Genomic DNA, 119,766 nt, shown 5'->3' with positions numbered 1-119,766 from the left:
AACATGTTTTATTTTGAAGTATTGAGTATTTACACGTGTTCATAAATATTTTCCTCTCTTAACTTCTTCTGTATGAACTTTGTTAACTGTTGAATGGATAAAGCAAATGTGGTATGCACCTACAATGGAATATGATTCGACATGAAAAAAGAAAAGAAATTCTGTCACATCCTACAATATGAATGAGGACTGAGGACATTACGCTAAATCCAATGATCAAAAAACTAAAGGACAAATAAGGTATGACAACACTCCTGTGAGGTACCTAGAGTAGTCTAACTCATAGATACAGAATGTAGAATGGTAATTGCTAGGGGCTGAGAGTAGAGGAAAAACAGATGTTCAACACTACAGTGTTTCTGATTTGCAAGATGAAAAAGTTTTCATACTTAACATTACTGAACTGTACACTTAAAATGGTAAAGATGGTAATTTTTATGCTATGTGTGCTTTATCACAATTTAATAAGTGGGCAAGGGCATGCAAATGATTTTTTTAAAAACATATGAAACCAAAAAAAAAAAATCTGCACAAATTAAACAAGAATGGTCTAGTACTAAATATCAGTTTAACTATCTTATAGTAAAAAGTAGTTATAGAAATATTGTTAAAAATCACTCAGAAAGACATAATACAAATGGATTTTTTCACTCAGAAAGACATAAATACAAATGGATTTTTTTAAAAAATGAGAGAGTCATAAAAAGGGCTAAGAAAAGTGACTACATTGTATATTGTTGAATATATTAATTACCCTGATTTGAGCATCACATATTGTATTGATATTCAACTCTGTACCCTACAGATATGTACAACAATCTACTATGTTACAATAAAAAAATGAATTTAAAAGACCTAGATAGATGGAGAAATTTTGATATGCATGCATCTAAAAGGATTTTCAAAATATAAAGCACAAAAATGATATTTGAAAATCTAAACAGAGAAAAATTGAAGAAAGAGCAAACACTATAGACTGAAAAATTCTAATGGGTGATAGGCAGCATGGGAAAAAAGTCCCTAAGGAGACCTTATAATTACCATGTCTGTTCATTAACACAGGTGGTCAGGTGTCTACAGGTCCAGGCATTCTAACTGATAAAGATAACATCCCTGGAGAAATTAGAGAAAAATAATCCTTGCCCACATAGAGCGTAGAGTCCATATGGGAAGACAGACTATGAACAAATAAATATGTAAATCAAACATCACGTCAGATGGTAATGAATGTAAGGGAAAGAAAAATAAAGCATAAAAGGGGAATTTGGCATGTAGGAGGACATAATGCAATTTTGAATAGGTCTTATTTAGAAGGGGAATTCTGAGCAAAAATGGTGAGGTATAGGAAGGGATCCATACAGGTGTCTGGTATGGGAGAATTTCAGGCAGAAAGAAGAAGGGCAAAGGCCCTGAGGTGAAAGCATATCTGGCGGGCTCAGTAATCATAAAGGCATCCAACATGGTTAAAACAGAATGAGAAATGGGAGAATAGCAAATCTGAAAACAAAAAGCTAGTGTAATGTGGGGCAGATTATACAAGTAGCCCCCTGATTGCAAGGGCAAAAGCAGGTGCTATGGTCTGAAGCTTTGTCCCCTCCAAAGCTCATGTGGAAGCTTGATCCTCAATGTGGCAGTGCTGAGAGGTGGGACCTTAGAGAGGTGATTGGATTGTGGGATCTATATCCTCATAAATGTATTAATCCATTCATGTATCATTGGATTAATGAATGAATGGGTTGTCGTGGGGGGGGGCACTGGTGGCTTTATAAAGAGAGCGAGTGAGCACACTAACTTCTCTTGCTCAGCTCTCATCATGTGATACCCTGCGTCACCACAGGACCCTGTAGAGAGTCCCCACCAAGAAAAAAGTCCTTGCCAGATGTGCCCCCTTGACCTTGGACTTGCAGCTTCCAGCACTATAAAAAATAAATTTCATTTTCTGTATAAAATAGGTATACCCAGTTTTAGGTATTCTGTTATCAGCAATAGAAAACTGACTCATACAAGAGGGTAGTCCCGGTTTAGGGTTGTTGTAATCACCTACCCTGATATAATGATGACTTGCTTGAACCATGGTGGTAATAGTGAAATTAGTGAGATTTGACTAGAAACTGGACATATTTTGATGTTCCAGACAACATGGTTTTCTGAAAAATTGAGCACAGCGTGTAGGAGAAAGAAATTAACAATGATGCTAAAATTTTTTGCCTGGACCCCTGAAAGAATTAAATAGCCATTAACTGTGACAGAAAAAAAGTATGAATGAAGCATATTTGGATGTTTACAAGTATATTGGCAGTGTAATTTTTGATAAGTTGAGCTTGAGTTGCCTATTAGGCATGTACATGGAGAGGTTAAGTGGGAGGTTAGATTTGTAAATCTGGAATGCAGGGGAGAACTATTCTTCAAAGATATAAAACTGGCAATGATTGTGTATAGGTGACTTATTTTAAAAATTTTTGTAGGGAACTGGCTTGTTAGCTCAGCTGGTTAGAGTGCAACATTCTAGCACCAAGGTCAAAGGTTTGGATGCCCATACCAGCCAGCTGCACAAAAAATAAAAATTAAAAATTATGGTAAAATGTACATAACCTAAATTTTACCATTATAACCACTTTTGAGTGTACAATTCAGTACTGTTAAGTACATTTGCATTGTTATGCAGCCAATCTCCAGAACTCTTTCCATTTTGGAAAAATAAAACGCTATACCCTATAAAGAACAAGTTCCCATTTCCATCCCTGTCCCCAGACTCTGGTAACCATAATTTTACTCTATGAATTTGTCTACTCTACATACCTCCAATAAATGACATCATTAGGCATTTGTCTTTTTGTGACTGGCTTGCTTCACTTAGCATAATGCACTCGTTTCATCCATGTTACAGCACGTGTCAGTATTTCCTTCTTTTTTTTTTTTTTTTTTTTTTTTGTGACCGGTAAGGGGATCGTAACCCTTGGCTTGGTGTCGTCCACACCACGCTCAGCCAGTGAGCGCACTGGCCATCCCTATATAGGATCCGAACCCGCGGCCTCCGCACTCCCAGCGCCGCACTCTCCCGAGTGAGCCACGGGTTCGGCCCCCATGTATTTCCTTCTTTTTTAAAGCTGAATAATATTCCTTGTATGTGTATACCACATTTTGTTTATCCGTTTATCATGTTGACTAGTAGAAGCTCAGTGTGTGGAGATAGTTTTTCCTGCATTTGTGATATTATGACCCCGATATTAGGCACACACAGAGCGTAGTTGAATTTTGTTTATAGCAACCTTATGGCCTTTTTTTATTTGCTAATGCTTTAAGAAGGCATTTGGTGTTCAGAAGGGAGCTATCATAAATGTCCAAACAGAGAGAAAGTTCATCCGTGTATTGGATTCAAGTGGACTTTTCTGGAATTTTAAGACCATCAGCTTTGGATTGAGGGTGCAGAAGAAGTAGACAGGAGCTTCAGTAAATCCATGGGACGTAACTGTCCAGGTACATTGTTGATTTTCCAGGGGTGAAGGCAAACCAGTACCAGAAATCATTATAAAGGGAAATACTAAATGAAGCTAAACGTAAATTTATGACCGTGAAATACTGAGTGTTAGGAAACTATCACATACAGAGTAGTGCTAGGATGGGTTAAAAACATGGGGAAATCTGTGTTTGAATATTGTACATGTCATTTTACAATGCTTTTTCTTTTTTTTTTTTTTTCCATTTTTTTGTATGAAATGTTTTATTTAATTATTTTTTATTTGTTAAGAATATTCATGAGATACAAACCTAATTCTCACCCCTCGGGCCCATGCTGTGAGGGCAAGATTCATACTGGGGGCATATCCATTACTAGAAATTACTTTTGTACCCCATGTCCCCAACCAATTATCCCCAAACTTCCCTCCTGTACCCTCTCTTCCCCCCACTCCACTTTGTAGTCCTAGGAATGTTCCCTCCCTCTGTAAGACCACCACAATACTGTGTTCTTTCTTTCCTTAGAAAATATAAGGCTACTTCAAAAAGTTTGTGGAAAAATAGAATTGAAAAATAATATGAATCTTTCCAGAAACTTTCTAAAGTACGCCGTATTTGATGACTTAGCAGTCTTGTTACATTTCATTCTGTTTGACTAACTTTAACTCCTTTACTGTATTCTGCTGTCTTAAAAATCATAATTTATTTTCATCTTCTTGAACTGATGGGCATTTGCATTGCCACATAAAAAATCATACACACACACACACACACACACACTCACATACACACACACAAACATTTACATGTATAAACAGTTCAAATCTATACCTAGGGTCAAATTCAAGACTGGGGTTGTCTATGGGAATGGAAGGAGAAAATTGGAGGAAAATAAAAATGGAATATCATGTCCAACAATACTTCATTTCTTTACGAAGAAAACTATGAGGGGTCTTTAAAATGTTCTTGGAAATATTTTATTATCTTTTAATTCTATTTTGCTGTGAACTTTTTGAAGTACCTTAGTATTACAGAAAATGTCAAAATTTATTAATTCGGGACTCAAATGCACAAGCACCTGCATTGTTGTTCCCCACTAGGCTGCCTTTAAAAGCACTTCAAAAGTTACTAAAGAGACATTGGTAGACTAGAGATGTAGTCTGTGAGGTCTGCATAAATGCAAAACCACAAAGTACAAGCAGTATAAACTCAAAGACACTCACAACAATATATTATCATCAAACTGCCAAAGATAAAGACAAAGGGAGAATCTTGAAAGCAGTAAGAGGGAAGAGACTTATCACCTACAAAGGATACTCAGTAAGACTAACATTCCCTTTCTCTTCAGAATTATGAAGAAAGGAAACTAGTGTAATGACAAATTTAGACTGCTGAAACAAAAAAATTCTCAGCCAGGAATTTTAGATCTTCCAAAGTTGTTTTCCAAGAAACAGAGATAAGTAGGATTTTCTAAGATAAACAAAAGCTGAGGGGAGTTCATTATCACTAGGTCTGCTGTACAAAAAATGGTAAAGGGAGTCCTTCATGTTGCAATGAAAGAACATGAGATAGTAACTCAAATCTGTATGAAAAAATAAATATTTCCAGTAAGGTAAATAATTAAGAAATAAAAAAGCCACTGTTTTTGTATTTTTAATTTGTAACTAACTCCACTTTTAATGTTCTATAGGGTTTAAAAGACAAATGGATACAAATTTATAAAACTATCTTATTGAGGAGCAATACCTAAAGATCTATATTCAGTTAGCAACAACATATAGAGAGAACATAAATTCTGTATTAGAGCAAAGTTTTTGCATGCAATTGAAGTTAAAGTGGTGCTGATTTGACCTATATTATTATAAATTGAGAATGATCAATGTAATGCCCATGGTAAGCACAAAGAAAATTTATAATATATACAGAAAAGGAAAGAAGAAAAAATCAAAAAGGTTTACTACAAAAAATCAGTTAGACACAAAATAAATCAGTAATGGAGGAAACAAGGGAGGAAATAGTAAAACATACAGAAAAAATAGAAAAATAGTGTAAATAAGTCTCTTCTTATCAGCAATTTCTTTAAAAGTAAATGGACTAAACTTTACAATCAAAAAGCAGAATTTGGCCATATAAATTTAAAAAACATAATCCTAGTATATTTTATCTATGAGAGACTCACATTATGTCCATGCAAAAAACTACAAAGGACATCAAAAAAAAAAAAAAAATGACATACCACAAAAGACATTTGCAATGCATATGTCTGTAATGGAGACCAATATCCTTATTATATAGAGAATGCATATGAATTAATAAGAAAAAGATAAACAGTTCAGCATAAGTACTAAAAACAGATATTTAATCAAAGGGAAAAAAATTGGCCTCAAATTATGTGAAAAGACCCTCAACTATATAATCATAAGGGATATGCAAGTAAATGAAACAATTTTCAACCTACTAGATTTTCAATATAAACAAAACTGGTGGGCCATGATATGGATCACCAAGCACATTTAATGTCTATGTAAATTGGTTCAAATGCTTAGAAAAACTGTCTGAAAATACTGAAAGGAAAATAGGCACAACCTTATCTGAAAAAATTTTCTGCTAACTATAAACCTCTCTCTCATTTCAACCAGGAGACAAGCATAAAACATTCAAACATATTTATATATAATAACAGAAAAATATATGCAAACAAAATTTGCATAATATCAGAAAAGATCACAATGTTGAAAAGTCACCATATATAATGTAGAAATACAGGATATTGGAAATAAATTAATTATGGCTCCACCCAACAACATGACTGAATACTAAAACTGCAATACTGAGAAAATAATAAGGACAGAAAAATTATGCATTAAGATTACACTTTGCACAAATTTGAGAAGAAAATATTTGAAATTGGACAGGAACACATACAAGCATGATTTGACGACATTTAATCCTATTGCCAGTTTCACATGACAATTTTATAGAATTCAACCTAAAAGAACATCATAGAAAACGATAAATACAGATTTCAGGACAGAGTTTGCTGCTGAGAGAGGACAGGGTGATGGGCGTGGCTGACCTTTGGGTGGATCCTGTGATGGTGGCATTGCTTTACTTTTAACCCCTGAATATGTTCATCTGTTTTTATTATGTTACTTTTATTTCAGAACTACAGATAGGTCTCATGCACCACTTAGCACATGCTATTTTCCAAGTAAAATTGAGGAAATGCCTTCCAGTATTACTAATTCTAAATACATTCTCCCATGATGTTCTAATATGAAAGTCGTGTATGTCAGACTTCAGAGGTCATCAGAATCTCACAAAATACAAATAATGCTCATCACTCACATATCTCTCCAGAGATTCAAACTCATTATTTCTTGGGTGAGGATATGGGTAAAGGTCTCAGGTGATTTATCTCTGCAGGGGTTCCATAGACATCAATGCAAGAAGCTCTGCTCTAGAAGACACCTTGCATGCCAGGCAGGGAGCTGTTCTCTAGATCTGGTGCTGAAAATAATACTACACTCTCGACCTGCAATGACAGCCAAAATGGAAGGTTTTCCAACCAATGCTTTCATTTTCCTGTGAGACCTCTGCTGTTTTAATCCCTCATCCACAGAGATAATTCTCTGATGGCCCACTTTATTAAGCTTCTGTTAAATGTGGAATCTTTAATCTTGCCGACCTCCCTTTTCACCTGTCTTGTGTTAGACTCAACATCTCTTTCTCAAAGTAAAGTAATTTTCCACAGAATAACCTTCTCATAATGATACATTAAGAATTTCTGTCTTGGAGTCCTAGAATGTAATCAATCCTATAAGACATCAATGACACAATTAATTTTATCCACATTTGATTCTCTATATGAACTGCATTAGAGATGACTAAAAACACAACAGGATGAAATAATGAAAAAAGCGAAACCTCAGACACATTCTTACAAATAAATCAATGAGAAAATTTCAAAGTAAATGAGACTCCAGCAGAAAATTATCTTTGTCCTACCCAACTAATAATTATTCTTTTTAACATTAATCAGACTGGAAAGGACAGCTGATAAGTATAACAATAAAAGGAAACAAATCTAATTGCTGAAGTAAGTAAAAAAGATACCAAAGACCATAGATTTTCAAGATTATAAATATAGGCAAGATATGAAATCTAGTGATAATAGTTAAATTGTATTGAGTAATTATTAGGTACCAGGAATTGTACTGGGAGTAAACTTCCCAACAGGAATTATACTGCATGTGGTCACTCTAAGGCTCATGCAGTGATAATTTCCCCTACACCAGGAATTAGACTAATAAAAGGGCATATAACCCAGTTCTCAGTAATGATATTGGAGGGGCAATCTTCTGGATGACTTTCTACAATATTAATTACCAATAGACCTAGGGAAGGAGGGCCAGGTTTCTACCTCTGTACCTCATGTGTGGATTCCGTGCTTATATCCATGCAGCAGTACGGATCCATGAGAGCAATCACACTAGGATAAAGCCTCCACAGGGAGGAGGAAATAAGTTTTCCTCTACATTTCCTATCTCTGAAGTCCTTGTATAAAAGATAATTATTTTTATTGTTTGTGCACAGTTACATACAGATTCTTTCCCTTGTCAGAAACAAAACCTCAATCACTGATCAAGATAAAATGCTTCACAACAATCTCAAACCCACTGAGATGACCTAATTACAGAAATATTTTAGGTGGCAAAACTGAGTGTTATGGATACTGAGATTGCCCTGGACAGACACAGTTTACAAATGACCCGTCTTGAGAACTGCTGAATTGTATTAAAGACCATCTTTCATGTCTCATGATAGCTTAACTATGGAGTGAAATTCACATGGTCATAACCATGGAATGAGCCAGAATTTACTCTTTGCTGTGACCACAGCCTTGTTGGGATCCTTTCCTTGGCCTATCCAACTTTTTGAATTATTCTTCTGAGAACGTTCCATCAAAATCACTACAATCCTTGCCTCAGGTTCAGACTCCATGGACTCCAACCAGAGAAACTGAGCTTAGAGAAAGGACTCATTTTTGTAAAATCCCAGAGCTATACAATGAGTGAGAGAAGATCAACAGCCAAGCTAAAATGAACTCACCAGTTAAGCTATCTAGTCACTCTCGAAGAACTTGGGACTGTAGAGTTGGGCATTGTGGCTAACCCAGCAAATTTGTCACTTTGACTCATTCTAAGACCCCAGTCCAAAATAGATGACACAATTAGAGAAGAGAAGGTGTCCTGCCAGTGAGCTTTCTCAGGGCATCTTTCATGTCCCTGTTCCTCAGACTGTAGATGAAGGGGTTCATTATGGGAGTGACCACAGTGTAAATTGTCGAAGCCACTGCAGTCTTTCTTGAAGAGTCAGAACGTGCAGAACTAATGCACACCCCCAAACCTGTCCCGTAGAACAAGGAAACAACTGAGAGGTGAGACCCACAGGTGGAAAAAGCTTTGTACTTTCTGCCTGATGACGGCATTTTCAAAACTGAGGATACTATCTGAGCATAAGAAAAAATGACTCCAGACAGTGGAATACCACCAAATATGCTCATTGCAGAATATATCAGGATATTATTAATGAGGGTATCAGAACAGGCGAGCTTGATGACCTGAACAACTTCGCAGAAGAAGAGGGGGATTTCAACATCTGTGCAGAAAGACAGCTGCAGCAGCATCAGACTGTGGAGCAGGGAATCCACTATGCAAATGAACAGGGAGACTAGAATCAGCAGACCACAGAGGCGGGGGTTCATGATGACTGTATACCTCAGAGGGTGACAAATGGCCACATAGCGGTCATAAGCCATGGCTGCAAGAAGAAAACTTTCCAAGCTAGCAAAAGCCAGGACAAAGCAGGTCTGGGTGAGGCAGCCTATGTAAGTGATGCTCTGACTTTGTGCCTGGATATTTAGCAATATCTTTGGGATTGTAGTTGTGCTTAAACAGATATCAGTGAAGGACAGATGGGACAGGAAGAAGTACATGGGTGTGTGCAGCTGAGAGTTACAGAGGACAGCCAGGATGATGAGCAAGTTTCCCAGGACAGTGACCAGGTACATGGACAGGAACAGGCTGAAGAGGAGGGGCTGCAGTTCTGGATCCTCTGTCACCTCCATGAGAAGGAATTCTGAAACAGCTGTTTGGTTTCTGGTTTCCATGTCGTTGATGAACCTGATGGAAGAGCTGGGGTGACAAGACAATCAAATATGTATTTTCTAGATCAGCAGGAGGAGCATCACCACAGGCAAACACCATCTTGGGAAAGAAAAGAGACTATTATAGAGGAATACAAAAGGAACTCTTGCATTTTATATTGTTACTGTAATAAAGGCACAAAGCTACTGTACCAGAGCATCAACAATTGTTAGTTCTAGAAATAGTTAAGGAGTGGTCAGTTTCTGAAAATTATACTTTCTATGTTATTCTAATCATATAAAATATTTTGTAATTTTAAAGAAAACCAGACTAGGAGGCATCTTGAAGTTTACATCTGGTATCCTAGAGACATCAGAGCCAGGAAACAGAGATAATTCAAATGTATGCTACAATCAGGAATGGGAGGATAAGGTGAAATTTACCAAACATTATGCTCCCCACCTACCAGCATAGGATTGCTAGTAAATCTTAGAGAATTTATGAACAGTCATCCTGTTTTAGAAAGTGCAGATTTCTGCTCAGTAGGAAAATGCTCCTGGCCATAGTAGAGACCGACTACCACATTGGTAGACAAGAGGTGCTTGAGTATTGGTGCAAAGGTACAAGGAAACATGTAAAGAGGACAGACAGCTGTGCAGGAGACCCACAGGTGACTTGTCTAATCTTCTGATGTACTCGTTCTACAGCTTCCTCTGGGTGAACCTGTTGTAAAACACCTGCCCTCTATTCCAAACATTAACTAAGGGATTATTGGTTACCTGGTTGGCATCACAGTGGTACGATGCTTGACATCTCTGTGTGCACCACTCAGAAGATCTGTCCTTCCGAAGGGCAGAGGGACTGAGTGAGGCACCAGGCTCCTGGACAGGTGGGATCATCTGTGGGAGGAGGCTCAGGTGGGGCTACTGCTTTGCTGAGGAATGACTGTTGAATGAGGTGGTCACAGGCACATTGCAGTCTCTGTACCTCCAGAGGCTCAATATCCAAAGCTCCTCATTAGCCAAGGAATTTTATTGTTGCTGTGATCCCAGGACACTGCAAATCCTTAAAGACCAAGACTCTAGAAGGGAGGGATTCAGGATGGCTGCTTGCCTGACCCTATAAGACCAGGTGTGCACTACCTACTTTTCTCCACCTGTGCCTGCTCATCCCCATGTCGCATACCTTGCACACATGAACACACAGCATTCTATAACTAGATATCAGTATTTTCTTAGGAATGAATGAAGGCAACACTAATTAATGATATCAAGAAGTCTGATACCGATTTAAAGTGTGAAAATACAGCTGATATATGGGGATAAGTGATATATTATAAAATATAGGTAAATGACTGTAAAAAATGCAAACAGATGTTTTTCTAAGTCATTGAATGTTTTCTGATCCTTAATGTACACAGTGCAAATTTTATAGAGCAGATTTCAGCCTATTCTCTGTGAAAAGCCTTTCTCTGATCAATACAGAAAGATCCATTACTACTTTTTAAGGCTTTTACAGCCATCTTTGCTAATTTTATTATTATAATTTCAATTTATATTTTTTCTTCACATTAGGAAACTGTGGGTTGAATTTATGATACTTTATCTGTAAAAATAGTGGGAAATTACAATGCCATGGAAAAGCATGAGTGTGCAAGCAAAATCTCAGTACATTTAGTTATATCTCATTCATTATTTAATAGGTGGGGATACAACATTATGTTAATATTAAATTGGATAATATTAGCATTTTAATGTTAAAATTAAAAATTTTTTCATTTGTAATGTATTCAATATTTTTATGTGCTTATCAAATTATTTTCTGGTTCTGTATGAACTTTATTGATCCACAATTTTCTTAGTGTATTGAAGCCCACTTCAGACCAGGATGGTGTCCCCATATCATCCTTCACTATCTTAATCCCATTCACATCAAACTCATTAAATAATAGACAAAATGCGAAAGGACCTAAAAGTATAAAATATAAGAAGTACATGAAATGTAAACTATTTTAAAATACTAAAAAGGGCTTAAGTGATGCTTTGTTATTGAGAAACGTGAGTGGATACAAAGTTGTGAACACAGCCTGGACCCATGACAATGGACTTAGATCAGCTGAGAGTTTCAGAAAGAATCCAAGGAATAACTGAACCTAACTTCTGGCCAACTTGATGACTGGATTTTTTATATTCTCAATACTGTTAGGAATCAGTCATTAGATGGAATTCAAGGCATGAGGTTGGACGATTGGGCAGGGCAACTGTGAACCTGCTAGAGGTGAAAGAGTGAGCACATGGATAGAACAAAAGATAAAAACTTTACTTTTAAAATGTATTCATTTATTTTTTTTAGCTCCCAATTATGAGTGAGTACATGTGGTATTTTTCTTTCTGTGCTAGGCTTACTTTTCTTAACACAATTTTTCTTAAGTTCATCCATGTTGTTGCAAGTGGCAGAATTTCATTCTTTTTTATGGCAGAGTAGTATTCTATTGTGTAGATATGCCACATTTTCCTTATTCATCCAGTCATCTATTGATGGACATTTAGGTTGCTTCCAACTCTTGGCTATTGTACATACAACTTCAGTAAACGTGGGAGTGTGAGTATCCCGTCAACATGATGATACGACAATCATAATAATTTTCAAAAGGAGAGAACAGAACTGAGTCCACCAGAAGTGGGAAAAGGTGAGGAGGGAGAGGATTAGTGAGAAATTAACAAAGGGCCACAAAAAATGATTACATTGTGTAATGTTGAAAAAAAATTTATAACCGAAACAACTACTGAACAATATGACAATGAGGATTAAGGTAATATAAAATTTCTCAGGGCCGGCCCCGTGGCTCACTCGGGAGAGTGCGACGCTTGTAGCGCCGAGGCTGCGGGTTCGGATCCCATATAGGGATGGCCAGTGCGCTCACTGGCTGAGCGTGGTGCAGACCACACTGTGCCAAGGGTTGCGATCCCCTTACCAGTCCAAAAAAAAAAAAAAATCTCATTTAAAAAAAGAAAAGAGAAAAACTTAGCAATTTAAATAGAATCTGAAAATCAGAATTTAAATACCCAGAAAGAAAATGATTTTGAAAAGCTAAATCTGCAACACCAATAATACAACATAAATTCCTTCTAGATGAAATCACTCTTGTACAATTTCATGTTAACGCTCTTATCACAAAGACAAGTGTCAGCATTGGCATGGAGAAAGGGGAACGGTAGTCCACTGGTGGCGGGAACGTGTATCAGTGTAGCCACTGTGGAGAGCAGTGTGGAGGTTCCCGAAGAAGTTAAAAATACAACCACCACAGGACCCAGCAGTCCCTCTGCATATACACCCAGAGGAGATGAAACCACCACTCAGAGAAATACCTACACTCTCTTTTTCAGTGCAGCATTATTCACAACAGCCAAATGTGGACACAGCCTAATGTGTCTGTTGACAGAGAAATGGTAAAGAAAATGTGGGAGCTATGTGAGTATATATGAGGGGTCTTCAACAAGTTCATGGAAAGATTCATGTTCACTTTTAACTCCGTTTTCCAAGAACTTTCCAAAGTACCCTGGCACATATAGTGGAATATTATTCAGCCTTGAAAAAGAAGGATATTCTGCCATTTGCAACAATGTGTAGACCTAGAAGACATTACATTAAGTGAAATAAGCCAGACACAGAAAAATACTACATGATCTCGCTTACACGTGAAATCTTAAAAAAAAAATCAAATACAGAGAAACAGAGAGGACAATGGTGGTCAGCAGGGGTAGGGTGGCCTGGGAAATGGGGAGATGTAGGTACAAGGGTACAGGTTTGCATTTATGGAGGATGAGCTATTCCAGAGACATAATGTACACCATGATGACTACTGTTAGTAACACCGTACGCCAGAAATTCACTATGAGGGTAGAGTTTAGGTGCTTTGACCATCAAAAAAAAAAAAAGAAAAAGAAAAAAAAGAAAAGGATAAAAAGAAAGGTAACTATGTGAGGTAATGGATATAATAATTTGCTTGACTATAGTAATCACTTCACTATGTAGTGTTGTACACCTTAAATTTAGACAATAAAAAATAAAATATGTTGCCAAACATACATTAGGCACTCTACAAAAATAAAATAAAACAAGCCTATTGGAACACCGCCCCCCTCAATTTTTTCACACTCTTCATCTCTTTCCTGTCCCCAATGGGACCGTTACTCTAACCTTGGTATTATCCCCTGGCACTTTCAATATATTCTTTGTGATTCTATCAATAAACAATGCTATCACTTTGCATCTGAAAATTTTATATATTGTGTGTGTCATTTTGTAATTGTTTTTTTAAGATAATACACCTAGTGACTTCTAAGTCTTAGTACATTTCATTCTGCTTCCTTATCTTTCACTCCTTCACTGTATTCCACTGTCTTACGACCTCACAATTTATTTATAGCTTCTCAGACTTATGGGCATTTGCATCGTGTGTGCGTGCACACACACAAACGCACACACACACATGCACACGCACACATGCACACACACGCACACACACACATGCACACACACACACGCACACATGCACACACACGCAAACGCACACACGCACGCACACGCACGCACACACACACACGCACTCACACACGTGTGCGCACATGCACACACACACATGCACACACGCACAGTTTAAAACAATGCCTGGAGACCCAACAAATTTAAGACTGAGGTTGCCTTTGGAATTGGAAGAAGAGGGATGTAGAATAAAAATAGAATGTCTTTGCTATGCATACTATGTTTTTACTTTGAGAAGAGAACCATTATGGCAACTGTCAAAATTTACTCTTTACTAATTCTGGAAATAGATAGATGGGCACCTCTCTTGCTATTCTGTACCTTTTAAATATTTCACAGGTAACAAAAGAGACACTGCTGGACTGGAGATGTAGTCTGTGGGGTCTCCACCTCCCCTGCAAGAGTCTCATAGCCAGGCACCAGGGTCAAGTACAAAGATTACCCTTACAATAGGACATCAAGAACAAGATATGGAACTTTTAACATGCTATAAATTGGTTTAACCACTAAGGATAACATGTGGAACTACCCAAAGGAACATAAGTTCTCCGGTATACCTGTAATCCCATCTCAACTGCAAAACTCTATCTCTTTACCACCAGAACACACAAACAAGAATATTCAACAGATTTACTCAGAATATCAAAAAATAATTACAAGCAAATAAGATTTCCATCAATATCAGAAAGTATTTCAGTTTGACAAGATACCATGCATTATTTTAAAAGAGATTATTTTAAATAAATCAGTACTGTACACACAATGACATAGTAGAATATCTAAAGTGCAATACAGAGAAAACAGTCAGGAAATAAAATTCACACATTAAGATTAAACTTTTAACAGGTTTGAAAAAAGGCAAATTTTAAACTGGACAAAAACCTATACAGGGGAGATAACATGATGAGTTTTAACCCTATTGCTAGTTTCCTTGAGCAAATAAGTTCACATACTGATAATTTTGCAGGAGTCAGCCTAATAGAAAAACTTTGAATAAAATAATAAATACAATTTCAGCTGTTGTGAGTGGAACATGCTTTAGGTAGATTCTATGGGGATGCCGCTGCTACACTTTTTACCTCTGGGAAGTGATATGCAATTTTAGTATGTTATTATCCTTTGAGAACTACAGACATGATTCATGCACTCTTTGTGTATGTTATTTTCACAAATAAATTTGAGAAAGGCCTTACACATTCCTAATTCTAAGTACTTTCTCACGTGATCTTCTACTATGAGTCATGCATGTCAGACAACAGAGATTATCAGATACTCACATAGTGCCTGTTAAAAATGCCCATCCCTTCCATATCTTCCCAGAGATTCAAAATCAGCACCATGTTCTAACTAAGGTAACTGACCAGCCCGAGAGATTCCAAGTCAGTATTTCTTGGGTGACATTAGGGAACTGGCCCTTTGAGCAAAGAGTACAGGTGATTTATCTCTGCATGTGTTCCATAAACATCAAAAGGAAAAGTCAGGGCTAGAACCCATCTCAGAGGCCAGGTAGGGAGCTGTTTCTTAGATGCGGTGCTGAAAACAACACCACTTTCTCAACGTCCGATGACAACAAGAACAGAAGGCTGTCCAGACAATCTTCTGATTTTCCTTTAAAACTCCACTGTGTATAACCCCACACTGAAAGAGATAAGTCTGACTGATGGATCCTTTTTCTGGGTGTGCCTATATGGAAAGTGAAGGTGTGATTCTTACCAACATTCCCCTTTTCCTCTTTTTACATTCAACAGCTGCTCAAAGTAAAGTGATTCTCACTAGAGTAGCTTTCCTCATAAATATGCATTTAAACGTTTTGCAAGAAAGCCCTAAAACTGCACCCAATCCTCTAAGACATTAATGATGCCATAAACTTTATTCAGTTACATTTCTCTGTGTGGACTCCACCAGGGATGAGTAAAGAACACTGAATGACAAGACGAATGAGAAAAGCAAAACCTAGATATATTCTTATAAATAAATCCATAAGAAGTTTTCAAAGAAAATAAGAAGATGACTCCAGACAAAGAAACTGAGCTTAGAAAACAGAACTAATTTTTGAAACACCCCCAGAGCTGTACAATGAGCAAGTCAGCTTTCAACCCAAAGTTAAAATGAACTAACCCATTATGTTCTCTAGTCACTATAGAACAACTTGGTAAAGTAAGAGTCAGGAACCACAGCTCACCCAGTATTTCTGTCTCTTTGACTCATTCTAGAAGCCTCAGTCCAAAGCAGATGACACAGTCACACAACGGAAGGTGTCCTACCAATGAGCTTCCTCAAAGCTCCCTTCATGTCCCTGTTCCTCAGGCTGTAGATAAAGGGGTTCATCATTTGAGGGACCACAGTGTACATCAGTGAAGCCACTGCAGTGATTCTGGATGAGTCAGTAACTGCAGAACTAATGTACACCCCAAAACTTGTCCCATAGAACAAGGACACAACTGAGAGGTGAGACCCACAGGTGGAAAAAGCTTTATGCTTTCTTCCTGCTGCTGGCATTCTCAAAACAGAGGAGACAATTTGAGCGTAAGAGAAAATTATTCCAAACAAGGGAATAGCACCAAGTATACCACTTGCAAAATATGTCAGAATGGTATTAATGAGGGCATCAGAACAGGCAAGCTTGATGACCTGGACAACTTCACAGAAGAAGAGGGGGATTTCAACATCTGTGCAAAAAGACAGCTGCAGCACCATCAGGCTCTGAACCAGGGCATCCACAATGCTTATGAACAGGGAGAGTAGAGTCAGCAGGCCACACAGACGGATGCTTATGATGACTGTGTACCTCAGTGGGTGACAGATGGCCACATAACGGTCATAAGCCATTACTGCAAGAAGGCAACTTTCCTCACCAGCAAAAACCAGGACCAGGCAGACCTGGGTGAGGCAACCTTTATAAGTGATGCTCTGATTCTGTGTTTGTATGTTGAGCAGCATTTTGGGGATGGTAGTTGTGCTTAAACAGATATCAGTAAAGGACAGATTGGAGAGAAGGAAGTACATGGGGGTGTGGAGGTGGGAGTCAGTGATGACAACCAGGATGATGAGCAGGTTTCCCAGGATGGTGACCAGGTACATGGACAGGAACAGGCTGAAGAGGAGGGGCTGCAGTTCTGGATCCTCTGTCACCTCCATGAGAAGGAATTTTGAAACACCTGTTTGGTTTCTGGTTTCCATGTTGTTGGTGAATCTGATGGAAGAGATGGGGTGACAGGACAATCCAATATGTGTTTTCCAGGCCAGCAAGAGCAATAACATCAGAGAGGCAAACACCATGGTAGGAAGGGTTGGCTTCTAATGGAGGAAAATTAAAGAAACGTTGTCTTCTGTTTGCATATTGTTTTGTTACTTATTTAAAATCCTGGAATTTGTATAGTAGGCCATCAATCATTGTTAGTTCTGGAAATGGTTAAGGGGTCATCACTAAAAATAATAGTCTATCTGTACTATTCTGATTGCTTAAAATATTTCATAATTTTTAAGCAAACACACTAGGGAGGCAGCTTAAAGATTCTGTCTGGCTCCCCAGAGACATCAGACCCAGGACATAGAGATGATACAAATGTGTGTCAAGAGCCAGGATTGGGAAGATAAGGTGAAGTTAACAAACTTTCTGCCCCCACAACCACTGGGTTGCTGGTAAATGTCAGAGAATTTTATAACAGTCCTTCTGTTTTAGAAGAGGCAGATTTCTATTAAAGAGTACAATGGTCCTGGCCATTGTAGAGACTGAGCATGAGATTAGTAGATGAGAGGTGCTTCAGAATTGGTGCAAAGGTACAAAGGACAGATAGTTAGACAAGAGACCCATGGGGACTTGATTCTAATGACCTCATATACATCCTCACTGTCACCTTCCCCCAGATGAAATTGCAGTAAAACACCTGTCTTAATTTGCAAACATGAATTAAGGGACTTTAGATTACCTGGGTGGAGTCACAATGGAGTAATGCTTGACATCTTTGGGTGTATCATATGAAAGATCTGTCATCAGAGAAGAGGGATTGAATGAGTCACTGAACTCCTGTCCATTAGGGGCCGTCTATGGGAGGAGCCTCAGTCATGCTATTTATTTTCTAGAGAACTGATGAATGAGGTAGTCAGAGGCACACTGTTATCTCTGTATCCCTAGGGGCTCAATTTCCAAAGTTCCTCATTAGCCAAGCAATTTTATTGTCACCGTGATCCCAGGGCACTGCAAATCCTTAAAGACCAAGAGTCTAGAATGAAGAAAATCAGGGTGGCTGATTATGAGGCCACCTATGAGGCCAGGTGTACACTGTCTACTTTTCCCCATCTGTGCCCACTTATCCTCATTTCACACACCTTGCACAGATGCACACACATCTTCTCTAATTGTGTTTCAGTCTTCTTAGGGGTGATCAATGATGTCATTATCTAATGAATTATACTTATTTTAGGTGTGAAAATATAGCTTATATATGTAGATATAAATATGTTTTTAAAGTACAGCTATTTTAAAACTTATTATTATTGTTATGTTTATTGGACCTATTAGGGGGGTATAGTGTTTTATAATCAATATTTTAATTGACATGTATTGATTGTACCTATTTATGGGGTACAGAGTTATATTTCAGTACATGTACACAATGTGTGAAGATCTAATCAAGGTTGTTAGATTATAATTACAGCTAGACAGAGTGATATATTATTTTATTTTATTTTTTGCTAAGAATTGGACTCATTTTTATTTCTATTATTTATTTATTAAGAATATTCATGACATACTAAGCTAAGTGTCTCCCCTCCTGCCCATGATGTGTGGGTCAGATCCATACTGGGGGCATACCCATTACCAGAAATTACTTTCATACCTTTGTCCCCTCCCAATTTTCCCCCAACTTCCCTACCTCTCCCCCTGTCCCCTCCACTCCAATTTGTAGCCCTAGGAATGTTCCCTCCCTCTGTTGGACCATGGCATTACTGTGGTTTCTTTCCTTCCTTCCTTTCTGTCTTAGCTCCCACATATGAGTGAGCACATGTGGTGTTTATCCCTCTGTCCTTTGCTTGTTTCACTCAACATAAGTTTCCCCAGGTTCATCCGTGTCATTGCAAATGGGAGAATTTCATTCTTTTTTATGGCAGAGTAGTATTCCATAGTGTATACATACCACAGTTTCCTTATCCAATCATCTATTGATGGACATTGAAGTTGGTTCCATATCTTGGCTGTTGTAAACAGAGCTGTGATAAACATGGGAGTGCAGGTATCTCTTTGACATGATGATTTCCATTCCTCTGGGTATATACCCAGAAGAAGGATTGCTGGATCATATGGAAGATCTATCTGTAGTTGTTTGAGAAACCTCCAAATTGTTTTCCAAAGTGCTTGTACTAATTTACAGTCCCACCAACAGTGCAGTAGTGTTCTCTTCTCTCCACACCCTCGCCAACATTTGTTATTCACCGTCTTTTTGATTATAGACAGTCTAACTGAAGTGAGGAGGTATCTCAATGTGGTTTTAATTTGCATTTCCCTGATGACTAGTGATGGTGAGCATTTTTTCATATATCTGTTGCACATTTGTATGTCTTCCTTTGAAAAATGTCTATTCAGCTCCTTTGCCCATTTTTTAATTGGGGCATTTATTTTTTACTGTAGAATTGCTTGAGTTCTATGTATATTCTGGATATTAGTCCCTTGTTGGAAGCATACTTAGCAAAAATTTTCTCCCACTCTGTAGGTTGTCTTTTCACTCTGTTGATTCTTTTGCTGTGCAGAAAATTTTTAGTTTGATATTGTTCCATTCATTTATTTTTTTCTTTTGCTGCTTGTGCTTTGGGGCTCATGTTCATAAAGGCTGTGCCCTGACCTAACTTCTGAACTGCTTCACCTAGATTTTCCCTTAGTAATTTTAAAGTTTTGGGCCTTATATCTAGGTCTTCAATCCATTTTGAGTTGATTTTAGTGCATGGTGAGAGATGCATATCTAGTTTCATTCTTCTGCATATGGATATCCAGTTTTCCCAGCACCACTTGTTGAAGAGGCAATCTTTTCCCCAATATAGATTTTTGCTGCCTTTGTCTAATATCCGATGGCTATAAGCCTGAGGAGTGATTTCCGGGCTCTCTACTCTATTCCACTCATCTAATGTCTATTTTTGTACCAGTACCATGCCGTTTTGGTTACAAAAGCTTTGTTGTATAATTTGAAGTTGGGCAGAGTTAATGCCTCTGGCTTTGTTTTTTTTGTTTTTTTTGTTTTTTTGTTTTTTTGCTCAGGATTGCTTTGGATATCCAGGGTCTTTTGTTTTTCCATATGAAAGGTAAGATTGTTTTTTCCATTTCTGTGAAGAATGTCATTGGTATTTTGATGGGGATTGAACTGAATCTATAGATCACTTTGGGTAGTATAGACATTTTCACAATGTTAATTCTTCCAATCCAAGAGCATGGAATATCTTTCCATCTTTTTGTGTCTTCTTTAACTTCTTTCAGAAGCCATTTGTAATTCTCATTGTAGAGGTCTTATCACCTCCTTGGTTAACTTGATCCCTAGGTATCGTATTTTTTTGGTGACAATTGTAAATGGCCTTACTTTCTCCATTTCTCTCTCTGTTAATTCAATATTTGAGTGTATAAATACTACTGATTTGCGGCCATTTATTTTCTGTCCTGCAACATCACTGAAGTTGTTAACCAGCTCTAGGAGTAAAGAGGAGTTAATACTAATTCTCCTTAAACTATTCCAAACAATTAAAACAGATGCTACTCCCCCAAACTCATTCAATGAGGCCAACATAACTCTGATACCAAAACCAGATAAAGACACAACAAAAGAAAAGAAAATTATACACCAATATCCTTGATGAACCTAGATACTAAAATCCTCAACAAAATATTAGCAATCAGAATACAGCAACATATTTAAAAAAAATTACACACTATGATCAATTGGGATTCATCCCAGGGATGCAAGGATGGTTCAACATACAAAAGTCAATAAATGTGATACATCACATCAACAAGCTCAAGGACAAAAGGTCATATGATTATCCCAATAGCTGATGAAAAAGCATTTGACAAAATTCAACATTCCTTCATGATAAAGACTGTCAACAAATTAGGTATAGAAGGAAAATATCTTAACACAATAAAAGTCATTTATGACAAGCCCACCACCAGTATTATTCTGAATGGGGAAAAACTGAAGGCCTTTCCCTTAAGGACAGGAACAAGACAAGGATGTCCAGTCTCACCACTTCTATCCAACATAGTACTGGAAGTACTAGCAAGAGTAATCAAGCAAGAGAAAGAAATAAAGGGAATCCAGATTGGAAAAGATGAAGTTGAACTTTCCCTATTTACAGATGACATGATACTATATATAGAAAAACCTAAAGACTCTATCAAAAATCTCGTAGAATTGGTTAATAACTTCAGAGAGATATTTTAATGTACAAGGCATGATGTTAAAATTGGTGTAGTTTGCATATCCATTATCACGAACATCTATAATTTCTTTGTGTTGAGAGCATTTGAACTCTCTTCTAACCATTATAATTTATACAATGAATGATTGTTATTTATAGATACCTAGCAGTACTATGGAACACTAGAACTTATTCTTCCTACCTAGTTGTAAGTTGGCATCCGTTTGCCAGCTTTCCCCTTTCCTCCCGTTCCTCTACCCTTTCCAGCCTCTAGTAATCACAACTGTGTTCTCTACTTCTATGAGATCAACCTAATCAGCTTCCACTTATGAGTAAGAGCGTGCTAAGTTATAAAATGTTCGCATAGTTTGTAAAAATGGAAACAGTTGAAGGTTTTGCTCTCTGAGTCCCTGAACATTTCCTGAACCTTAATCTTTATTATGTATATTTTATATAACAGATTTTCATTTATTCTCTGTGACAATTCTGTCTCTGATTAATACAGACTGATGATCTGTCACTCTGTTTTCAGGCTTTCATAACCACCTATTAAAATTTTTTGCAGTTTCTTAAAATATGCGTTTTTCTTCAACTCAGGGGACAGTGAGTTCAAACAATAGCTGCTTCTCTGACCCTGTGAGGCCAGGTGTGCACCACATACTTTCCTCCACCTGTGCCTGCTCCTCCCCATGTCACATACCTTGTCTGGTGGACACACAGCCTTCTCTAATTGAAATCCAGTCTTCTTTAGGTAGGGATGAACTAAGGCATTGTTATCCAGAAAATGATATCAGGAAATTTAACACCAATCTAAGTATAAAATATGATGGTCTTCAAAAATTTCATGTGAAGATCCATATTATGCTTTTATTTCATTTTTCTGCAAACTTTTTGAAGTACCCACATATAATTTATAAATATGGAAATAAATAATAAATTTTAAATATACATAAACAAATGTAAACATGCAAAACCTCAAGGGTTTTTTTTTTTTGGTCTATAAGCCATTTAATATTTCCTGAACCTTAATTTTTCACTATGTATATCTTAGATAGCTGATCTGATTTATTCTCTGTGATAATTGTATCTCTGTAATACAGACTGATGTCTTAGTCTTTTTTTAGGCTTCATAATCACCTTTTTAATTTTATCAGCATAGTTTCAATGTACATTTTTTTTCACTTTTAGGTGCTGTGGCTTGAGATTATGGCTCTTGATCTTCGATAGAGTTGTAAGAAATCACAGTGTATGACCAAGTACTAATGCGTAAGTATAATCTCAGCACATTTAGACTTTACCCAGTATTTAGTAGGTGGAGATGGTACTCCATGTTAATATTAAGTCAAAATGTTTTACTTTGCAGTATTGAGTATTTTCATGTGTTTATAAATTATTTTCTTCTCTCCGTTTCTTTTGTATGAACTTTGTTAACTGTTGAATGGATAAACCAACTGTGGTATGCACCTACAATGGAATATTATTCGACATGAAAAAGGAAAAGAAATTCTGTCACATGCTACAATATGAATGAGCCTTGAGGACATTATGCTAAGTCCAATTAGCCAGAAACAAAAGGACTAATACGGTATGACAACACTCCTATGAGGTACCTAGAGTAGTCAAATTCATAGATGCAGAAAGTAGAATGGTACTGACTGAGGGCTGAGAGTAGAGGAAAAAGAGATGTTCAAAACTACAGTGTTTCAGATTTGCAAGAAGAAAAAGTTTCTATACTTAGCATTACTGAACTGTACACTTAAAAATGGTGAAGATGGTAATTTTTATGTTATGTTAATTTTTAAAGAGGGGAAAGGCATGCAAAATATTTTTTTTAATCAAAAAAAATCTGCACAAATTAAACAAGAATGGTTTAGTATTAAATATCAGGTTAAATATCTTATAGTAAAAAGTAGTTATAGAAATATTATTAAAAATCAGTAGAAAAAAAAAACTCTAGACTTTACACAGTTACAGACAGAAGAATGGCTTAGAAGATAGAGTTAATTTTTTCACTCAGAAAGACAAATACAAACTGATTTTTTTTTTTAATGAGAGAGCTGATGAAGGGCCATGAAAAATGACTGCATTATATATCATTGAATGTACTAATTACCCTGATTTGAGCATCATATATTGTATTGATATTCAACTCTGTGCCCCACAGATATGTACAATTTCCTAGGTTACCATAAAAAAAATTTTTAAATACCTAAATAGATGAAGAAATTTTGATATGTGTTCATCTAAAAGGATCTACAAAATATATAGCACAAAATGATATTTGAAAATGTAAACTGAAAAATTGAAGACAGACCAAACTCTATAGACTGAAAAATTCTAATGGGTGGTAAGCAGCATGGGGAAGGAGTCCCTAAGGAGACCTTATAGCTACCACGTCTGTCTGTGAATGCAGGGGGTCAGGTGTCTACAGGTCTGGTCAATCTAAATGATAAAGATACAGCCCTGAAGAAAATAGAAAAAAAATCCTTGCCCACATAGAATGTAGAGTCCATATAGGAAGACAGACTATGAACAAATAAATATGTAAAACATACATCATGTCAGATGGTAATTAATGTACGGGAGAGAAAAATAAAGCATAAAAGAAATTTGGCACATGGGAGGACATAATACAATTTTGAATAGATCTTATTTCTTTTAATTTTTATAAGTAATTTTATTTATAATAGTAATTTGTGCACTGAAAATAAGTGTAAGTAAAAAATGTCCGTGTTCTAAATAGGAAAGAGGAAAGAAAAAACAAGCCGCAACTGAAAGATCCATATCTTTCTCTCCTGAGCAGTCAAAATTATTAATGCAGATCTGTAGACAAAGGAGACAACAAAATTTCTCAAAGGAAGATATACGAATGGCCAACAGACATATGAAAAAATGCTCAACATCACTCAGCATCCGGGAAATGCAAATCAAAACTACACTGAGATACCATCTAACCCCATTTAGGATGGCTAATATCCAAAAGACACTGAATGATAAATGCTGGCGAGGTTGCGGAGAAAAAGGAACTCTCATACACTGTTGGTGGGACTGCAAAATGGTGCAGCCTCTATGGAAAATGGTATGGAGGTTCCTCAAACAATTGCTGATAGATCTGCCATATGACCCAGCTATCCCACTGCTGGGAATATACCCAGAGGAACGGAAATCATCAAGTCGAAGGTATACCTGTTCTCCAACGTTCATTGCAGCACTATTTACAATAGCCAAGAGTTGGAACCAGCCCAAATGTCCATCATCAGATGAGTGGATACGGAAAATGTGGTACATCTACACAATGGAATACTACTCAGCTATAAAAAAGAATGAAATACTGCCATTTGCAATGACATGGATGGACCTAGAGATAATTACATTAAGTGAAACAAGTCAGGCACAGAAAGATAAATACCACATGTTCTCACTTATTTGTGGGAGCTAAAAATAAATAAATAAATACACAAAAAGCGGGGTTGGGGGGAGGGCAGAAGACATAAAAATTACAATTCCTTGAAGTTGATACGACAAATGAACAGAAAGGACATTGTTGGGAGGGAGGGGGGAGAAGGAGGTGGGAGGGAGGTCTCGGTAATGGGCCACAATAATCAACCACATTGTATATTGGCAAAATAAAATAAAATTTGGAAGAATAAAAAAATGTAATCCTGGTTTCTAATGTAAAATACTGTTCAAAAGAGAATATAAAAATAGAATATAGAGAAAAAGTATGATAATGGTATTAGAATAGGTCTTATTTCTAAGAGGAATTCTTTGGAGCAAAGAAAGGTGAGGTATAGGAAGGGATCCATACAGGTATCTGGTAGGGGGGAATTTCAGGCAGAAAGAAGAAGGGCAAAGGCCCTGAGGTGAAAGCATACCTGGCGGGCTCAGTAATCGTAAAGGCATCCAATATGGCTAAAACAGCATGAGTAATAGGAGAATAGCAAAGACGAAAACAAAAAGGTAGTGTAACGTGGGCAGATTACACAATTAGCTCCCTGATTGCAAGGGCAAAAGCAAGTGCTATGGTCTGAAGCTCACGTGGAAGCTTGATCCTCAATGTGGCAGTGCTGAGAGGTGAGACCTGAGAGAGGTGACTTGATTGTGGGAGCTGTACCCTCACAAATGTAATAATCATTCATGTATCAGTGGGTTAATGCATGAATGTGTTGTCATGGGGGGGGCACTGGTGGCTTTATAAGGACAGCAAGTGAGCACAGTAACTTCTCTTGCTCAGCCCTCATCATGTGATATCCTGCATCACCACAGGACCCTGCAGAGAATCACCACCAAGAAAAAAGTCCTCGCCAGACGCAGCCCTTTGGCCTTGGATTTCCATCCCCCAAAAGTGTGAAAAATAAATTTCATTTCTGTATAAGTTAGGTACACCCAGTTTTTGGTATTCTGTTAGCAGCAGCAGAAAAGTGACCCATACAACAGGGTAGCCCGGGTTTAGGGTTGTAATCATCTACCCTAATATAATGGTGACTTGCTTGAGCCACGGCAGTAATAGTGAAATTAGTGAGATTTGAGTACAGACTGGATATATTTTGATATTCTAGACAACAGGTATCTGAAAAATTGAGCACAGGGTGTACGAGAAAGGAATTAATGATAAAGTTAGAATGTTTTGCCTGGACACCTGAAAAAATTAAATAGCCATCAATTCTGATAGAAAAAAAACTATGGATGAAGCTTATTTGCGTGTTTTCAAGTTTATTAGGATTGTAGTTTTAGATACGTTGAGCTTGAGTTGCCTATTAGGCATATACATGAAGAATTTAAGTGGGAGGTTAAATATCCAACTCTGGAATTCAGGGGAGAAGTATTCTATAAAGACATAAAATTGGGAATGATTATATGTAGGTGACTCCATTTAAATATTATGGTGGACAGCTGGCTTGTTAGCTCAGTTGGTTAGTGCACAGCATTGTAGCACCAAGGTCAAAGGTTTGGATCCCCGTACCTGCCAGCTGCCACAAATTATGGTAAAATGTACATAACCTAAAATTTATCATTATAACCACTTTCGAGTGTACAATTCAGTAGTGTTAAGTACATTTGCATTGTTATGCAGCCAATCTCCAGAACTCTTTCCATTTTGGAAAAATAAAACTCTATACCCTATAAAGAACACGTTCCCATTTCCATCCCTGTCCCCAGACTCTGGTAACCATAATTTTACTCTATGAATTTGTCTACTCTACATACCTCCAATAAATGACATCATTAGGTATTTGTCTTTCTGTGACTGGCTTGCTTCACTTAGCATAATGCACTCAAGTTTCATGCTTGTTACAGCACGTGTCAAATTTCCTTCTTTTTAAAGCTGAATAATATTCCTTGTATGTGTATACCACATTTTGTTTACCCATTTATCATGTTGACTAGTAGAAGCTCAGTGTGTGGAGATATTTTTGCCTGCATTTGGGATATTACGACTCATATATTAGACACACACACAGCATAACTGAATTTTGTTTCTAGCAAACTTATGGCCTTTTTTATTTGCTAAATAGATGATTGGATAAGGAAACTGTGGTAGGTATACACTATGGAATACTACTCTGCCATAAAAAAAGAATGACATACTCCCATTTGCAACAATGTGGATAAACCTGGAGAAACTTATGTTGAGTGAAACAAGCAAAGCACATAGGGATAAATACCGCATGTGCTCACTCATATGTGGGAGCTAAGAGAGAAAGGAAGGCAGGCCCACAGTAGTGCCGTGATCCAACGGAGGGAGGGAACATTCCTAGGGCTACACATTGAAGTTGAGGGGAGAGGGGGAGGAGGAAGGAGGTTGGGGTCAAAGGGTACATCAGTAATTTCTGGTGACAGGTATGCCCCCAGTATGAATCTGTCCCTCACATTGTGGGTAGGAGGGGGAACAATCAGCTTCGTATCTCATGAATATTCATAATAAATAAATAATTTAAAAAATAAATTTAAAAAGGTGTTTAGTGTCCAGAAGGGAGCTGTCATAATTGTCAGAACATAAAGAACACATATTGGATGTTAAGACCACCATCTTTGCATTTAAGGTGCACAAGTAGATAAGGGCCTCAATAAATCCTTGGGACATAAGTGTCCTGTTACATTGTCGATTTTCCAAGGAGAAGGCAAACAAGCACCAGAAATCATAATGAAGGGAAACACTAAAAAGGCTGAATGTAAATTGATGACCATGAAATACTGAGTGCTAGAAGGGATCACAGACAGAACAGTGCTAGGGTGGGGTAAGACTTTCTAAGATAAACAAAAGCTGAGGGCAGTTCATTATCACTAGGTCTACTCTACAACACATGGTAAAAGGAGTCCTTCAGTTTGCAGTGAAAAAACATTAGACAGTAAGTGAAATCTTTATGAAAAAATAAATATTTCTGATGAGATAAATAATTAAAAAATAAAAAAGCCACTGCTGTATTTTAATTTGTAACTCTACTTTTTATGTTCTATAGGATTTAAAAGACAAATGCATAAAACTTTATAAAACTATCTTATTGAGGAGCAAAACCTAAAGATTCATATTGAGTTAATAACAGCATATAGAAGGAGGACATAAATTCTGTATTAGAGCAAAGTTTTTGCATGCAATTGAATTTAAAGTGGTGTCAATTTCATCTATGTTATTATAAATTAAGAATGTTCAATGTAATGCCCACGGTAACCACAAAGAAATTTTCTAATATATACAAAAAAGGAAAGAAGAAAAAATCAAAAGGGTTTACTTCAAAAAATCAGTTAGACACAAAATAAAGTAGAAATAGAGGTAATAAGGGGGGAAATAGTAAAACATACAGAAAAAAAGAAAAACGGCATAAATAAGTCTCTTCTTATTAGTAATTTCTTTAAAAGTAAATGGACTAAGTTTTACGATCAAAAAGCAGAAGTTAGCAGTATAAATTTAAAAAACATAATCCAAGTATATTTTATCTATGAGAGACTCATTTTAGGTTCAAAAAAAATTAAAAGTGAGAGAACAGAATGAGATGTTTCATCTAAACAGTAACAAAAGACAGGTGGGGTGGCCATACTGATGTAACAAAGTAGACTTTAGGTCACCACAATTAAAATAGACAAAGACATGTATATTGATAAAAGTGTCAACTCACAGAGATAATATGACAATTAGAAACATATATGCACCAAGCAACAGGACCTTAAAATACATTAACACTGACAAATTAAACTATGTAAAAACTAAGCACGTGTTTGTGCAAAAAAACTATAAAGGATATAAAAAAATCACATACTAAAAAAGACATTTGCAATGCATATGTCTGGAATGGAGACTAATATTCTGATTATATAAAGAATGCACATGAATTAATAAGAAAAAGATAAACCGTTCAGTATAAATACTACAAACAGATATTTAATACAAGGGAAAATAAAGGGCCTCAAAATACATGAAAAGACCTTCAAGCATACAATAATAACAGATATGCAAGTAAATGAAATAATTTAAAAACCACTAGATTTTCAGTGTAATCAAAACTGGTGGGCCATGATATGGATCACCAAGAACATTTAATGTATATGTAAATTGGTTCAACCGCTTAGAAAAACTGAAAATACCGAAAGGAGAATAGTTACAACCTTATGTGCAAAAATTTTCTGCTAACTATAAACCTCTCTCTCATTTCCACCAGGAGACAAACATAAAACATTCAAACATATTTATTTATAACAGAAAAATATATACAAACAAAATTTGCATCAATATCAGAAAAGATCACAATGTTGAAAAGTCACCACACATAATGTAAAAATACATAACATTGGAAATTAATTATGGCCACACCCAACAACGTGACTGAATGTTAAAAGTGCAATACTGAGAAAATAATAAGTGCAGAAAATTCATGTGTTAAGATTACACTTTGCACAAATTTGAGAAGAAAAAATTTGAAATTGGACAGGAACATATACAAACGTGATTTGACGACATTTAACCCTATTGCCAGTTTCACATGACAATTTTATAGAATTCAACCTAAAAGAACATCATAGAAAATGGTAAATACAGATTTCAGAACAGTGTTTGCTGCTGAGAGAGTACAGGGTGATGTGCGTGGCTGACCTTTGGGTGGATCCTGTGATGACGGTGTTGCTTTACATTTAACCCCTGAATTAGTTTATCTGTTATTATGTTACTTTTATTTCAGAACTACAGATAGGTCTTAAGCACCACTTAGCACATGTTATTTTCCATGTAAAATTGAGGAAATTTCTGCCATTATTACAAATTCTGAATACATTCTCCCATGATGTTCTAATATGAAAGTCGTGTATAGACTTCGGAGGTCATCAGAATCTCACAAAATACTTACAAATAATGCTCATCACTCACATATCTCTCCAGAGATTCAAAGTCGTTATTTCTTGGGTGAGGATATGGGCAAAAGTCTCAGGTGAAACTCACACAGGATTTTGAACTCTAATGAAGAAAAAGATAGAACACATCTTATCATTGCGATGTAGGTTATATTTGTAATGATTTTAATTGGATTTTGGCTTAAATAAAAATGTTTTAAAAATAAGTTTCATCTTTTCATCTACTTTTATTTACTTCCCCTAATGAGTTTGCTCAAAAATATACTTATTTTTCTGTTTTGGTGGCTGGCTGGCACAGGTTTCTAACCCTGGACCTTGGTGTTATCAGCACCACGTTCTAATCAGTTCAGCTAACTGGCCAGCCCCACCAAATGTGCATCTTTATGGCACAGACTCTATTCCTATTGGGCATGGCTGGAAAAAGCCACGTATGGCACAGCCCACAGTGAGTGGTCAGGGGTGGACGTCCCCAAGGCAATGGAGGATTCTCCATGTCACAGGGGGAAATAGTCCACCCTTCCCGGTAGCACAGAGACAAACACACACACACAAACACACACGCACACACACACAATCACAGAGGCCTATTCAGAAATTTAATTATGACTTCACTCAGATCGTTCTCCAATTTTCCCCACTATTTTTCAAATGTCACAAGAAGGTACTTCTAAAGAGTCTTTCCTGGTTGCTCTCAGGGTAGGAAGCCAGAGCTGACCTGTTTGAACAATTAGAAAGAAATCAAAAACAGTAAACGTGTCAGGATGTGCTATAGTTTGAACGTGATTTCCACTTAAAAGCTCGTGGCAATTAGATTCACAGTTGGGCAGTGTTGTGAGGTGGGGTCGAGTGGGAAGGTTTTGAGTCACGGGCCGAATCCCTCATGCACGTTAGTGTCCTCCCTCGGGGATGAGTGAGCTCTGCCTCTATCAGTTCTCTGGAGAGCTGAGTGTTAAAAACAGCCTGGCACCTCCCTCGCTCCTCTTCTCTGTGGCCGTGTCATCTCTCACACCTGCCAGCTGGTCTTCCGCTTCCCTCCCTGAGTGGAAGCAGCTTGAGGCCCTCGTCAGATGTCAGAGGAAGTTGCATCTGACTTTCCAGTATACAGAATTCTGAGCCAAGTAAACCTCTTTCCTTTATAAATTATCCAGTCTTGGGGATTATGTTATAGCAACGTGAAAACAAACTAATATGGATGTCTTGTGCATTTCCCTGTTTGTCTTCACCCAGGAGTTCATTATTGATGTGTAACATAACCCCCAAAATTCATTTTAGCAATCAATTTTTATCCTATGTGACCATACTCAAAACCTATGGAGAAAATAACCTTCATAGAATGAATGAACTGGGTGTCACAAAGTGAATGTCACTACTATGCAATCCCTACAGGATGGAAGGTGACTCAGGAAACGGGTCAGGTTGGATGGATTTTGATGGGATTGGGCTGGTACTGATTGCATTATCCCCTGTTGATTAAGCAATAGTCCACCCTCCAGTTTTTCAAGTCCCTCCTGTTTTCAATGCCAAGAACAACCAATCACATCAGTTCTCTCCCATAAATCCTCTGGCTCCAGCCCTTCTGATGACCCCGAAGGACTCCCCTGGGAGCTCACTGTCAGAGCATGTTCCACCCGCCTCAGCCACAGGAATCTCTCTCCAAAGCTCAGGCTCTCTGCGAGACCAGCCTTAGGGCCAAGGCTGGTCTTCACCTCTCCCTCAAGAGAAGTGAAGAATCAGGGGCCCCAAGGTCGATATTCATATGAAACAGATAGAGAAATGCTTTTGCTAACAGAGAAAAGCCAGTCCTTTACCACGAAGACTTACTGACGTCCAAAAAGCCCCAGTGCAGTGGAAGGGGTAGACGTGCATCCAGCTCTAATAGGTCCCATCAAACAGTTTTCCAAAGGGGTTGTACCCACTCAAACTCACGCTGATTCCTCCATAGACTTGGAAGCACTTGGTATTAATGTCTTTTCCATTTTATCTAAACTGATCTGCCTTTAGCAGTATCTTGTGATTTTTATTAGCAATATCCTGAAGCGGTTAAATATTTGATCACAATTTTGTTGACCATTTGTTTCTCCTCTTCTCAGTAGTGCTGACTTCAGTTTTTTACCCATTTTTTAAAGTGGGTTTTCAGTATTTTTTTTATTTGACAGAATTCGTTATGTATTCTAGCTTCATTTACTCCACCAGATGGATGTAATGCAAATCTCTTCTCCCACTCTGGTTTTTTCAACTCCTCTCTTTCATTAATAAATTTGGATGAATAGCGGCTCTTATACCTTAAGATGATCCAAGTTATAATTTTCTCTTTTCTATTTTGAGTTTTATTTTATCAAGACAAAAAACGGTTTCCTCATTCATTGTTAAGCTGCTCTTCTACCATTTTTTAATTAAAGCTATTTTTGTGTTTTATGTTTAGAACTGCAAATAGGAACATAAGGAGTTAAGAAGAGATTGAACACAGCAAAAGCCTAGATTACTAAACTGAAACACAGTTTTTGAGTTAATATCCCTGCGAACTCACTGCATGAACGACATCTGATAATTTAGGAAAGAGTTAAAGCAAATGGGGTGTGATTAAAAAGAGAGTAGAGAAACTAGAGGAAGAATGAATATTTAGAATAAAAATACAAACACACATTCCAAAATGAAGACATCAACCCACAGATTCACTTAACTCCACATCCTGCAAACATAGTAAACACACAGGAAGCAATAATTAGCTACACAGTGGTCCAGAAACCAAAGATAATGAGAAAGATTTTAAAGAATGCAGAGGCCAAAGAAGCAAGAAAAAGACCAACAGATGAGGTCTCCAAATAAATAAAATGACATAGACATCAGTGAAGGACTATTCTTAAAGTGCTCAAAGACACATGCCAAACCAGAATTAAATACCCAGCCCCAGAGTTGCCCCAAAATATAAATGCCTTCAGAAAGACTGAAATGTAAACATTTTGTTGTTAGCAGCCTTGAATTAGAAAAAAGTACTCACATGAGCTCTGAAACACAAACAAATGTAGTGCTCGACCGAGAACTAAAAATGCAGGAAAGAATAAAAAGCAACGAAAAGATTGGTATATGGATGAATATTGCCTTATGAGGCAGTACTAGAAATGTCTCATGGACAGTAAATATACGTACAATTAAAAGGCACAAGGGCAGGCCCGTGGCTCACTGGGAGAGCGTGGTGCCGACAACACCAAGTCAAGGGTTAAGATCCCCTTACTGGTCATCTTTAAAAAAAAAAAAAAGGCACAACACCGGTAATACAAAAGTTAGGAAGGGTAAAAATAGAATTAAAACTGTTCTAAGGCATCACTATTTGGGGGAGGGGGTAAAAGCAGTTATCTGTATCAGAGCATACAAAGGATTCATGATTCCATTATTACTGCGATTACTCAGATTTGTATATCATCATATCTAACAAGTTTATTGAGAGAACAATGGAAAATAAAATATTTAATTCAAAGTCAGTCAAATAAAGGACAAAAGGAATATTAATCAGTTAAGTCAAAGCCTAGGGAAAAGGTAAGATGGTTGAAATAATCTCAAATTTACTGGTAATTACATGAAACACAAGTGCACAAAACAGTAATTTCTTTTCAATAACTTTATGATATATTGTATAGGATTGTGAATAAATATTTTGGGTATTCTTCACTTGATCAACTATTAAATGGTCTTTGCTTTTTTTCCAATTAAAACAAATGTTGGATGAAAACTTATGTGCATAGAACCTTCCATTCCTATTCCTATAGAATGTGTTCAAAGACATCGAAATAGCAGGAGAAAAAGGAAACAATTAATGGTGATTTTAACTGCAAATATGACCCCTCACACATGTGTATGAAAGTTTTTCATCTGCTAAGACTATCTGACAGTGTAAACAAATTTCCATTTTTGGTTTCTATATAAAGATTTAGAAATCTCTCAAATCCCAAGGATAGGAGACAGGATGTCTCCTGGGAATTACCCACTGATTGGGTTATCCACTCGTTTCCTCTATAAAATGGAGTGAGATGGGAAGTTGCTGCATTTTCCAGCAAGCCACAGGCTGTCCACATCTCTGGAGTGGGGGCAGCAGGACAAACTCTACAACCATGGACAAACCTGCCTCGACCTCTTTTTCAAGCCAGCCTGTTCTGGTGAGTACGATGTCCACAGTGACAGCAAGACTGTACGTTTGTGTCTTTTTCTTTCTGTAAAACCTGTTGAAGTTAGAATACAGCTGTTCTTAAAACAAGCTTATATCTTGTGGAAATCCTTATTTCCTAGGTGTTAGCATTTGTTGAGTAATATTCAAGGTATTCTCATTTTTTGCATATGAAGCTATCTTGGGATAATAGGCAAGATTTTTTTAAAAAACCAACAACATCCCGAGGAAGGGGAGGTGGTATTATTTGGCCCTGTGCTGTTGAAATCGTCCTCCTCTCTGAACAATTCTTTAACCAGAACTTTTCCCCCCTTTTTTTCTTTAATTTTATTTCTTGTGTTAAACATCATGTAGTCAGTCCTTTCCTAATCTCGCCATCACATTTAATTGTAGCTAATTTTTTTCTCTTCTTTTTCTCTTTCTCCCCTCTCTCCTTCCTCCTTTCCCCCTTCTCCGACCCAGTTTCAGTCTCTCTTTCTCTCTGCCTGATTGTTCATCCCAGCACTTGATCATCTCTGACATTATACTAGAAATTCATGACTCTGTTTACGTCTTCTTTCCAACCAAGATTAAAATAAACAGGGGCAGGGCCGGCCCGTGGCTCCCTCGGGAGAGCGTGATGCTGACAACACCAAGCCAAGGGTTAAGGTCCCCTTACTGGTCATCTTTTTAAAGAAAAAAATAATAATAATAACAAATAAATAAATAAAAAACAGCGGCAGTGACTTTATTCAGTTAACTTCTGATCCCAGGTTTTAGTGCGAGCTTAACACACAAGTGCCCTATAGTCAAAAGAAACAAATACTTTTTCCTTCAAACTGAGACCTCTTGAGTATCGCAAGTGGTAGTTTTAATAATTACGCCAGGAAGAGAGAAAGGAAATGAGAAGTATATTCTTCGTTTCTATAAAAATTTGCTGAAGATAGATAGGAAGTTTTTAGAATGAGGAGACCACTGGTTAGGTTTGCATTTTAAACAGATTAATGTGACTAGAGTCTTATAATTGGATTAGAGAGAAAAGGACTGCAAATCAAGATGGTAGTTAATCATTTACTGCATTTATTTACATGAAAAGATTGTATCATTACAGAATTTCAGTTAAGGGAGTTTATTCAATATAGAAACTGGGCTCTAGGAGTCTGAATAATTGATGCTTTTCATGAGTATATTGAGCTCTTTCTAAGCACAAATCAATGTGTGAATACAGCTGTAGTAACCACAGTGAGCTTCTCTTCATAGAGCATCCAGTTTAGAGATAAAATATAATAGAAATAGAAAATACTATACATATAAGTACATTTTAAAAAGTACCAAGAGAGAAAAACACAGTGTCTTAATTTCGATTGCTGGATCTGCAAAGGCCACTCTTGGATGATATTTTGCGTGACACCTGAAAGGCGATCAGGAATTATTCGCAGTTGAGAATGTTTAGGTGAATTCAAGGGATCAATGGTTGATTGATAAGAGCATGAGGTGGCAGGTGTCCAGAATGACTCTCAAGTTTAGGCTGTATATCAACACCAACAATTAAGTTTGAAAATCTGAGGAAAAAGTGAGTTCTTTGAGGAAGTAGTTAGATCACCTGGAGGCCTTGTCACTGTGAGATGAGTCACCAATATCATCAATGAAGTGGTGAGTGGGCAGGTGGATATTTGGGCCTTGGGGTTTCAGTCAGATCTGAGCTGCTGCTATGGGCATTTCCAGCTCATTAACAGTATCAGAAGACAGGGAAATGGGTGAGGTTTCCAGGCAGGAATGTGTGGTTGGAGAACAGATGAGAGATCGGGACTGACTTCTGAGAAGCCTCCATTGTTGTGTTAAGGCAGAAAGAGGAGCCGAGGTTAACAGAAGCAGGAGAGTAGGAGGGTCAGGGGAGTAAAAATTCTGGCTGGAGTAAAATGTTTCCTTGAAGAATGATCATTTATAGTGCAGGTCTTTGTGTAAAAGACTAAAGAAGAAAACATGGTGCTTCTGAGGTTATTTCTGACCAGGAGAATTTTAGGTGAAGATGGGATCTGGGTGTAGAAGTGACTATTAAGGGTTGAGTCATGCATGATTTTTTGGGACACTAGGAACTAAAGGAGCTGTGACAACTAGAAAGTGATTGTGTGTCCTAAAGCACAGGAAGAAGAGATACAGAGAAATCTGAGGTCCTGGGATACAACCAACCCCTATTTTGTTTAAATTTTCTACTTTATCTTCCTTCTAAAGGGAAAGCTCAAAAGAAATATGATGACCCCGGCTTTACAGAGGAAACGACAACTAGTCCTGGTAACCAAGGCCAAGCGGAGCTCTGGTGTTAGTTGTGCACTCCGTATAGAACTACGCAGCTGCTTCTTTCAGAGGCCGGTGACTAGAATAACTCCCCATCTTGGCAATGAGGTTACACGTCATCAATGGCAGCAGAAGGTGGAGAAGCCCCAGCAACTCTGTGCCTACAGAAGGTTGCAGGGACTCCAGCCCCGCAGCAGCGAAGGAGACCTTTTAAGTCCTTTGAATTTTGCAAATGCCTTACGAGTCACTGCACCAAGAATTCCAGGGGAATCCCTGGGCCAAGCTGGTGCTGGGGGTCTGCAATCTCGCCCCTGGTCTACCCTTGCCCAGTCTTCAGATTGGGTAGAGAGGATCCCAGGAGCGGGTCTTCACCTCTCACCGTCCTTCTACAGCCAAGAGATAACTTATGCAGACATCCGGAGGCAGATGCGGAAAGTAAAGACAGCAAGGGAAAGACTGGCCAAGGCCTTGAGAGCAGACAGGCTGGCCAGGGAGGCAGAGAGAATGAGGAGCCAGGAAAGGAGTCCTGAAAGGCAGATGAAAAACAGGAAAATGCATCCTGAAGAAGCTGAGTGGTGGGGCCCTTGGGAAGTGACTCACCATGTACCATCCTGACTTTGACGTGACTGTCATCTAACATCAATCCTCTGAACTGTGATCCTTTGTTATACCCAAATTTTTCTTGATTAAATGCTTTTGAAGGACAAAAAGTGTAAAGAATTGATTGTTTTTGGTGAGAAACTGGGTTCCATGAGCAGGGCTGGGGCTGCCCACAGCTCGGCACAGGTCACAGCCCCACTATGTCCCCTCGCCCCATATCCCCGAGTCCCCCCAGCCCACATCCCAAATTTGTACTCACTGAGCAACTGGAACACCTCAGATTGAAGCTAGTGGCTGGAGGTGGTGAATTTGGCTCAGCAGGAGAGGCGGGATTAGGTGAGTGGAGGGCACGGGCTTGGGTCTGAATCCAGGGAGAGACGTGGGATGTGGACACGCCAGCCAAGGGCCTGGCATCACTTCTGGAGCCCCGTTTCTCCCCAGAGGCCTCAGCTGTTGGCTCAGGTCAGCCTGAAACTGCTGCTTCCTCACTGGTCAGGACCCAGTTTTGCTGTTACCTCCTCAGAGGGGCCACTCATCACCCTCACCTTGGTGATTCTGCACTCTGGGGAGCTTTGGCCATGTCTGGAGACATTTCGGGTTGTCACAAGTTGGGGGAGGGCAGGAAGTGCTACTGTCATATGGAGGGCGGAGGTCAGGGACGCTGCTCCACATCCTACAGTACACGGGGCAACCCCACCTCAAAGAATCATCAGGCCCCAAATATCAGTGGTGCCAGGCTGGGAAACCCTGCTGGAGAGCATTTAAACCCTGAAGTCCCGAATCATCTATGGAAACTGTTTATAATTCAGCTAAGTCACCTATTGGGCACCTAAATGACAAGATGAGTTTAGAGCATCTGGAGTGACCGTAGAATCTCTTTCCAGCCAAATGAGCAAGTCAAAGGCACACAGCTTTAAGCTGCTTTCTCCCATGTTAGGAAGCGAGTGGCTGGGTAGGAATCATGTAAATCCAGTCCCGGCCAACGGACTGGCTCTCACTACACTTTAAATCAGTAAATATTTTTTGCAAAGTGAATGGGGTGGTCTTCCTATCTAGCAACTGTGTTACTCCCTCTAAAAAGCCTTGAAAGTGATCTTTGTGCCTTTTTTGTTCAGACAAGGAAAGCAACATCCAAGCTCAGATTTGTGTGGAAACCAGCCTCAAGGTCCACCTGTCCTCACCGATCCATGGGTTTCTGTGTGACCAAGTGAGTATGGGCTGGCACTTGGGACAAGGGGGTGCCAGCAGACTCCACTGTGTAAGGAAACTGCCAAAGGGCTTTTTCCGTGTCCAGGTTGTAACCACAGAAGCCACAGAAATGGAGGTATCTTAAAAATGGTTTATGTTCAATGGTTTATGTTCAGGGAAAGAGATTAAGGTGTGTATGATTATGTAAATAAGTCAGTAAATAGATACATGCAATTACACACAAAATAAACACATAAACTCTATGTGTGACTGTAGGGAAATAATACAGATTTTCTTGCATGTCCTAACACTGAAAGTTTCAAGATTTTATATATACGTACCAATATATACACTTTTCACATTTTTTTTATTTGGAGGGTTGGCTGTTATTCTGTTGACCCGGGGGATCCAGGAGTCAGAGACAGCTGGCAACTGTGCTGATCGGAGGGTGCAGGTTGAGAGTCTGGTGGGAGCGGAGGCAGAGCTGGAGATCCCTGCTTAGCTCCAAGTGATAGTGAACGGCTGGCCTGTTGGGAATGGCTGAAGAGATAATTCTGCATAAAATGAAAATATTCTCATGGAGGGGTAAGTTCCAGGTTAGGGGACGATGTGGCATCCTTGGATGGAGTTGAAGGCAGACACCTCCTCCATACTGTGTATTGACTCCTCTCCGAAATCCCTCCTTCCCTGGAAGTTGGGGACGTCGAGGTCATTGAACGTAAATTCCCTGGGCAAGAGATCTGGGAGGAGGCCGGGGCCTGTTACATGTCAGGACAAAGAGCTGGTCTGAGAGGCTCCTCTTTCCAAGGGCAGCACCACCACCTACCCCCTGCAACTCTTATTTTTTTCCGTCTGGCCCAAACTCACTCTTAGTGTCCCTGACTCTCCACCACCACCACCCCCGCATACCCTTGACTGCTTTTATCTTTGGGGTACATGGAAGACACAAATAGAGACCTCAGGAAGCTAGTCCCAGTGGGATGGTGAGTACAGCATGGGAGCCCATCTCCACCAGAGGCTGCAGAGAGGGGGAAGCTGCATTCAAGCAGTCACATGTCTGTGTGAAGTCTGTCTGTCACCACCGGGAAGGAAGTAGAAAAAGAGGGTAAACAATGAAGGTTTGAGGTTCATCTTCAGCCCTGGCCTAGAAAGAAGGACCCTTCTCCCACAGGATAATGACCTCAAGTCATTGTCCTTGGGGAAACAGGAAGTCCCCTTAGGTGTGCTGTTGTCATTATGGTCATCTTATGGCTGTTGCTAGCTGGGTCTGGCTTTCTGGTTTGGGATTCATAGTATATGTTGATCCAGAGTGTGTGTGCTTTGTGGGAACTGAGAAAATCAGGGTGCAGCCAGACTTAGAGGAAGGGTTTTGTCCTTCTGGACCACATTTGATTAAATTGCAGCAGTAACTTGATTCCAGGTGAGAGATGTCTTTTTTGTGAACACTGAAACCCAGCCAGAGAGCATTCATCCAAACTGCAAATGGGAAGGTGAGGGTGTGTAGGACTGAAGGTCTGTCCCTGGGAACCTCCCAGCAGGTCAACAGAATGTGTTTGACCTGTTGCGTCTGCATTACTCTCAACTCCAGGGAAAGCAGGCAGCCTCTGCCTGTTCTTCTGAGCTGTTTAAATGGATCAATTTCTTCCTTTCCTTTTCCTATAAAAAAAAGGGAGATTGCCTTATCATTTCCAGTTGTTTTAAGCACGATTTTTCTTTATTCTTTGGGAAAGTTGAACTACAATATGAGATCGAGAGTGGAGAATCCAAGAGGACCTTGGAACCCCACGTCGGTATTCCAGCTAGTTCACCACACAAGCATTGTGGCTGCATATTTCTCAGAGAATGAGATGTGTACACGGAAGCTGACCAGGTGTTTAGTTTGTTACACCAAAAATAAACCCCACAATCATTAATTGGTTAATCCCTCTTTTCCTCTCCCTCCAGCCACTGGCAACCAGTAATCTACTTTCTATCCCTGGATTCGCCTACACTGGACAGTGCATACAAAGGGAATCGTACAACATATGACTTTTTGTGTCAAGCTTCTTTTGCTTAACATAATGTCTTCACAGTTCAGCCACATTGTAACATGTTCCAGAACTTCATTCCTTTATGTGGACAGATATTATTTCATTGTGTGTATATACCACTTTTTGTGTACCCATTCATCAGCTGATGGACATGTGGATTGTTTCCACCTTTTGGCTATTGTGAATAATGCTGCTATGAACATTCGTGAACAAATTTTTGCTGGAAAACCTGTTTTTAATTCTCATGGGTTGATATCTAAGATTAAATTTTCTGGGTCAAATAGTAACTGCATGTTTAACTTTTTGAGCAACCTTTAACCTTTTTCCACAGCAGCTATTTTGTTTTACATTCCCCCCAGCAATGTATGAGTGTTCCAATTTCTCCACATCCACAACAGCATTTGTTTCTTTTCTTTTTTAAAAAAATATTATAGCCATGCTTGTGGGTGTGAAGTGGTTTCTATCTCATTGTGGTTTTATTCATGGTTTCCTTCAGCTTTTTGAACATAATATTTGATTTGAAGTTTTCATCTACTAAGTACACTGTCTGGATTTCCTTAGGGACAGTTTCTATTAATATTTTTTTCTTGTAATGGAATTTCTTTTTTATTTCTTTGCATGCCTTGTAGTTTTGTTTGTTTGTTGTTGTTGTTGTTGTTATTTGAAAAGTGTGCTTTCAGAGTATTTTCATGAAGTTCTGTAAATCCAGTTTTCCCCCATCTCAGGGTTTCTCATTGCTGGTTGTAGCTGGTGTTGTTTCTTAGTTTAATGATGTTTCTTTCCTTCTTTCTTTTTTTAAAAGATGACTGGTAAAGGGATCTTAACCCTTGATTTGGTGGTGTCAGCACCACGCTCTCCCAAGTGAGTGAACTGGCCATCCCTATATAGGGATACGAACCCTTGGGCTTGGTGTTATCAGCACCACACTCTCCCAAGTGAGCCATGGGCCGGCCCTAGTTTAGTGATGTTTCTGAACAAATTTTGTAATGTCTGTATGATGTTTCTGAACAAATTTTGTAATGTCTGTATTTGTCGTGTGTGTGTGTGTGTGTGTGTGTGTGTGTGAGAGAGAGAGAGAGAGAGAGAGAGAGAGAGAGAGAGAGAGAGACCTTCCAAGGATATGCGGTAGCTTTAAAAATCCCTATTCCCTAAAGCATCTTATTCCCCACTGCTGCTTCTAGGTCTTTTGGTTCATCTTTTGTTTTCTTCATGGTTTTCCCTTGTGCACTCAGCAATATTTAATGCATTTGCACTTACATATGTTTAGACACATTCCCCACCCCCAGTTAGCCTCCTCAACTCAGGGAGAGTTTAGACTTAGACAAGTAAAGGCAGACCCTTTGAACCAATTATTCAAGGAGCCACTGGATGGATTAAAACAAGTGACCACAGTTTTTTGAGAATAAATTCTGTTCTGTTCCCTCCAGTACTGGGAACTCAGGCTGTTGTCTTCAAGGCATAAAATCTAACCTTACTCATCACAAGGGAATTCATACTGCAGAAGAACCCTATGACTGTAACCAATGTGGAAAATCCTCCGGCAGTAGTCCTTACTAATAGATCTGCAACATAACCAGTGCCATTTTAGACAAGCCCAAGTACAAAACGGCACCGTCCACCTCCTCCCCTCCCCTCCCCCATTCTCTCTTACAAGAAGCCTCATGGTTTTGGAGAAAATGAAACTTTTGACATTTCTGCATGCGCAGAACTCTCCATTCCCATCACCTAACTCAAACCCCACCCCCGGAATTACATCAGCCAGCTCTTGGTGCCAACATACCAACATAAGTTCTACCACCCCCATACCTGGTGCTGTCCCCATTTTCAGAGCAGCCCCGGGCTGTCCTCCATTTTGAGTACAGCCCAGCAGATTTCTTTCTTTAATAAAGCTTGAACAGTACCCGGCATCTCAGTTCACTTTCTTTCACTTATCTTACAGTTCATAAGAGAAATACACAATGAAGATAAATCCTGTGAATGCAATGAACATTGAAAAACCTTCAATAATCCCTCATCCCTTAGATGAATGTGAGAATTCACACTGGAGGAAAACCCCACGAATGTAACAAGTGTTTTCATGTCTTCTGCACTCAGTGTATCCTCAAAAGGCCCAATTGAGCCCATACTGGGAAGAATCACTATGAGTGTAGTCAGTGTGGGAGGCCTTCAGCATGACCTCTTCCCTTACTGAGCACAATAGAATTAATACAGGAGAGACCTTGAGTGTGATGATTACGGGAAATCCTTTGGGAAGTGCTTCCATCTAACAGCATGTGAAAATTCATACTGGAGGAAAACCCTATGAATGTAATTATCATGGAAAATTCTTCAGCAGTAGCTTTTCTCTAAATGTGCACAAGAGAATAAGTAATGTGGAGAAACCTTATGAAAGTAGTTACGGTGGTAAAGCCCTTACAATCTCTCATCTGAGATGAGAACTCACATGAGAGCACATGAGCACTCACACTGGAGAATAAAATATGTAAGAGTAATTATTGTGGAAAATCTTTGAGTAATAATTCTTACATTTTTGTGCATAAGAGAATGCATAATAGGTACATATGAATGCAACAACTGTGGGAAAGACATTCCTTGATCTCTCATCCCCCAGACAACATGAGAAAACTCATACTGGATTTATGAGTTATCTGATGTCGCATAACAAATTAACTCTAAAAACTTTGGTGGTTTCAATAGCAAACATTTGTTATCTCACAATTTCTGTAGATCAGGAATTTGGGAATGGCTTAACTCTGTAGTTCTGTCTCAAGATTTCTCATGAAGTTGCAGTCAAGATGTAGCCAGAGCTGCAGTCATCTGAAGTCTTTCCTGATGGAGGGTCCATTCCCATAATGGCTCACTCACATGCCTGGCAAGTTAGTGCTGGTTACTGACAAGGGAGCTTCAGTTCCTCACCATGTCGCCCTCTCCACAGGGCTGAGTGTCTTTATGATATGGCAGTAGGTTCCTTCCAAATCAAGTGATGCAAAAGAGACAAAGCAAAAGCCACAATGTCTTTTATGATCTAGCCTCCGAAGGACATATTTTTTACTTCTTACATATTGTCACACAAGCCAATCCTGACACAAGAGATGAATATCAGGAGACAGATCACTGGGAACCGGCTGAGAACTGTGCCATGAAATAAGTATAGAAAAACCTTTAGTTGACACTCACCCTTTTTTTTTTTTTTTTTTTTTTTTGTCTTTTTCGTGACCGACACTCAGCCAGTGAGTGCACCAGCCATTCCTATAAAGGATCCGAACCAGCGGGGGGAGTGTCGCTGCGCTCCCAGTGCCGCACTCTCCCGAGTGCGCCACGGGCTCGGCCCAGACCCTCACCCTTTTAATCTAATCATATGGAGTAGTTCAATAACTCACAGTTAACTCTGGAGAGAAACCTCATTAGTGCAGTCTGTATGGTAAAGCCTATAGAAAAGTCTTCAATGATAGTTCAGAGTCATGTGACAATTCACAGTGAGGGAAAACCCTATGAATCTCATCAAAATGAAAAACCCTTCAAGGGACACTCATCCTGTAAGACATACGGGAGAAATTACACCACAGAGGAACATTTTGTATATAAGGAATGTTGAAAAGTTTATAACACAAGCATTCACATTCCTGACCACAAGACAAAACAGTTTGGTGAGATATTCTGAATGCAATGATTGTAGAAAACCCTTGAATGTTCTCTGAATTTTTAAGATGTAAGAATTTATACCAAAGAGAAATGCCTATTGAATATCATCAGTATTGGAAAGCTTTCCACTTTTCCATATTTCTTTGGAACTTAGGAACTCATACTGCAAAGGGACTTAGGAATATAAAGGATGAGGGAAAGTCTTCAACAATGCATCTTGCATTAGGAAAAAAATGAAAATTCCCCCTGGATGCAATACCCATGGGTATATTAATTTTGGAAATCTTTCAATGATTCCTTTCTTCATTATATATCTGAGAACTCATACTGGAGGAAAACCTAGGAATGTAATCACTATGTGGATGGCCCAGCCTCAAATCTTCACTGAGAGGCCACAAAATACCTTATATGGGAACAAAAAGTATAAATGTTATTAGTGTGAGGTTAACTTTCTCAGTGTCTAATCCTTAAATTGGGCCACGAGCTCATTAATATTCAGTTTTTTTGTTTTAGCATGAACATTTATGATATAACTAAGCTAAAAATAAACCTTAAACTACATGACACAGTATGCAATATATTATAATTAATGCTTTTAAAATATCAATACATGGCACATTCAAAAAGATGTTTCCAAATGTCTCCTGAGTGATCTAGTTTGACCTAATGGAAATTGGACAGTATTTAAAGTTGATGAAGTCCATGGACTTCGTGATATTGATTCTGTTTTCTCTTTCTATCTGGTTAGCATTGTCCCCAATGTCTATTCTCCCCTTACTTATTTACTTAAAGAAGAAAAAACAATTTAATTCAAGTTGTCAGTGAGAAGTATTGAGAACACTTCATGAACCAGGCTTTCCTGAAGCCCAGACAGGCTTTGTCCCACTCTGCTGCCGTGAGAAGTAGGTAGAAGTCACCTGGATTGTCCGCCTCACCTACGTTCTTTTCATTCTTTTTTTTGGAAAGTGGACACAGGGTGTAGATTTCAAATAGCCTTTTTATTTTTTTACTATAATAACAAAAAATCACAGAGCAGAAAATATCCACAACAATTCGGGTTCTCCCAAAGCCTGACTGGCTGCATTAGCTCTGCACTAGTCTTCTATGTGGTTAAAAGTAACCCCTAACTGGTTAAAGCCAAAGTATGTGTTTGTTTGTTTGTTTTTGAGGGGGTGTTCTGTTATCCGCCAGTAAATGCAATATCTAACTGATAAACCTACTTACTGATCCATTTTTATAAATGTTCCATGTTTCTTTGAAAACAATATGTTATCTAATTCTTGGATGAAGGGTATATGTTCATTTACTCAAGCTAACTAATTGTTTTACTATAGTATGTACTTTCAGATTTTTCTCTCTCAACCTGATTTAGTGATAAAAGTGCATTAAAGACTTCCACTAGAATTTGGATTAACAAATCCTTTTTGTAACTGTCATTTTTGCTTTATATTTTTATATAACTAAATACATATAGTTTAGGTATTTTCTTGTGAATTGTTCCTTTTCAGTAGGAATCATTTTTTTATGGTAAAGAATTGTAATACATTAGCAATAAAAGATCAGGGGTGGCCAGATGGCTCAATTGGTTAGAACATGGCATGTAACACCAAGGTCGGTGGTTTGGATCCCTGTACTGGCCATCCACCAAATAAACAAATACATAAGTAATAAAAAGAAGGCTATTAAAAAAACAAAATAAAATGTTTAGCTAGCTCTTCCCATAGACCAAGTCCTCTTATAAGTGTCTTATGAATTTTATCTAATTGAGTACTTACTCATTATGAGCTTATAAGTAGTATTATTATTTCCATTTGAGATGAGAAAACTGTTGTGGAATGTTTAAGTTGTTTGCTCAGTTGACCAGCTCATAAGTGATGGAGTCCAGATTTGAACCCAGACAGTCCATGCTCAGAGCCTATTTACTGAATACATTCGACATGGCCAAGTGCTGTTTGAGAATCTACGTCTACAGCAATGGGTGAAACTCCAGTTTTTCCACTGAGGCATTTACATCCTAATGGGGAATAAAATATTATAGAAAAATCTACAAGAAAATATTATACGTATAATGCAGAAAAATAAAATATTGTAAGAGAGTCAAGGAGAACGGGAACTTGCTATTTCAAATAGAATAGGAATGGAAAGCCGCCCAGTTAAGAATCATTTGAGGAGAGACTTTAATGAGTAGGCAAGTGAGTCATATGAGTTTGTGTGGCAAGAGCAGTCTCGGCATGCAAAAACTCACAGCACGGGGGCCAGTATGACTGGAGCGGAACAAAAGGGCTGCTGAGTGAGTGGTAGAAGATATGATCTGATATGTGGTGGATTCTGATCTTGTGCAATATTTTAGGTCATTGGTAGGACTTTTTCTTATATATTCAGCAAGTTGGAACACCAGGATCTCAGCAGCGAACAGTGGACACAGTTCAACTAGGACAACTCAAGTATAGTTTTGATCAAGGACGGCTCACAGAGTTGTGGACAGGGTGTAGGGAAATAACAAAAGATAGTTGAGATGTGACATCCACCTTCTGCCTTCAGACTTCAGTATCCTGGTTCTCCAGCCATCAGACTCCGAGTGTAACTTACACCATCTGCCCTCATGGCTCTCAGGTCTTTGGGCTTGGACTGGAACTATACCACCGGCTTTCTTCATTCTCCAGCTGGCAAAGGGCAGATCTCGCAACTAGCCACCCTCCGCACTCACATGAGCCAATCATACATACATACATATATGTATATGTATATATATATATAATATCCCCCCTCTGGAAAACTCTCACCCAGCACTGTGGTACCCAGTAGCTGGCAAGGACAGGGGTCTATCAACACCCCTAAGACTGAAGAGGAATGAGGTGGGAACAGTGACTGAAATCTGGACACAAAAGAGGAGAAGGCTGCATCTAAAAGCTGAAGAAGTCAGGAGCAGCATCCAGCCCTGGGTTTCTCTTTCGGGAAGTATACAGGATGAGACCTCACTTGGCTTTAACCTTACAACATCATGCCTGAGCTCCCCACTGGCCAAAACCAGCCAGAAGCCATAAGGCAAGGAAGCCTATTGATGTCATTAATATTGACTAACCCTCCTGGGTGCAGCAGGGCACAGAAGATGGATTCATTTGGGCAGATGGAAACATTCAGTACTTGTGACCCCTTTTGGTTCTTGGAATCTACTCCTGTTCACCACCTGGATGGAAAGATCATATTCCTGTCCAGGAATCCCATCAGCTGCTGTACTGTTCTGGGGTGCTGTCAAAGCATTGATTCTCCCACGTGAATAATTGCCATCACCAGTGTTGTTCATACAGGATGGGGGATGGGCTGTTGGGGGAAACGTACAATAAATAATTAACCTAGAGGGTGAATGCTTTCAACAGAAGACAAAGTAAGAGTTTCACTGGACTTTAAGCTACCACTGCTGCTTCCCACTTCTTGCTTCCCAACATGCAAGAAAAGAAGTCGCCATCCTATCTGGAAGGCATGGGGCTGCTATTATACATTGAGGACGGGGAGGAAAACATTTTGGTACTCAGGTAATCCGCTGGGATGTCTCTGGATATTATTTCCCCAATCTCTATGATCACTAAACAAGCACAGCAGCTGTGTCCTGAGAAGGGCATGGTGACCAGTCATCCAGACACCTTAGGTGAGGATCTGGATCAGCCCTCCAGGTGAGCTGCCTAGATTAGCAGAGGTGGCAGTCAAGGGTGAAGGGAATCTAAAATGGGGCAGTAGAGGAAGTGTGGTAATAAGGATCAGTTGCAGCACTGGGATAAGCAGCTCAGGGTAGAAGGGCATGTCTATGATTTGTCTCTCTGACCTTACTCTTATAAGATTCTCCAGGCAACAGGACCAACCCAAAACCTGCATGCACTTACTTTAGAAGCAAGTACAGCTCAGTGGCATAACAGTGGACCATAGTGAATACAGTGGTGTGTTTCCAGATCCCTCCTTCAGGACTGAGGCACTCATCCCGCTACTGGATTGGTTGGCTGCTAATGGCTCGTGCTGGAAATTCTCTTCTATTGGCCAAAAGAAAGTGCCAAACCTAAGATTATGGCCTTTCCCCAGGGGCCACCCATTTCCAATGCCTGGTTGATGGGGGGGTTACAAAGACCTGTCCCTTTGCCTCAGTGTAGGACACGCCTGAAGGGCAACACCAGCTCAAGAGCTCCCTAGGGGATCGACCTCAGTTACGAGAAATCATACATCATCCTCTCCCACCCACTCGGCTTCTCTCCATCCTTTAAAGGTGGTGTTTCTGAGACTTCTCCCAAATACACAAAAATCTCCATTGCAGAATGTTTCCAAAACACCTGACCTGACATAAGATCATTCAATCAGGTAAAGAACCCCATTTACATAGGGGCTGGAACAGTGGAAAGGGAATGTGGATTGGGGTGAGGAAGAATTCAATTCAGGATTCAAGATCAGGTGCAAGTCAGGAATAGAAGACAGCTACACTTTTGATTTAGTGGAAATTGTTAACTTTTCCCACTTCCTCCTTGGTTGACCCCACCACCACCATGACCATCTCAGATGAAGAACACTGGTTATGGTAAAAGATTTCCATTGCTGGTGGGAGCAGGACCAAACTGACATTACCCCAGCACAATACAGTAGCCTCTTTGTATCTTGCATGAGGACATTAACTTATCATTAGATGAAGGACAGAAGCTGATGTCAAGAAGCTAAAGAGGAGTGGACAGTGTTGAATACCTTCACCCTGCTCTGTGCCTAAGGAGGTGAACTCATATGGGCTCTATCAGCAGGCTGATTTGCCTTAGAGCTTCCACTTGGGTTGGTCAGTGGGAGGGATCCAGGCAGGAGATCAGAAGATGGAGAAGGTCCCTCTGCTGTGGCTATAATCCTGCAGGAAAAAGGGGGGCTGACGCCACCCGTTACCTCCTCTCTGCCCCTGCAGTGCAACCCTTTCCTCTCCGCCCACTACATCCTCAGATTTCAATGACCGCCTCCCCCCTCAGCTCTTCTAACTGCCCTTCCTACCATCCTTTCTTGTTTTCCCCACACCCTACCTGTAATTCTGTGTCGCTTTAACATGGATTTTTCTGATCTAATGATACGCCAGTGCACTGAGAGTATTACAAAAAGTCCTGACCATTTCCTACAAGGCCCCAATCAGTCAGGATCCCCTACATCACTGACTTCACTTTTGACCACTTTCCTCTTTCCTTGCTCCTCTGTAGTCATTCTGGTCTCTTTGCTATTGCACAGCTCTGCAGCAGGGTCTCTGTATAGTTTAGACTGGTATTTCCCCACCCGGCCGCATGGCTCATTCTGCCCATTTACTTAGGTCTCTGTTCAAATCCGCTTAGGCCTCCAGTGCCCACATTTCTTATCACCTTTATCGGGAGTTATTTTTCTCCATAGTACTTATCCCCATTTGACCAACTCAATACAGCTGTCCCTCAGTATCCATGAAGGAATGGTTACAGGACCCCCATGGATACCCAGTTCCACAGATGATCAAGTCCTTTACATAAAATTGTAGAGGGTTAGAAAGCTTGATTCCTATTTGGTTATTAGATAGGGTATTTAGGTAATGCACGCAATGGGACAAAAGTCCTCAGACAGGAGGCAAGAGCCTACAGCTAGGGGGCAAGAGCCTACATTCAATCAATTCTGATCACTGTTTAGGTAAGGGATTGTATACACTGATTGTTAATATAATGGGTTCATTGGAAGATTTTGTGAGAAGGAAACTCACACAGGTCTAAAGCCTTTAATGTGAACAAGAGAACTGAAGCAAAACAGGGATTGTTCTGAGGGCAATAACCCTCAATACAACAAACCTTAAATGACGGGAAAATCTGTGAGTTAAGATTTCCAAGGACGTGCTGCTAGATTAGTTAGTACACGGGGGTTGTTCCATGCTTTGCTTTACGCTGTTTCTTTGGGTTTCTCAAGAAGACAGGCACTTTGATGATTATCTTATGGTTTCTTCTGCATGTCACATAGCTTAGATTTATGACTCTTTTGGTGGTATATTGTAACCATCTGTTCTTTTCCTGTAATTTCCTTGTCTTTACAATAGAAACTGAAGCAAAAACCAACTCAGGGCTGTACGCAGCTTCTCCTTCTAACAGAGGAGTTGTTGAGCTGCAGGCCCTTCGGGCTTCTCATCACATTCATGTTGCTTTGAGTGATCTTTTTTGCATCTCTGTTACACAGCAAAATATGTAACATAAAATGACGTAGTATCTGCATATAACCTACCCACTTCTGCATAATTTAAATGATCTCTAGCATACTTTTAATACCTAATACAAGGTATATGCTATGTAAATAGTTGTTATGCCGTATTTATATCTGCACTACTTTTATTGTGGTATTTATTTTATTTTTTGAATAGTTTTGATCTGCAGTTGGTCGAATCTGCAGATTGGAACGTGTGGATACAGAGGGCTGACTGTACAGACAGGCTTATCTGACTAACGTTTATTCCCCATCCCAAACCTCACAGGGCTGTAACCACCACGATGGCCAGAACCATGTTCTCTTCATCACTGTGGCTCCCGTACTGCAAACCGTGCCTGGTACAGTGGCGGTTCTCTATAGCATAGGGGCTAAAAGTGTGGGCTCTGATAGAGACTATCTGGGTTCAAGTTAGACCCTAAGACTTAGTATCCTGGTTACTTCAGACAAGTAGCAGACCTTTCGTGTCCAAGCTTTTCCTCTGTACAGTGGGAACAGTGAGCGTACCTACCTCATGGACTTGTACCATCTTGTATTTATATGTTGATAGGGGTCTCGGTTACACAGGTGTGCTCATTTGTCAAAGTCAATTAAACTGTACACTTACGATGGGTACATGACCCTGCAGTAAATTATACCTCAGTTGATTCGAACTCATTTTCTAAGTGAAAGAAGATAGAGACAAAAAGCCATAGGTTGTGTGATTCTATTGTGTGACACTCTAGAAAAAGCAAAACTGTAGGGAATAACAACAAATCAATGGTTGCCAAGGCTAAGGGGTAGGAGAGGGAGAAGAGTACGAAGGACTAGAACAAGAAAATTTGGGAGTAATGGAACTTTTCTATATCATGACTGTTGGTGGATACCCACCTCTGTGCATTTGTCAAAACCAATAGAACTATACACCACAAAGAGGAAATATTATGGTATTTTTTTCTTTAATTTACCAAGTGGTGGAGGGAATGCAAAATACAATACAATCTATAACAAATGAACCTAACTGAATTACAAATGAGGGGAGTGGGGAAAAACCTAAATTACTCAGGAAAACTATTTGGATCAGATACTGTAAGGCTGAAAAACAAAAAGAACTGTACATAGATCCTGTACTCTAGGCCATACATTTGTTTCTCTCAAGGGTGTACGTTAGAAATTCTGACACTACTTTATAGATAAACGAGGGTTGAACAACTAAGTAAACAGATTATAGATAATAAGAGCCAGTTTCCCACTGTCAAAAAAAGATGCTACAAACAAGCAAAGAGAGAAGGCTAGAACGAACCCTGTGGTGTTAGATTGGAATTGGAGGTATCAGTATGAATTCACTGGGATTTTTATAGATAGAAACAGAACACACACGTGTGCATATGTATAGAATAGTACACATCCATATATTTCTAACCTCTGTCAGTTGAGAAGGCCTAGAAGCCATGACATCCCAGTAGCAATGAGAATACCTACCATCCAGATCTTGGCTTCTAAATAGCGTTCTCTGATGAAGACACTAGGGTTCCTCGATGAAGTGGCCGAGTCTAGAGCTGGAGCAGGAAAAATACAAAAGATGATTATGGAAAAATCTTATGGTACCAAAAGTTAAGGAAATGCTCAAAAACATGTTGGGAGCTTATTGAAATGACACAGTAAACAACCTGAAGGATTTTCTACTAGAGACTACAGAGTCACAGAAAAGAAGCCCTAAAAACGTGCCTTAAAATTCCCCTCCAGTCCTTGGATAACACATAAGTTGTACATGTGCAGGGAAAGACTCTCGGAGGCTTAGCTATATAGATACTGAAAGCTGAAGAGTTGTGCAGAAATTTCAGAGGTCACACATATTGGAGAAATGGAGATTCATGTTTGGACTCATCTGGAGTGGAATGACCTTTGTAAAAACCTCTGTTTCAACTAAGACCATAGAAATGCCACAACCTCAGAGTACCATGCACTAAAAGATACAGGTATAAGTGCAAACTGGAAATAAATCTGTCCTTATAAAATCTAAAGCATGTTTTGATAGACTCAAGGTGTCCCATCAGTATTATAACTGCCTGCCATGACAAAACTTATCTTTAGAGAAGGACAGCATAGTCAGAAACCTCTAAAAAAGTACCATCACAATACAAGCCCACAACAAAAAAATTACTAGACATGCAAAGAAGAAGAGAAAGGTCCAAATTGTGAATATAGAAATCAACAGAAGCAGACCCCAAAACAATCCAGGTATTGGAGTTAACAGACAAGGACTTCAAAATAACTACAAATAAAATGTTTTTTAAAAATGGAGAGGAAAGGACAAATTGTGGAAAATAAAATACGAACTGCAAATCTTGAAAGAAATCAGAGAAAAAGGATACATCTCTTTCAAAACAGCAAGAATAAGACTAATGATGACTTTTCAAAAAAAAACTATAGAAGCGAGAAGACAACGAATGAATAATTGAATTTGAATTTTAAAAAACTGCCAATCTAAAATTCTATAACTTCACAAAATGTTCATCACAAATGCAGATGAAATAAAGATGTTTTCCAAAGGGATTTTTTTAAGAGCTGAAAGAATTACTCACCAGAACAACCACACTTCAAGAAACAGTAAAGAGAGTTATTTGGGCTCAAGGAAAATGATTCTATGTGGAAACAACTTCAGCACTGAATGAAGATCCTCATATAACATAAAATGCGACTAAATACAAATGAATGTTGACTGTATAAAATAACCCTGTACAGTTTTACAACTCTTCTGCAAGTCTAAAAGTTCTCAGAATGAAAGGTCACTTCCAACACTATAAATGACAGCAGCCCAGAAGTAACCCCATCAAATTCTCCTCAACAGTGGAGAAGGGGGAGCCAAGTGGCCCACTCAGTCTATACTGACAATACCTCAAGGGGAGATGCAGAACGTGACTCTCCCCAAAGAGAGACAAGTGGAACTCCATCCCGTGACCCTCCATCTCTCCCCACACTGAGACAGTGGGGCCTCCATCCACTAATTCTTCCCAGGTCCCCAACACTAGAAAAGATGGGAGCTCCAGGAATGGATCCTTCATGCCCTCAGCAACAGAGACAACAGGAGCCCCAGCCTCTGACCCCAGACAATGGAAGCTTCACCAAGTCATCCCCCATATCCTTTCAACATACTTATGATAGAAACTCTAGAATGCAACCCTCTATCGCCTGCACACTCAAGAAGAAAGGAGCCTCTGCAAATGCCCCCCCGTGGATCAGATGAAGAGACCGAGGGCCAGGGAGGGGCACTGACAGGTCTCCAGTTGCCCAGCAGCTGGGGCCAGGAGGGGGTGCAGAGGGTGCTGGTCTCCCCTCCGTGAGTGACCACCTCTATGTAGGGCCGGATCATGTGCAGTCTGATGCGATGCTCCTGTTTCCCAATGATCATTGTCTGCCACCGGTGCCCACTGGTGGCACTGCCATCCTCCACCGCACCATCCCCAAACAGATCTGTGCTGTCCCCAGGCATGTTCTTGATGGAGGCTGCAGGGGTGTCATCTGGAAGCAGCCAGGGGTGGGGGGAAAGAGAGGGACACCCGAGGGCGGACATCTCCCAACCTCCTGCTCAGACTCCCTCCTGCGGCTCCCTTTGCTGGTGGCGGCTGTGCATCCTTCACTCCTCCCCATCTGGCTGCTCTGCTCACCCACTTTCCTCTCCCTTCTACTCGCCCTCCAAGGTCCGGCTCAAACGCCACCTCCTCCAGGAAGCCTTCCCAGAAACCTCTTTCACTGGTCTCCCAGATGCTCTGTTGGTTTTGGAGCCCTGTCCTGGGGTAAAAAGGATTCTAAGAGAACACTCTGACCAAATGCACCCCAACAAATCGGGCAACCAGATGAAATGGACAGATTCCTAGAAACACACAAACTACGAAAAGTGACTGAAGAGGAAGCAGAAAATCTGAGTAGACCTACACCACGTAAGGAGATTGAATCACTCATCAAAAACCTCCCAAGAAAAGCCTAGGACCAGAGGGCTTCACTGGTGAATTCTACCAAACATTTAAAGAATTAATACCAGGTTTTCTCAAATGCTTCCAAAATACTAAAGAGGAGGGAACACTTCTAAACGTACTCAATGAGGTCAGCATTACCCTGAGACTGAAGCCAAAGACATCAAAAGGAAGAAAACCACAGACGAATATTCCTTATGAGTATAGATGTGAAGTCCAGCCCACTACTCATGGGGTAAAGTCTGAATCCCGTCCTGATCTGGAAGGCCTGACCCTTGCACTCTGGCTCCTGATTTCAGCTTCAGTCTCTCTTCAAATGCTCCCCTCCCCATGCCAATGCAACCATCTCTCCCTGAAGACACCGAGCCTTCTGGATTCTGTGCCTCTGCATGTGACCAGCACTCTTCCTGGAGTGCCTCCTTCTCAAAAACATGAATGACCTTATGTACTTTGTGGTTAGATAACACTTGTACACAGTACAAAATTCAGAACCTATATAGATAGTTACAAGGCCGATGGTGGATGTGCTGGCGGCGATTGGGAAAAAGGGCCGGGCTGAGTATCGTCACAGGTGCAGGCTTGGGGCCATCGGTGGAAAGACACATGGGGTCCCACTGGTAGGGGGGAAGCCCAATCCGAGTCACGGCACCAATGAAAGGGATGGCCCGGAGTCGCAAAGAATTACACCGAGAGACAGACACCCAGCCAGAATGTATATTGGAGGGCTTCAGGGGCAAGCGGGTGGGCTGCCCTCTCAAAGCAGGAGCAGCTGCATGCAGAACTAGGGAGTGCCTTATATATCCTAATAGGTGGAGCTGTCTCATTGTCATTGGATGAGAGGACCAAGCGAGAGTTTAAGCTGAGCTGGGACTTTCCTATAGGTGGGGAAAATCGTGTGCGCGGGAAGGTGATGTGGTGGTGGAGAGGGGGGTGTCTTTTGTGGTTCTTGGAAAATGTGCTATTCTAGGGACCTGAAACTTTCCACAGCCATTTTGGGTGTTCTTCCTGTCCACCTGCTGCCATCTTAGACTGACATCGGTCATAACATAATTGGCTAACAAGCAGGACAACAGAAAACCCCGTTGGCTTTTTCTTTTTTCTCCTCCCTAATTCCTGACCCAGAGGAAGAGTCTTAGAGCACGGGGCTGGGGAGGGGAGGCTACACTCCATCTCATAGTGATCCCATCGTGTGGGGTGATGACGACTCAAAGAACATCCACTCAAGTCAGCAGTAAACATTATAACAGCCCTCCTGTGGGGAGGCGCATGCTTGGATGTTGAGTAGACCAGGGTTCAAAGCCTGACTTTGCCACTTACTAATGAAACAGAGTAAGGCTAGGCCTGTGAACTAAACTGACTCCATCTTCCCTGCAGAGGACACTTTATTACTTTTCTACTCCTCAGTCATGAGACACCCTGCACATGATTACCCATGGCCTGTCCTGATAAAACAAACAGAGATAAGAGGGAAACAGATATTCACTGAGTTGCAAAACCCCTCCCCAAGGCTTGTTTACTGTAACTGTAAACAATAAGTTACAGATTAAGCTTAACACCCCTTTAGGAATTCCCGCACGGGCACAAAACTTCAAGGCGACTGCTACAGTGAGCCTCCTGGGGTGACAGTGATGAACACCACCACCATCTCGGACCTACTGAGCAGGCACAAGGACCAAAGACCTAACTGAGCATGTGCCCGTGATGCCACCAGGAAGAACAGAATGGACCACCTGCAGTGGAGCTGGCCTGCACCCCCTAACTCCTGTTGCAAGTTAACATGACTGACTCCATCTTTGTCCCAGTTATAAAAACAGCTAAATGCATTTCTACACTCTATAGCTCTGTGGTCACAAGCCTGTTCCTGTGTTAACAAGAAAACTGCAGACTGCCAGATCGTTCCTGTGCAAATGAGAAACAGAGTTGCTCTCTAAAGCAGACCCCTCCTCAAGTAACCACACTTCCTGCCTTTGCACCCAGGTGTGATAGACCCTTACCCAAAAAGCCTTTTTACCTAGTTTTAACTCACAACCACAGTAGCCTAGTTAACCATCTATTAGAAGACCCCCAATTTAGGAAACTCTGCCCGGAGACCAGTGGAGGAGCCAATAAAAATGGCTTAACCTGCTTATTCTGGCTTCTGTAAACCAGCTTGCTGAACATCTCTTGCAGAACATCCTGTATGCCAAACAGGATGCGGTTTATGCCTATAAAAACTTTTCCCTAATGAGGCTGGGGGCTGCACTCTACCCAGACTGCCTGAGGAGACAGCCGCTGGCCGGCAGGAGAAATAAACCTTCCACAACCCCCAAGTATTTTTGTGTGGTGTCCGTCTCATTGGGAACTGCGCCTCACGACAGTCCTTTCCCTATAAAAGACCCTGAACAGCTCCCCTCCGGAGGTCTAGCTTTCCTGTAGCTACGCCCCTTATGCGTAAGTCCATCTCCTCTCTTTATAAAGCACTGCTTCCTTTACTGCTGGGTGTGTTATTCATTTCTATGATCCAAGAGCCTACTTCGGTACAAGTCAGGAGGTAAGGGGACTCTGGGTGACAAGGATGGCCCTGGGGTTTTCCCGATGCGGCACACGTGCTGCTCTAATAACTGCACCAGAGAAGACCCCAACTGCAAGAGACAAGTGGCCACCGAGACTGTTTTGCTCCTGTGTCTCTCTGCTGCTGGGAAGTCTCTCTGGGAGCCCACGGCCTAAATTCTGATAAGATGATGCTTTATTCTTTTACTTTCCCTTGAGAAGGTTCCCCTGATGGGGGATTCATGAGAGTGGTGGGATTCATTCCCACACTGCACAGTGACTGCAAGTCCGGAAGCCACTAAAATCTCCTTACCTTTCTCTGACCTTCTGAGCCCTCTCCTGCTGTTTGGTCAGATTGCATCAGCTTCTGTATAGATGCACACTGGGGGCTCCCGGCTGTGCTTTGTTTCTCTGACTTATAAAGTGGACCCCACTGTTTCTCTGTTTGCTTGGTTAGACATTTAGTTGAGTACCAGTTATCTGGATAAACCTTTCAATCCTTGCACCAACTTTTGGGCTTTCGAGGTGTTTGTTTAGTTCGAGAGGGCGAGCCGAGCCTGGTCTGTCAGTAACACTAGCTTTGTAACCTCAGAGAGCCACCTCGTCTCTCTGAGCTTGTCTTAGTTTTACCATCTGCAAAATGGAACTTGCAGGAGGGGAGTTGTTCAGGGTCTTGTGGATGACCCGGGGACTAGACCCCAGGGAGCCTGCTCGGCCACAGACAGTGTAATCTTGACGGCCATGATATTGATACAGGATGTTTTCAGTTTCCCCAGGATCATGTTTCAGGACATGCCTCTGGGTTTCCAGCCACTCACTCCCTGAGGTCTCAGGCCCCTTCTTCTGAGATCTCCCCTGGAGAAAAGTTACTATTGCCAGTTAGACCTATTTTCAGCACTAACAAAGTGAAAATGAAACCACAAGGGGCTGCCTTTTGCAAATCTGGTGGCTGGTCATGCTCAAAAGCAAGCACAGAATATTCTTGAATATACCTTGTGCATATAACTGGGAACCGCCTCCTTAACTGAATATTCATTAGATAGAAAAACTATAAAAGTTGAATCCCAGGCGGAGGCGGGCTTGTTGCTCACTTTCCTGGAGGCAGCCTGCACTTTGCTGGCTGAAGTGTGTATACTTTGTATCCAACTTGCTTTCAGCAGTAGCTGCTCACTCTCTTGAGCCAGTGTGCACTTTGTACTGAACTTTAACTATGTTTTCTTGCTTTTGTGTTAGGCTTGATGCCTGTACTGAGCTTACTTTTATGTTAAACTTGGTGCGGCCCGGCTCAGTCTCTGGAGCTAGGCCGCCCTCGCTCTGTGGAACCCATATTTCTTCTCTGTTTCATTAGACTTGTTCTCACTTTCTACTGTGACTCTGCCCTTGAATTATTTCCTGTGGTGGAGTCATGAATCTGGTAAGGGGACAGGGTGGGTCAAGGCCGACGATCAGGCCCCAGGCCCCTACATCCAACATCCATACATGAGCCTCCTAAGCAACCGATCTGCAAATACGATTATTGTTAGTCTTGCCGGGGTTACCTCTGGATACGGCTGGCAGACAAAGGCCTGTTCTCACTTTTTTTTTTTTTTTTTTTTTTTGTCTTTTTGTGACCGGCCGCACCGCGCTCAGCCAGTGAGCGCACCAGCCATCCTTATATAGGATCCGAACCCGCTATGGGAGCACGAGTGCGCCACGGGGTCGGCCCTTGTTTTTTGTTTTTTGGGTTTTTTTTTTTTTTTTTGTCACTTTTTAATAACATTTTTTGATTAGGTTTTTTGAGGCAGGTTCTCCTTTAACGGATGAACAAATGGAGGCACAGAGAGACAAGGTCCTTCCAGATAGATCACTCTGGTGCCAGTCAAGTGAATAGTCTCCATAATCTAAACACTTTCCCCTAAAGTCTCTCAGCCTGGACTCTGGTCTCCCTTTAAGGTGGTTTCTCCTCCTCGGCCACTCCCAAGGGGTTAAAGTCAATCTGAGAACAAGCTGATCCCTTGGGGCTAATCTTCTAGAGACCAGGGGAACTCACCTCCAGTTTCATAATCAGCCAATGAAGACAGAATAATAAACACATACTCCCTCACTGGATGACAATGGTCATTTATCCATGATTAAATGGACCGGCTCCTCTATTTTTTTTATTTTCTTTTGAATTTCTCAGTCTGTAGATAGGTGGTCAGAGGTAACAGCTTCAGGAGATGGATATGAACATGTACTTTGGCAGAAAATGATAAAAACAGAATGGTCACATTTATCAGTTGTCTGCTAGGTGCTTGGCACTGATGTAACTTCTAGATCTCACCATGACTTTGTGTGGCAGGAAACGTTACCCATTTTACAGATGGAAACAGTGAGGTAGTGACTGGCCTAAGGCAACCTTGCTGGTGAGGACTGCAGGTCTCTCGGCTCATCCTGCCTCTCATGGGGAGTGGGTTAGGGGGTGGTCACTTGGATGCATTTGATAAAAACACTGCTGTCTCTTCCTGATAGTGTATAGTTGAAGATCACAGCCTGGTGAGAGTAACATGGAAGGTATTGACGTGACACTTGTCACTAGCTGGGAGGTACTAACATCACCACATGGGCCCAGAGAACAGAGCTTTGAGCCAAAGGAGATTATTCTCAGCCTTAAAATTGAATGGAATTTGCCCTAAAAAAAAAAAAAAAAAGAAAAACATCTAATGGAATTTTCCCTGCCAGATTTCAGACCTGCTTGGGGCCCGTGATCCGCTTCTTCAATTTCTCCCTTTTAAAATGAGAACGTCCATCCTGTGGCTGCCCCGCCACGGTATGGTGGGGTAATTTGTCTGGTTTCACAGGTTCACAGCTGGAGGGAAATTTCGCCCCAGGATGGATCATACTTGAATCTTGCCCATACCTGATTCAAATGATACTCTATGGAGATGAGATTATGGACTTAAAGTTGATGCGAGAATGAGCTGAAACTTTTGGGGATGTTGGACGGTGGGAATGTGAACGTATTTTGCTGGCAAAAGGACATGCAGTTTGGAGAGACTGGAGGGAGGAGTGTCGTGGGTCAAATAGTGTCCCCTAAAAACTCACATGTTGCAGCCTGGACCCTCAGGACCTCAGAAGGTACCCTTATTTGGAAATGGAGTCATGGCAGATGTCACAAGTTAAGACGAGGTTATTCTGGAGTAGGCTGGGTCCTGATCCAGTATGACTAGTGTATGTGTAAAAAGAGGAAATCTGGACACAGACACGACACAGGGAGAATGTCATGTGAAGACAGAGGCACACACTGGGGCGATGCTTCTACAAGCCAAAGAACACCAGAAGTTGGGAAGAGGCCTGAAATATTCTTCCCCACAGCCCTCCGAAAGAGCCAGCCCTGCCCACACCTTGAACTTGACTTCTAGCCTCTAAAACTGAGAGCAAATACATTTCTGTTGCCTAAGCCACCCAGTCTGTGGGAGCCACAGACTTTGGTGCATACGGGGACACTTAGTACTGGGAGGCCAGAGTGGTGGCTGTTGGAGCTCCTGGCCTTGGGCTGGACACATCTGGGGAACCTTGTAAGTGTTCCTTCTCCCCGGCTGGCTTTGCCCACATCAGGCCTGGCTCCTCCTCCCTTCATGGCCTGTCCTAGGATTGGGGTTCCGGGGTGACCAAGGATGACTTGGTCCCTATCCCAGGACTCCTGGGCTGACAAAGCAGACACTTTCTTTTGGCTGCTGGAGGCTGAGACACCAGAGACAGCAGGACAGGGAGCTGGTAACCTGGTAAATGCTGCTTTGTTATAGGGCTGGGGAAGGCAGGTTCCCACCTCAGGGTCTAGTAGGGAGAAGAATGAAGCATCACTCTCAGGCAGCTCCAAAGACTGAGTGGAGCCTGGTTATGGCTGATCTTCCCAGGATTTCCTGAGAGGAGGAAGGAAGGCTCGTGGCTCCTTCCTCCATCTGCAAAGCCAGCAGCGCAGCCTCTTCCAGCCTCTCTCTGCCTCTGACACTCCTGCCTCCCTTTTATGAGGAACCCGTGAGGACAGTGGGCCCCCGGGCAATCTCGGATCCAGGATAATCTCCTGGTTTTTAGTTAGAGAAACAGAATCAATGCGGGGTGGGGTGCGGTGGCATGTGTGTGTGCGTGCGTGCGCGTGCGTGTGTATACACAAGGGGTCTTCAAAAAGTTCGTGGAATTCATATTATCTTTTAATTCTATTTTCCCACGAACTACTCAGAGAGACTGATTGTAAGGAATTAGCTCACGGGCCCGTGGAACGGGTGATTCTGAAGTCTGCAGGGCAGGCTGGCAGGCGGGACACCCAGGGCAGGGCTGATGCCACGGCTTCAGTCCAAAGGCACCGCTGGCAGAACTCCCTCTGACTTTGGGACCTCTGTTTTTCTTCTCTTAGGCCTTCAACTGCTTGCATGAGGCCCACCCACACTATGGAGGATCATCTGCTTTACTAAGTCCAGTAATTTAAATCTCAATCTCATCAAAAACATGCCCACACAGCAACATCTGGAGTGGTGTTTGACCAAATATCTGGGCACCATGGCCTGGCCACGTAGACTCATAAAATTAACCAGTGCATCTTCCCATCTCAAGGTCCTTCACTGAATCTCATTTGCAAAGTCCCTTTTGCCATGTCAGGGACCATTGTCGGGTTCAGGGATTAGGATCTGATATGTCTGGGGCCATTATTCAGCCAGCCACGCTTAGGAAGTGGGACCTCGTTAAAAACACTCCCTCCCTCCATTGGAAGCAGGGCCCAGAGGGGTGACGGGTCTGCCTGAGGCCACCCTGTCGGGATTGACAGCACAGGTTAGAGCTCACAGACGAAGACCCCATAGCAGGCTTGCCCTTCTCTGTGGCCTTGCTCTGCGGTGAACAATTATCCTGAGTGTGAGACAGGCTGGTCCCCTTACCTGGCTCTTGAGCACAGTGTGGTGAAGGGGTAGGGTAGTGAAGAGTTGGGCAGACCCAGCTCTCACTGCTGTGTGACCTCAGGGATGTGGCGATCCCTCTCTGGCTGGACTCTCCCCTGTAGCGTGGGTGGCCTGATGGGCTACACAGGGCAGAAACAGGCAGAGCGGGGGTTCAACTAGGACTCAGTGAGGAGATGCTGATGAGGAGAACACAGGGTTTAAGGCAGCTCCTCTGGCTGCCCAGGATCCTCTGTCCCTGGTGTCTGGGGCCTTACATCCTCAGAGCCCGAGAGCCCTCAAAGAGCACCCTCAGCTGTGCTGACATCCTGCCTCGGTACTTTGCATGTATCACCTTGTTTAGTCCTTACATGCCCCCTCTGCAAGAAGCTCACTATCTGCATTTAGTAGAAGAGACATTGGAGGCACAGAGAGGACAAGCAACTAGCTCAAGGACACACAGCAACACAGCTTGCTGTCTCTATGCAGCCGCTTCTCTCGCAGGCCCCCCTCCCTGACATTCTGCCCAGGGTGTGTGGCCTCTGACATGGCTACACTTACAGTCCTGGGGAGAGCTGAACCCTGAAAAGTGTGCCTGTTTCTGCAAGCGTGGAAACTTACAGGATGTATCTTCCACTGGGCTGCCCAATCATTCCATCCCTGTCTCTTCCAAGAGCAGCCTGCGGACCTAGCCGGGAGCAGGCAGTGGCCACCAGGCACCGCACATCCAGCCAGAGGACTGAGGAGTGACCCTGATAGGTCTGGCCAAGTGAGTTCCAATAAAAGCAACAAAACACATTTAGTTCTGGAGAATCATGGGGCCTGAATACATTTCTTTCTTGGTGCAGAAAAATCACAGAGCACCAGCATAGGGGACTTTCAGATCATCAAATTAATATTAAGCCTTTCCGGAACTTTTGGATGGGGAAAGCTGAGGCCCAGATGTTGCTTTGCCTCCCACGGATTTGTCACCCCTTTTCCCCTGGGTGATGGCGTCACCAAAGATTACTCAAAGCCCATCTCTTCTGAGCAGTGAGAAGCCCTGAAAAGGGGTTAATCTCCCAGAACCCTCAAGATAGAGGCATTCCTTCCATTTGGGAAATTAACCACGAATTGGGGTTCTCTTCCTGCATTTATTCTCCAGACCAGGAAGAGAACATAGGTGAGGTTTTTGCTAAGTATAGTTTAACAATAGAAGCTGGTAACATTCAGTAAGACAGGCAAGGTGAACTTCAACAATGCAATTTGCAACAAAAGCTTGATTTTAGCAAACATTCTCTTCTTACAGCAATTTCCCAGTATCTTTACATATCAATCAGTAACCTGATCTGTCTTTGTGCCAGCAACCTTGCTGTGTTACAATTCTTTAAATTTCTGGTCCTTTGCAAGTCAATATTTGAAACTGCAAGGCTTTGGAAAACCAGGCCCTGTGAAGTACATTTGCTTTATGCATACTCCACACCCAGAGAGAATGAAGGTTTTGTCCAGCGTCACACAGCTTCCCATATTTTGGAACATAAGTGGAATCCTCTACAGCGTGACCCTGCGGGGTTTGGTCTCTGATGAGTTGTTGACTATTGAAAGCAGCAAACAGAATGTCTAAAGTACACAAGAAGGACTGGCCAGTGAGCTCAGTGGTTAGAGTGCAGTGTTATAACACCAAGGTCAAGGGTTCAGATCCTCATACCAGCCAAGCCACCCTCAAAACCCCCCCAAAAACCACAAAGTACACAAAAGTCAACTGTTAGAGCCTCCATGACCAATCCTGGAATGGTTTGGGCAACCCAATAAATAATAGAATATTGGATTATACCCAAAGGTTAAAACAAATGTCCATGAGCCCATACCGATAGAAACAATGATTGAATAAGTCAATAAGCAGGGGAGGAGACACAAACCTCCTGTGCAGAAGCATTGTAAATATTTTACAGAATTACCCGCCCTCAAGGAGGCAGAGAGTAATTCCCCACTGTCCATATACAAAGTGACTTCCTTCCAAAGGGTACAATATGGGAAGGGGTAGAGAAAGAGGAATATTACAGCAGACAGATCAGACAAGCACACTTCAGCCAGGTGATCAAGGATCAGCAGTGAAAAGTCATCTTGATGGTGGGGACACTTGAACCTTGATAAGAAGACACTTCACCTCCATGGTCTTCCTCCCCAAAGCCTGTCACTCCTGCCTAACCGTGAGACCACCACCAGGCAAATCCAATGGATGGATATTCTACAAAATACCCAATCAGCCCTCCTCAAACCTGTCAAAAGCATCAAAAATAGGAAAGTCTGAGAAACTGTGACAGCCCAGAGGGGCCTAAGGAGACATGACAACCAAACGTTGCATGGGATCCTAGGGCAGGAAAAAAGGACACTAGGGAAAAAGGACTAAGACAATCTGAATAAAGCATGGACTTGGGTTACTAGTAATGTATCTGTAGTGGTTCACTAACTGTAACAAGGTCACGCTACTCATGTAAGTTGCTGATAATGGGAGAGATGGGTTCTGAGTCTCCAGAAGCTCTCTGTACCACCTTCCCAACTTTTCTGTAAATCTAAAACTGTTCTAAATAATAAACTATATTTTAAGAAATGCAGCCAACTACGCATCTATGTCCCTTTACTGCCACCCTGGATTCCCATGTGCAAACTGCATGGCTGAGCACGGATTTCCTGCTGCTGCAAAATCCTCTAGAACCATAACTTAGACTATGTACAGGGTGTTCACCATGGAGCAGGCACCAAACTGGGAGGCTCACAGTATGATCTTGTTTATTTCTCATAGCAATCCCATGAGGCAGGTGGAAGCCCATTTCACAGAGCAGTAAAATGTCAATATCATGGGTACCTACTTTTCATTCCTTTAACAAATACATGTTCGTTGTCTGGGCTGCCCAGCCCCCACGCAACAGCACCCACAGGCCACACCACATCCAACTGCCCCCAACAGCCCAGCCCCCTTCAACTGCTCCCACGGGCCCAAGCACCACTAACTGCACCCATGGGACAAGCCCCCACCAAGTGTACCCACGGGCACAGCACCCTCAGACCCAGTCCCCCCATGACAGCACCATCAGACCTAGCCACTGCCAAAGAAACCCTATGGGCCCAGACCCTCCCGAAGTACCAGCACTGACACAGCATTCCCCAAAGTAAACCCATGGACCCAGCCCCCACCTAACTGTGCCCAAGGGGCCAGTCCCCTGCAACTGCACCCATGGGCCCGGCCCCCACTAAAGTGCACCCACACCTTTGTTCTGTTATTTTTATTTTTCTAACACATTGTCTTTCATCACTTACTGATGAACTTCTACCCAATCTTTAAGATCCAACTCAGATGTCACCCCACTGGAGGCATCCCTACTCACCTTCTTTCACCTGACTTCAGTCCCGGGACTGCTCTTTTACGTCCACAGTCTCCATTCCACGATGTTGACACAGGAGGTGTTCAGCTTCCCTGGGTTTCGGTTTCAGGACATGCCTCTGGCTTTCCAGCCACTCCCTGAGGTCTCAGGCCCCCTCCTCTGGGTTCTTCCCTGGAAGAAAGTTACTGCTGCCAGTTAGACTTATTTTTAGCACCAACATGGGGAAAATGAGTCCACAAGGTTCTGGCTTATGCAAATCCAGTGGCTGGGCTTGCTCAGCAGAGAGCACAGAACATTCTTTAATGTGCCTGGGGGACGCGATAGGGTCTGACCAATGAACATGCTCCACAGAGAGATGGACTGAGCATGTGCAAGACTGATGGTCCATAACTGGGAGCCACCCCCTTAACTGAATATTTGTTAGGTAAAGAAACTATAAAAGCAGAATCCGGGCTAAGGGAGGGGCTGTAACTTACTCTTCTGGAGGCAGCCTGCACTTCCCTGGCTGAGGGGTGTCTGCTTTACTTTGCACGTGAGTTACTTTCAGCAGGTGGCTGCTCGCTCCCTTGAGCCAGCCCGTGCTCTGTACTGAACTTACGTATTTCTTGCTTTTGTGTTAGACTTGATGTCTGTACTGAACTTACTTTTGCATTAGACTTGGTGTGGGCCCTGCTCAGTCTCTGCAGCTAGGCCGCACTCTCTCTATGGAACCTGTATTTCTTCTCTGTTCTATTAAACTAGTTCTCACTTCCTACCATGACTCTGCCCTTGAATTCTTTTCTGGGGTGGAGTCAAGAACTTGATAAGAGGACTGGGCGGGTTGTGGACGACCGTTGCCAGAAAAGTATCCCCACGGGACCAGCCCCCCAACCAACTGCACCCAAGGGTCCAGCACCCACAAAAGTGCACCCACTTGGGCTGACCCCATGGCTCACTCAGGAGAGTGCGGCGCTGGGAGTGCAGCAGTGCTGGGAGCACCGAGGCCGCGGGTTCGGATCCTATATAGGGATGGTCGGTGAGCTCACTGGCTGAGCGCGGTGAGGGCGACACCAAGCCAAGGGTTGCGATCCCCTTACCGGTCACAAAAAAATACAAAAAAAAAAAAAGTGCACCCACTTGCCAGTTCCCGACAGAAGTGCACCCAGGGTCCCAGGCCCTCCCCCAAGTAACCAACAGGCAGAGCCTCCAGCCAAGTACACCCACAGGCCCAGCCCTACTGAACTACACCCATGGGCCCAGCCCCCACCCAACTGCGCCCAAGGTCTCCATCCCCACCAAATGCACACACGGGCCCAATCCCCCTCAATTGCAACCCTGGGCTCAGCCCCCTCGGGCCCAGCCCTTCCTCAACTGTACCCATAGACCCAGCTGCCACCAAAGTGCATCCACAGGCCCAGCCCACACCAACTACACCCACAGCCCGACCCCCACCAACTACACCCACAGCCCAACCCCCACCAACTGCACCCACAGGCACAGAACCCTCTGGCCCAGCCCTCCCCCAAATGCAACCATGGGCCCAGGGCCCAGTACCCGCCAAAGTCCCCCACCAGCCCAGCCCCCACCAAAGAACCCCTATAGGCCTAGCCTCCCTCAAAGTACCCCCAAGGACAACCTCCCCCCTAAAGTACACCCAACGGCCCAGCCCCTACACAACTGCACCCACGGATCCATACCTCTGAAAGTGCAACCCTTGGTCCAGGCCCCTGAAAGCACACCTATAAGCCCAGCCCCAACCCCACTGCACCCACAAGCCCAGCCCCCACCCAACTGCACCCATGGGCTCAGGCCTAACAACTGCACCCAAGTGTACAGCAACACCCAACAGCACCCCCAAGCACAGCCACCTAGGGCCCAGCCCTTCAACTGCACCCTTGGACCCAGCCCCCACCAAAGTGTACGCATAGGCCCAGACCCCACCCAACTGCACCCACGAGCCTGGGCCCTCCCAGCTGCACCCACTGGCCCAGCCCCCTCATCAACTGCACCCACGGGCACAGCGCCTCGGTCCTAGTCCCCTCCAACTGCACCAACGAGCCTAGCACCTGCCAAAGTAACCCCATAAGCCTAGCCCACCCCAAAGTACACGCACGGGCCCAGCTGCCACCCAACTGTGCCCTCGGTCCCAGCCCTGACCCAACTGCACCCACGGGCCCAGCCCTCCACCAAAATACCCCCACAGGCCCAGGCTCCCTCAAAGTATCCCCAAGGACAAACCTCCCTAAAGTACACTCAACAGCCCAGCCCCTACAAAACCCACAGGTCCAGCCCTCCCCAAAGTACCCCCATGGACCCAGCACCCACCTAACTGCGCCCATGGGGCCAGTCCGCAGCAACCGCACCCATGGGCCCAGCCCCGACCCAACTGTGCCCATGGGCCAGACCCCCCCCCCCAACTGTCTCCACGGGTCTGGCCCCCTCCAACTGTGCCCACAGGCCAGCCTCAACAAAGTACACCCACTGGCCTAGTCACTCCCCAATTGCACACACAGGCCTGGCACCCCCAAACTGCACCCATGGGCAAGCCCCCAGCTGCACGCATGGGTCCAGGACCCCCGAAAGTGCACCCACGAGCTCAGCCCCCCACCAGCTGCACCCCTGAGCCCAGCCCCCGCAACTGCAACCATGGGCCCAGCCCCAACAAAAGTACACCCACGAGAACAGCCACTCCCGATGCACCCTCTGGCCTAGCCCCACCTAACTGCACCCACACCTTTGTTCTGTTATTTTTATTTTTCTAACACGTCGTCTTTCATCACTTACTGATGAAATCCTACCCAATCTTTATGATCCAACTCAGATGTCACCCCACTGGAGGCATCCCTACTCACCTTCTCTCACCTGCCTTCTGTCCTGGGACTTCTCTTTTACATCCACAGTCTCCATTCCACGATGTCAATGACACAGAAGGTGTTCAGCTTCCCTGGGTTTGGGTTTCAGGACAGGCCTCTGGCTTTCCAGCCACTCCCTGAGGTCTCAGGCCCCCTCCTCTGGGTTTTTCCCTGGAAGAAAGTTACTGTTGCCACTTAGACTTATTTAGCATCACCATGTGTTAGACTTGCTGTGGGCCCTGCTCAGTCTCTGGAGCTAGGCCGCCCTCTCTCTATGGAACCTGTATATTCTCTGTTCTATTAAACTAGTTCTCACTTTCTACTGTGACTCTACCCGTGAATTCTTTCCTGTGGTGGAGTCAAGAACCTGACAAGAGGACTGGGTGGGTTGAGGATGACTATTGGGCCCTCCCTGTTCAGACCCTACCTCTGACTTCAGTGTCATTTAGTCTCATAGCTTTAAAAACCTCCTATGTGTCAAAGACCCCCAAATTTATATCTCTAATCTTAACCCAGCCCCCCACCAAAGTGCACCCACAGGCCCAGCCCCCACCCAACTGCACCCACGGGCCCAGCCCCCAACAAACTGTACCCACTGGCCCAGGCCCACCAACTGCACCCAAGTGTCCAGCACCACCCAACTGCACCCACAGGCCCAGCCCCCACCAACTATAGCCACGGGTCCAGCCTCCACCAAAGTCTACGCATAGGCACAGCCCCACCCTGACTGCACCCCCGGGCCGCACACCCCCCATTGCACCCACGGGCCCCACCTCTCACCAACTGTACTCACGGGCCAAGCCCCCACTGAACTGCAACCACGGGGCCAGTCCCCACCAAAGTATCCCCATGGGCCCAGGCCCCCCTGAAGTACCCTCATGGGACCAGTCCCCCCCCAAAGTACACCCATAGGAGCAGCCCCTACCCAACTGCACCTTCGGGTCCAGCCCACCTCCAACTGCACCCATGGGCCCAGTCCCCACAGGCCCTCAGGACCTCAGCTAGCAAACCTGGTGGGGACTTGCCCCCAGCAGACATCCCCACATCACATTTCTCAAGAGCTAGCCTGGCCAGGAGGGGGAAACATGGTCACTAGTCCCCTCAGAGAAACAAGAGTGTCCACCCATACAGAACAAACACGTGTGACCCAGCCGTTCAGATCTCTGCAAGAGTCCTTTGAAAAGTGGAGCTGTTAAGGGCAAAAAAGGAAAACAAAACTCAAACATACACCCAGACAGACTCAGAAACCCCCACCACACGCACACCTTGCTGCACGGAGGGACGAGTGCACGGACGGCCCCTGACGCATGGCACAGACCCCAGTGGCTTCCTGGGCTGGAGCTCTGGTGGTCAAACCCAGGGAAGATCCAAAGGTCATTTACCTGAGTGCTCAGCTTTGTGCTCAGCAGAAGCCCTTCTCCATCCCTGGTGCAAATGGAACAGAACCGCCAACTGTGTGTGACAACTGGCAGGGGAAGACCAACATCCTTTACCCATTTGTCCATCCAAACAAACTCAGTGTGGGAAGCCTGTGCTAAGCCTGAAACCCAGACGAGCCCAGCTCTTCCTGCAGTGGCTTACGTGTCCTGCACTCACTTCGCTGGGGCTCTGTCTTCCAGAGCACTGCCTTGCTGCTGGGTTAATGCCCTGGCCAGGAGGCATTTGATACAGGGCCATTCTGATTACGAGGAAGAAGAGTTGTACCTGGTGAGGCCCCTACAAGGGGCAGACCCTCCCCGGCCCTGTGGTTCCCAGCTCACGACAGCTGATTCGGCTCAGGCCACTCCTACCTCTCCAAGAGCCCCCGGACCTGTGGTTCTACACTTGGCTCTGGACATGTCTATCCCTATGAATCTTTAACCCAGAACCAAACTGGGGTCTCAAAAAAAGAAAAACATTTCTATCAAGCAGAAGAGAGGCTGTCTTGCTTTTCTCCTGGAAAAATATACCCCAATCCATTTTCCCATGAGTGGTCTCTACACAACATGTGCCCTCCCTCAAAACATGGTCCAGTCCTGTGCACACCACTGAGACCCAGAGGCCATGGGAGTCTGCTAAAAACAGCTCTCGACATTCCCTGCTCTAAACTGGGTGGCCAAGGCGACCTCACTGTGACCTTGGAACAACTCAACTCCCCTCCTGGGCCTCAGTTTCCCCACTTGGAAAAGGGTGAGGGTGGACTACATGCCATCTGATTCTGTGCCCCCAAATGAGACAAAACCAGAGAGAGCAACATGCATCAAACTCTGGGATCTCCTGCCTGCCTGGGCAGGCAGGGCCCTTCACTGGAGCCTAACACGGGCTTCGCGTTGTGGAGGGAACACAGGGGGCAGGTGCACACTGGTGCAAGACGCTAGAGCTAAATCCTGCAAAGAATGATAATCCGGTCCAAGCCCCAGCCAGGCCTGACCCTTTCGGGGGCTGGTTACACACACTTGGTCCCAGTGCCCAGTGGAGGACAACGGCCCAGTCTTCAGGCAGGACCAACCGTGCAGGGCCCCAGGGAGTCCTGGGGTTGGGGGAGAGTCTCTTCTCCTGACACCCCCCAGGCAGGTCGTGCCACCCCTCGTGGTCCTTCCCTCGGGTCACCTCCCCAGGCCCTGCGGGACCCAGTCCACGGAGGATGGGTTGAGCAGGCACTAGACAGGCCTCTGTCCAAAAGGAGAATCCAAGGACCCAGGCATGGGGCCTCCCTCCCGCTGGCCGCGAACACGGGCAGGTGGGCCGCCTCCATACGCCCTCACCCAGGGGTTAGGTTAGTTCCTCGATCCTCCACCTCAGCCAGGGACCCCCACCCCACCAGCAAACCCAGGGCTTCACACTTACAGACACCAGGACAGAAGCACCTCAGGGACACCTGGGGGACAGCTCTGCTTGAGAACCCACTGAGCCCTCCGACACCTCGGGGACTTCACTCCCAAGCACTGCCGCCAACCCCAGGAACGCCAGGCTTTCCTCTCACCTCCAGCTCCGTCCCTGCCCAGAAGGCCCCCCCGGGTCAGGGGCTGCTCACCCCCAGGACCCTCCAGGTCGAGACCCTACGAACTGTAGGCTTCACCCCGCTCGTCCCCCGACCCCGGCTCCCCGGTCCGCGGTCCCCCCGTCCCCTCCTCACCAGCCGCAGAGTCTCCGCACACGCCGGGCAGCGCAAGAGCCAGCAGCAGGAGAAGCGCAGCCGCCAAGCCGCCGTCCGAGCGCCGCCTCCGCCGACCGCCGCCTCCGCTGCCGCCGCGGATATAAGAACCGGCGGGGGCGCGGGCGGGAACGCGCACGCAGGGCGGCGGCCACGGCGGCCACGGCGGTACCTGACCCCGGCGTGCGCGCTCCCAGCCTGGAGAGGCGTGTCCAGGCGTTGCTAGGATACGGGGGCGGGGCCTGCCAGGATGGGCAGGATTTCTAACCCGGTTGTTTCAAAAAGTTACAAAGAAAGAAGGAGCTGTACCCTGAAGAGTGGTTACAGTGTTGTCGTTTGTGTGAAAGTGAGAAAGAAAAATAAAAAATTATTTTAAAAAGTGGTTACGTAAATTTGATCACAATTAAGAGAAAAAAATTATTAAGTCAGGGGAGAGGGAACTAAAAAACTATGAAAGTACCTGGACGGCAGTTAAAATCGAATCTCAGAGAACGAGTAAGTTTCATAGGATAAACATCCTGTGCAATATTTACATAGTTATACAAAAAAGTTAACACCGAGGTCACACCTGCGCTCCCGTGTTTATCGCAGCTCTGTTTACAGTAGCCAAGAGTTGGAACCAACCTAAATGTCCATCAACAAACAGATGGCTGGATAAGGAAACTGTGGTATATATACCAATGGAATACTACTCTGCCGTAAAAAGGAATGAAATTCTGACATTTGCAGCAACATGGATAGACTTGGAGAAAATTAAGTGAAATAAGCCAAATACAGAAAGAGAAATACTGCATGTCCTCACTCATAAGTAGGAGCTGAAAAAATTAAAAATAAACAGAGAAACAAAAAAAGAAAAATACAACAATAACAACAATTCGTTGAACCTTCAAAAGGAGAGAATAGAACTGAGGCCACCAGAAGTGGTAAAGGGGGAGGCAGAAGGTGGATTAACAAGAAATTGGTAAATGGCCACAAAAAAATGATTATATTGGATAATGATAAATATAGGAATAAAAATAATAAATAAACATTAGGGTTGAACTTGTCCAAGTGTGCTACCACACAGCCCATATTTCTCTTTTTCATGTATAGGATTTTACGTCAAATACCTTATGAAAAAAATTTTAAATGCTCCCTTTGGGGTTTTTCTGAGGATTCACTGAATATCTCTATCTAAACAAGGAATGGGTGAGTTTGCAATGGGGCTGCTCTCTCTGACCTAGCACAGGTGCCCGGTGATCTCTCTCTGACCTAGTGCAGATGCCCGGCAATCTCTCTACCCTCTTCCTAATTGGTCACAAATCGTAAATTCAACCATCTGTCCCAGGACCTTTCAGGAAGCAATGTCAAGCAGACCGACAGTTTTTCACGACCTACTATATTTCCCTTTTCCCGATTCCATTCCTTTTGGTACTTATACTATTCTCCATGATGCCTTGAAAATCACCAGAAAAGGGTCCCACGTTATATGCAGGAGCAGCAGCACCTTCAGAAGGCCCAGCAGTGGTCACCTGGTCCTGGAGTCTGCAACGCAGGTGAAACTCCCCACGCTGCCCGGCAGCGTGCTGCTCCCTAGAAGGACAATGAGGCCATGGCATCCGATTTCCACTGCAGCACACACAATCGTGCATGGGGCAGACGCTGACAAAGAGAACCAGTGCCAGTGCCTTCCTCTCCAGGCCCTGTGCAGGCTGCAGGCCCAGATGTTTCCAGACCGGCCAGCTGGGGTCCTTAGGGACAGCACTTTCCCTTGGGCTCCTGCAGGGCGCAGAGGGCAGTCCCCAGCAGTGGCCAGGGCAGATGGGAAGGTAATGAGATCATGGCCATCTTCTCTTGCCAGGCCATGCCCAGGGCTCATGAGTCACAGCTCCATGCACATCGGAGCTGCTCCGGTGGCCTCTGCTCACAAAGGCACAGCCGAGATGGGAAAGGAGAGCTCTTAACTTCTTTCTCAGCAGTTGATCTGCATGAAATGAAAGTACCAGACCAAGCTCATTACCGAATCAGGATTTTCAGGTTACTTTCCTTCGGGATTTGGATTTGGGGTTTTATGAAATAGCAGTTCAGTCAGCATGTGACCAGAAAATTTCCTAGAGGTGGGGAACTAAGTCTGGGGGAGGTGTAAAGAATTGAAATGCTGAAAAGAATTTAAGACTTAGTTCCTAAAGAGGCCGAAGGCCCAGCTTATTTGGGAGCTGGGAAGCCCTTCTTGGCTTCTGAGCTGACATTGCAATTGGCCTGATCCTCCCCAGAAGTCCTTAGCTGAGAGGTCGGGAACCCCTTCTCACAACAAGTGACAGGTCTAGAGCCAGCTCCTCCTGAGAAACAGAAGTGGAACCTGCTTGGAGAGTGGACATCGGCCCTTACCTGGTGGAGTTCTACCTAAGCCCAGCCGAGGACTTCCACGCACAGCTAGTGAAGCCCTGAGGATTGAGGTGCTTACTGGATAGTGGGGTCCCACCCCTTGGAGAGCACAAAACCCGTCAAGACCAGGAAACTTTATTACCTGCAAGTAAGGAGAACACTGCGGATCGCTCCCAAAGCAGTGTCTCCCCGAACAAGGGAAAGGCGTCGTCTTATACAGCCAAAGTTCCTGCCCAACTTCCCATCCAGGTCCTCGCTGAGGTTCTCTTGTAAGTGAAGGGTACCAGCTGGTTCAGCTTGGAGAGCTCAATTATGGGACATAGTCACTGGTCAGTCCCGAAGCCAAAGTTGCATTTGGGCCTGGGAACGAATGTGGGCTTTGGGCAAGAGCGGGACCTCAGGAGGTTGTCACACAGGCTAAACCTTGAGCCCTTGGCTAGTACAGTACAGGTTCCAGTCTAAAGATGACAAATTGAGATTTCTTGCCATGGATGACCCATGACATAAAGCAGGGGCGGGTGGGTGTGGAGATCCCAGCTCCTCTTTGGGTGGAGATTCACCAAAGTTCATGTCTGGGGCCCGTATTTCAGTTTCAGCCTTTATATTTTCAGGGCTGTCTGGCATTTCCTGGTTTACAACTTCCTGCCGCCTCCTGCAAGAACAGAAACTCAGAGCAAAGGGTTATGACCGACTCTCCTCCTGTTTCACACCTTTGAGCAGCATGAGTGCCTGGACGCTGGGTTACAAGGTTGTCACATAAACATGTCACCATGTGGGAGACTAAGGCATCCAGGATGCCATCTACATCACTCCCAGCCAGGCGTGTGAGCTGTGTGGATACTGCTCTCAGTGTTGGTTTCAACGCACAGAACTCATAACACCGGGTCCTTAACAGAATTATAACTTACTGCGCCCCAGAGGCATGGTGTTCCTGGGCACTGAGCAGGCTTCCCTGACCAGCAGTCATGTGGCTTGAGCACAGGGGAGACCAAGGCCCAGCAGCAACCAGGCGGCACAGCCAAGTCCCAGATGGCACAGCTCGCTCGCAGCTCCACGAGAAGCTCGTACAGCCAGGCCGGAGCAATGTGTGCAGGTGGCAGATGCAGTCCAGGCTCTGCAGCCCACCAGGATCCCTGGGGAAGACAAGGCCTCTCTCTGCAGAGCCGTGATGTGGGGTGGACTGGGGGAGAACAGGCCGGGGTCGGGGGCGGGGTGGGCACACCAATGCAGTCTGGGCTCCAGGCCCCCAGAGAATAGACCAAAACCAAAGAAAACATCCAGGGCCACCTCTCTCCTGGGAGGAAGCATGTTGATTTCTAAAGAAGTGCCTGACATTGCCCACCTCCCGGCTTGCAGGTCAGACCACTGGACGACACAGGCAGAGCCTCCTGCTGGAGGGGAAGCCTGCTGCATGGACCGGTGGCTCCACTCTCTCAGGCTCACCCAACCCATCCACTCCCTCTTCTCCCCCCAGCTGCATGTTAAATCATGATTCCACCTGCACAAGGACTTTGGCCCCCACACCCACCCCAGGAGTCCATGAAAAACCTTCCCTGTCCCACAGGGCTCTGGTTTCCAATCAGAGCTCAGGAACCTGGGCCTCCAGATTCCACCAAGTCTCTGAACAGACCTGCCCCACCCTCTTTGATAACCTCCACACTGCTCCGGAAAGGAGGGACGGGGTCCTGCTCCCAGCTGGAAGCCTTTGGGCCCAGGCACCTGAGTGTGAAGACGTGTCCCAGGCAGGTCAGCTCCAGGGTCCCCGCTGCTCAGGCAACCATCAGGTGGACTCAGGAATCCAGGTTGGACAAAATGCCCGGGGTCCTCAGGTTGGGTCTCTGCCCTTTGACGTGAGCTCTTCAAGGGCTGGGCCCATGTCTTTTACTCAGTTCAACAAATACTTACAACAAATACTTACCAGTGTGGCTCGACAGTAAGCTAAGGAAGCTAAAGTTTCTGGGACCCTGGCTTCCACAGGTCCCATCAAGACTCTGGGAGGAGCCTATTGATGCTCACGGTCATAGGTTTTGGTAAAGTTTGCAAACATGAGAAATCCTGACCACACTTACCTCCAGAACACTTCCTTCATGTGGGATGGGGTCACTGCAGGTGCCTTGGGATGTGGCTAGCAGGATGTTGAGGTGGGGACACTTGGGTTTGGCTTTGGCAGGCTGTATTTATGTGGTCACAGTCCCTTCCACACAGAGACACCTTGGGATGGTTCCAGGGCCCCTGTTGGCCACCATGCTCCTCACTGGGCACCCCGAGGCTGCAATGCTCACTGGATTGTGCCATGGACTAATGGTCCCCGCTGAGCCCAGCGCTGGAAGTACCTGAGTAAAGGTGGCAACAGAGGCGGAAGAGGAGGGACCAGAAGCCATCTGTGTAAAAGCACCACAGAGACCTCAGTCCACTAAGTGATAAGGACTGCACCGTCTTCCTATACCCTATGATGTTACGACCTGCAAAGCTTTTATTTTTTATTTATTCATTTATTTTCCAGCAAAGTCTCTTTTATTTATTTAGCTAGAAATCACTGTTTATTGATTAAGTCACCAGGAATTTTCAGCACAAGATTTAACATCTCAATGACCACCAGGACCTGGCCTCTGGGGCTTGCTCTGCCTCTTGCAGAACTTGATGGGGTTTAGAGGGAGAGACATTGTGAGCAGAGATCACGTCAGACCATGGCAGGTGTTCTTTTCCCAGTCGTTGGACAAACTGCTCAATTCTTGTCCATAGCAGGAAAGAGCCAGTACTTCAGAAAAACCTAATAAAGAATTTGACATTGCAACTTAAGATCTCTATTAACAATTTAGATTTATCAACGGTATTGGTCCAAACTCATTTGCTTCTGATCTAAGTTGTTTTCATTTTGCCATTTTCTGCGTGTGTGTAATTTTAACGAATAATCTCATTCCCTGTGCAGAAAGGAATCACCCAGTGCAAAGAAAAACCCCTCATACTGGAAGAGCCTCATCTTGCTTTGCATGGAGGAAACAGGTTTTTCCACTCCTGCCCAAGAGACTAGCAAACACCCCCCAATGTCCGGATGTTACTTCTGGCCTTGGAATGTGCAGAGGCAGCATTTGATAGGCTGATTCAATCCACCTAAAAAGGGCAGCTGGAACCACCATGCATGCAGCCTTCTCTGGAAATTTCTTGAAGTCAGCTCTTGAGAATCGTTCATGGTTGCGTGCAAAAGCTCTCAGGTCCAAACAACTTTGGCTATTCCATCTCACGAGCTAGGCTGAGAGGAGGTGCTGGATTGTCAGAAGCAAGAGCCATAGCGGTGGCCCCAGTGGTAGGACCTGGGTGACTCGAGGATCGTCAGCGATCTGGGCTGTCCGGCTTCCTTTCCACAATGCCCACAACCCATGCTTGGTGACCCTCTCCATACTTGGAAGATTCAATTTCAGAGCGAACATGAGTCACCTGTTCTCTTGGCAGATGAATCAGTAATCCCCAGAGGTTTCGGCTGAGGTTCCTTCAAGAAGTCCAAACCACCCTGGCCTTGCCGATGGCAGCCATCCTGGCAAGGATCGGCAGGTCATGAATGACAGGGAATACCTCATTTCTTTGTTGTTTCTCCAGGTTCTGAGAGTGTCCTAGAATGCCAAAGCCTGTGACATCTGTGGCCATGTTGGCATTAAACGTGGGCATTCATCCAGCAGCAGCTCAGCTTAGGGGCCTCCCTGAGAGGCCAGCTCCACCTCTTCCCTGGAGACCACCGTCTTCACCTTATGTCATTTCATCCAGGACCATCCACCATTGGTGGATGCTGACCACAACCTGGGTTCCTAAGGGCTTGGTTAACACAAGCATGTCCCCAGCAACAGCACCGTCAGGCCTTATGAATTCACGTGGCTAAAGCACCATGTGGCAGCTCCGCTGATGATGGCCCAGGGGTTGACCACCTTGTCCACTGGTCACTGTAGTCCCTCCTTCCTTGGCAGCATCTCAAAAGCCCTTGACCATGAGTGTGTTACCTCCTCTCGCTCCTCATCACTCAGACCCTGGCTCATGCTGAGCACCGTCAGCACGTGTCACATCAGTAATGCCCATGGCGAGAGGCTGCTCAGCACGCTGGCACAGCTCTGCTCCGCATCATGTCAGGATCTTCTACCAGGGGGCCAAAGAAGTCTGTGGACTGCACCAGGATGGCCCCCCTGCCTCAGGGGTGATGCACGAGTCCATCCCAGTGCTCGGGGCTGGGAAGGCCGGGCTGGCAGGTCGGCTTCCTGGGCAACCTCTTCCTGGCCTTGACCAGGACCTGGCCCGTGGGGTCGCACGTCTGGCTGCATCAATCTGGCCAGGAGTTCAAGCAGCATCTGCTGGGGACCCTGCAGCCTCAGCCCTTCATGCACGAGAAGCCTCGGCTGCCACCTCGGGCTGAGGCCCAGAGGCAGGGGCTCGAAGGACGGTAGCTCAAGAAGCCCCAGCTCCGAGACCAGCCCAGCAGCTGAGGAACCTGCTGCCACCATCGCCACCATCACCATGGCCATCACGCCCACCCAGCAGATAGGGAGGAGAGGGCCTTTAACTTTCTATTTAGTTAACGTGAATTAAGTCACATGCACCCACCGGTTCTCCCAGCATGACTCCAGCCCCACAATGCCCTCCTAGCCTCCCTTGCAATGTGTGATGATTTCTCACTCTTATAATTTATTTTGAACCTAGTTTAAAAAGAAAACATTTTGCATTCTTTTACTTAAAGAGGTCCTCCAAAATCGTCTCAATGTCAAGCCTGTGGCCCTGGCTGTGTGCTCACACTGTGTGGACATCTGTCCAGGCACTGGGGACAGCATTGTTAGCCCAACAGACACGCCCTTGCCCCTGGGTATGGCCAGCACCTGGGACAGAGCTGACACTGGCAAGCACCCAGTGAATGTTGACCTAAACCCAGTTGCACCCTAGAAGAGTTGGCTTCTCAGGCGGACTCAGGGCTGACCCCAGCAGCACCCAGGTCACGGGGTCAGGCTTTCAGAACCTCCCGGACCCCTTCAGACAGGCAAGGAGTCCACTCTGGCACCAGCCACCCCTGCAGCATGGAATAATATGGAAGCCCCTCTCTCCAGGCCTCAGGAGGAGGATGGGCCAGCATCCCACAGCTCGGCCCCCAAACAGCTCCCACTGGCCCGTACCCTGTCCTGGAACACTTCCATAGGGACAACTGCTACCATCTGAATGTTTGTGTCCCCAAAACTTCATATGTTGAAACCTAATCCCCCAGGCGATAGTCTTAGGAGGTGGGACCTTTGGGAGGTGAGCAGGTCATGAGGGTGGGGCCCTCATCATGGGATTAGTGCCCATATAAAGGATGCTGAGGGAGCTTGTTTTCCAGTTGGCCGTGTGAGGACGCAGCAGGAAGGCACTGCCTACGAAGCAGAGAGTGAGTCTTTGCCGGACACCAAATCTGCCATGCCTCGATCTTGGACTTCCAGCCTCTAGAACTGTGAGCAATGAATTTCTGTTGTTTATGAGCAACCCAGGTTATGGCCAGTTACACAAACATATTCACTTTTATAAAAATTAAGGAAGTCACCTATTGGAAATTAAAAGAGCTTCAGGACTGATGTCTGATTAAACAAAAAAGCAAAGCACGTATCGTTGTGTAAACCAGAGGGCATAATAGACTTGTGGAAACAATAATTACATGAATTGGAATTTCAGAGAGGGAGATTTCTAGGGCAGGGTGTTTGCTAATTCTCAGCGGGGACTGATGATCAAGGATACACCTGTGTGGCGAGACACCCATGGCATGAATTTTCCTGCAAACCCTACTCGCCCTCAGACCAGTGACTCAGACTGTCACGATTGCAGTCTCGGATGTTCTGACTCCCCTCTCTCGATCTTAACACATTTGTATAAGGTCTAATTTTTATGGTGGGCCTCTTGTTCTCTTAGTACTTCCTTCTAGTGGCTCTGTGACTCTGATTCCACCAAGAGAAAGCTACAATGATCACACTTGGGCCACGTGGGGGACAGAGATGATCGCACTTGGCCCATGTGGGGGACAGAGATGATCACACTTGGCCCATGTTGGGGACAGAGAAACCGGGGAAGTATTGGTTGGTCCCTCAGGACTGGTGCTGGGGTGAGAAATCACACAAATCAATAAGCACTGACACGGTCGGTGTTTTCCACAGGACATCGTCTGTGTTCTGGGGATGAACATGGAGGACTGAGGAGCCGGGCAAAGTGTGCCTAAAACTCAAAGTAAAATCTGCCTGAGTCTCAAAGCGCCTGGGAGATAATGTTTCCCCAGAGGGACAGGCCTGCTGATTGGTCCCTCAAGATTTTTTGCCACATTTGAAAGCTGAAGCCTCCAAAGGTCACGAGTGGATTTGCCAGTCTTTCATGCTTGACCAGCGATCCCCGCCCCAGAGACACATCACAGCGGGGGCTACTGGGCTTGTGCCACCACTGGGTTTCAAGAAAACTTCAATTTCCAAGGTCATTAGGGCGGTGTCAGCGAGAACAGGTCCAAGGGGGCTCCATTGTGATGTGGCTGCTTAGTGCAGGGATTTTAACCTGGGGTCCAGAAGCAGGCTTCAGGCTGAGAACACTCTAGAACAAGGGTCACAGAGTAAGTGCAGCTTGGGGGCAAGTCCAGCACTCTCCTGTCTTTATAAATCAGGTGCTGCTGGCACACGGCCACACCTGTCAGTTGACCTGCTGTCTGTGGCTGCTGGTGTCCTGCAAAGCTGGAGATATTTGCTCTCTGACCCTTCGCAGAGAAAGTTTGCAGCCCTGGTATAGGATTACAGGCAAACTTTTGCATGGGTCTATGACTCCTCAGGATTAAAGTGTCATTAGACCCATGGGCAGTGGGGTGTGTGGGCTGTAACAGGATGTGAAGGTGACAGGCTGGGATCACCTGGGAGGTTCCCAAGTTGGTGGTCCCCCAGGTGAGGGCCCCGTGTCCAGGGAAGGCCCATGTCTCGATCCGGGGCTGGGGCCGGATCTGGATGGATGCCCGGTCCCGGATCTGCCCCTCCCTGCCTGGCCTGCCCATCTGCCCAGGGTGACTCTGCCCTTCCACACAGGCACTTGGAACACGGTGCTCAACACGGAGGCGCGCACCATAGATGCGGGCGTGCTGAGCTGGCGCCGTGTCCTCATGCGGCTGGTGGACTTCTATGAGCAGTACCGGAAGGCCCTGTGGCAGTCGGCAGGTCCCCTCGTCATCATCGTGCCACAGGCCATGGCCTCCGTGCCCCAGGATGTTATCCAGGTGAGCCCCTGCCCCTTCCCCACACAGGCTGGGGACCCCCTGGCACAGGTCCAGAAGCTCCTGTTGGATTTGATGTCAGCTGTGTGACCTTGGGCAGGTCGCTTGACCTCTCTGAGCCCTTCAGAAAGTGGGATGGTTGTTCCCTATCATCACTGGTCCTCTTCAGGAGGAAATTTTGTCCCCAGAGAGGTATTTGGGGAGGGAGTGTGTAGTGGATTATGTCCTCCCAAAACTCCCTGAAGCTTGAATTGTGTCCCCCATGTTTTATGTATTAGAAACTTAGCCCCCACTGTGACTGTTAGGAGGGTGGGAAATCCTAGTAGGGTAATTGAAAGGTGGAGGCTTGAAGATGGGATTGGGTTGCAGGACCATGCAGTAGTGAACAGATTAAGAATGGTGGTCACGGGCGTGGTTCTGAGGGCTTTAAAAGAAGAGGAGAGTCTGTCTTTTGCTCTCTCTGCTTCCACCATCTTGCAACATGAGACCCCTGGGTTGCTGTCACCATCACCAGATGGACTTTGGACTTCCAAGCCTCAGAAACTGCAAGCAATAAATTTCATTTTTCTTTATAAATCACCCAGTTCTGTGTATTCTGTTATAAGCAACACAAACAGACTAATACAGGGTGCTCTGGCATAGAGTGGGTAAAGGCCAGGGATGCTGCTCAGCACCTGCAGTACCCAGGACACCCACCACATAGAAGGAGCTGGCCCAAATGTCAATGGTGCCAGGCGGGAGAGAGGCTGCTCTGAATGAACAGGCTGACAGGATCGGACAGGAGACCCCGGGTGGGGATGTTCTTGCAGATGACGGGCTTGGGGTGGGGGAAGCTCACACTCTCCTGAGGCTGACTTAGTGCTGGGTGGTTCACTGGGGCCTGCCTGCCCTCCAAGGACAGCTGGGGGGCGCCCTGCCCTCCTGTGCCCTGTCCTAAATGAGTGTCTTGTCCGCAGCAATTCACGGAGATGGAGCCTGAGAAGCTGGTCATGGAGACCACTGTGCCCGTGTACTTTGCCGTGGAAGATGAGGCCCTGCTGTCCATCTATGAGCAGACCCAGGCTGCTTCTGCCTCCCAGGGCTCTGCCTCAGCCACGGAAGGTGGGCTGCAGGGACAGGGTGACGGGTGTCAGGGAGATTTCCTGTGCCAAGAACCATAGTCACCCAGTGTCCCAAAAGCCATGTCTCACTGTGTCACTCAGAGTGTGTGGCATCCCATCACCTGTGTTTCGTGGTGGAGATCTCTGGGCCCTGCCTCGGACCTGCTGTGTCATCATGTCAGGCTGGGGGCTGGGACCTGGAACTCTGCATTTTTACAGCCCTTGCTCCTCCACCCTGCCACTGATTCCTGTAGGCACAAAAGTTCAGAACCGGTAATTTAGAGGAGACATTTCCCAGATTCTCATGTGGTTTACGAAAAACAAAGACATCTATCCATTTTTCTCTCTTGTCCATTCCACCTGCCAAGTAAATTCTGTGTCCCCAGCTTGCTTGAGCCCTCAGGGAGGATCAGCGACATTCTGAGAGAAAAGGACCAAGCATTTCCTCCCCCAGTGGATGCAGCGGTGGGCTTGCAGTGTGAACCCGGAGCAGGAGCCCAGCGCCTCCAGTTTGTTGAGGGGAAAAGTGGTAAATGGGCCGCTGTGGAGAGTGAGGCAGCAAAAGTAATCAGAGACATGCAGCAGAAGGGACCTGCCAAAGGCCACTATCACTTATGGAAATAGCAGGTCCAAACAAGGAAGTCAGTGCTCAGTGCCCTGAAGAACAGGACGTGGCCAGTGGGTTTGTTGGCGTATATAGACCCAGCCCAGCTCCTGGGGGAAGCAGTTTGGCAGTATGTGTTAGAGCTATAAAAAAAATGTTCTTTTCTTATGGCCAAAGCATTGGGACTCTAGATAGGAATTTGGCAAACTCCCATGTTATGGGGGCGTCGATTTTTGTGAATAAAGTTTGATTGGCACAGCCACGCCCGGTCCTTTCTGCTGTGCCAGTGTCGGCTTTCCTGCCACAGCCCTAGAGTGGAGTAGTCATGGTAGAGACTGTCTGGCCCACAGCGCCAAAGTATTAACTGTCTGGCCGGCTACAGAAAAAGTGTTCAACCCCCGGGTATAGATTGAAGTATTGACAATGGCCATTTTCATTGTGGCAATAGAAGAGTGAGTTTTTGGAAAGACCTAAATACCCACTCGAACAGGGAAGGGGAAATATTGTATCTGGTGGAATATTGTATCTGGCCATTAAAAATTATATCAGGGTAGCATTTATCAAGGCATGGGGAAGTATTGACTTCACCTTGGTTAGTGGAGAAATGAGATGTAAACTCATACATATTGATTATGACTGTCTTTTAAAAAATAGCCCTTTTTTTTAGAGATATATGAAGGTCACAAGAAGTTGCAGATATATTACAGGAGTTCCTGGGGGTGCCCTACCCTGAGTTTCCCCAGTGATTAATATCTTACTTACCTAACCAAGGCGATTGATTGTGGTGTTAAAAATGCATAAAGAGGGCCAGCCCCTTGGCTCACTCGGTAGAGTGCGGTGCTGATAGTGCCGAGGCTGCGGGTTCGGATCCTACATAGGGATGGCCGGTGCGCTCACTGGCTGAGCGTGGTGCAGACGACACCCTGCCGAGGGCTGCGATCCCCTTACCGGTCAAAAAAAAAAATGCATAAAGAACAGATGTGCAGATTCAAACTGGGGTGAACTCTGGCGTTTTGGGGGCGTCCCTGGCCCAAATGAAAAGCGCAGGGCTGTTGTTTAGTGCCCAAGAGCAGAGGATCACGGTGACACCGAAGAAGGATTTCAAGCAGAAACTCGGCTGCACGTTGTATACGAGTCCATGTGGTCAGATCTGAGCACTGCCCAATTGGTTTTCTGTGATTGAATCCCCAGAGTCTGGGGTGTTGGGGTGTGAGGGATGCTCTGGTCTGGGAACACCCTGGTGGCTGGAGCGCAGCCCCTAGGGCTTGGGCTCACCTGTTCCTCTCCCGTCCTTAATGCTGCTCCACAAGGCCACTGCCAATGGCTTCCAGATGGTCACCAGTGGAGTCCAGAGCAAGGCCGTGAGCGACTGGCTCATCACCAGCGTGGAGGTGAGTGTCCGCCCCGCTGACTGCTTTGGACCCGCTTCTGTCCCCTGACCTGCCCAGTCCCCGCAGCTCAGCCCCACGCCCCGCCAGGCCGCCTGCGCCTCCCCGACAGCAGGCCGGCTGCCTCACCACCGGTGCCCACTAGAGGGAGCTCCTGGCAGGGAGATGGGATGGAACCATCCGCCTGCTTTGCAAAACGCTCAGTGCGCCCAGGCCGGGAAGCCACTGCAGGGTGGTTGGGCCCCTGCCGGCTGCCCTGGCCGCCTCCTGCCTCCTGTCGCTGGCCAGGCCACACACCTTGCTGCCAGCTCATCCCACCCCAGGGCCTTTGCACGGCCGTCCCCTCCTCACGGGAAGTTCTCCCTCCAGGCCCTGGAGGGGCTGCCCCTTCTTGTCACGTAATGCTTAGAGGCCTTGTCCCCACAGACCTTTCCATGGCCACCCCATCTCCCCGTTGTCGGGAGCTCAGCCAAGCTGGGAGAGAGCACTGAGCTGCCAGGTGTCAAAGTGGCTGATCGAAGCTACAGGGTGGGAGTGAAAGGGTTAAGCCAAATCCCTTACTCCCATGGTGTGAGCACCTTAAAGACAGAGAAGGTGGCTCAGGTGCCTCAGGGTCTCCCCGCTGGGGACAGCACACGAGCAAAAAGCACCTGCAGTTTTACGGACCTGGGGTGGCGGAGGGCTCAGGGCAGGAACATCCTGGGTACTGAGTCAGGGTGGGGACAGCGTGCTATGGTCCCGTCCTCCCCAGCCCCACAAGGAGGCCTTGGCCCCAGGCCCCAGATAGAGAGACTGAGGATTCAAATATGCCAGTGCATCCAGTCAGGACTAAGCTCTCTACCGCAGCCCACTTCAGAGGCCACGGCGCATGTCACTGGACACCAGGTGTGGCCTGCGGGGGCAGCTTCCGCCAAGTGCCAGCCAGGCAGAGCCTTGGTAGTTGCCCCTGGTCAGGCCTGAAGAACCACACACGGGTTTTAACCAGGAGGTGAACCCCCCACGGCACGCTGAATCTGTCACCTGCTCGAGATTCTCCACTGTTGTTGTCACCATGTACAATGGTCAGAACTCCTGACCTGCAACCATGTTCACCCTGGCCTCTTCCGTGTCCTCAGATCCCCAACCAGTGCCTGGCACACAGTGGCCCTCAGCACTTGTAGCTGACCACGGTGCCCCCCACCCACCCTGTGCTGGAGCAGGTGTCACCGTCAGTGTTCATCAGGCTTCTGGGGCCACATCCTCGAGGGCTCACGGCACAGGGAACACTGCCGCCCCCTGGCGTCAGCACACAGGCTCGTTCCCAGCCGCCTTCCCCTCCAGGGCTGAGTGCCTCTGGGCTGGAGCGCTGTTTGGAGCAGGTCAGAATCCTGTGGTTTGTGCTCTTGAAGCCCCTGCTGTGCAGGAGGCCGTGGGGAGCTAGACGCCACCCCTCCCTTGCAGAGCTCACTTCCAGCTGGGGGAGGTCGGAGGATGAGGTGTGACACGGGAGGAGGACTTGCTGGGGAGGTCCCTGCCTGGTGGGATGTCCCTGCCAAGAGGCCTGAGACCTGGCAAGGGGGCAGCAAGGAGGGGCCGCCATGCAGAGACCGGGTGGACGAGGCAGGGCATGTGGTCGGCAGAGCGGACGGGCCCGACTGAAGAGGAGGGAAGCCGGCCGCAGTGTTAGAAAATAAGTTAAATCAGGTGAATGAGCTTAGGGTAAAGGACCGTCACTTAAAGCCGCATGAGGGATCACAGAGTTTGGGCATAGGAGCCGCACTGGATGGAGTCCTTCTCTGTCCCGCTCCCGCAGACCAGGGTGAACCACTGGTCGTCCAGTTTGCTGTGGTTGAGAGCAGGTGCGGTCCATGAGGGCCTGTTAGCCCCCTCTCGCCATTTAAGGGTCTGTTGTGACCTGCCAGCCCTGCCTTTGGTTTTAGAAGTTTCTGCGTTACAGAGTGCCCTCTGCCATCCCTGTCACTCATAGGGCTGGGGGGCTGGGCAGGGCAAGGAGGATGCAGAAGCCACTGGGGTGGGCCTGCTTCTCCTGGGAGGAGGCCAGGGCCACGGGGTCAGGGGTTAGGCAGCTCATGCATGGTCACGTGCCAGGATCCGCACCCACGTCCGACTCCCTAGGCTTTGCCCCTCTTGCAGGCAGCTTGCTGTGGGTGGCAGCCAGGGAGTGCAGGTCCCCAGCAGCCTCCACCAGCAGGACAGGGCCTTGGGTGTAGGCAAGGGAGCCCCAGGAGTCCGATGAGGGGTGTGGCCCCCGCTCCTGCCGAGCTTGCGGCCTGTGGCCGTGTGCTGCAGGGACCAGCTCTGCAAATGGCCTCAGGCAGGGCGTGTCTGGTGTCTCTGCACCCAGGCACCCAAGGGCAGTGCTCCAGACAGGAGAAGCGGAGGCCATGGAGTGTTGAAGGAGCGTCTGTCCCATCAGTTATCCCATTTGACTGTGGTGTGGGCCCGTGCAGCAGGTCCTGTTGACAGTGGCAGTTTATACATGATGAGACCCAGGGCCTGGCCTCCGTCACCCCAGAATGGCATGGGTGTGTGCCCTGGAACCCATGGGGCTCTTCAACTCCTGTCCTTGTGACTGTGCCATTTCTCCCCATGACCAGTCTCCTGGCTTCTGGACTTTGAGCTCAGCCTTCAAAGTATGGGTTTGATTTCCAAGTGGAAAAGCAAATTGGCTAGGCCAGGAGTCAGCCAAATGTGGCCCTCCACCTGCTTCTGTAAATAAAGTTTCATTGCACATGGCTTCACATGTACATGCACCTCTTGCGCGTGGCAGCTGTGCTGAGTAGTCGCGACAGACGGTCTGGTTCCCACACTGAAAATACTCCCTCTCTGGCCCTTTATGGGAAGTTTATTGACCCCCCAGCTAGAGCAGAATAGGGTGGGCACAGATCTCGGAGAGCCCAAGTGCTGGGGTGAGGGGCCTGATCTCTTTCCTACAGGAAAGTTGTTTTCATCACATCTCCCCCCGCTTTTGTTAACACTTTGTGAGTAGAACAGGGGGCCTGGGTGGGTTCCTCCCTGGCATCCACCTCTTCCCTGGGGGAGTTCCCTGGGGCTCCCAGGGTCTGCGGCAAGAGCTTCACGTGGGGATCTGGTGCCCCAGAAGGTGTCAGAACAAGGGCAGTCCTGGCTCCATGTGGCCGCTGCAGGACGGGTCTTCCAGACCCACACTCGGGTCACTCCCTGCTCTGTCTTCCCACCGAGTGGGAACCAGGAGTGGCAAGGCCTGGGGGCAGCCCGGGCAGCCTCAGGCCCTGCTGGCCGTTCACAGGCTGTGTCTCCACAGGGGCGGTTGACGGGGCTGGGTGGAGAGGACCTTCCCACCATCATCATCGTGGCCCACTACGACGCGTTCAGAGTGGCCCCGGTATGTCTGTGTGTCCCCCACGGGGCCGGACCCCATCTCGGTTCAGTCTGCAGATGCACCCACAGTGAGGGCCCTTGACCCGCCTTCTCAGGTCCCATGAGGACCCTCTGGGTGGGTGTCATCGTGTCACTGACATGGAGGGTTTCCAAAATGGGTACAATACGTCAATCCACAGATTGAAGAACCAAACCCCAACTGGGAATAAAAAAGAAAAGAAAAAATCATACTAACGTCCATCGTAGTTAAATTGCTGAAACGAAGGAGATAAAGTCAAATTTCTTTTCTAAAGCAAATTCCCACCCGTATATGTCATGATTACATAATAAATATCAAAATATTCTAGAACTACTTATTCATCATAAGAAAATAACGACAAACCTAAGATTCACAGGAGAATGGATATGCTGAACACACACAGAAAAATGAAATCAAATGATCCAGAGAGGGGAAATGACAGAATTGACAGACTAATAAATCTGAAAGCTGTTTATCTGAAAAATAAAAATCAAACCAAAACCATGTATTCACTTTCAGTCTTTATTTTAATTAAATAAATATGACTCAAATAAAAATACACAAATGTGGGAGTGGAGAAAAACGTAAAGTAGATTCTGAAGAAAGTACAAAAATAAGGATAATTATTAAAATAGATATTTTATGAATAAGTTTGATACTTTAATGAAAAAGAAAATTTTCTGGCCAAGTATAAATGATAAAATATTGCTAAGTGCCTCCCCCCCCACCCCCAGCCAACTCTCTGGACTGCCTTTCCACTAAGGACTCCCCTCGAATGGCCTACCTCAGGGCCCCCTTGGCTTGATTGGTGCTAACGGCCCCCTTCTGCTAAGAGCCTGCCAGGCCTGCCCCAAGTGCTTCCTTGGCCTGCCCCAGCATTAAGGGGCCCCCTGACTGGCCTGCCCAAGGGACCAATTCTACTGGTCTTCCCCTATGGGTCCCTGAGGCTGGACTACTGGTGAGGGCACCCTGCTGCTTTCTTTCTTTCTTTCTTTTTTCTTCCTGTTTTCTTACATATTTATTTTTGGCTCTTCTTTTATGTTTATTTTTTTTCTTTTTCTCGCTTTTAGTATTTTTCCTGTTTTTTTTTTGTTGTTGTTTGTTTTGCATTTTTTGATTTTTGTATATTTCTGTACATTTTTGTACATTTTTTAGGGGGTTTCTTCTTTTGGATTTTTATTTATTTATTTATTTATTTATTGTTAGGGTTTTCTTCTGTGTGGATTTTTTTTGCTGGGTTTTCTTTTTGTGGGAGTTTACTTCTTGGGGAGTTTTTGGTTTTCTTCTTTTGGGGTGTTTTCTTTTTGGGGGTTCTCTTTTGGAGTTTTCCTTTTGTTGGGGCTTTCCTCTTTGGGGGTTTCTTCTTTTGGGGCGTTTTGGGGGGTTTTCTTGTTTTCCTGGGGGGTTTTCTTCTTTCTATTGGAGTTTTTTCTATTTGGGTGTTTTTTTCTTTTATGGGGTTTTTCTTTTTGCTAGGGTTTCCTTCTTTGGGGGTTCTCTTTTTGGGGTGCATGGTTTCTTCTTTTTGTTGAGGTTTTCTTCTTTTCTGGAAGTTTTTCTTCTTTTCAGAGGTTTTTCTTCTTTGTAGAGACTTTTCTTTTTTGTGGGGGGTGTTTCTTCTTTCTGTTATGGTTTTGTTCTTTTCATTGGGATTTTCTTCTTTGGGGGCTTCCTATTGCTGGCACTTTCTTCTTTTTACTGGGGTTTTTCTTCTTGTGGGATTCTTCTTTTATTGTGGGTTTTTTTCGCTTTGTTGCTGTTTTCTTCTTTTGGGGGTGTTTCTACTTTTCCAGTTTTCTTTTGGACGGTTTCTTTTCTGAGAGGTTATCTTCTTATCAGTGGGGTTTTATTTTTGTTGGGGTTTCCTTCATGTGGGGTGGTTTCTGCTTTTTGTTGGGGTTTTCTTACTTTGGGGGCATTTTTCTTCCTTCCGTTGGGGTTCTCTTCTTTTTGTTGCGGTTGTCTTCTTCGGGTTTTGTTTTTTTCTTCTTTTGGGCAGTTTTTCTTTATGTTTGGGTTTTATTCTTTTTGTAAAGGTTTTCTTCCTTTTTGGGGGGTGTTTTCTTCCGTGTGTTTTTTTTCTGGGTTGTGTGTTTTCTTCTTTTTGGTGTTTTCTGGTTGTCTTCTTTCGAGTACTTTCTGCATGTCATCTTCTTTTGGGTGTTCTCTTCTTTTCGGTGTTTTCTCGGTGTTTTCTTCTTTTGGGGGTTTTCTGGGTGCTATCATCTTTAGGATGTTCTCCGGGTGTTGTCTTTTTTTGGGTGTTCTCTGGATGTTGTCTTCTTTTGAGTATTTTCAGGGTGTTGTCTTCTTCTTTTCGGTGTTTTCTGGGTGCTGTCTTCTTTTTTTGTTTTTTTCCTTTTCTTTTTTAAGTTTTTTTTCCTTTTTTCCTTTTTTTTTTTTTTTTTTTGATTTTTTTTTTTTTTTTAAAGAACAGGGGTCTTAACATGATAAAAGGGTGACTGGGAAGGAGTGGCAGGGACAGGGTGGCAGAGACAGGGTGGCAGGGAAAGGGTGGAAGGAAGAGGGTGGCAGAGACATGGTGGCAAGGACAGGGTAGCAGGAACTGGGAGGGGGCAGAGCCCTGGGCCCCACATCTCAGATGTCCATGATGTTACTGTCACAATACTTTTCTGCTCGATAAAACAATGGAAAGCAGAGATTGTTGCTGAAGCCTTGGTTCTCGTGGCATTTCTGTATGTTCTGCGGCAGCTGTGTGGTCAGAAGGAAGAGAGCAACGAATAGTCACAGGACTGCAGTGCATGACTGGGGTCACCTGTCCCCCAGGCTGGAGCTGCCTCTGTGCTGGCTCTGGAACCCCCCCCTCAGAGGCTGGTGCCTGTCTCCTAGCCCTTCCTGAATGGGGCAGGGATTCCCATGTCCTTTAGGTCTCCCAGCTTCTCACGAAGCTGGCCCAACTTCTCAGCCAGCTCCATCTTCACGTGCTGCCCTGAATGCAGTGCACTGGGGACCTCCATGTTCTAATTGGTCTGGATGGAGAGAAGCAGTCGGTGGCCACCTGATGCAGCCGGAGACCCACGGCACAGGGAAGGGGCACGGCACAGGCACACAGCGGGCCCTCCCTGTACCATTTCGTGTGAGGTATCCAGCACCCCATTTTAGAGGTGGGGGAACAAAGGCCCAGGGGGTGAGTGCGGAGGACACGCAGGCAGAATGGGTGACATGCCAGCCCAATGACGCGAGCCTGCAGCTCAGCTTGAAGTGTGCACCTGCCCAGAGCACAGGGGCATAAGCCGTGTAAGGAGTGGCTGCAGGAGGGACAGGCTGCCACCCTCCTCTCTACCCCACAACCATAAAACCAACCCCCTGGGCTGCAGCCACTCACTTGGTTTGGCAGGAGCTTGGACGTTTCAACCGTTTTCACCTGGACCTGTAAGGCCGCCTTCTCCATTTCAAGGACGCGAATCTTGCCCTTCAGCTGGTCCTGCTGGTACTTGAGGACTTCATAGTTGTTCCTGTGGCCAGAGGTGGTGGAGAATGTAAAGGACGAGGAAAAGAAAGGACGACTTTTGTCATCAATGCACTGACTTTGCCACAAAACCAGAGGACTATGGCATGGGAAGGGGACACCTGGACTCTCAAGTGCCTGTCCACAGAGAGGACATGAATTGCCTGAGGCCACACACGAGTCACTGGCACAGCTGGGGCCCCAGCTTGGCTCTGCACGTGTCCAAACCTGTGCGTCCCCCTCATCGTGCTCACCTCTACCCTCCCACCTCCCACCACAACACCCATGCTGAGGCCCCCCCAGACCTGCCACCCACCGTCCCCCTCCTACTTGTTGTCCTCCAGCTGAAGGAAGAGGGCATCTCGCTCGCTCTTGAGGTTGCGGTAGGACTGCAAATACAGAAAGGCAAAGTCAGGATTCGGCAGGGAGAAGATGGAGTCGGGGCACACGAACACTGACACCTACAGCAACCGTTCAGCGGTGACCTTTCCTCCCCCTGAATCACACTTGACACCTTTTTCAAGGCATTTCCAAGCCCATGTTCTCAGTTGCTTTTCCTAAGACCTCAGTAAGGGTGGAAGAGGCAGGGAAAGAGATCTGATTGACAGCTGGCCGACGGAGGCCCAGGGATAGCCTGTCACGTTGCCATTGTTAGGACTGTCATCACCATGGTCTGACTCTGTATTGCGTGCGGCACCAGGCACCGTGCTAACAATCCATCGAATCCTCACAACCACCACAGGAGGGAGTTACTATCGTTAGCTCCATTTTGTAGATGAAATGCAAGGTATTAGAGGTTAAGTGCTAAGATCACGTACAGCTGGGATGTGAACATCCAGGTCCATCTAATTCTCTAAGCCCATTTTTCCCCCTGGGGGTGGAGGGGCAAGCGTGAGGGCAGGTGGCGGGACTCACCCTCTCGGCGTCCCCCTGCCGTGTGGAGAAGGCGGTCAGACTCCCCTGCAGCTGTTGGATCTCATTTTCCCGGGAGTCCAGGCAGGTCCGCAGATGTTGACATTCTCCTGGAATGACAGAGGTCAAGATGGAACCCAAAGGACTCCCCTGAAGGCCTGTCAAGGCACCAGGTTGAGGGAGGAAGGCTGCCCAGATCCACACCTGCTTTCTGCCGGGCTTCCTGACGAGCATCGGCCAGGGCTCTCTCCATCTCTTCCTTTTCGGACTTTAAGATGGCATTGGTCCGAATCTGAGCCTTTGGGAGAAAAGCCAAACAGGTGGTGAGAGAGGGACAGGAAGGTTCTCTAGGGCACATGAGGGATGCCATAGAGTCCACTCACCTGCAGTTGTTCCCGCAGGGAGTCCAGCTGCTGACACGGACTCTCCTTCTGTAGGAAGAGGAAAGAAACATCTCTTACCAGGGAGGCAGAGATGGAACAGCAAGGGACGAGCCCCAGGAATGCCACGAATGGCCCAGGACAGGCCCACCAGGGAGACCAGATCCTCGGGGACCCCGTGGTGCTGAGGGTGGGGTGCAGGGGGGAGCCTTCTCCAGGTTAGGAGTGGGCAGGACGAGCCTGTGGCCTCTCCATCTCAGTCTGTCCCCAAACCCATCAGACATGGAAGGAGCGAACAAAGAAACCATGTCCCTCTTTCCACTTCATCCAGTTTCCTGGTGCCAGATTTTCCATGTGGAGAGTCACGGGAAGGTGACTGAGGTTGTCCCCTCAGGTTCATTCCCCAGACTGGGAAGTGGTGGGGCCAGGAATGGATTTTCAAGGGAAAGCTCTCAGACCCTAAGGGGACGCAAATGGACAAACTGTCCTTGAACTCCCAAGGAAAGAGAATTGGGGTCTTTGTTGGATTCAGAGCTGAACATCTGAATCCTGATTCTCTTTCCATGACAACCACAGAAACCTCTAGAAATGGAGGCTGAGAAAGGAAAGACTACCCTTCTCCCAGCTTGTGATTCACAAGGGTGTATGGATTCACCACGAACCACACACTAAGGACAGGGACTGATCTTAATAGCAGGGATCCAGGAATGAAAAGGACAGGCAAGATCCCTGTCTCCCTGATGTCTCGTGTGTGCCTAGAAATCTTTCATTCTTAGAGCTGCAAGGGACCTTTGACACCCTCTAATTCTATCTCAGGACACTCAAGCCCAGGCAGGAGAGGTGGCTTGTCCAAAACCAAAGACCAAGCAAAGCAGGAACTAAGTTAGGGTGGGAACACAGGGCTCCTGACAACTGTCAGCCTAGTGTTTCCAACAAGGCAACAGCCCAGAGCCCATGCGGCAAGGACTCAAGCAGGGGAGTCTGGAGAAAAGAGAGTGGGCAGGCAGGTCAGCAACAGAAAGAGCCATGCTGCATGGTCTGGGGTCCCTCCTGCTGAGAACTAGGCCACCGAGCACCCCATTCTCCCTTGGCACAGGAACCCCCAGCCCCTTTTCTTCAAAGCCCCAAGGGGAAATTGGAGCCCAGGATTGGCAGCGTGGAAACAGGGGATGCCACTGGAGTCTTACCAGTTCCTGCACCACACACTCTATATAGTTCTTTACTGCATAGGTGGAGTCCAGGACTGCCTGCAGAACTAGGCACCGGCTCTGTGGCACATGAAGAGAGGAGGAGTTGGAGGAGGGTTGGGAGAGAGGTAGAGAGAGCGATCATTAGGGGTGGGGGTGTTGGCTGTTTCAGCTGGCAGCGTGGCCCCCAGCCCCCAGCATGGGAGGTGGTAGGGGCTGGCCTGGAGGGCACTTACCTCCAGCTCCTTAATGTATGTTGAAGTCCTCAAGGCCTCCCCAGTGATGGATGATGGGGGCTGGAAGAGATGAGAGCACACATGGAGATGCTCTGCCCCTCAACGGCTAAGCCCTCTGCTGTCCTTTCTTCCTAACCTGGACCAGGCCCTCCTCCTGTAGCCCCTCTGTGCCCACTTCTCAAGGTCTCACTTCCCCATCGTCCCTCCGCTCCCGAGCACCTCTCATTCTGCACTTTTTTTTTTTTGGTGGTGGAGAGTAGAGGGATTGAGCCCTGGGCCTTGGTGTTGTCAACATTGGGTTGTGGCTGTCTGAGTTGGCAGGGGGGACCCCAGCCCCCAGCATGGGAGGTGGTTGGGGGCTGGCCTGGAGGGCACTTACCTCCAGCTCCTTAATGAAAGTTGAAGTCTTCAAGGCCTCCCCAGTGATGGATGATGGGGGCTGAAAAAGATGAGAGCACACATGGAGGTGCTCTGCCCCTCAATGGCTAAGCCCTCTGCTGTCCTTTCTTCCTAACCTGGACCAAGCCCTCCTCCTGTAGCCCCTCTGTGCCCACTTCTCAAGGTCTCACTTCCCCATTGTCCCTCGGCTCCCGAGCAGCTCTTATCCTGCACTTTTTCTTTTTTTGGTGGTGGCCAGTACAGGGATTGAGCCCTGGGCCTTGGTGTTGTCAACATCATCCTGTGCTTCCTGCAACAGGATCCAATGAGACAGCTAAGCTCGTGGTCCATCTGTGTGCACAGCTTCAAGGGAGAAGCTCAGAGAAGAGTCCTATGTCATATCCCGAGCAGAGGGAGATGTAGGATTCCAATCCAGACTTCTTACCCAGTCCCTGACACTTCTTCCATGGTCGTTACCATTACCCCCTACTGCTCCTTGAGGCCCCTGTTCCCAGGAGCCTGACCAGCCAACACTCACCTCCTGAGGTGACTGGCACCTCTCACAAATGCTGGGCTGGGGCCTACTGCCGGTTTTGGTGTTTTTTCCCTCAGCAGTCCTAGCTAGGCCCTTTTTCCGTTGGAACTCTCTCAGCTGTGAAAAGGAAAAGCAGGAGATGTGGAAGCCCCTATGTTTGTCACCTACTTTACAGTTTTTACAAAGTATTCTTACTTGTACCATCTGATTTAATGCCACCAGCAACCCTATAAGGTGTTGTCATGATCACCAAATGGCTGAAGAAATGGACCGATAGCATGATTAGAAAAAGGCAATAATGGAATTGAACTTCAGTCTTCTGGGGCTTTGTCATGAATCAGCAGCTGCTGGCGGGCCAAATACAAATCAGACATCGGGGGCCTCCCTCACAGAGCTTTGAGAGCTGCACCCCAGTACTTCTCAAACGTTTATGTCAATGTACCCTAATGGCAGAAGTCATGAGGGAACACCCCTAGGGATCTGGGGACCTCACAAAAAGAGGAAAACCCAAGCATCATTTCAGAGAAGTCCATTATGATCTTACAAATCCAGGTGAATGTCACCCCTAAGTACATTAAGAGGTTTTTTCTCTTTCAAAAGAATCAAGCAAATCTGATGCTTCAGAAAGAGGCCCCCTGAGTCCTTTGGCACCCCAGATCGACAGGATCTTGGCAAGATTCAAGCTGTGAAGTTCAGTTGCCCAGGATTTATCCCACAGAAGATAAGCACATCTCCCTCCAGAGAGTAGTGACTGAAAGGCGCTCTGGTCACAGAATCCTAGGCAATTCTAAGGTGAGATCCAGACTCAGAAATAAATTGTTAAGTGTCTCTAGAGAGTAGAAACCCAGGAGAAAACCAAACCGAACCCGTTCCCCCAACGGTCACCCAGAGATACTGTCCACATTTCTAGCTCACTGGTGAAGTGCAGGCTTTTTAGGTAGGCAATGTCTAAGTAAAGGGGAGAAGGGGAACCAGAAACCTCCCAGGCAGTAATGACAGTTCCTGAGGGATTGTGACACTTCCCAGGGGGATTGGGTCAGTTTGGAATGGGATTGTGAGGTGACAACATTCCACTCCTTCCTACCAATGTCAGAGTCACTGCAACACTGTGGGGAAGTGGAGCACAGAGCCAGGACCGAGGTCCTTGGAGACGGGAACCCAGGGGAGCCAGGGAGCCCAGGAAGGTCTGGTTTGGGGTAGCAGGAGGCCAGGGCTGAGTCCAGGTGGGGAGCCCTGGAAGTAACCTTACTGGCCAAAGTCACCCGGGGACAGCCGGCAAGGGTAGGATCTGGGCAGCTGAGGGGGCAGGGATGGCTGAGAAGACTTTGGTGGGGGGAGTCAAGAGGCACAGAGGGGCAATCCCTGTGTGCCTCAGAAGTGACACCGAGTCCTGCCCCTGTCCCACCATAGGAGGGGCCTCGGGCTGGCTCCGGGGCTGCGACCCAGCACGTTATACCTTCTTCTTGGCCCTCGCCAATTTCTCCTGTCGGATTTCCTCCGACATTTCGGGGCAGGGAAAAGGAAAGGGGTACTTCCGCCTTATCATGTCTAAGCACTGGACAGTCACTCCCTCCAGCTAAGGCACGGACCAGCGACTGAGCCAGAGCAGCTGGGAGCAGCCGGTGCTAGGCAACAGGTAGGTGGGCATGGCCTCAATGCTCACAGCCCATTGGTGGATGAGAAAGATGGACGGAATGGGGGCGTGGCCAGAACCCAGGGAAGGGTGGAGTCACAATGAAAGCCGGCCCCGCCCACCCCAGGGAGGGGCCCCTGGGGGAAAGGGGCGGGGCTGTCACTTGGGGCCCATGCAGCTTCTGTGTGACCCTTCACGGTGGCCGTATCAGAATCTGAGGCACCTGGCAGAGCAGAGAGGCCGTTCTCCAGCCCCCGCCCTGGACCCTCCTGTGCCCATTCACCCCTGACCTGGGGCCTCAGGCCCCAGGGCTCAGGAGGTGGGTGAGGAATGGACAGCAGGCAAGTGTGTCACTTTACAGTCCCTTTCCAGACTCCTCACAGCTCTGCCCCAGACTTTCTCATCCCAGAAACCGCCTCCAAAGACCCCCGTCCAGTCCTCCAGATGCTTCTCCACTCGCCCCCTTCCTCAAGGGTGTCTTCACTGATCCCGGGAGCTGAAAATAGGTGTAGCTGGCAGCGGTAGCTTTCCTGTCGGGGAGGGCCTTGAGGAGGGGCCTGAGGCTTTGGGGAGTGGTTGGAAACCCAGAGGCACATCTGGAAACCCGGACCCAGGGAAACTGAGCACCTCCTGTCTCCCGGTGTGGCTGGCGTTTTCCACAAGACATTCTGTGTGTTGTGGAGAAGAACATGGAGCATGAGGAGACGCGCCAAGGGTTCCTACAAGTCAGCGTAAAATCTGCCTGAGTCTCAAAGTGCCTGGGACAGAATGTCTCCCCAGAGGGACAGGGCTGCTGATTGGTCCCTGATGGAGTTTGGATGTGTCGTCCCCTCCAAAACGCATGTGGAAATCTCATCTCCAATGTGGCAGTGTGGAAACTGATTGAGTCATGGGGGCGGATCCCTCATGAATGGATTCATGCTCTCCCTGGGGGAGGGGGATTAATGAGTGAGCTCTCGCTCTATTAGTTCTCACGAGAGCTGATTGTTTAAAGGACCCTGGCACCTCCCCTCTCTCTCTTGCTTCCTCTCGCCATGTGATCTGCTTGTGCTCGTCAGCTGCTGCCACTTTCCGCCATGAGTAGAAGCAGCCTGAGGCCCATGCCAGATGCAGCTGTCCCAGAATCGTAAGCCAAATAAACCTCTGTTCTTTATAAATTACCCAGTCTCGGGTATCATTTGAAAGCTGCAGGGCATGGGGGCTAAAGCAGCAAGCTGAAACCTCCAAAGGTCACGAGTGGATTTGCCACAGTCTTTCATGCTTGACTAGAGCTACCCACTAGACTTTCCATCCGAGTCTCTGATGGGAACTTCCCTGAGGAAGACAGAAGAAGCAGAGCTGGACGAGCCTCATTACAACTGCGTGTGTGTAGAGAGAGCGGAGAGAGAAGGGGGCAGAAGCCATCCCTGAAGGTGTAATGCCTGAGGATTTTCCGAAATGGGTACAATACATCAATCCACAGACTCAAGAAACTCCAAGTAGATTGGCAAACCCCAACTAGGATTAAAAAAGAAAGGAGGAGAAAATCATACTAAAGTCCATTATAGTTAAATTGCTAAAAGGAATTAGATAAAGTCAAATTTCTTCTCTAAAGCAAATTCATTCCCTTATATGTCATTACTAAACAAAAAAAATTAAGATGTTCTAAAACTATTTATTCATCATAAGAAATTAAGAAAATAATAAGAAACCAAAGATTCACAGGAGAATGGATATACTAAACATAAAAAAAAAATCAGATTATCAGGAGAAAATGGTAGAATTGACAGATCAATAAATCCGAAAGCTTGTTATTTGAATCATAAAGATCCATCAAAAAACATGCCCTCACTGTCAGTGTTTATTTTTATTAAATAAATTTGATTCAAATAAAAATACACAAATGTGGGAGTGAAAAAAAATGATGTGCCTACAGATCCCAAGGAAACTATGAAAATAAGGATACCTAAGAAATAAACATTTCATAAATAAATTTGATATTTTAAAGTAAAAGTTAACTTCCTGACCAAGTATAAATTATAAAACTTGACAAAGGGACCCTTATTTGGCCTGCCCCTATTGCTGCCTGGGTTGGCCTGGCCTGGCACTAAGGGAACCGATGGCCTCACCTGCAGCTAAGGGTCCCCCTGAGCAGGCTTGCCATAACCGGACTTGTAATGTAAGTGTCCAGTTGTAATGTAACTGGACTTGACTTTTGGCACCTAATCTGTCACCTCAGTGGCTGTACAGAGACCGCTTCCCACTGAAGAAAAATATCTGGTGTCTTCCAAGGTCACAGGTGACAAATGTGACCCATGGCAGTCTTACAAGTTAAAATGTCTGGCTGGGCCAAGAAGCCCCCAGCCTCCGTAACTCCTATGTAACTCTCAGCTTAAACACCTTCCATGATACCGCTGATCTGGTTTGGGGCCTGGTGGGTTTATACTCTCTTGGCACTCTATAGGTTCCCAACTTCCAAAAACATATCATATGCGTGTCAGTTGATGAATGAATAAATAAAATATGGTGCATCGACACACTGGAATATGACTCGCCCATGAAAAGGATCAAGGCTCTGACACACGCGACCACGTGGGCAAACCTTGAACACATCACGCTCAGTGAAAGACGCCAGACACAAAAGGCCACACAGTGTAGGATTCCATTTATATGAACGCGCCAGTCCACGAGACCGAAAGTGGGTTCGTGGTTGCCAGGGGCTGGGGGAGGGGATGGGAGAGGGACTTTTAATGGATGTGGGATTTCTTTGTAGGGTGATGAAGATGTTCTGGAATCTGATAGTGGTGATGGGTATACAACCCTGTGTATATAAAACCACTAAAACCCACTGAATTTCATGCTTTCAGTGAGTGAATTGTATGGTATATGAACTATCGCTCCATGAAGCTGTTATTAATTTGAAAAGCACCATAATTGCAATGAAAAGTTTGGTTAGGATCTGTCTGTCTGATTCTAAGTTCCTGGAGGTCTGGTATAATGTGAGTTTTACTCAGTACCGCATCCTCCAAAGGCCGAGCCCATAGTAGGTGGCTCCTTAAATCTCTCAAAACGAGCTACGTTTACACCAGGGTCTCTCCCCCTTGGCACTGCGGACCTTGTGGCTGGATCACGCTCTGTGGTTTGGCTGTCCTGCACGTGCTGAGCAGCGTCCCTGGCCTCCACCTACTCCATGCCAGGAGCACCCTCCTCGTCAGTCCTGACAACTACAGATGTCGCCAGACATTGCCTAGTGTCCTCTGGGGGCAAATTGCCCATGGCTGTGAAACATCCATTTAGAGGTACCAAGGTTTTGAATTTGGGGTGCTGCGTGGGACTTTAGAAGTCCCCACGTAAAGGCTGGCCCCCAGGGGGACGCCGCAGGGACATGCAGGCCTTGGCTGTGTCAGCAAAACCTCACCCAGCCAGGAGGTGGTGAGCAGGGCTCCCAAACCCACCCAACCGGGGCAAAAAGTAAAGCCACCCTCTACCAAGAGGGGCCGCAGGCAGAAGGGGACCGGCAGGTGAGCCCACAGGACCGAAGGACCAGCCCCCGAGAGGGGAGCCTCAAAGACCGCCTTCACGGCTGGCCAGCGGTGCAGCGACCCCACATCCGAGAGGTCAACGGGAAGACGGGCTGAGGAAGGGGCGGGGCCACGACGCAGGGCGCGGCGAGAGGCAGAGACGCCGGATGCACAGTCATTGAAAGAAAGGTCCCGTCTCCGAGTCGGGGCGGAGCTTGTGGCGTGGGCGGGGCTTGAAGAGAGAGCGGGCGTCTGACTGGGGAAGGAGGAGCGACTCCGGGTAAGGGGCGGGGCCTGAGGCTCCGGGGCGGGGCATCTCACGGGCCGGCGGCATTCGGGGGACTCGCGAAGGTGGCGGCGGGCGGTTACTATGGCTTCGCGCGCAGGGCGCCAGCTCTTACCTCATATCACGGCCCCGCAGCGCCGCCCGCGCCCGGCCCGGCCCTCCTTCCGCCCCGAGCCGCGCCGCGAGGAGCCGGCGGGGCGGCGTCTTGTGCGAACCGGCTCCGATGGCCGCAGAGCGCACTCGTGTCTGTCACGGGGGGCAAGAAGGGGCTCCTGACGTGGGAGCGGGCGCCGGGCCTGTGGGGGGAATGGAGCCCGAACCGTGCGGGTGGAAGTCAGTCCCTGAGGGGACTGCCCCGAGGAGGCTCCGGCGCCAGCTGAAGCAGGGACAGGAGACAGACGGGAGGGCGCCCGGCCGGGCGGGGGAGGGGCGGGAGCTGACCCCTGATGCTGGGGGGAGGGGCGGGAGCTGACCCCTGGTGATGAGGGGCCCTTTATGGGAAGTTTATTGGCCCCCCAGCTAGAGCAGAATAGGGTGGGCACAGATCTCGGAGAGCCCAAGTGCTGGGGTGAGGGGCCTGATCTCTTTCCTACAGGAAAGTTGTTTTCATCACATCTCCCCCCCGCTTTTGTTAACACTTTGTGAGTAGAACAGGGGGCCTGGGTGGGTTCCTCCCTGGCATCCACCTCTTCCCTGGGGGAGTTCCCTGGGGCTCCCAGAGTCTGCGGCAAGAGCTTCACGTGGGGATCTGGTGCCCCAGAAGGTGTCAGAACAAGGGCAGTCCTGGCTCCATGTGGCCGCTGCAGGAGGGGTCTTCCAGACCCACACTCGGGTCACTCCCTGCTCTGTCTTCCCACCGAGTGGGAACCAGGAGTGGCAAGGCCTGGGGGCAGCCCGGGCAGCCTCAGGCCCTGCTGGCCGTTCACAGGCTGTGTCTCCACAGGGGCGGCTGACGGGGCTGGGTGGAGAGGACCTTCCCACCATCATCATCGTGGCCCACTACGACGCGTTCAGAGTGGCCCCGGTATGTCTGTGTGTCCCCCACGGGGCCGGACCCCATCTCGGTTCAGTCTGCAGATGCACCCACAGTGAGGGCCCTTGACCCGCCTTCTCAGGTCCCATGAGGACCCTCTGGGTGGGTGTCATCGTGTCACTGACATGGAGGGTTTCCAAAATGGGTATAATACGTCAATCCACAGATTGAAGAACCAAACCCCAACTGGGAATAAAAAAGAAAAGAGAAAATCATACTAAAGTCCATCGTAGTTAAATTGCTGAAACGAAGGAGATAAAGTCAAATTTCTTTTCTAAAGCAAATTCCCACCCGTATATGTCATAATTACATAATAAATATCAAAATATTCTAGAACTACTTATTCATCATAGGAAAATAACGACAAACCTAAGATTCACAGGAGAATGGATATGCTGAACACACACAGAAAAATGAAATCAAATGATCCAGAGAGGGGAAATGACAGAATCGACAGACTAATAAATCCGAAAGCTGTTTATCTGAAAAATAAAAATCAAACAAAAACCATGTATTCACTTTCAGTCTTTATTTTAATTAAATAACTATGACTCAAATAAAAATACACAAATGTGGGAGTGGAGAAAAACGTAAAGTAGATTTTGAAGAAAGTACAAAAATAAGGATAATTATTAAAATAGATATTTTATGAATAAGTTTGATACTTTAATGAAAAAGAAAATTTTCTGGCCAAGTATAAATGATAAAATATTGCTAAGTGCCTCCCCCGCCACCCCCAGCCAACTCTCTGGACTGCCTTTCCACTAAGGACTCCCCTCGAATGGCCTACCTCAGGGCCCCCTTGGCTTGATTGGTGCTAATGGCCCCCTTCTGCTAAGAGCCTGCCAGGCCTGCCCCAAGTGCTTCCTTGGCCTGCCCCAGCATTAAGGGGCCCCCTGACTGGCCTGCCCAAGGGACCAATTCTACTGGTCTTCCCCTATGGGTCCCTGAGGCTGGACTACTGGTGAGGGCACCCTGCTGCTTTCTTTCTTTCTTTCTTTTTTCTTCCTGTTTTCTTACATATTTATTTTTGGCTCTTCTTTTATGTTTATTTTTTTTCTTTTTCTCTCTTTTAGTATTTTTCCTGTTTTTTTTTTTTTTTGTTGTTGTTTGTTTGTTTTGAATTTTTTGATTTTTGTATATTTCTGTACATTTTTGTACATTTTTTAGGGGGTTTCTTCTTTTGGATTTTTATTTATTTATTTATTTATTTATTGTTAGGGTTTTCTTCTGTGTGGATTTTTTTTGCTGGGTTTTCTTTTTGTGGGAGTTTACTTCTTGGGGAGTTTTTGGTTTTCTTCTTTTGGGGTGTTTTCTTTTTGGGGGTTCTCTTTTGGAGTTTTCCTTTTGTTGGGGCTTTCCTCTTTGGGGGTTTCTTCTTTTGGGGCGTTTTGGGGGGTTTTCTTGTTTTCCTGGGGGGTTTTCTTCTTTCTATTGGAGTTTTTTCTATTTGGGTGTTTTTTTCTTTTATGGGGTTTTTCTTTTTGCTAGGGTTTCCTTCTTTGGGGGTTCTCTTTTTGGGGTGCATGGTTTCTTCTTTTTGTTGAGGTTTTCTTCTTTTCTGGAAGTTTTTCTTCTTTTCAGAGGTTTTTCTTCTTTGTAGAGACTTTTCTTTTTTGTGGGGGGTGTTTCTTCTTTCTGTTATGGTTTTGTTCTTTTCATTGGGATTTTCTTCTTTGGGGGCTTCCTATTGCTGGCACTTTCTTCTTTTTACTGGGGTTTTTCTTCTTGTGGGATTCTTCTTTTATTGTGGGTTTTTTTCGCTTTGTTGCTGTTTTCTTCTTTTGGGGGTGTTTCTACTTTTCCAGTTTTCTTTTGGACGGTTTCTTTTCTGAGAGGTTATCTTCTTATCAGTGGGGTTTTATTTTTGTTGGGGTTTCCTTCATGTGGGGTGGTTTCTGCTTTTTGTTGGGGTTTTCTTACTTTGGGGGCATTTTTCTTCCTTCCGTTGGGGTTCTCTTCTTTTTGTTGCGGTTGTCTTCTTCGGGTTTTGTTTTTTTCTTCTTTTGGGCAGTTTTTCTTTATGTTTGGGTTTTATTCTTTTTGTAAAGGTTTTCTTCCTTTTTGGGGGGTGTTTTCTTCCGTGTGTTTTTTTTCTGGGTTGTGTGTTTTCTTCTTTTTGGTGTTTTCTGGTTGTCTTCTTTCGAGTACTTTCTGCATGTCATCTTCTTTTGGGTGTTCTCTTCTTTTCGGTGTTTTCTCGGTGTTTTCTTCTTTTGGGGGTTTTCTGGGTGCTATCATCTTTAGGATGTTCTCCGGGTGTTGTCTTTTTTTGGGTGTTCTCTGGATGTTGTCTTCTTTTGAGTATTTTCAGGGTGTTGTCTTCTTCTTTTCGGTGTTTTCTGGGTGCTGTCTTCTTTTTTTGTTTTTTTCCTTTTCTTTTTTAAGTTTTTTTTCCTTTTTTCCTTTTTTTTTTTTTTTTTTTGATTTTTTTTTTTTTTTTAAAGAACAGGGGTCTTAACATGATAAAAGGGTGACTGGGAAGGAGTGGCAGGGACAGGGTGGCAGAGACAGGGTGGCAGGGAAAGGGTGGAAGGAAGAGGGTGGCAGAGACATGGTGGCAAGGACAGGGTAGCAGGAACTGGGAGGGGGCAGAGCCCTGGGCCCCACATCTCAGATGTCCATGATGTTACTGTCACAATACTTTTCTGCTCGATAAAACAATGGAAAGCAGAGATTGTTGCTGAAGCCTTGGTTCTCGTGGCATTTCTGTATGTTCTGCGGCAGCTGTGTGGTCAGAAGGAAGAGAGCAACGAATAGTCACAGGACTGCAGTGCATGACTGGGGTCACCTGTCCCCCAGGCTGGAGCTGCCTCTGTGCTGGCTCTGGAACCCCCCCCTCAGAGGCTGGTGCCTGTCTCCTAGCCCTTCCTGAATGGGGCAGGGATTCCCATGTCCTTTAGGTCTCCCAGCTTCTCACGAAGCTGGCCCAACTTCTCAGCCAGCTCCATCTTCACGTGCTGCCCTGAATGCAGTGCACTGGGGACCTCCATGTTCTAATTGGTCTGGATGGAGAGAAGCAGTCGGTGGCCACCTGATGCAGCCGGAGACCCACGGCACAGGGAAGGGGCACGGCACAGGCACACAGCGGGCCCTCCCTGTACCATTTCGTGTGAGGTATCCAGCACCCCATTTTAGAGGTGGGGGAACAAAGGCCCAGGGGGTGAGTGCGGAGGACACGCAGGCAGAATGGGTGACATGCCAGCCCAATGACGCGAGCCTGCAGCTCAGCTTGAAGTGTGCACCTGCCCAGAGCACAGGGGCATAAGCCGTGTAAGGAGTGGCTGCAGGAGGGACAGGCTGCCACCCTCCTCTCTACCCCACAACCATAAAACCAACCCCCTGGGCTGCAGCCACTCACTTGGTTTGGCAGGAGCTTGGACGTTTCAACCGTTTTCACCTGGACCTGTAAGGCCGCCTTCTCCATTTCAAGGACGCGAATCTTGCCCTTCAGCTGGTCCTGCTGGTACTTGAGGACTTCATAGTTGTTCCTGTGGCCAGAGGTGGTGGAGAATGTAAAGGACGAGGAAAAGAAAGGACGACTTTTGTCATCAATGCACTGACTTTGCCACAAAACCAGAGGACTATGGCATGGGAAGGGGACACCTGGACTCTCAAGTGCCTGTCCACAGAGAGGACATGAATTGCCTGAGGCCACACACGAGTCACTGGCACAGCTGGGGCCCCAGCTTGGCTCTGCACGTGTCCAAACCTGTGCGTCCCCCTCATCGTGCTCACCTCTACCCTCCCACCTCCCACCACAACACCCATGCTGAGGCCCCCCCAGACCTGCCACCCACCGTCCCCCTCCTACTTGTTGTCCTCCAGCTGAAGGAAGAGGGCATCTCGCTCGCTCTTGAGGTTGCGGTAGGACTGCAAATACAGAAAGGCAAAGTCAGGATTCGGCAGGGAGAAGATGGAGTCGGGGCACACGAACACTGACACCTACAGCAACCGTTCAGCGGTGACCTTTCCTCCCCCTGAATCACACTTGACACCTTTTTCAAGGCATTTCCAAGCCCATGTTCTCAGTTGCTTTTCCTAAGACCTCAGTAAGGGTGGAAGAGGCAGGGAAAGAGATCTGATTGACAGCTGGCCGACGGAGGCCCAGGGATAGCCTGTCACGTTGCCATTGTTAGGACTGTCATCACCATGGTCTGACTCTGTATTGCGTGCGGCACCAGGCACCGTGCTAACAATCCATCGAATCCTCACAACCACCACAGGAGGGAGTTACTATCGTTAGCTCCATTTTGTAGATGAAATGCAAGGTATTAGAGGTTAAGTGCTAAGATCACGTACAGCTGGGATGTGAACATCCAGGTCCATCTAATTCTCTAAGCCCATTTTTCCCCCTGGGGGTGGAGGGGCAAGCGTGAGGGCAGGTGGCGGGACTCACCCTCTCGGCGTCCCCCTGCCGTGTGGAGAAGGCGGTCAGACTCCCCTGCAGCTGTTGGATCTCATTTTCCCGGGAGTCCAGGCAGGTCCGCAGATGTTGACATTCTCCTGGAATGACAGAGGTCAAGATGGAACCCAAAGGACTCCCCTGAAGGCCTGTCAAGGCACCAGGTTGAGGGAGGAAGGCTGCCCAGATCCACACCTGCTTTCTGCCGGGCTTCCTGACGAGCATCGGCCAGGGCTCTCTCCATCTCTTCCTTTTCGGACTTTAAGATGGCATTGGTCCGAATCTGAGCCTTTGGGAGAAAAGCCAAACAGGTGGTGAGAGAGGGACAGGAAGGTTCTCTAGGGCACATGAGGGATGCCATAGAGTCCACTCACCTGCAGTTGTTCCCGCAGGGAGTCCAGCTGCTGACACGGACTCTCCTTCTGTAGGAAGAGGAAAGAAACATCTCTTACCAGGGAGGCAGAGATGGAACAGCAAGGGACGAGCCCCAGGAATGCCACGAATGGCCCAGGACAGGCCCACCAGGGAGACCAGATCCTCGGGGACCCCGTGGTGCTGAGGGTGGGGTGCAGGGGGGAGCCTTCTCCAGGTTAGGAGTGGGCAGGACGAGCCTGTGGCCTCTCCATCTCAGTCTGTCCCCAAACCCATCAGACATGGAAGGAGCGAACAAAGAAACCATGTCCCTCTTTCCACTTCATCCAGTTTCCTGGTGCCAGATTTTCCATGTGGAGAGTCACGGGAAGGTGACTGAGGTTGTCCCCTCAGGTTCATTCCCCAGACTGGGAAGTGGTGGGGCCAGGAATGGATTTTCAAGGGAAAGCTCTCAGACCCTAAGGGGACGCAAATGGACAAACTGTCCTTGAACTCCCAAGGAAAGAGAATTGGGGTCTTTGTTGGATTCAGAGCTGAACATCTGAATCCTGATTCTCTTTCCATGACAACCACAGAAACCTCTAGAAATGGAGGCTGAGAAAGGAAAGACTACCCTTCTCCCAGCTTGTGATTCACAAGGGTGTATGGATTCACCACGAACCACACACTAAGGACAGGGACTGATCTTAATAGCAGGGATCCAGGAATGAAAAGGACAGGCAAGATCCCTGTCTCCCTGATGTCTCGTGTGTGCCTAGAAATCTTTCATTCTTAGAGCTGCAAGGGACCTTTGACACCCTCTAATTCTATCTCAGGACACTCAAGCCCAGGCAGGAGAGGTGGCTTGTCCAAAACCAAAGACCAAGCAAAGCAGGAACTAAGTTAGGGTGGGAACACAGGGCTCCTGACAACTGTCAGCCTAGTGTTTCCAACAAGGCAACAGCCCAGAGCCCATGCGGCAAGGACTCAAGCAGGGGAGTCTGGAGAAAAGAGAGTGGGCAGGCAGGTCAGCAACAGAAAGAGCCATGCTGCATGGTCTGGGGTCCCTCCTGCTGAGAACTAGGCCACCGAGCACCCCATTCTCCCTTGGCACAGGAACCCCCAGCCCCTTTTCTTCAAAGCCCCAAGGGGAAATTGGAGCCCAGGATTGGCAGCGTGGAAACAGGGGATGCCACTGGAGTCTTACCAGTTCCTGCACCACACACTCTATATAGTTCTTTACTGCATAGGTGGAGTCCAGGACTGCCTGCAGAACTAGGCACCGGCTCTGTGGCACATGAAGAGAGGAGGAGTTGGAGGAGGGTTGGGAGAGAGGTAGAGAGAGCGATCATTAGGGGTGGGGGTGTTGGCTGTTTCAGCTGGCAGCGTGGCCCCCAGCCCCCAGCATGGGAGGTGGTAGGGGCTGGCCTGGAGGGCACTTACCTCCAGCTCCTTAATGTATGTTGAAGTCCTCAAGGCCTCCCCAGTGATGGATGATGGGGGCTGGAAGAGATGAGAGCACACATGGAGATGCTCTGCCCCTCAACGGCTAAGCCCTCTGCTGTCCTTTCTTCCTAACCTGGACCAGGCCCTCCTCCTGTAGCCCCTCTGTGCCCACTTCTCAAGGTCTCACTTCCCCATCGTCCCTCCGCTCCCGAGCACCTCTCATTCTGCACTTTTTTTTTTTTGGTGGTGGAGAGTAGAGGGATTGAGCCCTGGGCCTTGGTGTTGTCAACATTGGGTTGTGGCTGTCTGAGTTGGCAGGGGGGACCCCAGCCCCCAGCATGGGAGGTGGTTGGGGGCTGGCCTGGAGGGCACTTACCTCCAGCTCCTTAATGAAAGTTGAAGTCTTCAAGGCCTCCCCAGTGATGGATGATGGGGGCTGAAAAAGATGAGAGCACACATGGAGGTGCTCTGCCCCTCAATGGCTAAGCCCTCTGCTGTCCTTTCTTCCTAACCTGGACCAAGCCCTCCTCCTGTAGCCCCTCTGTGCCCACTTCTCAAGGTCTCACTTCCCCATTGTCCCTCGGCTCCCGAGCAGCTCTTATCCTGCACTTTTTCTTTTTTTGGTGGTGGCCAGTACAGGGATTGAGCCCTGGGCCTTGGTGTTGTCAACATCATCCTGTGCTTCCTGCAACAGGATCCAATGAGACAGCTAAGCTCGTGGTCCATCTGTGTGCACAGCTTCAAGGGAGAAGCTCAGAGAAGAGTCCTATGTCATATCCCGAGCAGAGGGAGATGTAGGATTCCAATCCAGACTTCTTACCCAGTCCCTGACACTTCTTCCATGGTCGTTACCATTACCCCCTACTGCTCCTTGAGGCCCCTGTTCCCAGGAGCCTGACCAGCCAACACTCACCTCCTGAGGTGACTGGCACCTCTCACAAATGCTGGGCTGGGGCCTACTGCCGGTTTTGGTGTTTTTTCCCTCAGCAGTCCTAGCTAGGCCCTTTTTCCGTTGGAACTCTCTCAGCTGTGAAAAGGAAAAGCAGGAGATGTGGAAGCCCCTATGTTTGTCACCTACTTTACAGTTTTTACAAAGTATTCTTACTTGTACCATCTGATTTAATGCCACCAGCAACCCTATAAGGTGTTGTCATGATCACCAAATGGCTGAAGAAATGGACCGATAGCATGATTAGAAAAAGGCAATAATGGAATTGAACTTCAGTCTTCTGGGGCTTTGTCATGAATCAGCAGCTGCTGGCGGGCCAAATACAAATCAGACATCGGGGGCCTCCCTCACAGAGCTTTGAGAGCTGCACCCCAGTACTTCTCAAACGTTTATGTCAATGTACCCTAATGGCAGAAGTCATGAGGGAACACCCCTAGGGATCTGGGGACCTCACAAAAAGAGGAAAACCCAAGCATCATTTCAGAGAAGTCCATTATGATCTTACAAATCCAGGTGAATGTCACCCCTAAGTACATTAAGAGGTTTTTTCTCTTTCAAAAGAATCAAGCAAATCTGATGCTTCAGAAAGAGGCCCCCTGAGTCCTTTGGCACCCCAGATCGACAGGATCTTGGCAAGATTCAAGCTGTGAAGTTCAGTTGCCCAGGATTTATCCCACAGAAGATAAGCACATCTCCCTCCAGAGAGTAGTGACTGAAAGGCGCTCTGGTCACAGAATCCTAGGCAATTCTAAGGTGAGATCCAGACTCAGAAATAAATTGTTAAGTGTCTCTAGAGAGTAGAAACCCAGGAGAAAACCAAACCGAACCCGTTCCCCCAACGGTCACCCAGAGATACTGTCCACATTTCTAGCTCACTGGTGAAGTGCAGGCTTTTTAGGTAGGCAATGTCTAAGTAAAGGGGAGAAGGGGAACCAGAAACCTCCCAGGCAGTAATGACAGTTCCTGAGGGATTGTGACACTTCCCAGGGGGATTGGGTCAGTTTGGAATGGGATTGTGAGGTGACAACATTCCACTCCTTCCTACCAATGTCAGAGTCACTGCAACACTGTGGGGAAGTGGAGCACAGAGCCAGGACCGAGGTCCTTGGAGATGGGAACCCAGGGGAGCCAGGGAGCCCAGGAAGGTCTGGTTTGGGGTAGCAGGAGGCCAGGGCTGAGTCCAGGTGGGGAGCCCTGGAAGTAACCTTACTGGCCAAAGTCACCCGGGGACAGCCGGCAAGGGTAGGATCTGGGCAGCTGAGGGGGCAGGGATGGCTGAGAAGACTTTGGTGGGGGGAGTCAAGAGGCACAGAGGGGCAATCCCTGTGTGCCTCAGAAGTGACACCGAGTCCTGCCCCTGTCCCACCATAGGAGGGGCCTCGGGCTGGCTCCGGGGCTGCGACCCAGCACGTTATACCTTCTTCTTGGCCCTCGCCAATTTCTCCTGTCGGATTTCCTCCGACATTTCGGGGCAGGGAAAAGGAAAGGGGTACTTCCGCCTTATCATGTCTAAGCACTGGACAGTCACTCCCTCCAGCTAAGGCACGGACCAGCGACTGAGCCAGAGCAGCTGGGAGCAGCCGGTGCTAGGCAACAGGTAGGTGGGCATGGCCTCAATGCTCACAGCCCATTGGTGGATGAGAAAGATGGACGGAATGGGGGCGTGGCCAGAACCCAGGGAAGGGTGGAGTCACAATGAAAGCCGGCCCCGCCCACCCCAGGGAGGGGCCCCTGGGGGAAAGGGGCGGGGCTGTCACTTGGGGCCCATGCAGCTTCTGTGTGACCCTTCACGGTGGCCGTATCAGAATCTGAGGCACCTGGCAGAGCAGAGAGGCCGTTCTCCAGCCCCCGCCCTGGACCCTCCTGTGCCCATTCACCCCTGACCTGGGGCCTCAGGCCCCAGGGCTCAGGAGGTGGGTGAGGAATGGACAGCAGGCAAGTGTGTCACTTTACAGTCCCTTTCCAGACTCCTCACAGCTCTGCCCCAGACTTTCTCATCCCAGAAACCGCCTCCAAAGACCCCCGTCCAGTCCTCCAGATGCTTCTCCACTCGCCCCCTTCCTCAAGGGTGTCTTCACTGATCCCGGGAGCTGAAAATAGGTGTAGCTGGCAGCGGTAGCTTTCCTGTCGGGGAGGGCCTTGAGGAGGGGCCTGAGGCTTTGGGGAGTGGTTGGAAACCCAGAGGCACATCTGGAAACCCGGACCCAGGGAAACTGAGCACCTCCTGTCTCCCGGTGTGGCTGGCGTTTTCCACAAGACATTCTGTGTGTTGTGGAGAAGAACATGGAGCATGAGGAGACGCGCCAAGGGTTCCTACAAGTCAGCGTAAAATCTGCCTGAGTCTCAAAGTGCCTGGGACAGAATGTCTCCCCAGAGGGACAGGGCTGCTGATTGGTCCCTGATGGAGTTTGGATGTGTCGTCCCCTCCAAAACGCATGTGGAAATCTCATCTCCAATGTGGCAGTGTGGAAACTGATTGAGTCATGGGGGCGGATCCCTCATGAATGGATTCATGCTCTCCCTGGGGGAGGGGGATTAATGAGTGAGCTCTCGCTCTATTAGTTCTCACGAGAGCTGATTGTTTAAAGGACCCTGGCACCTCCCCTCTCTCTCTTGCTTCCTCTCGCCATGTGATCTGCTTGTGCTCGTCAGCTGCTGCCACTTTCCGCCATGAGTAGAAGCAGCCTGAGGCCCATGCCAGATGCAGCTGTCCCAGAATCGTAAGCCAAATAAACCTCTGTTCTTTATAAATTACCCAGTCTCGGGTATCATTTGAAAGCTGCAGGGCATGGGGGCTAAAGCAGCAAGCTGAAACCTCCAAAGGTCACGAGTGGATTTGCCACAGTCTTTCATGCTTGACTAGAGCTACCCACTAGACTTTCCATCCGAGTCTCTGATGGGAACTTCCCTGAGGAAGACAGAAGAAGCAGAGCTGGACGAGCCTCATTACAACTGCGTGTGTGTAGAGAGAGCGGAGAGAGAAGGGGGCAGAAGCCATCCCTGAAGGTGTAATGCCTGAGGATTTTCCGAAATGGGTACAATACATCAATCCACAGACTCAAGAAACTCCAAGTAGATTGGCAAACCCCAACTAGGATTAAAAAAGAAAGGAGGAGAAAATCATACTAAAGTCCATTATAGTTAAATTGCTAAAAGGAATTAGATAAAGTCAAATTTCTTCTCTAAAGCAAATTCATTCCCTTATATGTCATTACTAAACAAAAAAAATTAAGATGTTCTAAAACTATTTATTCATCATAAGAAATTAAGAAAATAATAAGAAACCAAAGATTCACAGGAGAATGGATATACTAAACATAAAAAAAAAATCAGATTATCAGGAGAAAATGGTAGAATTGACAGATCAATAAATCCGAAAGCTTGTTATTTGAATCATAAAGATCCATCAAAAAACATGCCCTCACTGTCAGTGTTTATTTTTATTAAATAAATTTGATTCAAATAAAAATACACAAATGTGGGAGTGAAAAAAAATGATGTGCCTACAGATCCCAAGGAAACTATGAAAATAAGGATACCTAAGAAATAAACATTTCATAAATAAATTTGATATTTTAAAGTAAAAGTTAACTTCCTGACCAAGTATAAATTATAAAACTTGACAAAGGGACCCTTATTTGGCCTGCCCCTATTGCTGCCTGGGTTGGCCTGGCCTGGCACTAAGGGAACCGATGGCCTCACCTGCAGCTAAGGGTCCCCCTGAGCAGGCTTGCCATAACCGGACTTGTAATGTAAGTGTCCAGTTGTAATGTAACTGGACTTGACTTTTGGCACCTAATCTGTCACCTCAGTGGCTGTACAGAGACCGCTTCCCACTGAAGAAAAATATCTGGTGTCTTCCAAGGTCACAGGTGACAAATGTGACCCATGGCAGTCTTACAAGTTAAAATGTCTGGCTGGGCCAAGAAGCCCCCAGCCTCCGTAACTCCTATGTAACTCTCAGCTTAAACACCTTCCATGATACCGCTGATCTGGTTTGGGGCCTGGTGGGTTTATACTCTCTTGGCACTCTATAGGTTCCCAACTTCCAAAAACATATCATATGCGTGTCAGTTGATGAATGAATAAATAAAATATGGTGCATCGACACACTGGAATATGACTCGCCCATGAAAAGGATCAAGGCTCTGACACACGCGACCACGTGGGCAAACCTTGAACACATCACGCTCAGTGAAAGACGCCAGACACAAAAGGCCACACAGTGTAGGATTCCATTTATATGAACGCGCCAGTCCACGAGACCGAAAGTGGGTTCGTGGTTGCCAGGGGCTGGGGGAGGGGATGGGAGAGGGACTTTTAATGGATGTGGGATTTCTTTGTAGGGTGATGAAGATGTTCTGGAATCTGATAGTGGTGATGGGTATACAACCCTGTGTATATAAAACCACTAAAACCCACTGAATTTCATGCTTTCAGTGAGTGAATTGTATGGTATATGAACTATCGCTCCATGAAGCTGTTATTAATTTGAAAAGCACCATAATTGCAATGAAAAGTTTGGTTAGGATCTGTCTGTCTGATTCTAAGTTCCTGGAGGTCTGGTATAATGTGAGTTTTACTCAGTACCGCATCCTCCAAAGGCCGAGCCCATAGTAGGTGGCTCCTTAAATCTCTCAAAACGAGCTACGTTTACACCAGGGTCTCTCCCCCTTGGCACTGCGGACCTTGTGGCTGGATCACGCTCTGTGGTTTGGCTGTCCTGCACGTGCTGAGCAGCGTCCCTGGCCTCCACCTACTCCATGCCAGGAGCACCCTCCTCGTCAGTCCTGACAACTACAGATGTCGCCAGACATTGCCTAGTGTCCTCTGGGGGCAAATTGCCCATGGCTGTGAAACATCCATTTAGAGGTACCAAGGTTTTGAATTTGGGGTGCTGCGTGGGACTTTAGAAGTCCCCACGTAAAGGCTGGCCCCCAGGGGGACGCCGCAGGGACATGCAGGCCTTGGCTGTGTCAGCAAAACCTCACCCAGCCAGGAGGTGGTGAGCAGGGCTCCCAAACCCACCCAACCGGGGCAAAAAGTAAAGCCACCCTCTACCAAGAGGGGCCGCAGGCAGAAGGGGACCGGCAGGTGAGCCCACAGGACCGAAGGACCAGCCCCCGAGAGGGGAGCCTCAAAGACCGCCTTCACGGCTGGCCAGCGGTGCAGCGACCCCACATCCGAGAGGTCAACGGGAAGACGGGCTGAGGAAGGGGCGGGGCCACGACGCAGGGCGCGGCGAGAGGCAGAGACGCCGGATGCACAGTCATTGAAAGAAAGGTCCCGTCTCCGAGTCGGGGCGGAGCTTGTGGCGTGGGCGGGGCTTGAAGAGAGAGCGGGCGTCTGACTGGGGAAGGAGGAGCGACTCCGGGTAAGGGGCGGGGCCTGAGGCTCCGGGGCGGGGCATCTCACGGGCCGGCGGCATTCGGGGGACTCGCGAAGGTGGCGGCGGGCGGTTACTATGGCTTCGCGCGCAGGGCGCCAGCTCTTACCTCATATCACGGCCCCGCAGCGCCGCCCGCGCCCGGCCCGGCCCTCCTTCCGCCCCGAGCCGCGCCGCGAGGAGCCGGCGGGGCGGCGTCTTGTGCGAACCGGCTCCGATGGCCGCAGAGCGCACTCGTGTCTGTCACGGGGGGCAAGAAGGGGCTCCTGACGTGGGAGCGGGCGCCGGGCCTGTGGGGGGAATGGAGCCCGAACCGTGCGGGTGGAAGTCAGTCCCTGAGGGGACTGCCCCGAGGAGGCTCCGGCGCCAGCTGAAGCAGGGACAGGAGACAGACGGGAGGGCGCCCGGCCGGGCGGGGGAGGGGCGGGAGCTGACCCCTGATGCTGGGGGGAGGGGCGGGAGCTGACCCCTGGTGATGAGGGGCCCTTTATGGGAAGTTTATTGGCCCCCCAGCTAGAGCAGAATAGGGTGGGCACAGATCTCGGAGAGCCCAAGTGCTGGGGTGAGGGGCCTGATCTCTTTCCTACAGGAAAGTTGTTTTCATCACATCTCTCCCCCGCTTTTGTTAACACTTTGTGAGTAGAACAGGGGGCCTGGGTGGGTTCCTCCCTGGCATCCACCTCTTCCCTGGGGGAGTTCCCTGGGGCTCCCAGAGTCTGCGGCAAGAGCTTCACGTGGGGATCTGGTGCCCCAGAAGGTGTCAGAACAAGGGCAGTCCTGGCTCCATGTGGCCGCTGCAGGAGGGGTCTTCCAGACCCACACTCGGGTCACTCCCTGCTCTGTCTTCCCACCGAGTGGGAACCAGGAGTGGCAAGGCCTGGGGGCAGCCCGGGCAGCCTCAGGCCCTGCTGGCCGTTCACAGGCTGTGTCTCCACAGGGGCGGCTGACGGGGCTGGGTGGAGAGGACCTTCCCACCATCATCATCGTGGCCCACTACGACGCGTTCAGAGTGGCCCCGGTATGTCTGTGTGTCCCCCACGGGGCCGGACCCCATCTCGGTTCAGTCTGCAGATGCACCCACAGTGAGGGCCCTTGACCCGCCTTCTCAGGTCCCATGAGGACCCTCTGGGTGGGTGTCATCGTGTCACTGACATGGAGGGTTTCCAAAATGGGTATAATACGTCAATCCACAGATTGAAGAACCAAACCCCAACTGGGAATAAAAAAGAAAAGAGAAAATCATACTAAAGTCCATCGTAGTTAAATTGCTGAAACGAAGGAGATAAAGTCAAATTTCTTTTCTAAAGCAAATTCCCACCCGTATATGTCATAATTACATAATAAATATCAAAATATTCTAGAACTACTTATTCATCATAGGAAAATAACGACAAACCTAAGATTCACAGGAGAATGGATATGCTGAACACACACAGAAAAATGAAATCAAATGATCCAGAGAGGGGAAATGACAGAATCGACAGACTAATAAATCCGAAAGCTGTTTATCTGAAAAATAAAAATCAAACAAAAACCATGTATTCACTTTCAGTCTTTATTTTAATTAAATAACTATGACTCAAATAAAAATACACAAATGTGGGAGTGGAGAAAAACGTAAAGTAGATTTTGAAGAAAGTACAAAAATAAGGATAATTATTAAAATAGATATTTTATGAATAAGTTTGATACTTTAATGAAAAAGAAAATTTTCTGGCCAAGTATAAATGATAAAATATTGCTAAGTGCCTCCCCCGCCACCCCCAGCCAACTCTCTGGACTGCCTTTCCACTAAGGACTCCCCTCGAATGGCCTACCTCAGGGCCCCCTTGGCTTGATTGGTGCTAATGGCCCCCTTCTGCTAAGAGCCTGCCAGGCCTGCCCCAAGTGCTTCCTTGGCCTGCCCCAGCATTAAGGGGCCCCCTGACTGGCCTGCCCAAGGGACCAATTCTACTGGTCTTCCCCTATGGGTCCCTGAGGCTGGACTACTGGTGAGGGCACCCTGCTGCTTTCTTTCTTTCTTTCTTTTTTCTTCCTGTTTTCTTACATATTTATTTTTGGCTCTTCTTTTATGTTTATTTTTTTTCTTTTTCTCTCTTTTAGTATTTTTCCTGTTTTTTTTTTTTTTTGTTGTTGTTTGTTTGTTTTGAATTTTTTGATTTTTGTATATTTCTGTACATTTTTGTACATTTTTTAGGGGGTTTCTTCTTTTGGATTTTTATTTATTTATTTATTTATTTATTGTTAGGGTTTTCTTCTGTGTGGATTTTTTTTGCTGGGTTTTCTTTTTGTGGGAGTTTACTTCTTGGGGAGTTTTTGGTTTTCTTCTTTTGGGGTGTTTTCTTTTTGGGGGTTCTCTTTTGGAGTTTTCCTTTTGTTGGGGCTTTCCTCTTTGGGGGTTTCTTCTTTTGGGGCGTTTTGGGGGGTTTTCTTGTTTTCCTGGGGGGTTTTCTTCTTTCTATTGGAGTTTTTTCTATTTGGGTGTTTTTTTCTTTTATGGGGTTTTTCTTTTTGCTAGGGTTTCCTTCTTTGGGGGTTCTCTTTTTGGGGTGCATGGTTTCTTCTTTTTGTTGAGGTTTTCTTCTTTTCTGGAAGTTTTTCTTCTTTTCAGAGGTTTTTCTTCTTTGTAGAGACTTTTCTTTTTTGTGGGGGGTGTTTCTTCTTTCTGTTATGGTTTTGTTCTTTTCATTGGGATTTTCTTCTTTGGGGGCTTCCTATTGCTGGCACTTTCTTCTTTTTACTGGGGTTTTTCTTCTTGTGGGATTCTTCTTTTATTGTGGGTTTTTTTCGCTTTGTTGCTGTTTTCTTCTTTTGGGGGTGTTTCTACTTTTCCAGTTTTCTTTTGGACGGTTTCTTTTCTGAGAGGTTATCTTCTTATCAGTGGGGTTTTATTTTTGTTGGGGTTTCCTTCATGTGGGGTGGTTTCTGCTTTTTGTTGGGGTTTTCTTACTTTGGGGGCATTTTTCTTCCTTCCGTTGGGGTTCTCTTCTTTTTGTTGCGGTTGTCTTCTTCGGGTTTTGTTTTTTTCTTCTTTTGGGCAGTTTTTCTTTATGTTTGGGTTTTATTCTTTTTGTAAAGGTTTTCTTCCTTTTTGGGGGGTGTTTTCTTCCGTGTGTTTTTTTTCTGGGTTGTGTGTTTTCTTCTTTTTGGTGTTTTCTGGTTGTCTTCTTTCGAGTACTTTCTGCATGTCATCTTCTTTTGGGTGTTCTCTTCTTTTCGGTGTTTTCTCGGTGTTTTCTTCTTTTGGGGGTTTTCTGGGTGCTATCATCTTTAGGATGTTCTCCGGGTGTTGTCTTTTTTTGGGTGTTCTCTGGATGTTGTCTTCTTTTGAGTATTTTCAGGGTGTTGTCTTCTTCTTTTCGGTGTTTTCTGGGTGCTGTCTTCTTTTTTTGTTTTTTTCCTTTTCTTTTTTAAGTTTTTTTTCCTTTTTTCCTTTTTTTTTTTTTTTTTTTGATTTTTTTTTTTTTTAAAGAACAGGGGTCTTAAAATGATAAAAGGGTGACTGGGAAGGAGTGGCAGGGACAGGGTGGCAGAGACAGGGTGGCAGGGAAAGGGTGGAAGGAAGAGGGTGGCAGAGACATGGTGGCAAGGACAGGGTAGCAGGAACTGGGAGGGGGCAGAGCCCTGGGCCCCACATCTCAGATGTCCATGATGTTACTGTCACAATACTTTTCTGCTCGATAAAACAATGGAAAGCAGAGATTGTTGCTGAAGCCTTGGTTCTCGTGGCATTTCTGTATGTTCTGCGGCAGCTGTGTGGTCAGAAGGAAGAGAGCAACGAATAGTCACAGGACTGCAGTGCATGACTGGGGTCACCTGTCCCCCAGGCTGGAGCTGCCTCTGTGCTGGCTCTGGAACCCCCCCCTCAGAGGCTGGTGCCTGTCTCCTAGCCCTTCCTGAATGGGGCAGGGATTCCCATGTCCTTTAGGTCTCCCAGCTTCTCACGAAGCTGGCCCAACTTCTCAGCCAGCTCCATCTTCACGTGCTGCCCTGAATGCAGTGCACTGGGGACCTCCATGTTCTAATTGGTCTGGATGGAGAGAAGCAGTCGGTGGCCACCTGATGCAGCCGGAGACCCACGGCACAGGGAAGGGGCACGGCACAGGCACACAGCGGGCCCTCCCTGTACCATTTCGTGTGAGGTATCCAGCACCCCATTTTAGAGGTGGGGGAACAAAGGCCCAGGGGGTGAGTGCGGAGGACACGCAGGCAGAATGGGTGACATGCCAGCCCAATGACGCGAGCCTGCAGCTCAGCTTGAAGTGTGCACCTGCCCAGAGCACAGGGGCATAAGCCGTGTAAGGAGTGGCTGCAGGAGGGACAGGCTGCCACCCTCCTCTCTACCCCACAACCATAAAACCAACCCCCTGGGCTGCAGCCACTCACTTGGTTTGGCAGGAGCTTGGACGTTTCAACCGTTTTCACCTGGACCTGTAAGGCCGCCTTCTCCATTTCAAGGACGCGAATCTTGCCCTTCAGCTGGTCCTGCTGGTACTTGAGGACTTCATAGTTGTTCCTGTGGCCAGAGGTGGTGGAGAATGTAAAGGACGAGGAAAAGAAAGGACGACTTTTGTCATCAATGCACTGACTTTGCCACAAAACCAGAGGACTATGGCATGGGAAGGGGACACCTGGACTCTCAAGTGCCTGTCCACAGAGAGGACATGAATTGCCTGAGGCCACACACGAGTCACTGGCACAGCTGGGGCCCCAGCTTGGCTCTGCACGTGTCCAAACCTGTGCGTCCCCCTCATCGTGCTCACCTCTACCCTCCCACCTCCCACCACAACACCCATGCTGAGGCCCCCCCAGACCTGCCACCCACCGTCCCCCTCCTACTTGTTGTCCTCCAGCTGAAGGAAGAGGGCATCTCGCTCGCTCTTGAGGTTGCGGTAGGACTGCAAATACAGAAAGGCAAAGTCAGGATTCGGCAGGGAGAAGATGGAGTCGGGGCACACGAACACTGACACCTACAGCAACCGTTCAGCGGTGACCTTTCCTCCCCCTGAATCACACTTGACACCTTTTTCAAGGCATTTCCAAGCCCATGTTCTCAGTTGCTTTTCCTAAGACCTCAGTAAGGGTGGAAGAGGCAGGGAAAGAGATCTGATTGACAGCTGGCCGACGGAGGCCCAGGGATAGCCTGTCACGTTGCCATTGTTAGGACTGTCATCACCATGGTCTGACTCTGTATTGCGTGCGGCACCAGGCACCGTGCTAACAATCCATCGAATCCTCACAACCACCACAGGAGGGAGTTACTATCGTTAGCTCCATTTTGTAGATGAAATGCAAGGTATTAGAGGTTAAGTGCTAAGATCACGTACAGCTGGGATGTGAACATCCAGGTCCATCTAATTCTCTAAGCCCATTTTTCCCCCTGGGGGTGGAGGGGCAAGCGTGAGGGCAGGTGGCGGGACTCACCCTCTCGGCGTCCCCCTGCCGTGTGGAGAAGGCGGTCAGACTCCCCTGCAGCTGTTGGATCTCATTTTCCCGGGAGTCCAGGCAGGTCCGCAGATGTTGACATTCTCCTGGAATGACAGAGGTCAAGATGGAACCCAAAGGACTCCCCTGAAGGCCTGTCAAGGCACCAGGTTGAGGGAGGAAGGCTGCCCAGATCCACACCTGCTTTCTGCCGGGCTTCCTGACGAGCATCGGCCAGGGCTCTCTCCATCTCTTCCTTTTCGGACTTTAAGATGGCATTGGTCCGAATCTGAGCCTTTGGGAGAAAAGCCAAACAGGTGGTGAGAGAGGGACAGGAAGGTTCTCTAGGGCACATGAGGGATGCCATAGAGTCCACTCACCTGCAGTTGTTCCCGCAGGGAGTCCAGCTGCTGACACGGACTCTCCTTCTGTAGGAAGAGGAAAGAAACATCTCTTACCAGGGAGGCAGAGATGGAACAGCAAGGGACGAGCCCCAGGAATGCCACGAATGGCCCAGGACAGGCCCACCAGGGAGACCAGATCCTCGGGGACCCCGTGGTGCTGAGGGTGGGGTGCAGGGGGGAGCCTTCTCCAGGTTAGGAGTGGGCAGGACGAGCCTGTGGCCTCTCCATCTCAGTCTGTCCCCAAACCCATCAGACATGGAAGGAGCGAACAAAGAAACCATGTCCCTCTTTCCACTTCATCCAGTTTCCTGGTGCCAGATTTTCCATGTGGAGAGTCACGGGAAGGTGACTGAGGTTGTCCCCTCAGGTTCATTCCCCAGACTGGGAAGTGGTGGGGCCAGGAATGGATTTTCAAGGGAAAGCTCTCAGACCCTAAGGGGACGCAAATGGACAAACTGTCCTTGAACTCCCAAGGAAAGAGAATTGGGGTCTTTGTTGGATTCAGAGCTGAACATCTGAATCCTGATTCTCTTTCCATGACAACCACAGAAACCTCTAGAAATGGAGGCTGAGAAAGGAAAGACTACCCTTCTCCCAGCTTGTGATTCACAAGGGTGTATGGATTCACCACGAACCACACACTAAGGACAGGGACTGATCTTAATAGCAGGGATCCAGGAATGAAAAGGACAGGCAAGATCCCTGTCTCCCTGATGTCTCGTGTGTGCCTAGAAATCTTTCATTCTTAGAGCTGCAAGGGACCTTTGACACCCTCTAATTCTATCTCAGGACACTCAAGCCCAGGCAGGAGAGGTGGCTTGTCCAAAACCAAAGACCAAGCAAAGCAGGAACTAAGTTAGGGTGGGAACACAGGGCTCCTGACAACTGTCAGCCTAGTGTTTCCAACAAGGCAACAGCCCAGAGCCCATGCGGCAAGGACTCAAGCAGGGGAGTCTGGAGAAAAGAGAGTGGGCAGGCAGGTCAGCAACAGAAAGAGCCATGCTGCATGGTCTGGGGTCCCTCCTGCTGAGAACTAGGCCACCGAGCACCCCATTCTCCCTTGGCACAGGAACCCCCAGCCCCTTTTCT

General features: G+C 46.2%; 2 protein-coding genes, 1 long non-coding RNA gene and 1 pseudogene across 4 annotated transcripts; all 4 read right to left on the bottom strand.

Moving 5' to 3' along the window:
- Positions 1–8,689: 8,689 nt before the first annotated feature.
- On the bottom strand, positions 8,690–9,643 carry LOC134388479 (olfactory receptor 7G2-like). Its single transcript, XM_063111550.1, has one exon. It carries the CDS (start codon positions 9,626–9,628, stop codon positions 8,690–8,692), a length of 939 nt encoding a protein of 312 aa, XP_062967620.1. The 5' UTR covers positions 9,629–9,643.
- Positions 9,644–16,391: 6,748 nt separating this feature from the next.
- On the bottom strand, positions 16,392–17,351 carry LOC134388539 (olfactory receptor 7G1-like). The gene has a single exon (XM_063111647.1). The coding sequence runs from the start codon at positions 17,328–17,330 to the stop codon at positions 16,392–16,394; it is 939 nt and encodes a 312-aa protein (XP_062967717.1). The 5' UTR covers positions 17,331–17,351.
- A 21,124-nt stretch (positions 17,352–38,475) lies between these two features.
- LOC134388909 (uncharacterized) lies at positions 38,476–70,796 on the bottom strand. Of its 2 annotated transcripts, XR_010024669.1 has the most exons (5): positions 70,677–70,796; positions 67,562–67,732; positions 64,734–64,901; positions 51,462–51,538; positions 38,476–39,768 (listed from the first exon to the last, which is right to left on the bottom strand). It is a non-coding gene; the product is annotated as an uncharacterized LOC134388909 (long non-coding RNA). The 2 variants fall into 2 exon arrangements; XR_010024668.1 differs by lacking the exon at positions 38,476–39,768 and having other exon boundaries at positions 50,964–51,538.
- Positions 70,797–76,296: 5,500 nt separating this feature from the next.
- Positions 76,297–77,563, bottom strand: LOC134387548 (selenide, water dikinase 2-like; annotated as a pseudogene).
- Positions 77,564–119,766: the final 42,203 nt, after the last annotated feature.

This window comes from Cynocephalus volans, chromosome 10 (assembly GCF_027409185.1).
Source record: "Cynocephalus volans isolate mCynVol1 chromosome 10, mCynVol1.pri, whole genome shotgun sequence".
Taxonomy (NCBI): domain Eukaryota; kingdom Metazoa; phylum Chordata; class Mammalia; order Dermoptera; family Cynocephalidae; genus Cynocephalus; species Cynocephalus volans.
The sequence above is the reverse complement of the archived record's forward strand: the minus strand, read 5'-3'. Positions and strand labels throughout refer to the sequence as shown.

Coding starts and splice junctions, on each gene's coding strand:
- LOC134388539 (XM_063111647.1), bottom strand. CDS start 17,330: ATGGAAACCAGAAACCAAACAGGTGTTTCAAAATTCCTTCTCATGGAG.
- LOC134388479 (XM_063111550.1), bottom strand. CDS start 9,628: ATGGAAACCAGAAACCAAACAGCTGTTTCAGAATTCCTTCTCATGGAG.